Source organism: Ranitomeya imitator, chromosome 2 (genome assembly GCF_032444005.1).
Source record: "Ranitomeya imitator isolate aRanImi1 chromosome 2, aRanImi1.pri, whole genome shotgun sequence".
NCBI lineage: Eukaryota > Metazoa > Chordata > Amphibia > Anura > Dendrobatidae > Ranitomeya > Ranitomeya imitator.
Window position 1 is genome coordinate 173,806,567 of NC_091283.1, and position 144,179 is coordinate 173,950,745.

The 144,179-nt window shown below is 45.5% G+C and overlaps 1 protein-coding gene across 4 annotated transcripts; it reads left to right on the forward strand.

Moving 5' to 3' along the window:
* Window positions 1–16,535: 16,535 nt before the first annotated feature.
* LOC138662411 (uncharacterized) lies at window positions 16,536–112,042 on the forward strand. 4 transcript variants are annotated; one of them, XM_069748014.1, is made up of 3 exons: window positions 16,573–16,678; window positions 82,209–82,377; window positions 110,599–112,042. In XM_069748014.1, exon 3 carries the CDS (start codon window positions 110,610–110,612, stop codon window positions 111,909–111,911), a length of 1,302 nt encoding a protein of 433 aa, XP_069604115.1. In that variant the 5' UTR covers window positions 16,573–16,678; window positions 82,209–82,377; window positions 110,599–110,609; the 3' UTR covers window positions 111,912–112,042. The 4 variants fall into 4 exon arrangements, with proteins under 4 accessions (XP_069604114.1, XP_069604115.1, XP_069604113.1 ...); XM_069748012.1 differs by lacking the exon at window positions 82,209–82,377 and adding an exon at window positions 62,958–63,139 and having other exon boundaries at window positions 16,617–16,678; XM_069748016.1 differs by lacking the exon at window positions 82,209–82,377 and adding an exon at window positions 26,766–26,856 and having other exon boundaries at window positions 16,621–16,678.
* Window positions 112,043–144,179: the final 32,137 nt, after the last annotated feature.

A 144,179-nucleotide genomic window follows, 5' to 3' on the forward strand; every position in this document is an offset into this window, starting at 1 on the left:
GACCCTGTCGCTATAGAGTCACTAAAAATAAGAAATAATGGTTTATCTATTACATTACTTAGTTCTCTTAGTACTCGTGGGTGTATGCCATCCGGACCCGGAGATTTATCTATTTTAATCTTATTTAGCCGGTTTCGCACCTCTTCTTGGGTTAGATTGGTGACCCTTAATATAGGGTTTTCATTGTTTCTTGGGATTTCACCTAGCATTTCATTTTCCACCGTGAATACCGTGGAGAAGAAGGTGTTTAATATGTTAGCTTTTTCCTCGTCATCTACAACCATTCTTTCCTCACTATTTTTTAAGGGGCCTACATTTTCAGTTTTATTCTTTTACTATTGATATAGTTGAAGAACAGTTTGGGATTAGTTTTACTCTCCTTAGCAATGTGCTTCTCTGTTTCCTTTTTGGCAGCTTTAATTATTTTTTTAGATAAAGTATTTTTCTCCCTATAGTTTTTTAGAGCTTTAATGGTGCCATCCTGCTTTAGTAGTGCAAATGCTTTCTTTTTACTGTTAATTGCCTGTCTTACTTCTTTGTTTAGCCACATTGGGTTTTTCCTATTTCTAGTCCTTTTATTCCCACAAGGTATAAACCGCTTACACTGCCTATTTAGGATGTTCTTAAACATTTCCCATTTATTATCTGTATTCTCATTTCTGAGGATATTGTCCCAGTCTACCAGTATTTTTTTTATTTTGATCACTGTGAGGTTTTATCACAGTGATCAAAATGCACTTGAAACGAATCTGCCGGCCGGGCACTGCGCATGCGCCCACCATTTTGGAAGATGGCGGCGCCCAGGAAAGAAGACGGACGGACCCCGGGAGGCTCGGTAAGTATGATGGGGTGGGGGGGAGCACGGAGGGGGGGTGGATCGCAGTGCGGGGGGGTGGATCGCAGTGCGGGGGGGTGGATCGCAGTGCGGGGGGTGGATCGGAGTGCGGGGGGTGGATCGGACTGCAGGGGGCTGGGATTGGAGCACGGGGGGGTGGGACTGGAGCACGGGGGGAGCGGACAGGAGGACGGGGAAGCGGAGCACAGGACGGAGGGGAGCGGACCACAGATCGGGGGGCTGGGGGGGCGATCGGTGGGGTGGGGTGGGGGCACATCAGTGTTTCCAGCCATGGCCGATGATATTGCAGCATCGGCCATGGCTGGATTGTAATATTTCACCAGTTTTTTAGGTGAAATATTACAAATCGCTCTGATTGGCAGTTTCACTTTCAACAGCCAATCAGAGCGATTGTAGCCACGGGGGGGGGGGGGAGTGAAGCCACCCCCCCTGGGCTAAAGTACAACTCCTCCTGTCCCTGCAGGCCGGGTGAAATTTCACCCGGCCTGCAGGAGCCCAATCCGGCCATGACACATGTGCTGCGTCACAGGTCGGAATGGCACAGGTTTTCATGACGCATACGGTGCGTCAAAAGTCGGGAAGGGGTTAAATTGTGTAAATTTCTTATAGCAGTGCAGGGGTTAATCTGCTCAGTTGAGAGATCCTGGATGCTTTCATGCATTAAGGCTCACAGCTGTGCACTGTTAGCCACTTCCATCTCCTATATAATCCGGGCCCTGGTTAGCACTCATTGTCAGAGGTAACTTATGCTGCATGGCTGTAGGTTGTTGGTAGTTATTGGAGTAGGAGGTTGGTGGATTTACCGTGACTGTTGCTAGGTTTTCAGTGTGTGATAATTCCATTTCTTCTCCTACTTTGGTTTAACCACATCCTTCACTCCTCAATGTTTAACTTTGTTGTAGATTTGTATATATTTGTATGATTGGCATGGTCAGATAATGTGAATATGCCATGTTTGAGTATCTACCTAACTTTACAAGACACACACTGCGGGCCATTCCAACCCCCTCTCTTCTCACTCTGCCTGCTGCTTGTGTGTGTGCAATCCAAAACCCCTTATTTTCCCTCCTACCAAAAGAATTTTTATAGCTCTATGCTGGGCAGACAATTCTCCCTAGACTCCTCATTCCCCCCTACCATCAAATACTGGCCAAAACTGGTACTTTCTTTGTTGAGATTCTTTGTTCTATTAATGTGATATATAGTGGCACCGATCTGGGCTAGGGATATAAGAATTATATATTCCGGATGTCCATCGATAGATCTATCAGTCACCGAAAGCACTAGCAGCTAAACACAACAAGGGCAAAGTGTGGATTTCTCAGTAAACAGTTCAGGTAATTACTCAGTGTTAAAAGAATTGCCTCGGAGTGGTGCACCTTGTGATCTGGGTGTATTCTGGATACGAGATTCCTGCAGCGAGATATGCATAAAAATAGTTTTCATATTCTAAGAAAAGAGGAGGTTTCAGCCCCTAAGTGATTTCACCGCAGGGGGAGTGCCTGAGTTTTGGGCTAGGAATACCTTAGTGAGACAGCATTCTTGCAGTGTCTTTTGTGTCCGGAGTCTAGCTGCGTACAGATGTGATATGCATCTAGATGTGTGCATCCTACAAAGCTCACGGCCACCCATGATGATATGAAATGATCTGAATGACCTGTAAGTGTGCTTTTAAATTTTAATCCTATTTTATTTGTAATTTGTATTGTACATATGATATTGTCTCCTTTATAATATCGTGTTATACTTTGTAAACACTGCCTACCTTTTTATGGAGTAAAATATAAAATTACTATCTTGTCTCTCCATGCCCTAAATGAAATGTCGCATCCTCTGAAGTGAATTACGCTACTGATTTGGGTTTGCTCCGGACCCGTTAATCCTTGGAAAATCGGAGCTGGTGGCAGCATACTTTGTCCTGTGCAATCTGGTGTCTTTGCAGCGTTGATAATTATTGCTCCCGCCTGTGTGGGAGTAGTTATAACTCCCTTGCTGCAGCAGGCCCTATAGCCAGTACATACCAGGCAGCCTTTCTGGCAACTAATGACCCTAGGTGCAGTACCCTGACTGACCTGAGGGTAAGGAGGGTGCCAGAGAGCTGCAAGTTCCAAACCGGAACTGGGAAGTGGGATATAGGTAAATCCCCTTCAGAAGGAACCAGGGGCAACCAAACAACCCCGGTTCATGGCAAATTCGTGTGAGTGGTGGGGATGATAAAGGTATCTTCCCCGTGAACTGTGACAGATTGGTGGCAGCACGGTGGGATTCCTGACAGGCATTTTCGTTTCTCTCTGTTCATATTACCTTGTTAGTCTGGTTGGTGTATTACGGTACACTACTACTCCCCTCTTTCCTTGGGTGGGGGAATGATACAGACTGAGGTCAGATTCAGGAGCTAAGGCAAGGCATATGACCCCAGCAACTTCACCATCAGAAGTAATCTGGGGAACAAGGTGAGTTAGGGCACCCCTAGCATTACGAACAGGCAGAGGTGTATCTTGGTTTTCTGGCACCCAGGGCAAAAAATCAGTTTGCAGACTCATCACAAGCCTGGACAACCCCTTTAATTCTCCTTACATAAACAACAATATTAGAATTAGTCAGTATCACAAAAATTTTTATATTCAGGTGCCTGATGGTGTAGTGAGGCTATGAGTGGGTATTGCAGTCACAGGTGTAGCTGTGATTGCGATGGTGAAGCAGTGACCAATATCACAGGTGGGGGTCGCTGTGTGTTCTCCCCAGGTTGTGCATGGAGACATATGAAGTCCTTAGGTGTGCATGGCAGTCACAGGCATAGCGGTGACTGCAATGCACGTTAAATGTAATAATAAATAAGGTTAGTCTTGGACATACTGTTTGTCCAAGACAGATTTAAGGAAAATCTGCTCTGGGTTTTGTGTTATGAAACTGACTGCAGTATGTTAATGATGCAGTCCGTTTAATTTCCGGTCTAGGTTTTCCATGTGGCAGGAAGCCATATGTTTGTTAAAAGCCTTGCAGTAGAGGGTTCGGGTACGGCAGGGCCAGAGAGAGTTGGTGCTTGCTACTGTGCAGAGCAGTTGGTGGTGCAGGGCACAGTATGCGAGCGTAGCCAATAGGACTGGCACCCACAGCGTACACAGCTATTCAAGTCGTCCATGGTAACTGGTCGCGGAAGTGGATGTCCTGTGGCCGGAGGTAAACTGGAGGTGGATGTCCTTTCCCCGAAGGAGGACTGGCATGTGTAATGATTGCAACACAGGTGGATATGGTGCCCAGCTGCAATCTGGAGGATATCCTGGACTGTGTACAGCTGTGTGAGTAAAGAGACTATGATACAGCGGTGCAGGACACCCACGGGAACTAGTCAGAGAAGGACTGGAGTATGTAGTGTCTGCAATATATGAAGCTGTGTGTGTAAGAGACTTGGTCACAACCTGCAGTCGCCCCACAGAAACTGGGCAAAGAGAAGTCTGGCGTGTGTAGGGACTGTGACTTGGAAGATGCCGTGTATTATGTAGTGCAATGTTTATCTGAACTAAACATGAATTCTATGCACTTGTGAGAAATAGACTGTGTGAAATAACACATTAAAGATACTTTGTGTTAGAACTTTGTGGGTCACTGTCTCTTCACTACGTACGGTGCTACCGGTGCACTACTACTATGGTGGAAAGAATGCAGGTAGTGTGAACTGAGGCATACCCCAGAGAGTGCTGCAGATTGTCGTGCAAGTCTGATGAAGAAATGGAGGAACTTTTGGAGCAGTTGGTGCTCAGTCAGCAAAGGCTTCAGCAAGAGGCGCTGGAGTTTCAGCGGTCGCAGGAGCTGCATTTGCAGCAGCAGCAAGGGGCGCTGCAGTGGAAGCTACCAGAACTTCAACGGTGTAAAGAGGAGATCCCTAAGGTGAGGGGCGATTAGCAGAGTCATGAAGAGACCCCAAAGGTAAGGGGCGATCATTGGGTGTACCAGTGGTCCTATGTAGAGTCTCAATCCCCCTGGTCTCAAGTAAATGACTTATTTCAGTTGGTGGAGGAATGGCTCCAGCCTTAGGTTTTTTCCCAATTTGAGATGATGGAGAGAATCGTGGATGACCGGATGGTGGGTACTCTGCCGGCCACCATGCAGCGTTAGGTCGGGCTAAGGGACTTAGGCACCCTGGAACTGCTGACAGAGTTGATTTAGCAGTATAAACTCTCTCAGGACGTTGTACCAGAGCCTGTGCATGGGGCTAGTAACTGTTTCGTGACATCTAAGCCTATGGACTGTGGGAACACTTGCCATGAGTATATATGTGCCCAGCCAGTCTGTATCACCACTACAGGCACTGATGGCAACAAACCACGATTGTGCCAGGTATTCGTGAACGGGTACCAAACTGAGGCTCTCCTGGACATGGAAAGTAATGTGACTTTGGTCCATAGGTCACTTGCTACTGGGGACAACCCCAAAGGATGGAAATTGAAGGTGATGGGAATTGATGGGAAAGTCCATAAATATCTTTATTAGAGTTTAATTTTTCCACACTGTGTGGGGACTTTAAACAGGTGGTCGGAGTGGTGAAGACCCTTCCATATGGGACTGTGTTGGGAGAGACTTGCCCCTGTTTTGGTCCCTGTGGGAGACCAGGGTCAACCCTCTCACGGAAAATGTTGTGCCGGGTGCAGAACCCAAAGATGTTGAGATACCTGCCACAGGGGTCGCCAACCTAGGGACAGAGTGTAATCCTGATAGGCTTCCCTTAGAGGTATTGGCAGGAGAAGTGAAAAATGTTGTTTCAGGCGTAACATAACATACATAGTAACATAGTTAGTAAGGCCGAAAAAAGACATTTGTCCATCCAGTTCAGCCTATATTCCATCATAATAAATCCCCAGATCTACGTCCTTCTACAGAACCTAATAATTGTATGATACAATATTGTTCTGCTCCAGGAAGACATCCAGGCCTCTCTTGAACCCCTCGACTGAGTTCGCCATCACCACCTCCTCAGGCAAGCAATTCCAGATTCTCACTGCCCTAACAGTAAAGAATCCTCTTCTATGTTGGTGGAAAAACCTGCTCTCCTCCAGACGCAAAGAATGCCCCCTTGTGCCCGTCACCTTCCTTGGTATAAACAGATCCTCAGCGAGATATTTGTATTGTCCCCTTATATACTTATACATGGTTATTAGATCGCCCCTCAGTCGTCTTTTTTCTAGACTAAATAATCCTAATTTCGTTAATCTATCTGGGTATTGTAGTTCTCCCATCCCCTTTATTAATTTTGTTGCCCTCCTTTGTACTCTCTCTAGTTCCATTATATCCTTCCTGAGCACCGGTGCCCAAAACTGGACACAGTACTCCATGTGCGGTCTAACTAGGGATTTGTACAGAGGCAGTATAATGCTCTCATCATGTGTATCCAGACCTCTTTTAATGCACCCCATGATCCTGTTTGCCTTGGCAGCTGCTGCCTGGCACTGGCTGCTCCAGGTAAGTTTATCATTAACTAGGATCCCCAAGTCCTTCTCCCTGTCAGATTTACCCAGTGGTTTCCCGTTCAGTGTGTAATGGTGATATTGATTCCTTCTTCCCATGTGTATAACCTTACATTTATCATTGTTAAACCTCATCTGCCACCTTTCAGCCCAAGTTTCCAACTTATCCAGATCCATCTGTAGCAGAATACTATCTTCTCTTGTATTAACTGCTTTACATAGTTTTGTATCATCTGCAAATATCGATATTTTACTGTGTAAACCTTCTACCAGATCATTAATGAATATGTTGAAGAGAACAGGTCCCAATACTGACCCCTGCGGCGTAGAACCCGAAGATGGTGAGATACCTGCCATAGGAGTCGCCAACCAAGGGACAGAGTGTGATCCCGATGGGCTCCCCCTAAAGGTATTGGCAGGAGAAGTGGAAAATGTTGTGTTGGGCTTAGAACCTGAAGATGGAGAGATACCTGCCATAGGGTCGCCAACCTAGGGACAGAGTGTAATCCCTATAGGCTCCCCCTAGAGGTAATGGCAGGAGAAACTGTAAATGTTGTTTCGGGCATACAGCCCGAAGATGCTAAGATGTCTGCCACATGGGTCACCAATTTAGGGATAGAGTGTAACCCTGATAGGCTTCCCCTAGAGGTTGTGGCAATAGAGGTCGTGGGGACCCCATTGAACCCCGAGCTGTTATTGCAATGGTGAAGCAGTGATGAATGTCACAGGTAGGGGTCACTGTGTGTTTTTTTTTTTTTTTTAGAGAGGAATGCCCGGACGGGTTATTATCTAAGACTCAAAGTGAGTTAAACCAGGGGCAGATTATCAACCTGTCGAATTTTGTACTTTGTAGAGAGTATTACAGTCTTTTAAGAAAGGGTCTCAATTTTGTCTCGACAAATAAGTTTGATTGTTTTAGGTGGACTAAGGAGATAAATTTATTTTGTAAAAGGCTCAAATGGAAAAAAAAAATTGTACATAACTATCAGAATGTGAGAAATTGGGACTGAGTAAAGACGATGTAGAGGCATATATGGCTTTGGTTGGATTGTTGGAGGAAAATGTCTCTACGGAGGGCAAGGGGCCGTATACGAGTCTGAGAAATAAGAGTAAGAAAATGCCGCCACAGGGAGACATTACAAGCATAGATATCTTCCTCAGATTGGTTGAGAGAGATCTACGCAAGATTCCATCAGGCTTTTCAGAATCTAATTTGACAAGGGAGGAATAGGAGGCTTTATCTAAGCTGATGAAGAACAATGATCTGATCATAAAGCCTTCTGATAAAGGTGGTAACCTAGTGATTATGACAGAAGCAGAGTATCTCAGGATGTGTTACACTATCCTAAGGGATTCTAACACGTATGAGATTCTACAATCAGACCCCTCGATGTCATACAAACATAAACTGAAAGGCCTTTTGGAAATAGCGCTAACAAATAATCTAATTTCAAAAAATGAATTTGAGTTTCTTTTGCCAACATATCCCCTGATTGCCACTTTCTACATAACCCCTAAGGTGCATAAAGGACTTGATCCACTGAAAGGTCGTCCCATTGTCTCAGGCTCCGATTCACTGATTCAGAATTGTGATATCTACATTGAGGAGGTGCTCTGTCCCTTTGTCCTGACTCTTCCCTCCTACATTAGAGATACCTTAGATTTGCTTCCTAAATTGGAGGGTATCCATGTATCCGAGGGTTCTTTCCTTGCCTCTATTAATGTAGAAGCAGTCTACAGTAACATCCCACATGACCTGGGGTTTAAAGCCATTAAATTTTTTTTAGATCTAGAGCAATCCAATGTGTGGCCCACAGCCAGTTTGTACTAGACCTATTACAATTTACTCTCACAAGGAATTTTTTTTATCTTTGACAGGAAGTACTTCCACCAGCTCAGGGGCACGGCTATGGGGAGTCCCTGCGCCCCCTCTTATGCAAATCTGTTCCTGGGCTGGTGGGAGGAAACCATTCTCTTTGCTGATGACACTAAATGGTGGCATCAATTTATGGGGGTCTGGTACAGATTCATTGACGACTTTTTTGTTCACGGATTTTGTCCAAGAACTCAATGACAATACTATAGGTATGAAATTCACCTTTGAGATAAATCAGAGTATGTTGTCATTTTTGGATGTTCAGATTCAAAAAAACAGTGATGGGCCATTGAAAACTCAAATCTTTCGGAAACCCACTAGTACTAATAACGTGTTGAGATGGGAGAGTCACCATCCTCGAGCATTAAAATGTGGCATCCCCAAGGGTCAATTTATGAGGCTTAGGAGGAACTGCTCGGATACAGATGTATTTGTAAAACAATCGGTAGATATGAATCAAAGATTTATGGACAAAGGATACCCAAGAGGTGTTATTGAGGCAGCATACAATTATGCCCTTTCACAGGACAGGGGTAATCTACTGCAGACCCACACTAGACGTCCTATGATGAATGAGGATCTGATTAGAATCATTGGTACATTTGACTATCAAAGTGATAGGGTCAAAGTCCTTTCTAAACATTGGGAGGTGTTATCAGCAGACCCAGACTTGACTAAAATAATTGGACCAAGACCTCTAGTGACCTATAGAAAGGGCCCGTTCCTTAAGGACGATCTAGTACACAGCCATTTTAAAAGGTCGACCCCTGAAGGCACTTGGCTGGACCGAAAAACCTGTGGGTTTTTTAGATGTAGTAGTTGTGTAAACTGTAGATTTATAAAACCTGGTAAATTTATCACATTATCCCCCGGCACACTGCGTTCAAACTTGATCGCAGTGTTCCTGCGGTATAGGGAAGCATCGTGCAGGGAGTGAGCCCTTTCACACTGTCCTCTCACACTGTGTCCCCCCTATAGGGCCCAGTATTTATACTGTACTCTGTAATTTTTGGCTCCAAAATTGTGCTGATGTAAAGTAGACATGTGGGAAATGTTACTTATTAAGTATTTTGTGTGACATATCTCTGTGATTTAATTGCATAAAAATTCAAAGTTGGAAAATTGCAAAATTTTCAATATTTTTGCCAAATTTTCGTTTTTTTCACAAATAAACGCAGGTAATATCAAATAAGTTTTACCACTATCATGAAGTACAATATGTCACGAGAAAACAATGTCAGAATCCCCGGGATCTGTTGAAGTGTTCCAGAGTTATAACCTCATAAAGGGACAGTGGTCAGAATTGTGAAAATTGGCCCGGTCATTAACGTGCAAACCACCCTTGGGGGTAAAAAGGTTAATGTTCCCCCCGTGCCCATGACAAAGGGCCCTGCCAGGCTGCTCCTCCATATCCTAACATCGGCGAAGAGTCTATTAGCCTCATACTGGAAGAAAAGATCAGCTCCCACTATGAAAAAACTCCGGATGAAGATTAGAGAAATGAGACGTATGGAGAATCTTACGGCCTGTATTAATAATCAACTTGATTTGTTCAATCGCATCTGGGCTCCATGGGATGACTATGTAACTAAGCTAACCAACTGATGTTACGTGCCTTTTTTCTTTCTTTCTTTCTTCTTCTTTTCCCCTCCCTGACTTTTTCCCTATCCCTTCTCTGTACCCCACCTACTCTTAGATGATGCATTAAATCAGACCTGGGCAAGATGCGGCCCGCGGCCGCCTGATGATTTTAAACGGCCCGGCACCACTCGGCCAGCTGCCAGATGCTTCTGAGCAACCCATGATTAAGATGGTCGCCGGAGTGCGTTGGTCATTTGACTGCACCCTGCCATACCCACTGATTCCGCCCGCTGTCTGATGCGTTGATCATATGGGGCCCCATGTGATCTTGCGTCGGCGGTCAGGGCGACGCTGGTGGGTGGGCGGGGCGGTGCTCACTGGCCGGCCCTGTACGTCACGTGCGTACGTCACTCCAGCGCCGCGCGGAATGTGCTGCGGTGAAAGTTGCTGGCTGGCAGTCTCCTTCGGGTGAGGGTGAGTATCCGCGCAGTCGGGGGGGAGAGGGGGATCCTGTGTTGCTGGGGAGTGTGAGGGAGGGGGGCTATTACATGGGGCTGCCGCGGATATCACATGCTGGGGGGGCAGGGGGGATTGCTATCAGTGGGGATCACCTACAAGGGATGGCTACATTAAGGGAATTATATAAACCCTTATTGTTCACATGGGTACAAATAATGTCAGGTAAAATAGCAAACAACAAAGAGGAGAATTAACGAAAATGATGAACAGAAATGAACATGGAAAGGCACTGACCTTTGTTCATGGTGATGCACACCTCCCTTACTTCACGCTCCTATGCATCTTTCACACGGGCTTCCTCAGGGAAGCAACCACAGTGAACGAACATCAGTAAAAATAAAGTTACTGGACGCACGCACTAGTTCTATGGAATATTAGAAAAAAACTATAGCAAAATAATTACTAAAGTAATTTTTCCAACAAGTTTTTTTTAAGCTACAATAAATAAAAACCACAGACAATGGACGTCAGTAAAAGAAAAAAAAAACAAAAAAAAAAACTGGACACGCAACTATATATTTTAGCAGAAAAAAACTTGTCCTATAAAAATTTTCTAGTAAATTTCTGAAACTACACCAAATTATTTTTACTAGGTGGACATCAGTAAATAAATGCGGTACCCAGCGCCTGAAAGTGACGCAAACTGTAATTCTATGTTTTAATAAACAAATACTGCAGCATAAGCGAATTACTGCAGTAAAGCTTTACTGCAGATTATGCTGTCCCTAAATATAATATAAATATATTTATATTATATATGTATATAATTTTAAAATTTTTGAAAAAAAAAAAAGACTGCTGCGGACTCTGATCAGTAGGTTACAGTACTGATCAGAGCAGTAAATCCTGACAAGAGGAAAAAACGTCCTGGACAAAAATTGAGAACAGACTCCGATCAGTGATGTGTGTCATTGATAAGCACTTAGTGGCCTTAGGACAGGGGTAGTAGAAATAAAAAAATATGGATATGGACAAAGAAAAATCTCTCCGTGGCAAAAATTAATGTGCAAATGCTGATCAGCAACTGACGTCACTGATCAACGCACAGCAGCCGCCCGCAGGAAGCACATGGGTGAGGGATGGTAAGGGGGGAATTAGGGATTAGGGCTTAGGGCAAAGGATGTCTTCAGCTGTGAAACAGGACAGTATGGCAACAGCAGCAGAGCATCAAATGATTGTGGTACAACCACAAGCAGCAAGACTGCAGCGATCTGGGCAAATGCTCCCGGATAGTCCCCCACCTTTCCTTCTGAACATCCCTTCTAACAATAATGAAAACCACAAGGGGAAGAGGAGGAGAAGAGTTCCCAATGCCGCTATATACAGGGGAAGGGGTTGAACTTAGCCCCAACAGGTTTCAACTGGCCATATTAAATTGGGGCAGACCACTCAGCAAAACAGCAGAGACGGGGAGGTGGGGAGAACAAACTAATAGGATGGGGGAGCGGGGCACTGCAGTCAGTGGCCTGCTCCTTAAGTAGTTTTGCGCCATTCATCATCACCATTGTGAATAAGGCACCAGGATAGGGCTTTTAATGTACAGTTTCTGCGATTGGTCGGTCAGTGATTGCTTATGCAGGCTTGTGGCAATATTCCCCTTGGCTATGAGGTTGAGCAGCTATCTTTACCGATCCCCATGTCTTGACAAATGAGCTGAAAGGTGAGCTAAATGCTTCAGCGAGAGCCCCTGTGATATATCTGACTTTTTCTTTTTAGACTGCTTAACCCCTTCATGACCCAGCCTATTTTGACCTTAAAGACTTTGCCGTTTTTTGCAATTCTGACCAGTGTCCCTTTATGAGGTAATAACTCAGGAACGCTTCAACGGATCCTAGCGGTTCTGAGACTGTTTTTTCGTGACATATTGGGCTTCATGTTAGTGGTAAATTTAGGTCAATAAATTATGCGTTTATTTGTGATAAAAATGGAAATTTGGCGAAAATTTTGAAAATTTTGCAATTTTCACATTTTGAATTTTTATTCTGTTAAACCAGAGAGTTATGTGACACAAAATAGTTAATAAATAACATTTCCCACATGTATACTTTACATCAGCACAATTTTGGAAACAAAATTTTTTTTTGCTAGGAAGTTATAAGGGTTAAAATTTGACCAGCGATTTCTCATTTTTAAAACGAAATTTACAAAACCATTTTTTTTAGGGACCACCTCACATTTGAAGTCAGTTTGAGGGGTCTATATGGCTGAAAATACCCAAAAGTGACACCATTCAAAAAACTGCACCCCTCAAGGTACTCAAAACCACATTCAAGAAGTTTATTAACCCTTCAGGTGCTTCACAGCAGCAGAAGCAACATGGAAGGAAAAAATGAACATTTAACTTTTTAGTCACAAAAATTATCTTTTAGCAACAATTTTTTTATTTTCCCAATGGTAAAAGGAGAAACTGAACCACGAAAGTTGTTGTACAATTTGTCCTGAGTACGCTGATACCTCATATGTGGGGGTAAACCACTGTTTGGGCGCACGGCAGGGCTTGGAAGGGAAGGAGCGTCATTTGACTTTTTGAATGAAAAATTGGCTCCACTCTTTAACGGACACCATGTCACGTTTGGAGAGCCCCCGTGTGCCTAAAAATTGGAGCTCTCCCACAAGTGACCCTATTTTGGAAACTAGACGCCCCAAGGAACTTATCTAGATGCATAGTGAGCATTTTGAACCCCCAGGTGCTTCACAAATTGATCCGTAAAAATGAAAAGGTACTTTCTTTTCACAAAAAAATTCTTTTCGCCTCAATTTTTTCATTTTCACATGGGCAATAGGATAAAATGGATCATAAAATTTGTTGGGCAATTTCTCCCGAGTACGCCGATACCTCATATGTGGGGCTAAACCACTGTTTGGGCACACGGCAGGGCTCGGAAGGGAAGGCGCGCCATTTGACTTTTTGAATGGAAAATTAGCTCCAATTGTTAGCGGACACCATGTCGCGTTTGGAGAGCCCCTGTGTGCCTAAACATTGGAGCTCCCCCACAAGTGACCCCATTTTGGAAACTAGACCCCCCAAGGAACTTATCTAGATGCATATTGAGCACTTCTGCTTCACAGAAGTTTATAATGCAGAGCCATGAAAATAAAAAATAATTTTTCTTTCCTCAAAAATGATTTTTTAGCCTGGAATTTCCTATTTTGCCAAGGGTAATATGAGGAATTGGACCCCAAATATTGTTGTCCAGTTTGTCCTGAGTACGCTGATACCCCATATGTGGGGGTAAACCACTGTTTGGGCACATGCCGGGGCTCGGAAGTGAAGTAGTGACGTTTTGAAATGCAGAGTTTGATGGAATGCTCTGTGGTCGTCACGTTGCGTTTCCAGAGCCCCTGATGTGGCTAAACAGTAGAAACCCCCCACAAGTGACCCCATTTTGGAAACTAGACCCCGAAAGGAACTTATCTAGATGTGTGGTGAGCACTTTGAACCCCCAAGTGCTTCATAGAAGTTTATAATGCAGAGCCGTGAAAATAATAAATACGTTTTCTTTCCTCAAAAATAATTATTTAGCCCAGAATTTTTTATTTTCCCAAGGGTTACAGGAGAAATTGGACCCCAAAAGTTGTTGTCCAGTTTCTCCTGAGTACGCTGATTCCCCATGTGTGGAGGTAAACCACTGTTTGGGCACACGTCGGGGCTCAGAAGGGAAGTAGTGACTTTTGAAATGCAGACTTTGATGGAATGGTCTGCGGGCGTCACGTTGCGTTTGCAGAGCCCCTGGTGTGCCTAAAAAGTAGAAACCCCCCACAAGTGACCCAATTTTAGAAACTAGACCCCCCAAGGAACTTATCTAGGTATGTGGTGAGCACTTTGATCCCCCAAGTGCTTCACAGACGTTTACAACGCAGAGCCGTGAAAATAAAAAATCATTTTTCTTTCCTCAAAAATGATGTTTTAGCAAGCATTTTTTTATTTTCACAAGGGTAACAGGAGAAATTGGACCCCAGTAATTGTTGCGCAGTTTATCCTGAGTATGCTTGTACCCCATATGTGGGGGTAAACCACTGTTTGGGCACACGTCGGGGCTCAGAATTGAGGGAGCACCATTTGACTTTTTGAATACGAGATTGGCTGGAATCAATGTTGGCGCCATGTTGCGTTTGGAGACCCCTGACGTGCCTAAACAGTGGTAACCCCTCAATTCTACCTCCAACACTAACCCCAACACACCGCTAACTCTAATCCCAACTGTAGCCATAACCCTAATCACAACCCTAACCACAACCCTAATTCCAACCCTAACCCTAAGGCTATGCGCCCACGTTGCGGATTCGTGTGAGATTTTTCAGCATCATTTTTGAAAAATCCACGGGTAAAAGGCAGTGCGTTTTACCTGCGGATTTTCCGCGGATTTCCAGTGTTTTTTGTGCGGATTTCACCTGCGGATTCCTATTGAGGAACAGGTGTAAAACGCTGCGGAATCCGCACAAAGAATTGACATGCTGCGGAAAATACAACGCAGCGTTTCCGCGCGGTATTTTCCGCACCATGGGCACAGCGGATTTGGTTTTCCATAGGTTTACATGGTACTGTAAACCTGGATGGAACACTGCTGCGAATCCGCAGTGGCCAATCCGCTGCGGATCCGCAGCCAAATCCGCACCGTGTGCACATAGCCTAATTCTAAAGGTATGCGCACACGCTGCGGAAAACGCTGCGGATCCGCAGCAGTTTCCCATGAGTTTACAGTTCAATGTAAACCTATGGGAAACAAAAATCGCTGTACACATGCTGCGGAAAAACTGCACGGAAACGCAGCGGATTACATTCCGCAGCATGTCGCTTCTTTCTGCGGATTCCACAGCGGTTTTACAACTGCTCCAATAGAAAATCGCAGTTGTAAAACTGCAGTGAAATGCGCAGAAACCCGCGGTAAATCTACCATAAATCCGCAGTGGTTTAGCACTGCGGATTTATCAAATCCGCAGCGGAAAAATCCGCAGAGGACCAGAATACGTGTGCAGATACCGAAACCCTAACCCTACCCCTAACCCTACCCCTAACCCTACCCCTAACCCTACCCCTACCCCTAACCCTAACCCTAACCCTAGCCCTAACCCTAACCCTATTCTAACATTAGTGGGGAAAAAAAATTCTTTATTTTTTTAATGTCCCTACCTATGGGGGTGACAAAGGGGGGGGTCATTTATTATTTTTTTTATTTTGATCACTGAGATATAATCTATCTCAGTGATCAAAATGCACTTTGGAACGAATCTGCCGGCCGGCAGATTCGGCGGGCGCACTGCGCATGCGCCCGCCATTTTGGAAGATGGCGGCGCCCAGGGAGAAGACGGACGGACCCCGGCAGGATCGGTAAGTATGATGGGGTGCGGGAGCACGGGGGGGGGGGGGGATCGGAGCATGGGGGGTGGAACGGAGCGCGGGAGGGGTGGAACGGAGCACGGGGGGGTGGAACGGAGCACAGGGGGGTAGAACGGAGCACAGGGGGGGTTAAACGGAGCACGGGGGGGTGGATCGGAGTGCAGGGGGGGTGATTGGAGCACGGGGGGGTGATTGGAGCATGGGGGGAGCGGACAAGAGCACGGGGGAGCGGAGCACAGGACGGAGGGGAGCCGGAGCAGTGTACCGGACAGATCGGAGGGCTGGGGGGGCGATCGGTGGGGTGGGGTGGGGGCTCATTAGTGTTTCCAGCCATGGCCGATGATATTGCAGCATCGGCCATGGCTGGATTGTAATATTTCACCAGTTATAATAGGTGAAATATTACAAATCGCTCTGATTGGCAGTTTCACTTTCAACAGCCAATCAGAGCGATCGTAGCCACGGGGGGGTGAAGCCACCCCCCCTGGGCTAAACTACCACTCCCCCTGTCTCTGCAGATCGGGTGAAATGGGAGTTAACCCTTTCACCCGACCTGCAGGGACGCGATCTTTCCATGACGCCACATAGGCGTCATGGGTCGGATTGGCACTGACTTTCATGACGCCTACGTGGCGTCATTGGTCGGAAAGGGGTTAATGTACGTTTTCATTGTTGAAATATTTAAAATAATTAGTAAGCTTATGGGGGAGGGAGGGGTAAAAAAAAGAAACTACTTACAAATTGCCCTACATAAGAATGCTAAACTGGTGCAAATTTAATCAGAAAAAAAAAACAAGAAAACTGAGTGAAATAAGTCAAAACTGGTACAAAGTGAATGATTTCACAATCTACCTCAACTTTTTACACTTACATTGTGGGAGTTGAATGAAGTCAGGTCTACATGGCACTTCCCAGCCTCTCTGCTCTGGACAAACAAGAAATTTCAGTTCCAGAGATACAAGATTTCCTGCTACATTAGACAAAGAGACACAATCCTATCAATATTAGACTAAAGAAGACCCGGCGGAGCGTGCTCGTCTGATGAGGTAACAGTCTATGGATTTCATATTATATCTACAGTAGACGATGAGATTACTTTATCCTACATCCTAGGAGGTTTGGATTATTACACATTGTGGACGTTGAATCCCTTCAGTTTAATTTCCCTCCTTGTGGTAGTTTGTTCAGTTATTGTGTTGATGCTATAATATAAATCATGGATTTTTATAGTCGTTTGAATAATATGGTTCCTGTTTTTCCCCTGTGTTTTTTTAATCTAATTTCCACCCTTTCATCCCTGTCAAGTATACTACTTGAATTAAAAAATAATTCTGCAATTACTCACCGTGTATGACAATATATGCCTGTCCTGTTATGGATTTTGTAGAGATGGCTGCTCCGACCCTGAAATATAGGAAAAAAGATTTAAGTTATAATCTACTGTGATTTATAGGCATCAGTAAAATCTATGGGATGAACAAGAGCATTTGGGGCCACGACAACGTATTCTTCATCCCTTGTCCTAATGAATATTCAGGGTTCCCCTCTCGACAGGTTCTTTATGCAGAGATATAGAATATTAAATCAAAAGATGATGGAAAGGAGATGGGGTGGTAAGGGTTAAACATCACCGGAATGGAGTCTATATTAAAGTTGTTTTCCATATAATATTAAGTCACTTTATATATTGCTGGCCGACCTGCGATCTTGCATTAAGACATCATATTAAGAGGTCGGAATTTAATCTTTTGCTATGGGACCTGCTCTCCGCTGGGTATGTTCCTGCTTATAAGAGATCTGCTGTTAATCATACATTTCACAAAGTATCTAATAAATTCATTGCACGTCGTAATAGAAAGATCAACATTTATAGGATGAGTTATCATCTGCGGTGAATTATAACCAGTGAATTATGTGGAATAAGTTACCATTTGCTGTAAATTGTAAAACTAGCACAAAACACAAATTGTAAATTCTAAACCTGTAAAAGGAATGAAGAAAATAAATAAATGAAAAAAAAAAAGAACAGAACTTGTCAAAATTTCGGAGAGGCATAATAGGTTCCTTTGGCATGTTAGACAAAGAAAAAACATGGAATATTTGAAGACAATAGGGAAATTAACACATACAGTGGGGAAAAAAAGTATTTAGTCAGTCAGCAATAGTGCAAGTTCCACCACTTAAAAATATGAGAGGCGTCTGTAATTTACATCATAGGTAGACCTCAACTATGGGAGGCAAACTGAGAAAAAAAAATCCAGAAAATCACATTGTCTGTTTTTTTAACAATTTATTTGCATATTATGGTGGAAAATAAGTATTTGGTCAGAAACAAACAATCAAGATTTCTGGCTCTCACAGACCTGTAACTTCTTCTTTAAGAGTCTCCTCTTTCCTCCACTCATTACCTGTAGTAATGGCACCTGTTTAAACTTGTTATCAGTATAAAAAGACACCTGTGCACACCCTCAAACAGTCTGACTCCAAACTCCACTATGGTGAAGACCAAAGAGCTGTCAAAGGACACCAGAAACAAAATTGTAGCCCTGCACCAGGCTGGGAAGACTGAATCTGCAATAGCCAACCAGCTTGGAGTGAAGAAATCAACAGTGGGAGCAATAATTAGAAAATGGAAGACATACAAGACCACTGATAATCTCCCTCGATCTGGGGCTCCACGCAAAATCCCACCCCGTGGGGTCAGAATGATCACAAGAACGGTGAGCAAAAATCCCAGAACCACGCGGGGGGACCTAGTGAATGAACTGCAGAAAGCTGGGACCAATGTAACAAGGCCTACTATAAGTAACACACTACACCACCATGGACTCAGATCCTGCAGTGCCAGACATGTCCCACTGCTTAAGCCAGTACATGTCCGGGCCCGTCTGAAGTTTGCTAGAGAGCATTTGGATGATCCAGAGGAGTTTTGGGAGAATGTCCTATGGTCTGATGAAACCAAACTGGAACTGTTTGGTAGAAACACAACTTGTCGTGTTTGGAGGAAAAAGAATACTGAGCTGCATCCATCAAACACCATACCTACTGTAAAGCATGGTGGTGGAAACATCATGCTTTGGGGCTGTTTCTCTGCAAAGGGGCCAGGACGACTGATCCGGGTACATGAAAGAATGAATGGGGCCATGTATTGTGAGATTTTGAGTGCAAACCTCCTTCCATCAGCAAGGGCATTGAAGATGAAACGTGGCTGGGTCTTTCAACATGACAATGATCCAAAGCACACCACCAGGGCAACGAAGGAGTGGCTTCGTAAGAAGCATTTCAAGGTCCTGGAGTGGCCTAGCCAGTCTCCAGATCTCAACCCTATAGAAAACCTTTGGAGGGAGTTGAAAGTCTGTGTTGCCAAGTGAAAAGCCAAAAACATCACTGCTCTAGAGGAGATCTGCATGGAGGAATGGGCCAACATACCAACAACAGTGTGTGGCAACCTTGTGAAGATTTACAGAAAACGTTTGACCTCTGTCATTGCCAACAAAGAATATATTACAAAGTATTGAGATGAAATTTTGTTTCTGACCAAATACTTATTTTCCACCACAATATGCAAATAAATTGTTAAAAAAACAGACAATGTGATTTTCTGGATTTTTTTTTCTCAGTTTGTCTCCCATAGTTGAGGTCTACCTATGATGTAAATTACAGACGCCTCTCATCTTTTTAAGTGGTGGAACTTGCACTATTGCTGACTGACTAAATACTTTTTTGCCCCACTGTATCCCACATAAACAGTTGTATATTATATTCCCTATGCTTGTTAGGTGGAGAATGATTGCGGATGGCGTGTGATCCTCTGATCACTGGATCAGTTGTTTCTGAAACTCGTATGGAAGCACGCTGATTACGGCTCCCATATCAAACTTTGTGATGTCAGCGCCATTCGCCATCCTCGTTCTGTAATCCCCCTCAGGTGATGCCACTGGCCGGGGCTCTCTGTATCTCGACCCATGCCGGTCTGACTGCTCAAACAATTGCAACACGTTTCTGCTCAGCTTCAGCAGTCTGTTGCATCATCGAGGGATTTAGTACTTAAACGATTTTCTTCTGGATTCCTTTGGACTTATATCAGCAGCAGTGAGTCGGGCTCATATCTCCAGCTCCACTATGTTATTACTTATGTATTACATATTATTATAATATTGAGGTTGTTATCTACACATGCTCTTTCTGGAGATATCTGTTGTTACAGTTGACTTGCAGCTTGCTTTAGCTCAGCCGTTTGTGCTCATATCATTAGATTTTTTTTAATACATTTGGTATCTTAAATAATTACCTTTATATTGTTCACATCCTAGTTACTGAGCTTATTCTGTGCTCCAGGCTCTTGGTTTTTCTAATCCTGCATTCAGTGCATTCTTCTTTATTGTTGTCATTGGCAGCAACACTGAGGTAAGGTGACGGACATTATATAATATTTTTAGTATATTTTATCATTCCACTCTTGTTATTCAATACTTTCATATGTCCGTATTGGATGGTCACTTTAACATCATTTTAGCGTGGAGGTGTTTGACCTATTTTAGATTTAACAAATACAGTGGGGAAAATAAGTATTTGCTACACTGTCGATATTGCAAATTTTCCCACCATCAAAGACTGTAGAGGTCTGTAATTTTTATTGTAGGTATACTTCAACTGTGAGAGACAAAATCTAAGAAAAAAATAAAGAAAATCACATTTTAGAATTTTTACAGAATTTGCATTTTATTTCATGAAATAAGTATTTGATACAATAGAAAAGCAGAACTTAATATTTGGTACAGAAATCTTTGTTTGCAATTACAGAGGTCAAACATTTCCTGTAGTTCTTGACCAAGTTTGCCCACACTGCAGCAGGCCCACTCCTCCATACAGATCTTCTCCGGATCTTTCAGGTTTCGAGGCTGTCACTGGGCAAAATTGAGTTTCAGCCCCCTCCAAAGAATTTCCATTGTTTTCAGGTCTGGAGACTTGCTAAACCACTCCAGACCTTCAAATGCGTATTAAGAAGCCACTCCTTAAGTTGCCCTGTCTGTGTGTTTTGAGTTGTTGTCATGGTAGAAGACCCAGTCACGAATCATCTTCAGTGCTATTACTGTAGGAAGGAGGTTGTTGGACAAAATCTCACGATACATGACCCCATCCATCTTCCCTTAAATATGGTGCAGTCGTCCTGTCCCTTGCAGAAAAGCACCCCCAAAGTATGAGGTTTCCCCCATTATTTATCATGGTTGGGATGGGGTTCTTGGGGTTGTACTCGTCCTTCTTCCTCCAAACACGGTGAGTGGAGTGGATACCAAAAAGTTCTATTTTGATCTCATCTGACCACATGACCTTCTGCCATGCCTCCTCTGGATCATCCAGATGGTCAATGGCAAACTTCATACAGGCATGAACATGTGCTGGCATGAGCAGGGGGACCTTGTGTGCCCTAAAGGATTTTAATCCATAATGACATAGTGTCCTACTAACCGTAATGTTTGAGACTGTGGTCCCAGCTTTTTCAAGTCATTGACCCGGTCCTCCTGTGTAGTTTTTGGCCGATTCCTGACCTTTCTCAGAATCATCCTTACCCCACGAGGCGATATCTTGCAAGGAGCTCCTGGCTGTGGAAGATTGACTATCATCTTGTGCTTCTTACATTTTCTAATAATTGTGCTAACAGTTGTAGCCTTCCCACCAAGCTGTTTGCCTATTGTTCTGTAGTCCATCCCAGTTTTGTGCACGTCTACAATTTTGTCCCTGGTGTCCTTAGACAGCTCTTTGGTCTTGGCCATGGTGGAAGAGTTGGAATGTGATTGAGTGTATGGACAGGTGTCTTTTATACAGGTAATGAGTTCAAACAGGTGCACTTAATCAAGGTAATGAGTGCAGAGTAGTAGGGCTTCTTAAAAAAAAACAACTTACAGGTCTGTGAGTGCCAGAATTCTTGCTGGTTGGTAGGTGATCAAATACTGACTACATGCAATAAAATGCAACTTGATTATTTAAAAATCATACATTGTGATTTAGTTTTTTATTTTTTTTTTATTTTTAGATTCTGTCTTTCACAGTTGAAGTGTATCTATTATAAAAATTACAAACCTCTCATTCTTTGTAAGTGGGAAAACTTGCAAAATTGGCAGTGTATCAAATACTTATTTTCCTTACTGAATGTTACTGCCCCAAATTTTTTTAATTATTATTATGTTATTATACATTTTTATAGCGCCATTTATTTCATGGCGCTTTACATATGAAAAAAGGGCAAATATAGACAAATACGATAAACATGAGCAAAAAGCAAGGCACTTACAGGTACAGAAGGAGGGAGGACCCTGCCCGCGAGGGCTCACAGTCTGCAGGGGATGGGTGAGGATACACTAGGAGAGGGTAGATCTGGTTGTGCGGCAATTCAGTATGTTGAGGATCACTGCAGGCTTTAGGCTTGTCGAAAGAGGTGAGTCTTCAGGTTCTTTTTGAAGGTTTCTTTGGTAGGCAAGAGTCTGATGTGATGTGGTAGAGAGTTCCAGAGTATGGGGGAAGCACGGGAGAAGTCTTGGATGTGGTTGTGGGAAGAAGAGATGAGAGGGGAGTAGAGAAGGAGATCTTGTGAGGATCGTAGGTTGCGTGTAGGTTAGTACCGGAGGAGAGGACCATGTCACAGATGTATGGAGGAGACATTGTGTGGATGGCTTTGTATGTCATAGTAAGGGTTTTGAACTGGAGTCTCTGGACGATAGGAAGCCAGTGAAGGGCTTGGCTTAGGGGAGAGGCTGGGGAATAACGGGAAGACAGGTGATTCGTTGGGTAGCAGAGTGTAGGATGGATTGGAGTGGTGCCAGAGTGCTAGAGGGGAGGCCAGAGAGTAGGAGGTTGCAGTATTCAAGGCGGGAGATAATGAAGGTGTGCACTAGTGTTTTTGTGGTCAAGGAATGCGCGGATCCGGGAAATATTTTTGAGTTTGAGACGGCAGGAGGAGGCAAGGGCTTGGATATGTGGCTTGAAAGAGAGGGCAGAGTCAACGATCACCCCAAGGCACCGAGCACGCGGGACTGGGGAAAGTGAGCAGCCGTTGACATTGATGGATAGGTCTGGTGGAGGGGTAGAATGAGATGGGAGAAAGATGATTAATTTTGTTTTGTCCATGTTCAGTTTTAGAAATTGAGCAGAAAAGAAGGCCGAGATAGCAGACAGACCGTGTGGGATTTTGGTGAGTAAAGAGGTGAGGTCAGGTCCAGATAAGTAGATCTGTGTGTCATCAGCATAGAGATGATACTGCAAACCATGGGATTCTATGAGCTGTCCCAGGCCGAAGGTGTAGATGGAGAAGAGTAGGGGTCCTAGAACTGAGCCTTGAGGAACACCGACAGACAAGGGGCGAGGTGAGGAGGTGGTGTGGGAGAGGGAGACACTGAATGTTCGGTGTGTTAGATATGACGAGATTCAGAATAGGGCTAAGTCTGTGATACGAAGATATGAGAGAATCTGTAGCAGAGGGGAGTGGTCCACAGTGTCAAAGGCAGAAGACAGGTCCAGGAAAAGAAGGAGAGAGTAGTGTCGCTTGCTTTTGGCGGTTAGTAGGTCATTGGTGACTTTAGTTAGGGCAGTTTCAGTTGAGTGATGGGGTCGGAAGCCAAATTGTAGCCGGTCAAAGAGGGAGCAGGAAGAGAGGTGGGAGGAAAGTGCAAGATGGACATGCTGTTCCAGTAGTTTTGAGGCATAAGGGAGAAAAGATATCAAGGCGATAGCAAGACACAGAGGATGGGTCGAGGGAGGGCTTTTTGAGGATGGGTGTGATCTTGGCATGTTTGAAGGATGAGGGGAAGGCACCAGTTGTGAGTGAGAGGTTAAAGAGGTGTATTAGGGATGGAATAAAGACTGTGGCGAGATTGGGGATTAGGTGGGACGGAAGCGGGTCAAGCGTGCAAGTGGTGAGGTGTGATCTTGACAGGAGGTTGGAAAGCTGATCTTCTGTCATGGTGGAGAAGCTGGTTTTGGAGGAACAGGGTTGAGCAGCTAAGAGGGGCATTGGGTGCTGTGGGCCAAAGCTTTCTCTGATCGTATCGATCTTCTGTTTAAAGAAAGATGCAAAGTCTTCAGCAGAAATGAGAGGGGAGGGAGGAGGTGCTGGGGGACGGAGTAGTGAATTGAAAGTGTTGAAAAGCTGTTTAGGATTGTGAGACAGGGAGGATATGAGAGATGAGAAGTAAGTTTGTTTTGCGGCAGTGAGCGTGGACTTGAAAGTGGCGAGGGTCAGCTTGTATGCAATGAAGTGGTTGGCAGAGAGATTGTAAATAGAGTTGTATGCGATTTCTGCGAGGGTGAGTGAGTTTGTGGAGTGGGGGTTGCACACTAGGAGAGAAAAGGGAAGAGAATGTCAGTAGATTGTGGTCAGACAGGGGGAGGGGTGAGTTAGTGAGATTAGTATGGGAGCAGAAGTGGGTAAAGATAATGTCTAGTGTGTGACCATCTTTGTGAGTGGCCGCAGAGGACCATTGAGTGAGGCCGAAGGAGGCAGTGACCGATAAAAGTTTAGAGGCAGCTGAGGTGGAAGTCTCAATGGGAATATTGAAGTCACCCATGATGATAGTGGGGATGTCAGCAGAGAGGAAATGAAGTAGCCAGGTGGTTAAGTGGTCAAGAAAAGTGGAGATGGCTAGTTCTGTGGGGCGGTAGATGACAGCCAGCTGGAGGTTGGAGGGGGAATAGATGAGGACGGAGTGCACCTCAAACGAGGGAAGAGTAGCGGAGGGGGTTAGCGGAATTGGAGTAAAGGAGCAGGTGTAGGACAGGAGCAAGCCAACTCCTCCACCACGTTTGGTGCTGGGGCGAGGGGTGTGAGAGAGGTGGACTCCGCCATAGGAAAGTGCAGTCGGAGAGGCTGAGTCAGAGGGGTTGAGGCAAGTTTCACTGATGCCGAGGAAGGAGAGTTTGTTGGTGATGAAGAAGTCATGGATAAATGGCAGTTTGTTGCAGACGGAGCATGCGTTCCATAGTTCTCCAGGTAGGGGGGCGGGGGAGTAGGGGCTGGATGAATGGGTATGAGGTTATCATAGTTGGGAAAACATGTAAAGGATCGTGGCAGGGGGGTAGAAATGAGTGTGGGGATGTGTTGAGGAGGGCCAGGATTTGGGTATACCTAACCAGCAATGAGGAGTAGCAGAGAGAGCATTAGAAGGTGGGAGCAGGATAGGACATGATGGGGCCGTGTGTGTCTGAGAAAGAGGATTGTATGTGGAGGAACAGCTGTGAGGAGGAGGTGAGATGGCTGGGGAGGATGGAGGGGGAAATTACTAATTCCTTACTAGGTGGGGAATTACAGGAGGTAAGGAAAAATAGAGTAGTATAGGTGTGAAAGAGAAAAGAAACCAAAACATTGTATTGGTTTGATATTCTGTTACCTTACAGTCAAATTCCAGTCCAATTCAAGTCTAATTCAGAGTAATGTAACTAGAAATCGGCAATTCGAAAGATGGAACCTGAAAGATGCCTGAATCAGACCAAAATCTGGATCAGACCCATGGCTTCGAATCAGTAGCGTAGCTACCGGGGGGTAACTGTATCGGTGCACGCAGCACGCCGATACAGTTACATTCTGTGGCAGAGCAGGGAGAATCGATGTCCCTGCTCTGCCGCTATGGGGTTCCTGAGCAGGCGGGGGGCCCGGAGCCAGCAGTGGGCCCCCTGCCATCATCGTATGGTGAGCTGTACCGGCATCTAGCCGATACAGCTCACCGCAGTGATGAGGGAAGGAGCGCTGCGCTCCTCCCATCTTCCCCCACACCGTCTGACAGCGGGCATGATGACGTAACCGCCCAGTGCCCGCTGTCAGATGAGCGGGAGCAGGAGCAGGAAGCACCGCTGGAACAAGGAGGAAGAGAGGTGAGTATTTATTTACTGTCTATTTTTATGGGGGCCGCGTTAGGTGTCTGCCTATGGGGGGGGGAGTGCTACCTTATATACAGGATCTGCCTATGGGGGGAGTGCTGCCTTATTCTACAGGATCTGCCTATAAGGGGGGAGAGCTGCCTTATATACAGGATCTGCCTATGGGGGGGGGGGAGTGCTGCCTTATTCTACAGTATCTGCCTATGGGGGGGAGTGCTGCCTTATATACAGGATCTGCCTATAGGGGGAGTGCTGCCTTATTCTACACGATCTGCCTATGGGGGGGTGCTGCCTTATACTACAGGGTCTGCCTATGGGGGTACTGTTTAAACTACAGGGTTTGCCTATAGGGGTGCTGCCTTGTGCTATATTGAGGACTATCTGGCACATTATACTATATGGAGGTTATCTATGGGGCCATCATACAGTGTGGGGATTACAGTGATAGAGCCATCAAACAGTTTGAAGGCTACTAAAGGGTCAGTATATTGTGTGGGTGGTACTATACAGTTAGGGGGCACTATACTGTGTATAGGGGAGCTGTACAGGGGGGGAGACTCGGGACATTATTAAATGTAAAGAGGGCACTTATTGTAATAGGGGAACTCGGGTTACTGTGACTATCAAAGGGGCACACAGAGGGCATTATTACTTTCTAGGGGGCAAAATGTGGGCTTTGTTTTCTAGGGCACTTGCACCCGGCATTACTGTATTATAGAGGGGTGCTTTAGAATTTAGAGGGTACAGAGAACCACAGAGTAGGTGCAGTAATATATACATACGGCAGCAGCGGCTCAGCATTGGAGGTGGAGCAGGTGGAGTAATAGGGACACATACGGCAGCAGCGGCTCAGTATCGGGGTATCAGGTAGAGTAATAGGGACACATACGGCAACAGCGGCTCAGTATCGGGGTATCAGGTGTAGTAATAGGGTCACATATGGCAGCAGAGGCTCAGTATTGGGGTATCAGGTGGAGTAATAGGGTCACATACGGCAGCAGCGGCTTAGTATTGGGATATCAGGTGCAGTAATAGGGACACATACGGCAGCAGCGGCTCAGTATTGGGATATCAGGTGCAGTAATAGGGACACATATGGCAGCAGCGGCTCAGTATTAGGGTATCAGGTGCAGTAATAGGGAAACATACGGCAGCAGCGGCTCAGTATTGGGGTATCAGCAGGATGAGGGGTTTGTGCAGGTTGGGAATAAATGGTGATGGCTCGAATCTGAGAAGTGAAACGTGTCTTTGTTGTTTTCTCTGCAGACGAGTTGTAGCTGGAAGAAGTTGTCATGTCGGTCTGGGCCAGATGGAAAAGACTGGAAAAGTGATGATTCCATCATAAAGAACGTCAATGGTAAGTCATTATCTATAACTGTGTTGTGATCTCTTATATGCTCTGTAGGGCTGGTATCTACCACTGACCATATGGCGGTAATATCAATATTGGTCGTTATATAGAGATTATCTTCAGTAACAGCGCGGTCTTCTGCTGAGGTTCTCCTCCACTATTAGGGGGCGTCATCGAGTTGTAATCAAGGTTACCTGGTAAGAGGCCCACTCAGAAGCTTCGCCCCCCTGGACCAAAACCCTAGCTACGCCTCTGCTTGAATATCTGGGATTAACACTGCTCAGCTGTGAGAATGTGTGTGAGTGGGCCCAGAACACATGTTCACAGTTAAGCAAAGGTCATAATAGATGGGGGGAGGGGTTACACTGACCACTCAGCTATGCCTGTAAACACAGGGGCAGTGAAATATATATTGTGGACACAGAGTAGGGCCGTAACTATAACCGGGGCAGCCGGGGCACTGCCCCGGGGCCCCAAACTGATGGTAAAAAATTGTACTTTAATACTTTAAATTCTCAGAAAATACCCAACTCCTATATTCCTGTCAGACAAAGTCTCTCCTGTCCTCCGGGTGACAATCATTTCAATAATTTCCAGGAGCTCTGCAAGCTGTCAATGAATGGAAACCTGCACTGGCCTGGAGAGTCTCATAGCACAAGATTTGTCACAGAGAGTGACTGTAACAAACTCTCAGCATCACTGAGAGGAGGCAGACTCAGCAGACACAAATATCTCTATGACAAACTGTGAGAAGCCCTGCTATAGGTCTATACTGCTGCGAGGCCTGTGTGTTGTATACAACAATGCGTAGCAGGCTTCACCACGTTCCGCACAACCTCTAGTGATTGAAATGTTGAGGGGCCCCACTATGAAGTTTTGCCCCGGGGCCCCGAAGTTTATAGTTACGGCACTGACACAGAGTGATGGGGTATGCACAGCATATCATCATGACTACTGCAACCTCCTGCTCTGTGGCCTCCCGTCTAACACTCTCGCACCCCTCCAATCTATTCTAAACTCTGCTGCCCGACTAATCCACCTGTCCCCCCGCTATTCCCCGGCTTCTCCCCTCTGTCAATCCCTTCACTGGCTCCCCATTGCCCAGAGACTCCAGTACAAAACCCTAACCATGACGTACAAAGCCATCCACAACCTGTATCCTCCATACATCTGTGACCTCGTCTCCCGGTACTTACCTATACGCAACCTCCAATCCTCACAAAATCTCCTTCTCTATTCACCTCTTATCTCCTCTTCCCACAATCATATACAAGATTTCTCTTGTGTATCACCCCTACTCTGGAACCCTCTACCACAACACATCAGACTCTCGCCTACCATCGAAACCTTCAAAAAGAGCCTGAAGACCTACCTGTTCCGGCAAGCCTATAACCTGCAGTAACCACCGATTGACCAAACCACTGCACGACCAGCTCTACCCTCGCCTACTGTATCCTCACCCATCCCTTGTAGATTGTGAGCCTTCGCTGGCAGGGTCCTCTCTCCTCCTGTACCAGTTATGACTTGTATTGTTTAAGATTATTGTACTTGTTTTTATTATGTATTCCCCTCTTTACATGTAAAGCAGCAATGGAATGAATGGCGCTATAACAATAAATAATAATAATAATAATATCATAGAAAATCAATGCAATATACAAAGACATTCAGGAGCTAGGGATAGCTGTGGACATTCAGTTCATACTATAGAAAATCAATGAAATATACAGAGACATTCAGGAGCTAGTGAGAGCTGTGGACATTCAGTTCATACCTGTGAGAAGAGGAGAACAGCTAGAGTTAGATGGTACAGATGGTGATGCTGATAATATTGTAGCAGTGATGATTGGCCAAATGCATTCTAGAATTCAAGTCTAATTCAGAGTAATGCAACTAGAAATCTGCAATTTGAAAGATGGAACCTGAGAAATCCCTGAATCAGACCAAAGTCTAGATCAGACCCATGGTTTCAAACATATCTGGGATTAACACTGCTCAGCTGTGAGAGAATGAAATTAAAATTAAACAAATTAAGAAAACATTTCAATCTCATATCAGATATCAATGAAAAAAAAGATTCAAGTTGAAAATCTTTACTTATACATTGTATAATTTGTTGAGATCTAAAGATAAGCGAATATTTCAATGTTTGGTAGGGATTAGGATCGCCGAATTAGCAGTATTTGCCGATTAATTCATCAAACATAACTAACCCCATTACAGTCAATGGGAGGCAAAAAGAAATGCATGCACAACACCTTCAAACTGCCCCAAAAGCTTCCAAACACATTAAAATAGGGGGAGCCACCAGGAAAGTGGCCTCAATTCACCCAGAGTACAAATTGTAGCATGGCATGGCAGCAATCATCACCATGCATGAGGTATCGGGTCTGGGGGAGCATTTACAGCTTTCAATAGAATGTCAAAGTAAGACAAGGTGGGTGATGGATCAGTATAGGCCTGCTATGCTGAGAGCATTGATACCACATGCTGTTGCTCAACCTGCTTTCATGCTCAACCACACTTAGGTGGCACAAATATCAGTTTTATAGACTATTATTATCAGAAAACTCTAAAGAAAGATGGTAACAAGGATAGATGACTCAAAGGAAGTGGAGGCCTGATGGTCTCGGAGGCCTACTGCTACAGGCAACACGCATGAAGGAGACCCAACCAGGAGTCTACACATTTGCCAAAATTATTCACAGACAGCAACTAAGGCTACTTTCACACTAGCGTCGGAATCTCCCCGTCGCAATGCGTCGGGCAGAGATTCCGACGCTAGCGTTTGACGCACTGCACAACGGGGGCAGCGGATGCATTTCTCCGGCGCATCCGCTGCCCCATTGTGAGGTGCGGGGAGGTGGGGGCGGAGTTCCGGCCGCGCATGCGCGGTCGGAAAAAGCGGTCCGTCAGGAGCAAAAAACGTTACAGGTAACGTTTTTTGCTCCCGGCGGTCTGCCACAACACGGCGCAACCGTCACACGACGGTTGCGACGTGTGGCAAAGCGTTGCAATGCGTCGCTAATGTTAATCTATGGGGCAAAAAACGCATCCGGCAAACAACTTTGCAGGATGCGTTTTTTGCCATAAACGACGCATTGCGACGTCTGGCAAAAAACGCCAGTGTGAAAGTAGCCCAAGTGGCATCAATTTCACCACAGTAGAAATAGTATAATAGGGACCGACAGGTCTTCCACCACACCCAACTAGAAGTGTTCACATTTCCAAAAATTAGGGCCTGACACCACTGAAGTGGCATAAATTTTACCAGAGTAGAAATAGTATAATAGGGACCAACACACCTTTCACTACAGTCTACCTAGCAGTTGTCGACTCAATCAGGAGTCTTTAAATTTAAAAAAATGAGAGACTGACACCACCAAAGTGGCATAAATTTCACGAGAGTAGAAATAATATAACAGGGACCGACACTTCTTTCACTACAGCCAACCAGGCAAATGTAGACCAACCATGACTTCACATTTCCACAAGTTTGTGCTAAGGCTAGGGTCACATTGCGTTAGTGCAATCCGTTTAGCGCTATCGCTAGTGGGTTGCGCTAACGCAATGTTTTTAATGGGGCCGCGTCCCGGGGTCGCGGTAACGTCCCCGCTCTCGCAGAGCCCCGATCTGTGAGAGCGGGGAACGGACCGCGGGCGCGCCTCGGACGCTGCAAGCCAGGAATCACCGGCGCGTCGCTAGCACGTGCCGAACATGGCACGCGCTAGTGCTGCGCGTTCCCATTGCCGTGAATGGGCGCGCTAACGGATGCGTTGCACGGCGTTAATTTCGCCGTGCAACGCTGTCCGTTAGCGCGTTCCCATTAACGCAATGGGAACCAAGCCTAACATCTGTAGCAGTAGCAGCATCAACAGCAGGCACACAAGCCACACTAAAGATATCACAGACTGCAGTTACGGGAGATTAATGCAGCACTCTAAAAAATGCAACATCGCTTAGTCTGTGCAGTCTGCGATTGGAGTGCAAAAGTCCTTGGAGATACATTCAGGGGACAGCCGGCTATGCTTATCCGTCAGGATACCACCAGCAGCGCTGAAGACACATTCTTAGAGAACACTCGCTGCCAGGCATGATAACCTCCAAGGCGTGTGAGGCGAGCTCAGGCCACTCTTCCATTTTTGAAAACCAAAATGTGAAAGGGTCCAAACCCTCCCTGATGGTATTCATATTCAGTTCTAGATACTCCAGCATCATCCTCTCCATTCATTCACTACGTGTAAGACTTGAGCTCTGTTGAGCTGGTGCACAAGCTGGTCTAAAAAAAAGTGTTAAAAGGACTCACAGAAATTGCTTTTTCCACTTACACTACTGCAGCTGCTGCTGCTAATGTTTTGGCGTTGACTAATTGACGTGCCAGAGGTTGGAAGTCTAGAGCTGCTATGCGCACTGTGTGCCTCACTGCTGTCTTAGGGAAAATCTCTCTTCATGTTGTGTAAAAGCGTATTTTGGTACTGCAGCATTTGCGTGTCCCTTTCCAGGGCGGGAAGTATCTGGCAAAATTTGGTTTTAAAGTGGATCTAACCCAGTAATCAGCATTATTTCGAATCATAACTATGCAGGGATCATATTGCAGAGAGTGCAGCAAGAAGTCACTCATATGATCGATCTCTTTCATGAGAACCAAGCCTATGCTGTGTTGGTGGATGGGCAACACGGTTGCTTGTTTCCTCCATCCCCTCCCGTCAATCATGCACAACAGAGAGGGGATGATTATCTTCTTCATCTCTTGACAGTTACTTGCTCATAAGCTCTTCCTCCTTCATTTGTTCCTCGGCTCATGCACCATCACTAACAGTTTGTCTGTTATCACCAGCCAATCTCCATAGCAGTAATCCACCCTCCCTTAACACCCGCCTGTGTGACGACAGTCTGGAACTTTGAACTTTCGGCTTCATCCTCTGCTTCCTGCTCTTCCTCTGGGACTACCACCTCCTCCCACAGGCTATTCAAAATCTGCCCCAGCATTTAGATGACCGGAATAGTGAGGCTGATGACAGCGTCCTCAGTGCTATCCATCTTTGTAGCCATTTCTAAACTGTGCAGAAGGATGCAGAGGTCCTTAATCTGTGCCCACTCCGCAAACATGATATGGAACACGTTCTGCGTTGGCCCAGGCTATACTACATGACGTACTGTGTCAAAGCTCATTGCAGCTGCCACAGTCGCTGCAACATGTGCAGAGTGGAATTTCAATGTGTCGGTACGTCGCATATCAACCTTTGTATCGATGGAAGTCGATAACCTGAGGGGTGCGAACAGCGGAAGGGAGAACACAGCTTCCGTGCTTTCTGCAGCAGCTTACCCAGGCCAGGATAGTGGAGGAGAAAATGCTGTACCACCAGGTTGTGGACGTGAGCCATGCAAGGCACGTATGGGAGCTTGCCTCGGTGTAGGGCCGCCACCAGGTTCGCACAGTTATCGGACATGACCTTCCATAGATGCAGGTTCAGCAGAGACAGCCAATGCTCAAACTCAGGCTGTACAGCTGTCCACAACTCTTCAGCTATATGTCTATGATCTCCAAGGCATATCAATGTTAGTACTGCCTGATTGTGGGGAGCCCTGTCCATGCAGTACGGAGGTGTTGGGGGTTTGCTCTGCACTGTTGGAACTCGTGTCTCATTAACTCAGAGGATGAGGGCACAGGTGAAGGCCCTAGAGGAGGTAGAGGAGGAGGCAGAAGCAGTGGAGGAAGTGTGAAATATAGAAGTTTGTCCTGCAAGCCTTGGGGATTCCAAGACTTGTGGAGCAGCGCCTGTCTCCACAGCCACCAAAGTTACCAAGTGCCAAGTCAGAAAGATGTAACGCCCTTGGCCAGGTTTACTGGTCCAAGTGTCTGTGGTGAAATGCACCCTACCAGATATAGATTTAGTCAAGGAACAGGTGATGTTGTCTGCAACATGCTAGTGTAGCGCAGGCACAGCTTTCTTAGAAAAGTAATGGCGACTTAGCATCTGGTACTGGGGGACTGTGAAGGCCATCAGCTTTTGGAAACCTTCTGTATCTACCAGGTGGAAAGGCAGCATTTCTGTGCCCAACAGATTGGAGACAGTGGAGTTCAACCTCTTAGCTTTGTCATGCGTAGGAGGAAACAATCTTTTACGTGACCACAACTGCAGGACCGTGGGCTGGCTGCAGTGCTGAGAGAGGGCAGAGTATAGTGAACTGGACAAACTGCTGGACCATAAGGGAAGAGCAGGCGAAGAGGTGACGGTGGATTGAGAAATTTGTGGTGTGCTTGTTCTCGGAGATCGGTCAAAACCAGTAGGCAAGTCTGATTCTGTTGCAGTTGATGGCGGGCTCTCAGTCAGCGTGACTGGAGTGGGTAAAGAACCTGAGGTTCTGCGGTCGGAGACCTGCCTCACAATATTTGGCACGGTAACAGAGGAGGAGGAAGAAGCAGCAGCAGCGATTGATGGGGCAGCTGATGGTTGTTGAGGTTCGCATTTTGGTACAGTGGGATTCCAAGAGTAACGCATGTTGATTGCGCATGTGAAGGTTCATACATGAAGTAGCCAAATTATTGCACTTTTCCCTCTACTCAGTTTATTTTGCAAAGTTGGCAGATTACGTGAGTTGGCTCATCCTTTGTGATATTAAAAAAAGGCCCATGCTAGGCAACTCTTGCCACCCCTGCAAGCTGCAGACCCACGAACGCAGCTGGTCACAGCCACAGTAATGGTTAAGGATGCATTGCTCATTGTGGCTGCATCACTACGTGTCTGCGATGTATGGTGCAACGTGACCTCCTCGTCTTCCTCCTCAGATGACCTATTCAGCTGTGTGCCTCTGTGTTCAAGCCAACTGAGATCTAACACCTCATTGTCATCATCCTCTGTTATCATATTCCTCACCTTTGGAGGCACCCTCCTCCTCCTCTTCCTGCCCTCACAGCACAGAAGTCTGCATGAGCCTCAGATATCTGTGTCTCAGTAGGAACACCCTTTACCCACCCGCAGGGTTAACGTCTGGTTCATGATGTTGCTCAGACCCTACTTTGCCCTGCCCCGAAAACAAGCTTAAAAAAATTGGCATTGGTGCAGATTTCCTCCTCTTGAGTCTGTGAAGCTTTTGAGTACACTTCTGCTGCCCATGGCATAGAATGTGTGAACAGCTCTTCAGATGCAAACATCTTTGGTTCCCTAGAATCAGTTGTACGGTTGGAGAGTTGTTATGCTGTGCGTCTGCCAAAGAAAGGTAGTGGAGTAGCCCAACCAGTAACAGTTGCCAGGTGTATTTGTACAGGACGTGACTTGTTGGTTCACTAGTGCTTTCATAAGCTTTGCCACCTACCCTGTGTACATTTTGAATACCAAACCTAATCTCCCTTCCACCATGACCTCACTTTCTTCCAGTCATGTTGCTCAGATACTGTGGTAGGAGCACAGTATTAGCAACAAAAAAATTAAATGTTCAACTCTGCACTCGCTCTGCAAAAAACTGAATTTCTGTGGCAGTAGTTGACAAGGTGAAATATGGCCTGCTGAATCACAGTCACAGAAGAAAGTTTGAGTGTGGATGATGCCTTTATGACAAAGAAGATAAGCTCAAAACTATTTAAAAATTAGATCTCCCCTACTGTATGACATTAGTGACACAAGATTTTTTTTAAGCCTGTGGATGAGGTCTCTATAACATAGGATAGTTGCTATAAACAATTTGAAATTGAGATGTTCCCTACTGTATGACGTTAGTAAGTGAACATTTTTTTTTTTTGACTGTGGGCAACCTATAAGATATGCTCCAAACAATTTCAAAATCGGATTTACCCTGCTGTATCACATCTGTAAAACTAAAAAAAAAATTGTTTTTTTTATGTGCAACAGCTCTGCAGACACTACAATTTCACCGCCACTAAATTACAACGTGGGATATGGCGGTCTGTATCACGTTTAGCAACAGAAAAAAATTATTATTTTTTTAATGTGCATGAGGTATCCACTCTGTGGAATTTCACAGCCACTAAATAGCAAGGTGAGATATGGCACGGTAAATCACTGTAGCAACTGCCCCCACCCAAATTTCTTCATGCACAACAGCTCAAATCACAGAACAAAGTCACCAGACCATGAAATGACAAGGTGGGATATGGCATGTTGTTTAACATTTAGCTATTGAAAAAATACGATTTAGAATGGTATACTCGTGCATGGAGCACGACAGAAGCAGTGCACAACACAATTATATGACATGTACTCTGTCTGTGGACATTAGTAATAGCAAATAAAAGAAAAAAAAATGTTGCTGGAAGGTCGATTTCACAACCACACAGGACACTACCTAGCTAAACTATCTGAGTAAGAATCAGCCGCATAGCTAACTACATGAAATCTAGCTGCTAGCAGTGCCAGCATCAGGAGCAGCCTCTCTGCATTGTTACGGTGTCAAAATGGTGCTAAAACAAGATGTCCACTGTTCATATGGAGAGGGACATGTGATTTCAGCAGCCAATGACACAAGCCCTTGAGTCAGGACACTGTGGATGTTTCCTGCGCCCTGATTGGCTAGCCACAATGTGCACGCAAAGATAGAAAAAAAAGTTACTGTTGTGAGGGGTTGACACACTTAGCTGCTTTTTCAGGTGGGCACAGGAACACTTTGGTGCTAAAACACCTGCTGGTTTATTAACATCAGCATACACCAAAGCAGTGTTCAGAAAAACCCCATTATGGGTGTCAGGTCCGAGCATTCCTACATGAACAGTTTCCTGGAAAGTGGATTGGTCATCATGGGCCAGTTGAATGACAACCAAGGTCTCCCGATCTGACCCCCTTAGACTCTTATCTTTGGGGTCATCGGAAGGCAATTGTCTATGCGGTGAAGATATGAGAAGTGCAGCATCTGAAACAACGGATACTGGAAGCTTGTGCTAGCATATCTTCTGCGGTTGCTGCTATCAGTGTGTCAAGAGTGGGAGAAGAGGGTTGCATTGACAATCCAACACAATGGGCAGCACTTTGAACACATTTTATAAGTGGTCATAAACTTATAAATAACTCCTGAAAGAATAAAGGTATGTTAAAACCAAGCACACCATTGTTTTTCTTGTGAAATTGTCAATAAGTTTGATGTGTCACATGACCCTCTTCCAATCGGAAAAAATAACGTTGGATCCAAAATGGCTGACTTCAAAATGGCCGCCATGGTCATTACCCATCTTGAAAAGTTTCCCCCCTCCCGTATACGAATGTGCCACAAACAGGAAGTTGATATCACCAACCATTCCCATATTATTTAAGTGTATCCATATAAATGGCCCACCCTGTATATTTATATTTCATAGAGCGTTAGGTAGCAGAATGGCCGATAATTCAATTGTCGGCTTCTGTTAAATCATTGCAGGAGCCAACAGGATATGACACATGGTTTACATATAGTAAACCATTGCATATCAGTTAGATTTATATAAGTCACTGACTAATAATGTTAGTACTATGTGTGTGTTAAATTTTGGAGATGTAGGTGTTAAATTAGCGAATTTGTTAATGGAAAAAAATTGTGCAGCCTCCCCGCCTGACCGGACATGAACTCTGTAGTGTGGGAAAGTTTCTGAACTTTTTCCCACGCTGCTGAGTTCACCTCAGGTCAGGCTGTGAGTCTGCACATGATCCGTGACATCAGCGGTAGTCACTGAGGCTGCTCAGCGGCCCCGCCTGACCTGAAGTGAACTCGGCAGGAAAAGTTCCCATGCTACAGAGTTCATGTCTGATCAGGTGGGGAGGCTGCGCAGGCAGCTATTCATTACACAGTGGTTTACAGCTGGGCTGATAGCATTAGTACCGCTCCCGGTTGTAAACTATTTAGCCCCTTGAGATGGATTGCAGCGTGGGACTTGACTATAAGGCGGACAGGTATGGGATATTGTAGCTTTTTTATTTTGGATTTATTACAGGAGAATTTGGGCTTCGCTTGGATTGAGGGTGTAATAAATATGGAAAACCTGTGTATTTAATTATTTCATTAAAAGACTTTATTCTTAATGTGTGTGTATTTTTTTAACCCTTGCATAATATTGAATTAAAAATCGATAGGTGTCTTATTGACCCCTCTCCATTATTAACAGGGCTTAATGTCACCTTACAATAGCAAGGTGATATTAACCCCTTATTACCCCATATGCCACCACTACAGGGCAATGGAAAGAGAGAGGCTAAGTGCCAGAATTGGCGCATCCTCACATTGCACATGGGTGATATACGGATCACTGTTCAGGGAACATTGATGCGTTTCTCGGCCGTGAAAAACGAGCCGATTTTTTATACGTTATGTGACTCCAGCCTTAGGAAGCACCTCTCATCACTCAGTAATGCTTGATGTGTGGAATGCTGGATGCTGACTGTATAAAAGACAACTATTTTTTCAGTAAAGGAGACTTAGCATCTGGGATGCAGGCAAAAACAAGGTAGTCATGGTTTACCCTGAAGCCTGTTTTCACCTTCCTGTCTAGGCCAATTTTTACAATTCTGACCAGTCAATTTATAAGGTCATAACTCTGGAATGCTTAAATGGATCCCACTGATTCCTAGACTGTTTTCTCATGAGTCATGACATATTGTACTTCATAATAGTGGTAACATTTCTTTGATATGAATTGCGTTTATTTGTGAAAAAAAACAGAAATTTGGTGAAAATTTCGCAATTTTTTTATGCCCTGTGGTTTGGCATCTGGTCATGTGGTTAATGGGCGGTACGTATCTCAGAGGTGCATGGCCCTGTGATGGAAGCCTGAGCTTGTTTTCTCAGCAGATCTGCTGAAGATTTACTATATATTGGGAAGGCATCTAGGTGACTTAGAGAGATAGGTGGGTCCAGTCACCTACATACCCCACCCAAAGGGGTGTGTCTGTGATGGCGTCTGTGTGTTTGTGCATGGGCAGCAGTGCTGACTAATGTGAGCCATACATGTTGGAAGGATGCCTCAGAGTAAGAGGTATCCGGGCACCTGTGTGGATATCGCTGACAGTTAACAGGCACTAATCCGTATCAGGCATACTGGGAGCCTTGCAGAACAGTGCGTAGCCTTGCTGTGAGGTACTGTTGGGGCGAATAAACTGCCATGCACAGGCGGTGAGGGGTCTGAGAGGACATGGGGAGTCAAAGAGGGGTGGTTGCCCAAAGGGAGGCAGAATCCCAGGGAGGGATGGTTCCCCAAAAGGGTGCAGTGTCCCAAATGAGGTGGGTACCCACAAAAGGGGTGGAGCATCCAAAATCCCATAGGACAGTCTGATCGAGAAAAAGGTCAAGGTTCGCTGCATCCATGGGGTCACTGTGGATTCTGCGGTGAAAAGAGCAACCATTGAAATGTTCAAAAGTTTTGAGTGCCAAGATGTCGGTGTAATACCGAACTTGCTGAACCCCTTTGCGAGGGGCCAGGACTTTGAGTTATTTAAGGACTTATGGGAAATTGATGTAGTGTTTGGTTGCTCAGAGAAGAGCCGGAACTCTCATAAGAGAACCCCACCACAGCAAGTGGTTGAAGGAGTTCCTGTTAATACTTTTGCTGTGTAAAGGGGCGGAGCTAGCATCTCCTGAGGTCGATAGTCTAGAGTTATGGGTGACCAGAAGAAAGTGTGGGTCTGACCAACTCTGGGACTTAGCAGAGTCGATCAACACTGTGAACATTGAAAACAGGGTAGCTCCAGAAAAGGGGTCCAACACCTGTTTAAGTGGGGACTTACTGTGCCAGGGTGACAGGGTGAGTAGTGGTGACTCCCATTCAGACTGTGACTCTAATGCAAGGGAAAGAGAGTTCGGTAAGGTAGAGCTGGGTAAAAATGGCAAGTCTTCCTCTCGTTGCCGGGGACATGACGGCCGCAGAAAGGCAGTGACAGGGCCCGATTGTGACAGACGGTGTGACTTTCAGAGGTGACCGAGAAGGGTCTCTGATCAGTTAATAGAAAGTGCCAAGCCCCATGGCTTTAGGCAGAGGGGGAGGTATGTGGTATGGCGACTGGTCATGTGGTTAATGGGTGGTATGTATCAGAGGTGGATGGCCTTTTGATGGAAGCTTGAGCTTGTTTTCTCAGCAGATCTACTGCTAAGGGTTTACTATACATTGGGAAGGCTTCTAAGTGACTTGGAGAGATGGGTGGGTCCAATCACCTACATACCCCAACCAATGGGGTGTGTCTAGAGAGCCATGATGGAGTCTCTGTGTTTGTGCATGTGTGGTAGTGCTGGCTAGTGTGAACCAGGTGACACATGTTTGGAAGGATGACTCTGAGAATAAGAGGTATCCGGGCAGCTGTGCGGACATTGCTGACAGTTAATGGACACTAATCCGTATCAGGCATACTGGGGCTCAGCGATGACCGTGGGTTCTATGAAGCCAATTGGCTGCCGGATGATGCATGGGTTGCTGTGTGTTACCAAGTTCCTGAAGAGAGGTTTATGCTGTGTACTAATAAATCGAATGGACTTTTTAACCCTGAGGGTATGTGCACACGTATTCTGGAGGACTGCGGATTTTTCCGCAGCGGATTTGGAAAAACCGCAGTGCAAAACCGCTGCGTTTTTTTCTGCGGATTTATCGCGGTTTCTACTGCGGATTCCACTGCGGCTTTGCACCTGCAGTTTTCTATTGGAGCAGGTGTAAAACCGCAGCAGAATCCGCCTAAAGAATTGACATGCTGCAGAATATAAACTGCATTTCCGCACGTTTTTTTCCGCAGCATGTGCACTGCGGATTTCGTTTCCCATAGGTTAACATGGTACTGTAAACTTATGGGAAACCGATGCGGATCCGCAGCTGTGGAAACGCTGCGGATCCACAGCAAAATCAGCAGCGTGTGCACATACCCTGAATTTCCCGGTACATTCCTCAACGACCAGCCAAGTAAATACTCCCCATACACAGATATTGGAGAATCGCTACAGCCCTTAAATCAGAGAGTTGTATCACACAAAATAGTTAATAAATAACATTTCCCACATGTATACTTTACAACATCACAATTTTCGAAACATATGTTTTGTTTTCTGTTAGGACGTTATAACGGTTAAAATTGACCAGCAACTTCTCTTTTTTCTACAACAAAATTTTCAAAAATTTTTTTTTTTTTTTTTAGGGACAACCTGACATTTGAAGTGAGTTTGAGTGACCTATATGACAGAAAGTACCCAAAAGTGACACCATTAAAAAAAAACCTCCAGGTACTCAAAACCACATTCAAAAACTTTATTAACTCTCCAAGTGCTTCACAGGAATTTTTGGAATGTGGAAGGAAAAATTTAACATTTACTTTTCTTTTACAAAAATTTTCCTTTAGATCTAATTTTTTTAGCTTTTGCAAGAGTAACAAGAGAAAAATAACCATATAATTTGTTGTGCAATTTCTCCTGAGTACACAGATACCCAACTAGTGGGGAAAACCACTGTTTGGGTGCACGGCAGGGCTTGAAAGGGATGGACAGCCATTTGACTTTTTGAATGCAAAATTTGCTGGAATAATTAGCGGTTGCCATGTTGCATTTGGAGAGACCCTGATGTGCCTAAATCGTGGAAACCCCCCACAAGTGACACCATTTTAGAAACTAGACCCCTTTGGGAACTTATCTACATTTTCATACTGGGAAATGGTTAAAATGGCACCAAAATTTGTCTTACAATTTCTGTTGAATAGACAAAAAGAGCACAGTGAGGTCAAAAATACTCTGTTGTAAAAAAAAAATCACAGTAATAAGCAAGTGCTAATCAAAAGATGAAAAAAACAGGGTATTTAGTTGATTCGTTTTTTGCAAAAAAATGTATACTAAGCTGCTCCACCAATCGTCAAGGTATACCCATATAGAGCAGTCCTACCTAACGTATATAATCCCTATCTGATGTATTTAAAAACCTGATCATCTGTATAGTACCTGTATAAGCAGGGTTCAGTGAGGGAATATCCATGTGGACCTGCTAGATGGAACAGCTTTAGTGCAAATGACACACAAAGGAGTGGTGGACTCCCCAGTCTTGTAGAAACAAAAGAACAATAGAACTGGCTCTATAATTTCTGTTGAATGTAGAAATAACCCATATGTGGATGTAAAGTACTGACTAGCCACATAATGAGATTCGGGAGGGACAGAGCACCCTATTCTAGATTTTCCTAGAATAGTTTGCAGACTACGTATACAGAGCCCTTAAGCGCTAGAAAAGCAGAATCCCCACTCAAGTGATACCATTTTGGAAATTATACCTATTTGGGATTTTATCTACAGGTGTAGTGATGATTTTGACTCCATGGGTGTTTTCCAGAAACAAGCAGCAGAGGATGTTGCTGACTGAAAATTGCAAACTGCTGTTGTAGTGACAAGTGACCAGTACGCTGTAGTGACCAGTAGGTTGCAGTGAGCAGTATGTTATGCCCAGCCCGTGTTACTGGAGACACGTGCCTGTAAATTAGACGAGCTCTCATCACTACAGAAATGCCAAACATGTGGGCACTATATGTGGTTTACGTACACTGGGTCTCAGAAGGGAGGGGGCATTTAGATTTGAGAGTGCAGACTTTGCTGAATTTCTTTTGGAGGGTGAGGAGCTATTTCACTTTTCCAGAGCCTTTTTACTACCCGCAATGTGGAAGCCCCCTATATTTCTGTTAACAGATGACGGACCTGAGTGGGGACTTGCTTTTTTTGTGGGTTGTGTTGAGACTTTTATTGGGAACATTTTACATAACATTTGGGATCACATTTATCTGGATCTCTACGCTGACCATTTACTTCAGGGTTTCCATCTAAATCTCTGAGTGACGTGATTCAGATTAAACCCCGAGGGATCCATTTATGAGGCAGCAGAGTTACTCTGGACTCCATCTGACCTCTGTTTAGTGGTGTCCTTCTTTCCAAAAGTGCATAAAACTGTGGCCAACGGCACTTTTATGCAATCCTAAAAAGACGGACACAGCCGGATCACAGGTCATATGGCGTCCAGAGTGCCTCCATATGATTCATTATAGGTAATCTTCCTCAAGGGGTTCCATCTGAATCAAGTATTTCAGAGATTTACACGGAAACCCCGGTTTAAGCATTCAGCGCAGAGCGCAGGATAAATGTGCGCTAAGTCTTACTGTGATCTTTGGGACGCAGAATGAACAAATCATCAGCAAGTGAAGAATTTGTTTTATTTTTTACGCCGTCCCTTATGCGGTATAAGTTACTAGGCGACTTTATTCTTAGGGTTGGTGTGATTACAGTGATACCAGATATATTTTGGGTTTCTATGTTTGGCTGCTGTCATACACTAAGGCTATGTGCACACAATGCGGATTTTGCTGCGGATCCTGTTATAAACAGGTGATTCAGAACCACAATGGACCTAGTGGTTAAGAGCACACAAAGTGACCTGATAGTTACTAACATAGGACGAGCTCTGAGACGTGGGAACTCTGCTGGCCGCAATCCCTAATCCTATTATACCACACTAGAGGTAGCCGTGGATTGCGCCTAACGCTCTCTATGCAACTCGGCACAGCCTGAGAAACTAGCTAGCCCTGAAGATAGAAAAATAAGCCTACCTTGCCTCAGAGAAATTCCCCAAAGGAAAAGGCAGCCCCCCACATATAATGACTGTGAGTTAAGATGAAAATACAAACACAGAGATGAAATAGATTTTAGCAAAGTGAGGCCCGACTTACTGAATAGACCGAGGATAGGAAAGATAGCTTTGCGGTCAGCACAAAAACCTACAAACAACCACGCAGAGGGGGCAAAAAGACCCTCCGCACCGACTAACGGTACGGAGGTTCTCCCTCTGCGTCTCAGAGCTTCCAGCAAGCAAGAAAAACCAATATAGCAAGCTGGACAGAAAATATAGCAAACAGAAGTAACACAAGCAAAACTTAGCTTATGCAGGGCAGACAGGCCACAAGAACGATCCAGGAGAGAGCAAGACCAATACTGGAACATTGACTGGAGGCCAGGAACAAAGAACTAGGTGGAGTTAAATAGAGCAGCACCTAATGACTTAACCTCGTCACCTGAGGAAGGAAACTCAGAAGCCGCAGCCCCACTCACATCCACCAGAGGTAGCTCATAGACAGAACCAGCCGAAGTACCACTCATGACCACAGGAGGGAGCTTGACCACAGAATTCACAACAGTACCCCCCCCTTGAGGAGGGGTCACCGAACCCTCACCAGAGCCCCCAGGCCGACCAGGATGAGCCAAATGAAAGGCACGAACCAGATCGGCAGCATGAACATCAGAGGCAAAGACCCAGGAATTATCTTCCCGACCATAACCCTTCCACTTAACCAGGTACTGGAGTTTCTGTCTCGAAATACGAGAATCCAAAATCTTCTCCACTATATACTCCAACTCCCCCTCAACCAAAACCGGGGCAGGAGGATCAACGGATGGAACCACAGGTGCCACGTATCTCCGCAACAATGACCTATGGAATACGTTATGGATGGAAAAAGAAGCTGGAAGGGTCAAACAAAAACACACAGGATTAGGAACCTCAGAAATCCTATACGGACCAATGAAACGAGGCTTAACCTTAGGAGAGGAAACTTTCATAGGAATATAACGAGATGACAACCAAACCAAATCCCCAACACGAAGTCGGGGACCCACACAGCACCTGCGGTTAGCGAAACGTTGAGCCTTCTCCTGAGACAATGTCAAATTGTCCACCACATGAGTCCAAATCTGCTGCAACCTATCCACCACAGTATCCACACCAGGACAGTCAGAAGACTCAACCTGCCCTGAAGAGAAACGAGGATGGAAACCAGAATTGCAGAAAAACGGCGAAACCAAAGTAGCCGAGCTGGCCCGATTATTAAGGGCGAACTCAGCCAAAGGCAAAAAGGACACCCAATCATCCTGATCGGCAGAAACAAAACATCTCAGATATGTTTCCAAGGTCTGATTGGTTCGTTCAGTCTGGCCATTTGTCTGAGGATGGAAAGCCAAGGAAAAAGACAAATCAATGCCCATCCTAGCACAAAAGGCTCGCCAAAACCTCGAAACAAACTGGGAACCTCTGTCAGAAACGATGTTCTCCGGAATGCCATGTAAACGAACCACATGCTGGAAGAACAATGGCACCAAATCAGAGGAGGAAGGCAATTTAGACAAGGGTACCAAATGGAGCATCTTAGAGAAGCGATCACAAACAACCCAAATGACCGACATTTTTTGAGAGACGGGGAGATCCGAAATAAAATCCATAGAGATATGTGTCCAAGGCCTCTTCGGGACTGGCAAGGGCAAAAGCAACCCACTGGCACGAGAACAGCAGGGCTTAGCCCGAGCACAAATCCCACAGGACTGCACAAACGAACGCACATCCCGCGACAGAGACGGCCACCAAAAGGATCTAGCCACCAAATCTCTGGTACCAAAGATTCCAGGATGACCAGCCAACACCGAACAATGAACCTCAGAGATAACTCTACTCGTCCATTTATCAGGGACAAACAGTTTCTCCGCTGGGCAACGGTCAGGTCTATTAGCCTGAAATTTTTGCAGCACCCGCCGCAAGTCAGAGGAGATGGCAGACAAAATTACCCCCTCTTTGAGAATACCCGCCGGCTCAGACAAACCCGGAGAGTCGGCCACAAAACTCCTAGACAGGGCATCCGCCTTTACATTTTTAGAGTCCGGAAGGTACGAAACCACAAAGTCAAAACGGGAGAAAAACAGCGACCAACGAGCCTGTCTAGGATTCAACCGTTTGGCAGACTCGAGATAAGTCAAGTTCTTATGATCAGTCAAGACCACCACGCGATGCTTAGCTCCTTCAAGCCAATGACTCCTCGAATGCCCACTTCATGGCCAGCAACTCTCGATTGCCAACATCATAATTACGCTCAGCAGGCGAAAACTTCCTGGAAAAAAAGGCGCATGGTTACATCACCGAGCCATCAGAACTTCTTTGCGACAAAACAGCCCCTGCTCCAATCTCAGAAGCATCAACCTCGACCTGGAACGGGAGCGAAACATCTGGTTGGCACAACACAGGGGCAGAAGAAAAACGACGCTTCAACTCTTGAAAAGCTTCCACAGCAGCAGAAGACCAATTGACCACATCAGCACCCTTCTTGGTTAAATCAGTCAACGGTTTAGCAATACTAGAAAAATTATTGATGAAGCGACGATAAAAATTAGCAAAGCCCAGGAACTTTTGCAGACTCTTCAGAGATGTCGGCTGAGTCCAATCATAAATGGCCTGAACTTTAACAGGGTCCATGTCGATAGTAGAAGGGGAAAAAATGAACCCCAAAAATGAAACCTTCTGAACACCAAAGAGACACTTTGACCCCTTCACAAACAAAGAATTCGCACGCAGAACCTGGAACACCATTCTGACCTGCTTCACGTGAGACTCCCAATCATCCGAGAAGACCAAAATATCATCCAAGTATACAATCAGGAATTTATCCAGGTACTCTCGGAAGATGTCATGCATAAAGGACTGAAACACTGATGGAGCATTAGAAAGCCCGAATGGCATAACCAGGTACTCAAAATGGCCCTCGGGCGTATTAAATGCTGTTTTCCATTCATCGCCCTGTTTAATACGCACAAGATTATACGCACCACGAAGATCTATCTTGGTGAACCAACTAGCCCCCTTAGTCCGAGCAAACAAATCAGACAGCAGCGGCAAGGGGTACTGAAATTTGACCGTGATTTTATTTAGAAGGCGGTAATCAATACAAGGTCTCAGCGAACCATCCTTCTTGGCCACAAAAAAGAACCCTGCTCCCAATGGCGACGACGACGGGCGAATATGACCCTTCTCCAAGGATTCCTTTACGTAACTCCGCATAGCGGCGTGCTCAGGCACAGACAAATTAAACAGTCGACCTTTAGGAAACTTACTACCAGGAATCAAATCGATAGCACAATCACAATCCCTATGCGGAGGTAGGGCACTGGACTTGGGCTCATCAAATACATCCCGGTAATCCGACAAGAACTCTGGGACCTCAGAAGGGGTGGATGATGAAATAGACAGAAAAGGAACATCACCATGTACCCCCTGACAACCCCAGCTGGACACAGACATTGATTTCCAATCCAATACTGGGTTATGGACTTGTAGCCATGGCAACCCCAACACGACCACATCATGCAGATTATGCAACACCAAAAAGCGAATATCTTCCTGATGCGCAGGAGCCATGCACATGGTCAACTGGGTCCAGTACTGAGGCTTATTCTTGGCCAAAGGCGTAGCATCAATTCCTCTCAATGGAATAGGATACTGCAAGGGCTCCAAGAAAAACCCACAGTGCCTAGCATACTCCAAGTCCATCAAATTCAGGGCAGCGCCTGAATCCACAAATGCCATGACAGAATAGGACGACAAAGAGCAGATCAAAGTAACGGACAAAAGAAATTTCGACTGTACCGTACCAATGGTGGCAGACCTAGCGAACCGCTTAGTGCGCTTAGGACAATCGGAGATAGCATGAGTGGAATCACCACAGTAAAAACACAGCCCATTCTGACGTCTGTGTTCTTGCCGTTCAGCTCTGGTCAAAGTCCTATCGCACTGCATAGGCTCAGGTCTATGCTCAGATAATACCGCCAAATGGTGCACAGTTTTACGCTCACGCAAGCGTCGACCGATCTGAATGGCCAAAGACATAGACTCATTCAGACCAGCAGGCATAGGAAATCCCACCATGACATCCTTAAGGGCTTCAGAGAGACCTTTTCTGAAAATTGTTGCCAGCGCACATTCATTCCATTGAGTGAGCACAGACCACTTCCTAAACTTCTGACAATATATCTCTACCTCATCCTGACCCTGAGACAGAGCCAGCAAATTTTTCTCTGCCTGATCCACTGAATTAGGTTCATCATACAGCAATTCGAGCGCCAGAAAAAACGCATCAATATTACATAATGCAGGATCTCCTGGCGCAAGGGAAAATGCCCAGTCTTGAGGGTCGCCACGTAATAAGGAAATAATGATCTTAACTTGTTGAACTGGGTCACCAGAGGAGCGGGGTTTCAAAGCCAGAAACAGTTTACAATTATTCTTAAAACTCAGAAACTTAGCTCTATCTCCAGAAAACAAATCAGGAATAGGAATTCTTGGCTCTAACATAGAATTCTGAACCACAAAGTCTTGAATATTTTATACTCTTGCAGTGAGATGATCCACACAAGAAGACAGATCTTTAATGTCCATCACTATACCTGTGTCCTGAACCACCCAAATGTGGTTCAGGACACAGCCCAGGGGAAAAGAAACCAGGGGAAAAGAAAGACAAAACACAGTACAGAGAAAAAAAAAGGTCTCAGAACTTCTCTTTTCCCTCTATTGAGAAGCATTAGTACTTTGGGCCTCCAGTACTGTTATGAACAGGTGATTCAGAACCACAATGGACCTAGTGGTTAAGAGCACACAAAGTGACCTGATAGTTACTAACATAGGACGAGCTCTGAGACGTGGGAACTCTGCTGACCGCAATCCCTAATCCTATCATACCACACTAGAGGTAGCCGTGGATTGCGCCTAACGCTCCCTATGCAACTCGGCACAGCCTGAGAAACTAGCTAGCCCTGAAGATAGAAAAATAAGCCTACCTTGCCTCAGAGAAATTCCCCAAAGGAAAAGGCAGCCCCCCACATATAATGACTGTGAGTTAAGATGAAAATACAAACACAGAGATGAAATAGATTTTAGCAAAGTGAGGCCCGACTTACTGAATAGACCGAGGATAGGAAAGATAGCTTTGCGGTCAGCACAAAAACCTACAAACAACCACGCAGAGGGGGCAAAAAGACCCTCCGCACCGACTAACGGTACGGAGGTGCTCCCTCTGCGTCTCAGAGCTTCCAGCAAGCAAGAAAAACCAATATAGCAAGCTGGACAGAAAATATAGCAAACAAAAGTAACACAAGCAAAACTTAGCTTATGCAGGGCAGACAGGCCACAAGAACGATCCAGGAGAGAGCAAGACCAATACTGGAACATTGACTGGAGGCCAGGAACAAAGAACTAGGTGGAGTTAAATAGAGCAGCACCTAACGACTTAACCTCGTCACTTGAGGAAGGAAACTCAGAAGCCGCAGCCCCACTCACATCCACCAGAGGAAGCTCATAGACAGAACCAGCCGAAGTACCACTCATGATCACAGGAGGGAGCTTGACCACAGAATTCACAACAGGATCCGCAGCGTTTCCGCAGCTGCGGGTCCGCAGCAGTTTCCCATGAGTTTACATTACAATGTAAACCTATGGGAAACAGAAAATGCAGTGCCCATGCTGCGGAAAAAAACGCGCGGAAATGCAGCGGTTTACATTCCGCATCATGTCACTTCTTTCTGCGGATTCCGCAGCGGTTTTACACCTGCTCCAATAGAGAACTGCAGGTGTAAAACCACAGTGAAATCCGCAAAAAAAAGTGGTAAATCTGTGGTAAATCTGCAGCAAATACACAGCGTTTTTGCCCTGCAGATTTATCAAATCCGCTGGCGAAAAATCCGCAGTGGACCATTCTACGTGTGCACATACCCTAAAACAGTGATTTTCAACCTTTTTTGAGCCGCGGCACACTTTTTATACTTAAAAAATCCCGGGGCACACCACCAACCAAAATGGCACAAAATGACACTACAACAGTACATATTCTACATATAGTTAATAATATAACTTCTAAATGTATTTATACTCACTCAGTGTGAAACCTGGGCCTGTTTCGATAAACACAAAAGGGATATCCTGGCAGGAATGGTGGAAAGACACACACGAAGCTCTTCCTCAACAGTTCTCAGTCTCTCCCTGTTTTTAGTTTTTATCGCAGTCAAGCTTGAGAAGCCCAGCTCACATAGATATGTGGTCGAAAATGGGAGCAATGTCAAAATAGCTTTGTTGGCCAGAATGGGGAACTCCTTGGCAGCAGATAACCAAAAACTGTCCAAAGGAAGATCAGCAAACTTTAGCTTTAAACCGCGATCTTGCTTCAGTTCAATGAGTTCCTCTTGCTCCTTCAGGCTACGTGCACACGTTCAGGAATTCATGCAGAAAATTCCTGAGAATTCCGGACATTTTCTGCATGAAATCCGCAAGAAAACCGCATGCGATTTTGCCGCGGTTTTGACGCGTTTTTGCCGCGGTTTTGATGCGTTTTTGCCGCGGTTTTTTCCGGACACTTCCCAATGCATTTTGGAGTGGGAAATCCGCAAAAAAAAACGCAAAAAGATAGAGCATGTCCGGATTTTGTGCGGTATGCTTTTTTTTGCGGAAAAAAACGCATCATGTGCACAAAACATCGGAATTCATTCTAAATGATGGGATGCTTATTGTATGCGTTTTTTTTGCGGTTTTATAGCGTTTTTATTGGGAAAAACCGCGGAAAAAACGCGAAAAAACTGCAACGTGTGAACACAGCCTCAAAGTCATGTCCTTTCCAGCAACGGATAATGAGCTGTATGGGTCCCTAACCCAGTCAAGGCATTCTGTGAAGGTTGAAGAGAAATAAAACGATAACTTCTCAAGAGTTTTCAAATGTCTGCCAATGACCTCGCACATTGCAGCAGCGTTGTCATCATGCAGTTTCTCGGTGAGCGGGAACATCTGAAGGTTGCCACCCTGCACATGTTGCTGCCAGAGCTGCAACTTTAAACGGAATCCGTTCATTTTATCAGTACTTGTAAGCAGCTTTTCATTTCGGCCTTGCATCCGTGTGTTTAGTTCATTCAGATATTGAAATATATCAGCCAGGTATGCCAGCTTTGCACACCACTCATCACTTGCAAGCAGCTTTGAATAATCGGACCTCTCGTTTGTCAGAAATATTTTAAGTTCCTCTCGCAACTCATACACACGGGCCAGCACTTTGCCGCGTGACAGCCACCTGACCTCCGTGTGGAGCAATAAGATTTTATGTTCCGCTCCCATTTCTGTACACAAAGACGCAAATAAGCGACATCTCAAAGGTCGCGTCTTCACAAAGTTCACTATGCGCACAACATCATCCAACACGGGAGCTAGATCTGCTGGTAAGGTCTTTGCAACGAGGGCCTCACGGTGCAAGAAACAGTGGGTAACAAGAACATCTGGGTTTCTTTCTTTAACCCTACTTACAAAGCCTTTGATGCACCCGACCATGGCTGCGGCTCCATCAGTGCAGACACCTGTGCAGTTTTCCCATGTAAGCCCACTTTTATTAAGATATTCCGATGTGACCTGGAATATTACCTCTCCTGTTGATTTTTCTGGCAGTGCCTTGCAAAATAGGAAGTTTTCTCTAATGGCTTCTCCATCCACAAAACGCACATTGGCCAACAGCTGACAATGTCCACTGATATCCGTCGACTCATCAAGTTGCAAGGCAAATTTCTTACTGATGAGCACCTTTTCCAAAACAACTGTTTCAATGTCCGCAGACATGTCATCAATCCGTCTGGCAATTGTGTTATCAGAGAGAGGCACTTTAGCTATCTCTTTGGCTGCGTCAGGGCCAAGCATCTCATTTACAATAGCTTTACAAGCTGGCAGTATTAATGTTTCTGCCACAGTGTGTGACTTTTTTGATTTAGCTATGAGTTCAGCAACAATGTAGCTAGCTATGAGGGCTCTCTCATTGTGCTTTTTCTCAAAAAAGTTGCCCCTTTCTCATTGTTTGTACGTAAGCGTACAAAATACTCCAGCTTGTTTTGAACGGAAGGGTGTTTCGTTTGGAGATGGCGTTTAAGCTTGCTTGGCACCATTGGATAGCTTCTCACCACACACCAAGCACAGTGGTGTTGGTGCTGTCGCATCCCCAGTGAAAGTAAATCCAAATGAAAGATAGCTTTCACTGTATTGCCTTGAGCTCACCGTCTTGTCTTTTTTCTTTTGTCGACCTCTCATACTAGGGCCTTCATCTGGGTTAGAATTGTGTCCAGGGTCCTGTTCGGCATTTGCCTTTTCCATTCTCAAATACTTCTCCATCACTGCTGAGATAGTGTGCGCAGCCACACACTAAAATAGAGGAGTATTACATTATCTGCCACACTTAAAGGACCTCTGCCAGGTACTAAAAGTACCAGCTCATATGCTGAGTATTCTGCCAACAGTTCATATACTCAGGCAAAAGCTCATATAGTCAGCAACAGCTGATTAACTGTTAATGAGCTGTTGCTGACGTAATGATTATACACAGCATTATTGGCGGGCATTACCTTGGCGGCGGGCAAATGCGAGAGTCTCTCCGCTCTCAGGATGACGCGCCGGCCTCGGTGACATCATTAAGTCGCGCGAGCATTCAAAGCTCGTGCATGTGTTATTCCGTGACTGCGCATCGCTGCGCATTGCCGGGGAACAAAACAAAGGGGGCACCATAGTTTGGGGAACTTTCCCCGCAGCACACCCGACCATGTGTCTGTGCCGCGGAACACTGGTTGAAAATCACTGCCCTAAAAGATGCTTTTTACTGCAAAAAGTAGTTTTAGCATCCCCATACTTTGAGAGCTATCATTTTTCCATATTTCGGTCAACAGAGTCATGTGAGAGCTTGTTTTTTGCAGGACAATTTGACATTTTTATTGGTACCATTTTCAGGTTCATGACATTTTTTGATCCCTTTGTATTCTGATTTTTGGGAGGCAAAATGAACAAAAAACAACAATTCAGGAATAGTTGTTTTGTTTTCGTTTTTTTTATATTTATTTCTGCATGGGGTAAAATTGATAAGACAGTTTTACTCTTCGGATCAGTACAATTACAGCGACACCCCATTTATATTTTTCAAGCTTTGGTGCTTTTACACAATAAAAGCTTTTATAGAAAAAATAATTATTTTTGCATCGCTTTATTCTGAGAGCTATAACTTTTTTTTTATTTTTCTGCTGATAGAGCTGCATGGTGGCTTGTTTTTTGCAGGACAAGGTGACTTTTTCAGCGGTACCATTTTGATTTACATTCATCTTTTTGATCACGATTTATTGCATTTTTTGTTCAGCGGTATGATGATAAAGTGTAGCCTGCAGGTCCCTCTTTCCATCTCTGCCTGCAGGTCCCTCTTTCCCTGCAGAGACACCAGTGAACTCACTGCCGAGGCTCCCACCCTGCTCCTTCTGGGTCTGCAGTTGCACGGGGTGCATGCACTCCTAGCAGGTCTCCAGGCAATGTGCTTAGGGCGCGCACACACACTTCCTCTTTCTTAAAGGGGCTACACGAGTTCCTCTAAAGTGTCCCCAGCCAATAGCTGGAGGTCACAACCCCTTCCCGACCTGTGACACAGCGTATGCGTCATGAAAGTCAGTGCCAATCCGACCTGTGACGCATATGCTGTGTCACAGAATGATCACGTCCCTGCAGGTCGGGTGAAAGGGTTAACTGTAATTTCACCCGACCTGCAGGGACAGGGGGAGTGGTACTTCAGCCCAGGGGGTGGCTTCACCCCCCCGTGGCTATGATCGCTCTGATTGGCTGTTGAAAGTGAAACAGCCAATCAGAGCAAATTCTAATATTTCACCTATGAAACATGGTGAAATATTACAATCCAGCCATGGCTGATGCTGCAATAACATCGGCCATAGCTGGAAACCCTGATCTGCCCCTGCCACCGATCTCCTCCTCAGTCCTCCGTCCCATCCTTCGCTCCCCTCCATCCTCCTGTCCGCTCCCCCCTTGCTCTGATCCCAGCCTCCGTGCTCCGATCTCACCCCCCATACTTACCGAGCTCCGGTGTCCCTCCCGGTGTCCGTCCGTCTTCCCCATGGGCACCACCATCTTCCAAAATGACGGGCGCATGTGCAGGGCACCCACCGAATCTGCCGGCCGGCAGATTCATTACAGGTACATTTTGATCAGTGTGATAAAATCTATCACAGTGATCAAAATGAAAAAAAATAGTAACTTAACCCCACTTTATCACCCCCATAGGTAGAGACAATAATAAAATAAAGAAAATATATTTACTTTTATTTTTCCCACTGGGTTAGGGTTAGAACTAGGGTTAGGGTTAGACCTAGGGTTAGAATTAGGGTTAGGGATAGAACTAGGGTTAGGGTTAGAACTAGGGTTAGAACTAGGGTTAGGGTTTGAACTAGGGTTAGATCTAGGGTTAGGGTTAGAACTAGGGTTAGGGTTAGAACTAGGGTTAGGGTTTGAACTAGGGTTAGAACTAGGGTTAGGGTTAGAACTAGGGTTAGGGTTAGAACTAGGGTTAGAATTAGGGTTAGAACTAGGGTTAGGGTTAGAATTAGGCTATGTGCATATGGTGCGGATTTGGATTCGGATCCGCAGCGGATTGGCCACTGCGGATTCGTAGCCGTTTTCCATCACATTCACAGTACCATGTAAACCTATGGAAAACCAAATCCGCTGTTCCCATGGTGCGGAAAATACCACGCGGAAACACTGTGTTGTATTTTCCACAGCATGTCAATTCTTTGTGCGGATTCAGCAGCGTTATACACCTGTTCCTGAATAGGAATCCGCAGGTGAAATCCGCACAAAAAACACTGGAAATCCGAGGTAAATATGTACGTAAGACGCAGTGCCTTTTCCCTGCGGATTTTTCACAAATGGTGTGGAAAAATCTCTAACAAATCTGCAACGTGGGCACATAGCCTTAGGGTTGGAATTAGAATTAGGGTTGGAATAAGGGTTAGGGTTGGAAATAGGGTTAAGATTAGGCTTGTGGTTAGGGTTATGGTTAGGGTTGGGATTAGGGTTAGGGGTGTGTTGGGGTTAGTGTTGGAGTTAGAATTGAGGGGTTTCCACTGTTTAGGCACATCAGGGGTCTCCAAACGCAACATGACGCCACCATTGATTCCAGCCAATCTGGTGCTCCCTCCCTTCCGAGCCCCGACGTGCGCCCAAACAGTGGTTTACCCAAACATATGGGGTCAGCATACTCAGGAAAAATTGCACAACAACTTTGGGGGTCTAATTTCTCCCGTTACCCTTGGGAAAATAAAATGGGGGCTAAAAAATTATTTTTGTGGGAAAAAAATGATTTTTTATTTTCACGGCTCTGCGTTATAAAATTTTGTGAAGCACCTGGGGGTTCAAAGTGCTCATTATGCATCTAGATAAGTTCCTTGGGGGGTCTAGCTCCAATTTTTAGGCACACAGGGGCTCTCCAAACGCGACATGGTGTCCGCTAATGATTGGAGACAATTTTTCATTTAAAAGTCAAATGGCGCTCCTTTCCTTCCGAGCCTTGCCGTGTGCACAAACAGTGGTTTATGACCACATATGAGGTGTTGGTGTACTCAGGAGAAATTGCCCAACACATTTTAGGATTTATTTTATCCTGTTGCCCGTGTGAAAATGAAAAAATTGAGGCTAAAAGAAATTTTTTGTGAAAAAAAAGTACTTTTTCATTTTTACGGATCAATTTGTGAAGCACCTGGTGGATCAAAGTGCTCACTATGCATCTAGATAAGCTCCTTGGGGGTCTAGTTTCCAAAATGGGGTCACTGTGAGGGAGCTCCAATGTGTAGGCACACGGGGGCTCTCCAAACGTGACAGTGTCCGGTAAAGATTGGAGCCAATTTTTCATTGAAAAAGTCAAATGGCGCTCCTACCCTTCCGAGCCCTGTCGTGCACCAAAACAGTGGTCCCCCCCCACATATGGGGTATCAGCATACTCAGGACAAATTTGTACATTAGCGTTTGGTTTCCAGTTTCTCCTTTTACCCTTGGGAAAATAAAAAAATTGTTGCTAAAAGATCTTTTTTGTGACTAAAAAGTTAAATCTTCATTTTTTCCTTCCATGTTGCTTCTGCTGCTGTGAAGCTCCTGAAGGGTTAATAAACTTCTTGAATGTGGCTTTGAACACCTTGAGGGGTGCAGTTTTTAGAATAGTGTCACTTTAGGTTATTTTCAGCCATATAGACCCCTCAAACTGACTTCAAATGTGAGGTGGTCCCTAAAAAAATGGTTTTGTAAATTTTTTTTTTTTGCGTATTACCGAGTAGATGTTACTTATGGACGCCGGTTGTGTTCTTGTATTTCTAATAAATCCATCTAGGTTTGTCCTCTAATCGGCTGACACTAAGCTGCGCGCCTGAAGGAAATGGAAAGGATTGTTACTAAATAGTGGGAAGCGTTGCGATGCCGCCTCAATGGTTAACACCGAAAAATTAAGATCCAGTAGATCGATTGCTTGCCTACAACCCTGAGAGGCCAGACTTCTATAGAAGGATGGTGTGGAGCCCCTTAAGAACCCCGGATTATCCAAGAAAGGCTGATATGGGGACAAACCCTTAGTTTACAAATCTTTCTACAACGTCTCCAGGTCAGTATTGTTTGCCATATAGTTGGATGATCCCGTATCTCTACCGGAAGAACCTCCCCTTTCAAATGTAACAAAGCCGACAATGAGATATGCGGGTAAAATTGTTGTTCTAGGTCAACGTTGGCGTAGTGAGAGACACCCTTTATCCAGTCAATGGCATATCTAAAATTAGCTGCTAAATCATATCTACCCAGGTCAGGAAAATTTATTCCACCTTCTGCCCTTGTCGCCTGCAATTTAAAGAGACCTATACGCGTTCTGCCTCCCGCCCCCCAAATAAATTTACGAAAATTTGAGTTTAGTATACTAAGATCTGCCCTAGACAGAAGTAGTGGTAACGTCTGAAAGGCATATAACAATTTAGGGAATACTATCATCTTAATTAGATGACATCCACCTGAGAATGAGAACGTGAAATGTTTCCACGAATGGAGAAGACTAATTATGGAGGAGATTAAAGGTTTATAATTTACTCTGTATAAGATGGAGGGGTCCGCAGGCAATCTTATCCCCAGGTATTTAATAGATTCCTGGCCCCAGTGGAATGGAAACAAGGGATCGCTCGACCTCCCAGAAAACCGCCAGAGCCTCAGACTTACTATAATTAACCTTAAAACCAGAACATTTACCAAATTTCTCCAAGACATTCATAATAGCTGGAATTGCCTGAGTTGGGTTGGCAATAAATAAAAGGATGTCATCAGCGAAGACCGAGATCTTTATAGATGCAGTTCCCACTCTCATCCCTTCAAATGTCGCCTCGTTCTGTAGTGTCCTCAAGAATGGATCTAGTGCCAAATTAAATAAAAGGGGAGACAAAGGGCAACCCTGGCGTGTCCCTCGCTGGATTTCAAAGGGCTTAGATAGTGTGTTATTTACTGACATCCTAGACAACGGGTTTTTATAGATAGATTTAACTGCCTCACAAAACCATGAGCCAAACCCTCTAAACGATAACAGATCAAACAGGTAGCCCCACGCCACCCTATCGAACACCTTATCGGCGTCCAGGCTAACCACAATAGATTTCATATGTCTTTTCACTCTGCAGTAGGATATGGCTCCCAGGGCTGTTCTGATGTTGTATGTGATGGATTTCCCATGTACAAATCCGGTTTGCTGTGGTGAGATCAGATTAGGGATAATTCTTTGTAATCTGTCAGCCAAAATTTTTGTGAATATTTTGAAATCTGAATTAAGTAACGATATTGGTCTATATCCTTCAACCTGCGAGTGATCTTTGCCTGGCTTTGGAAGAATAATTACAACCGCCTCACTAAACCGGTCAGGAAGGCGGCCATACTTAACTATGTTATTATATAACTCCCACAGGTGTGAAGTCAGGCTGGTTCCCAGGATTTTATAGCGCTCGTTGCTGAACCCATCTGGGCCTGGTGCCTTAGATAATTTCAGTTTAGTTATAACTTGTAAAATCTCCGAGGGCGTTATAGGGGAATTGATGGCCTCCTTTTCTTCTTCTGTGAGTGTCGGTGCTAGGTGATCTCTAAGAAACTCCCTACTTGCCTCTTCCCCTCCCGACTCCGAACTGTATAACTCGCTAAAAAATGCTCTGAATTCATCTACTATATCCTCATTGTTTGCCAAGGTGTGACCATCACGTAGTTGGATTTTATGTATTTTCGTCGCTTTCCTATATGGACGTGTAAGAGACGCCAACACCCTCCCCGGTTTATTGCCCCATTTAAAATATTTATGTTTTTGGTAGTCTAAGTTGAACATGGCCTTCTCGTGTGCCAACACGTCCGCCTCCTCCCTAGCCCTTAAGAATTTTTCTTTTGTCGTTGGTGTATTGTTTAGTTTGAAGTCCTTGTATGCCTGGGTTAATGATTTTTGTGTATCCACCATACGTTTCATCACTTCTTTTTTTGTAACTAACATAACAAATAATCTGGCCCCTCAACACGGCCTTAGAGGCCATCCAAAACAAATGAGCGTCTTCGCAATGAGCACGGTTGTCACCCTTATAGACCTCCCATGACATCTGCAAATATTTTTTAAAATCGTCCGACTGATAGAGGTACGAAGGAAAACGCCACTTCCTCTCCTGATGTATTGGGGTTGTTAGATTAGATTTGAATGTTACTGGGGCATGATCCGATATATGGATATTTAGTATGTTTGACTGTGTAATTAGGGGTATTAATGATGAGTGCACCAACCAACAATCAATCCTAGCGTGGGAATCGTGTATGTGAGAGTAGTGGGAGTAGTCCCTATCCAGGGGGTGCTGTATTCTCCACACGTCAACCAGATCGAGGTGATCTAAGAGTGATTGGATGCCATTCCCTCGTCCCTGTCCGTGAGCGACACCAGAACCGGATCTATCCATGGTCACGTCTGCTACGTCGTTAAAATCACCGCCCACAACTACCCGAGACGTCTCCCACCCCGCCAAGCTCTCCAACAATCTAGTCTGGAATTGTGCTTCAGGTGTATTAGGGGCATAGATATTAACCAGGCTAAAGTGCATACCCTCGATTACGATTCTGACCAAAAGAAATCTGCCCTGTGGGTCCTCCAGTGTATCAATTATCTCGTATTTAAGATCATTATGTATTAATATGGCTACACCTCGCTGTTTTTTGGAATATGAAGCTTCAGCACAGAGCGTATACTTCCTACTGAGCAAAGAAGGGTGATTATTTTTAATCCAGTGTGTTTCCTGTAGGAAGATGATGTGGAAATTTTGTTTTTGTAAAAAATTTAGAACCTTTTTCCTCTTAATTGGGGTATTTAACCCGTTCACATTCCATGAGCACCATTGTAAAGCGCGGATTGCGGCATCTTCAATGCTAGATTGATCCGCCATTAACCGATACCTTTGCGATCAGCCATGTGACCTATGTATAAATACTGTGTGTGAGACCCCCACCCATCCCAGCGAGTGAGTGTAAGATCTCCCAGAACCAGAACATTATGTTTGCGCATGCAGAGATCCCTCCCCCCTCCCATAACCCCACACCATTCAAACTTTTTAACTATAACCAAGGTGCTCAACCACAGAGTGAGCACTACATGAAAAAATAACATGCCTATTAAAGACAAAAGGGTATTAACATAAACGCGACATCACTTAAAAATGACAAATTGTGACAGCTCTACTCGTTCAGGTTTTGTCAGAGCTAGCTAGTGCCCGAGACTCCTCCTGCAGAAATTTCAAAGCCTTCTCTGGATCACTAAAGGACCAATTTTTCCCCCCAAAGTCAAAGCTTTAGGTTGAAGGATACTGCAAGCCAAACCAGATATTCTTATCCACCAAGAGTTTGCATGCGGGGTTGAAGGCTTTACGTCTGGCAGCCAAGGCGGCCGAGTAGTCTTGGAACAGGAGTAGTTTGTGATTCGCATATAACAGGGAGCGTTGTTTTCTAAATGCTGCTAAGATGCGGATTTTGTCCTGAAAATCCAATACTTTAAAAATGACTGGTCTTGGTCTGTCGCCGCCTCCTTCCCTCGGAGGTCCCAACCTGTGCGCTCTCTCAATGGCTATTTCACCTGACGTTGGTAAAACTCCAAGGGATTTTGGCAGCCATATTGATGTTATTTTGACCAATTCCGAGGGGGGGACAGATTCTGGAAGGCCTATGAGCCTCAAGTTATTGCGTCGGGATCTATTTTCAAGATCGTCCACCTTGTCCACAAGGTCAGAGATGTCCTTATCTTTACTATCTAGTTTGTCCTTAAGGGCTTTAGCAGAGTCCTCCAGATCTGAAATTACATAGTAACATAGTAACATAGTTAGTAAGGCCGAAAAAAGACATTTGTCCATCCAGTTCAGCCTATATTCCATCATAATAAATAAATACCCAGATCTACGTCCTTCTACAGAACCTAATAATTGTATGATACAATATTGTTCTGCTCCAGGAAGACATCCAGGCCTCTCTTGAACCCCTCGACTGAGTTCGCCATCACCACCTCCTCAGGCAAGCAATTCCAGATTCTCACTGCCCTAACAGTAAAGAATCCTCTTCTATGTTGGTGGAAAAACCTTCTCTCCTCCAGACGCAAAGAATGCCCCCTTGTGCCCGTCACCTTCCTTGGTATAAACAGATCCTCAGCGAGATATTTGTATTGTCCCCTTATATACTTATACATGGTTATTAGATCGCCCCTCAGTCGTCTTTTTTCTAGACTAAATAATCCTAATTTCGCTAATCTATCTGGGTATTGTAGTTCTCCCATCCCCTTTATTAATTTTGTTGCCCTCCTTTGTACTCTCTCTAGTTCCATTATATCCTTCCTGAGCACCGGTGCCCAAAACTGGACACAGTACTCCATGTGCGGTCTAACTAGGGATTTGTACAGAGGCAGTATAATGCTCTCATCATGTGTATCCAGACCTCTTTTAATGCACCCCATGATCCTGTTTGCCTTGGCAGCTGCTGCCTGGCACTGGCTGCTCCAGGTAAGTTTATCATTAACTAGGATCCCCAAGTCCTTCTCCCTGTCAGATTTACCCAGTGGTTTCCCGTTCAGTGTGTAATGGTGATATTGATTCCCTCTTCCCATGTGTATAACCTTACATTTATCATTGTTAAACCTCATCTGCCACCTTTCAGCCCAAGTTTCCAACTTATCCAGATCCATCTGTAGCAGAATACTATCTTCTCTTGTATTAACTGCTTTACATAGTTTTGTATCATCTGCAAATATCAATATTTTACTGTGTAAACCTTCTACCAGATCATTAATGAATATGTTGAAGAGAACAGGTCCCAATACTGACCCCTGCGGTACCCCACTGGTCACAGCGACCCAGTTAGAGACTATACCATTTATAACCACCCTCTGCTTTCTATCACTAAGCCAGTTACTAACCCATTTACACACATTTTCCCCCAGACCAAGCATTCTCATTTTGTGTACCAACCTCTTGTGCGGCATGGTATCAAACGCTTTGGAAAAATCGAGATATACCACGTCCAATGACTCACCGTGGTCCAGCCTATAGCTTACCTCTTCATAAAAACTGATTAGATTGGTTTGACAGGAGCGATTTCTCATAAACCCATGCTGATATGGAGTTAAACAGTTATTCTCATTGAGATAATCCAGAGTAACATCCCTCAGAAACCCTTCAAATATTTTACCAACAATAGAGGTTAGACTTACTGGCCTATAATTTCCAGGTTCACTTTTAGAGCCCTTTTTGAATATTGGCACCACATTTGCTATGCGCCAGTCCTGCGGAACAGACCCTGTCGCTATAGAGTCACTAAAAATAAGAAATAATGGTTTATCTATTACATTACTTAGTTCTCTTAGTACTCGTGGGTGTATGCCATCCGGACCCGGAGATTTATCTATTTTAATCTTATTTAGCCTTTTTCGCACCTCTTCTTGGGTTAGATTGGTGACCCTTAATATAGGGTTTTCATTGTTTCTTGGGATTTCACCTAGCATTTCATTTTCCACCGTGAATACCGTGGAGAAGAAGGTGTTTAATATGTTAGCTTTTTCCTCGTCATCTACAACCATTCTTTCCTCACTATTTTTTAAGGGGCCTACATTTTCAGTTTTTATTCTTTTACAAATTCTTTGTTCAGCTTCTGCTATTCGCGCTCCCTGAGAATTGACTTGTGAGACAATTGTGTCCAATGAGGTTTGAAAAGCTGCTAGTCTGTTATCAATCTCAGGCATCAACCGTTCAATAATAGCATTTGCAATGGACTGCGGGTTCTGGGCTTCAACTTCAACGTTTTGTGACGTAGGAGAAGTGCCTGCCTGGTTACGTGTGGAGCTTCTGCCAGGTTTAGTATTTTTACCCACAAATTTATCCATGGTGAAATAGGTGCCTGATGATTAAGGGAAGTTGTCAGTGATATCGCTAGATGTGCTTATTACATTTTATGATAAATTGAAAAGTCTAGTGAACTACTGCAGCCCTGCTGCCAAGCTCCTCTCTGTGTGAGCCCTTCCCCAGCGTTCCACAGTTTCTGTGCCAGGAGGAGTCACAATGCCCTCCTGTAAGTAATCAGTAGCCTTGCTCAATATGGAACAGTATCTGTGGGGCTCAATAATTCTCCTGGCGGAGACCCACTAAAGCCCAGTGCCTTTGCCTGAGAAATGGCTCCCGCCCGTTCTCTGCTCCCACACTTCCTTCCACAATTACCTCCGCTGGCACAGTTAACTGGTGCCATAGACGCTGCTGTTCTTTTCCAGTGATGCTGCTCTCACTTCCTCAGCTGCAGCTGCAGGACGGCTTTTTCTCCTGTGCTCGTCCGCTGCTGTGATCTGGTGCGGCCGGTAGTGTGGTGACTGGCGCGCTTTCAGCAAGATGGCGCCTGGCGCCCAGCCATCTCCTCCCCCACGCCGTCTCCTTCTTCTTCCCCTTTAACACCTGCATGCCAGGGACACCGCGTTTCTATGCCGCTTCTCTCCTCTTCTTACCGCAGCCGTCCGGTAAGTCTGCTCAGCTCAGCTGCTCTGTCGGATGAAGCATTCTGTTCGTTCTCCCTCAGCAGCTTCTTCTCCAGCCGCTAGTCTCCAGCCACGAGGGGGGATGCTTCGGTGCTTGCGGCGCTATCTGCGCCTTAGAAATCCGGGGTAGCCAGAGAGCCGGGTCCGCTTCCACTGACCCTTTACTGGTCCTTATCCTGACCTTTAGGGGGTTTTTATGGATTATATTTCAGTCTTATGTCCCCTTCAGGTCAGGAGCTCAAGTAAGATGCGGCCATCTTCAGGCTCCGCCTCCCGGAAGTCCGGTTTTGTAAATTTTGTTGTAAAAATGAGAAATCGCTGGTCAAATTTTAACCCTTATAACTTCCTAGCAAAAAAAAATTTGTTTCCAAAATTGTGCTGATGTAAAGTAAACATATGGGTAATGTTATTTATTAACTATTTTGTGTCACATAACGCTCTCGTTTAACAGAATAAAAATTCAAAATTTGACAATTGCGAAATTTTCAAACTTTTAGCCAAATTTCCATTTTTTCACAAATAAACGCAAAAATTATCAACCCAAATTTACCACTAACATGAAGCCCAATATCTCACTAAAACACAATCTCAGAACCGCTAGGATCCGTTGAAGCGTTCCTGAGTTATTACCTCATAAAGGGACACTGGTCAGAATTGCAAAAAAACGGCCAGGTCATTAAGGTCAAAATAGGCTGGGTCATGAAGGGGTTAAAGAGTCTCCTCCAACATGGAGGTACCTGTGCAATGTTGTGAGTTTGTTCCTAACACGCTTTTCAGTTCTCAGGTCCCAGTATTTGTATCTTAGGCTGCTGCACCCGCCAGTGCCTTCTTCAAAGGCATCCGAACCAGCTGCACCCACCAGTGCTTTCCTCAAAGGCATCCGAGCCAGCTGCTCCCACCTGTGCTTTCCTCAAAGGCAGCCGAGTCAGCTGCACCCACCAGTGCTCACCTCAATGGTAGTTGAGCCTGTTGCACCCGCCAGTGCTCACCTCAATGGCAGCCGAGTCTGCTGCACCCGCCAGTGCTCATCTCTCCATCAGACTGTCCTGTCTGCACCTGCGGTTCCTGTCATCTTCTCTGCCTGCATATGTTGGACATTCCTCCAGTGCACTCCAGCAACAAGTTCCTAGGGGGTCAGCTACCCAAGGTCAGTCCTGGAGTAGCACCTGGATCACCTCCCTTGTCTCTCCATAGACCTCGGTTTCGTTAGCAGCTGCATGTCCGTGGTCAGATTGGGTGATGCTCATAATCACACCCCTCCAGGTTTTCCTTGGGCTTTGGCACAGTAGTTCCACTACCCAGCCGTTACATAAAGCATTGTTTTTTCCTCATTTTTTTACGGTGTTCACTGAAGGGGTTAACTAGTGGGACAGTTTTATAGAGCGGGTCGTTACGGACACAGCGTTACCAAATATGTGTACTTTTTCTTGTTTTTTTTTTTTTTTACAGAAATGTATTTATTGGAAAAAAAATCTTAGTTGCTTACCAGTAATGGGATTTTACAGAGCCTATGACAGCACCACCTGAGAGAGGGTATTCGCCGATTAAGGACAGGAAACCTATTGAATAAAAGGGTGGTACCTCTCCTCCCCATCATTTTGGATTTCAGAGCATGAGAGGACCTCCAGACAGTAAGTAACATAACCATCACCTATAAACATTCTTTTTAAAACACCCTTAAAGTGCGCACCACTAGTGATAAAATATAACTATTTTAGGGAATTTTAAGGATGCGGTCATGGGCTCTGTAAAATCCCGTTACCTGTAAGTAACTAAGATTTTTTCCACTTCACATGACATCACCACCTGAGAGATTTAAATACAGTAGATCAAAGCACCCTAGTACTTTGTGTTAGTACTGTAGTCAGTAACTCATTCAAGGGCTCAAAAGGTATATTTTGTCAGTGCCTCAACAACTAGGTATAAGTCCCAAGGAGGCATCTTTAGGGCTGGTTTTGGTCTCGACCTATGACAAACTTTAATGAACCTAACTATCCATCTATCCGCCGCTATGTTATAATCATATAGAGCTGCCAAAGCAGACACCTGCACCTTAAGAGTGCTAGTGGATAGGCTCATATCCAAACCCGTTTGAAGAAATTCCAATATAGCCTTAAATCGGGACCTTATTCCCCCACGGTATTCCCCGAACTAGCTAAGCATTTAGCCCATGTCCTGACATATATCCTAGTAGTCACCGGCTTCCTACTCTGCAGCAGGGTAGAGACTAAGGCTGGGGAGAAGCCCTTTTGTATTAATAGTGCCCTCTCAAAATCCAGGCTGTCAAATGCAGATCTGACCTCTAAGGATAAGACACTGGGCCTTGCCTGAGGAGACCCGTAGTATTCAGGAGAATCCAGGGTTCTGGACATTCTCCTCATCCATAAAAAACATGGCCTCTTGGGCCAAAAGGGAGCAATGAGGATGGCCTTCACTTTCTCCTCCCAAATCTTTCTCAGGACTGCCAGAATCAACACCATTGGGAAAATGCGTAAGCTAGCCCGAAATCCCAAGGAATCGGTAGTGCATCCACCGCATTTGGTCTTTATCTTGGGTTCAAAGATCTTTGAGAGCAGAAGATCTTTGATTTCCTGTTTTTCTTGTTGATAAACAGATCTATCTCTGGCTGCCCCCATCGATCTACAATCTGCTGAAAAACTGGCAGATCCAATTCCAATTCCCCCTGCTTCAGGGTATTTTGGCTGAGAAAATCTGCTTCTTCGTTTTCCTTCCCTCTTATATACAGTGCGGTTAGTTTTAATTGAGGTCTCTCCACGAAATGAAGAATTGGCTGTGATAGCAGCATCAGGGCCTGAGATCTTGTTAACAGGGCTGGCTGAGACCAGCCGGTCCAAAGGCACATCCAGAGTTCCCTTTGCAGGTGGAAATCAGTGCCAACCAACTAGCGCTTGTGTGTTGTAGTTCTTCCCTGCTGAGCATTCGGGATAGTCCTCACAACTTTCGTATTCGTTCTTTCTCTCTCCGTCCCCCAAGTATATCTGGCTAGGACGCACCCGTTTGACGGGAAGGCTCGGAGCTATTCTGGGACCCTAGAGATGCCCCTCTCCACGTTTGCCCCCTATGTCTGCTTAGGTGATGTAAGGTAGACAGCCAACCTATAATCAACTATCCTGCACTGTTTGAAGTAATGCTTGGAGTCAGTTGCTTCCTCGGCGTTCCGGCCACCGGCTACGCGCCTCAGTAGGATGTTGCCGATCTCGGGGCACGACTCCTACTGGTTCTCCTTTGTGCTGTGATCTCGTTTCTCACTTCTCCACAATATCCTTCGCCTCGTGTCCTTCCTTAGGATGCCGCCGCAAGGTAGTGCAGGCGCGGCTCCGTCACGTTCTGTCCTTCTGCTAGGTACCTGCCAGGAACCCACCCCTGACAGGTCCTCCCTGGAGCTCTCCCAGGCTGCGTTCTTCCTAACCTCCTATCCAACCCCCAGTTTTACCAAAGTGTGAGGAGTGGCCTAATACATAGTGCCTTTTGCTCCCCCTGGTGGCCGGAGTGTGAAGTGTAATGTGTGACTGTGATACCTGGTCAGGTGAACTCCTTTAGTGCAATCAGACATAACATCACTCCCCTTAGTGGCAGAGCGACATTACTGCAACGACCAGGACTCTAGGGCGCTGCAGAAAGAATAGCCTTGCCTTCTAAATGGCCTGTGAGTCTTCTTTCTCCTTCTAGGGCATCCTGTTGCAGACTCCTGAAGTGAATCTGGGCCGACTGGACCACTGAATTACAGGAAGTCATTGTTCCTAGTAAAGGCATAGCCTTCCTCAGAGTTATAACCGGGTTGGTAACCGCTGGTGATGCAAGGGTTATGATCCTGTTTTTCTTTTCTTCCGGTAGAAGACAGGCTTGTTTCTCCGAGTCCAAAATGAGTCCTAAGAAAGACTGAACCTTTAGAGGCTGCAGTCTTGACTTCTCCATATTTATCATCCATCCTAGCCAAGTCAGAGTGGTTTGGATCTGCCTCAGCTAGCGAATGCAGTCCTCCATTGACCTGCCAATTACTAAAAAATCATCCAAATATGGCACTATTAACACATTCTATTCTCGGAAATGTGCAGTCACCTCCAGAATTATCTTTGTGAAAATCCTTGGGGTCATGGATAGACCGAAGGGTAGTGCCCTGTATTGGAAGTGCCTGAGCTTTCTGCCTATAAATACTGCTACTCCCAGGTACTGCTGGTCTCTCTGATGGTTTGGTACATGGTAGTATGCGTCTTTCAAATCCAGGACACTCATATAGCAGCCTGGGAACAACATCTTTATAGTTGATTTTATTGACTACATCTTGAATGGTCTTTAGACCAGAAATTTGTTCAGACTCCATAGGTTGACAATAGTCCTGAAGGACCAGTCAGGTTTCCTTATCATGAAGAGGGGAGAATAAAAACCCTTCACCTGCTGCAGAATCGGTACCTCCACCAGAAACTATTTCTGCAGCAAACCTAAACACTTCCGCCTCTAGGGCCTGTTGTTCTTTCAGAGTCCTGGGAGACGAGTTCTTGAAGCTGTGCCTGGCAATGGACCTGAATTCTAGTTTTAATCCTGATTTTATTATATTGTGGATCCAGTTATTGGAAGAGATTTCCTCCCAGGCAGGTTGGAAATGGGACAGTGTTCCTCCTACCTGAAGAAGCCAGTAACTTAGAGGAATTTTGGCTCTCTTTTGTTGCGGTTCAAAGAATTGTGATGAATAAATAAATTCTCACACGAAAATTGAATAAACTAAAATGAATTTACTTAATAAAAGATAATAAATATAAACAGTCACTCAAAATAGCAAATAATCAATAGTCATACATTATATTGAAATGGTAGGAGTCTCTCAGTGTCCTCTCTCTTCCAATCTGTCTCTCTCCCCCCAGTCTCAGGGAATACTTCCATTTATATGTTAAAACTGACCATTGAATCTTATCTGAAGGCTTTTGATCTATATCATGGTATGTATACTGAAGCCTTCAGGCTAAATAGATAAAAACACCACCTGGCATACCTCGGGGCTTAACAAGTATCTGTCTAATTAACATTTACATGATACCATCTCATGGGAACAAGTCCATTCCATTGGTTCTCATCTTTGAAGATAAGTGTAAAGTGTACACTAAATGTAAATTACTAGGTCATTTACATTCTGGACAGTTGACATGTAACCTTCTGTGGACTCAATTGAAAGTACACATTATATATATATATATATATATATATATATATATATATATATATATACTGTATATTATATAATAGCATAACCAATCAATATCTCTATCATTCGCATTAATTAATTGGAGTGTTGAAATCATATTAAAAAAATAAATTATATATATATATATATATATATATATATATATATATATATATATATATATATATATACACACACACACACACACACACATACACACTCTACACAGGCTCTCTGCCAAGGGGCCCCTGAATATGAAGTCTCCGCTCCTTGATTTTTTCTCCTTCCACCTCTTTTGTTCTAGAAGGGTTTTGTTTCGGTTGTACTTCCTCCTATGAAAGGAACTTTTGCATTTTGGAAGAGACACATTGGGAAAGCGTTTCTTCTTATCTGCTGCTTTATCTAGGATATCATCCAGTGCCTGGCCGAAAAGATATTTCCCTTCACATGGGACTGAGCACAGTCTGGCCTTTTATTGGGCATCCGCTGGCCAGCTTTTGAGCCAAAAAGCTCCGCGAGCCGCATTTGATAGATTCGCTGACCTAGCCGCCAACCTAGCCGCCAACCTGACTGAATCTGCTGAAGCATCAGCAAGGAAGGCAGCAGCTCCTTGCCTCAGCAGAAGGTTTGCCAAGATCTTCTCCATATGGGTGTTGTTCTTGATCTGGTCCTCAAGCTGCTGTAGCCACGCCATCATGGACCTGGCTGTGCAGGTTGCCGCTTTTGCTGGCTGTAACGACCCTGCCAATGATTCCCATGTCTGCTTCTAATAAACCTCTACCTTCTTGTCCAGGGGGTCCTTAAGGGCCCCTAGGTCTTCAAAGGGCAATGTAGACTTTTTTACTGATTTTGCTAACGCCACATCAATTTTAGGAGTTTTCTCCCATGTGCCTGCTTCTTCTTCATCAAATGGATAGTTTTTCTTTTGTCGAAGATGGTTGCGAACCTTTCCTCTCTGGTCTCTTCCATTCCTTACTAATCAGCATTTTGATCTTTTCATTGACTGTAAAGAGCGCCTTTTCCTCTGTTTCCTCTGTTCCAAGCCCCCAACATGATGTCCTGTACTGTTCTAGGGGCCTTGGCATCAGCTATGCCCATAGTTGACCTGATTGCTCTAACCAGCCTTTTCGTGTCCTTTGCTGGAAAACAAGGCCTACTCCCCATGTTATCAGAGGAGGAGGAGCCAGATAAATCCGAATCTTCCCTATCATTTAATGATACTGAACCCTCAGACTCAGATGACTGCAGTCTTGATTTTTCCTCCTCTGTATGATTCATTCAGTGTTTTAATGACTTCTGGACTTCTGATCTAATTATGGACTTTAGGTTCTTAGCAAACCCGGGGGTTTCCTCCGAGATGGTCTGCTGTATGCAATCAGGACAGTCATTTACTATAATTGCTGGGTAAATTTTCCCTGGACAGTGCACACTCTTTATTGTTCTGCTTTGAGCTACGTTTTAGGGGCCTTTCCAAGTAAAAAATACATAGAAAAAGGCGGGACCCATTTAATATGGCGAACTTTCACATAGATCACTCACCATTCAGCTGATCAATCTAGGGTACCAGAGATGGAGGCTGGATCGGCTCAGAAGAACGTTCTTCTCTGGAGGTGGGCTCATAACCTGCCTTGCTCTTCAGGCTTGTCCTTCTACCTGCCCGACTGCCACTACTGCATTCCTGACGATGGCCATGCTGTCGATGCTGTAATGACTGCTGTGTCAGCTACTGCTGTGGTGGCTGCTCAACATCCCTGTTCAGGACTGCCACAGAAAATGCCACCGTAATCCTGGGCACATCCCCTTTTATACCAGGATGGCCCAGGCCAGCTCCATCTGGCCCAGACTTCCGGTCATTGAATCCGGTGCGTTGTGGGCAGGGAGCCTCAACCATCCCTGTGCATGTGCAAACTCGGATAGCCAACGTAGATTCTGGTGTGTGATATAGAAGGGTTAATAGTTTGCCTTTAAGTGCCTTTTGCCTTTAATTGTTAGAATTACTAGAATCTGTTGATGCAGTAGTCTGATGGCCTCCTTTCAAGGAGACCATACTTCTTATCAATGTATGTTCCCAATAGTCAGTCACAACATGCTCCGGGTACGTGAGAGAATAAAGGTCAGTATGACCCTGGGTGATGGTGGGGGCTACATGAATTGCATTGAGAATTACATTTGTTGTAAATGGTATAAAATATTGTTTCTTGCTCTATTACTTCAGATAAAAGTGACTTGCTCACAGGATATGTGTGAGGTGTCTTTTTGTCTCCAAGCGCGCTTGTAAAATGACGGGCGTAACTCCACAATTTGGTCTCACTGGTGATCTGTCAGCTGACATTTGGGTCAGAACGAAAAACAGCTACGACAGTTTTGGCGCCCGACCGGGGCCGTGTATCCAGCCTATTCGGAATCCGTATGGGGGAGTTTCTGGGAGATTGGACATGCAAAACACCAGCTGCAGCAAGGTGAGAAATATTATTCTTACAAACCTGTTTTGCACTTGTAATCTCTCATCTGGATCTCTCCATACCTCTGGGTAAAAGGCTGCGAGCATGGTTCAAAGTCATCGGTACGTGCTGAATATTCACTCTGCAACCCGCGGAGACCCGGCTGCCTTTCCTTCTGGCGCACTTGTTGCAAGGGTGCACCAGAACCCCACCAGTGCACCCCGCACATGTGCAAACCCAGAAGAGTGTTCTGGCACATGGCGCACTCCAATGGGGTGCTCCTGCAACCCCCGGTGCGCGCATCCCGGGACCTCATGTTGGCAAGAGATTTTGCCCCAAGAGGTCTCTGCCTGCATGGCGTCGCACAACCTCCTGGCCAGTGCTAATTCACCCTCCAGAAGCCATCTCGTCCTGGACACCCTCCAGATTCTGGGTAAGTCCAAGTACCGCTCAATTTTCAGGTTCCCACAAGGACATGAAACCAAACCGATGCGGAGGAGAGGTACTGCCCTTTTATTAAGTAGGTTTCCTGTCCTTGCTGGGCGGAAGTCCTCTCTCAGGTGGTGCTATCATGGGAGAAGGGGAAAATGTGTTTCTTTTTTTTGTTCTTTATTTGGGGATTTATTAAAAATATTTACACTTTTTTTTCCACATTGTTTCAGGATGGGACATCACTATATAGTTGACAGATTGCTGATCTGATACTCTGCAATGCTTTAGCACTGCAGAGCATTGGAGCAGCATCTGACAGGCAGGGAAGCCACCTTCCCTGCAGGACCCTAAAGGACCCAGCGGCCATCTTGGGTCCAGGGACTCCATGGAGACTATCAGAATAACACGATCACATCACATTCTTCTGATGGGAGCACTCAGGGAGCCCCCTCCCTGCGTGCGATCTCCTCGATGTCACTGTTACTATTGACAGCAGCAGAGGGGTTAAACACTCACGATCAGTGCTAGCACCGATTATGGGCATTGTTGCAGGGTCTCACACAGAGCCAATCGCTGCGGTGCTCAGCATGAGGCTGAGCAATTGCGGCGCCGTACATATATGCCATTTGTGGGAACGCAGCTCCCACAGAGCAGTATATGTACAGCGCGGGTTGGGAAGGGGTTAAAGTAGTTTAAACTGCACCCAATTGGTTATCTGCTGCACTGGGCTGTTGAAATCTTCTGGTTACTCACATGGCTACATTCACACTGGGGTAATTTTCTGAGTTCTGGAGGGAACCTGTCAGCAGGATTGTGCACGGTAACCTAGAGTGTCAAGTCGCCGCTGTTATACTAATTAAAATGATACCTTTGTTGATGAAATCCATCTTGTAGTTGTTGTTTAATCTTTACTTTCAGTGTTGAGTTAATGATATGCTCATGTTCCGGGGCGGCCTGTGGGGGATCTTCATGTGGTGCTCTGATTAGGTATGTATATATTATATATATACACAGTATAGAGCAAAAGTTTGGAAACACCTCATTTAAAGATTTTTCTGTATTTTCATGACTATGAAAATTGTAAATTCACACTGAAAGCATCAAAACTATGAATAAACACATGTGGAATTATATACTTAACAAAAAAGTGTGAAACAACTGAAAATATGTCTTATATTTTAGGTTCTTCAAAGTAGCCACCTTTTGCTTTGATGACTGCTTTGCACATGGAGCGCCCCCGTAGAGCCGTGGGGTACTCGGATCCGGGCCCTTCAGTTCTCAGTGGGGATGTCACGGTGGCTGACCCGGTCCGTGGCCCTTGGGAGGTCCATTGATGAAATGGTGGGGGAAAGGTCTTTAAAGGAATAATGTTTGTGACGCCACCTATGGTATTCGGTCAGGGTGACCGACGCTGCTTAGGGTTCCGCTGGGGTGATGTTATGGCAGCTAGTTGGTATACCTTCCCACAGGGCATCCCAGAGTGTAGATGGTGGATGATGTAAGGCGCAGTGAATAACGAGGACACAAGGTTTCAGTCTCTTTACCTTTACTGAAGGCTTCAGCATCTACAGTCCAGGGTAGGGACCACAGGGTAGGCAGAGTCCGGCCGGTCTGAAGGCAAATCCAGAGTCCCCTTATCCAGGTGGAATTCAATAGCCTTCCTCTACCGCCTGGGCATTGTAGTACCTCCCTGCTGAGCAACTCGGTAAGGTCCTCACCACTATTGTAGATGTTAAGTCTCTTCTCTCTCTCTCCATGATGGATAGGACAAACCCGTATGACTGGTGGCCTGAGGCTTTTTACAGGGACCCTAGAGACGCCCCGGCCCCCACAAGTTGCCACCCTGCCTCCTGTGTAAATGGTCGGGCAGCTAATGTGGAATTAACTGTCCTGCCAGTCTCTGAAATAACGGCATAGAGCTTCTTACTCCCTCGGTGTTCTGGCTACTGATACTGCACTTCCCCTTGAGAAAGCAAATAGAACGCTGGAGCGAAACGCGCGTCGGGGGTGTCGCACCAACTCTATTGATCCCTTCACCCGGGTAAGAGGAATGTTAGGAGACTGCTTTCACTGCGTTTGTTACGCTATATGCATTCACAGTACTGGCAGTTTAACTGGTCTCCTAGAGTGTGTCCTGGACTGTAGACTGCTATTTTTGCAGCACTGTCTGTAAGCCTCACTTAGGTCTATACTTGGGACCAGAGACACAGTGTTTTGAGGTGTGCAGTCCAATTGGTCTATAGTGCTATGTATGGACATGGTTATCCACTTTGTACCACTTCTGTGTGACACATTTTCCTGTACTATTAGTATGTGATACATTTTTTGAGGACCAGTGCAGGTGTAAGGGGTGGTCTTTAGTGACCTTAATTTTAAGTATTTGTTTGTATGTGTTTCTTCGATGTTTCAATAAAATTTTGTACTTTTTTACTTTTGCATTTTGAACGCTCCTTTTGTTCTCCTGAAATCATATTAGTGCCTTTTGGAGCAGGATTTGACAGTGTCCAGGACATGGTATTTGGACACTTTGCACTATGAGCCTGGGTTTATATATATTCAGAAGGAGGCAGCCTGCTTCTAGCTGGTCTCCCTCTGATATTCTTCTCCTTTTGCTATGACTTCGTTGCTCACTCACTGCAACACAATTCCTTTCGTGTCCTTTCTTAGGATGCTGCCGCACGTGGTGCAGGCGCAGCTCTGTGTACCTTCCTTTTCCACAGGCCTCAGTATGGAGCTGGCTGGAACCCACTCCAACCAGCCTCTGCCAAACTCGGTCGGGACCCACTGACTATCTCCTTCTCCCTCCAGTCAGTTTCTGTCTGGGTGAAGCCCAGACAGCTTCTGTCTAGGTCGATGTCCAGTTAGCTTCTGTCTAACTTCCTAACCAACCCACCAGGTTTACCTAAGTGTGAGGAGTGCCCTAATAGATCAAAGCATGGCTCCCCCTGGTGGACTGGAGTGTGAAGTGTATGTAGTGGTTGTGATACCTGGATAGAAGATCTCCTTCATTGCCTTCAGATGTAACATCACTCCCCTTGGTGGAAGAATAACATTACTGCAACGAACCAGGACTCTGGGGCGCTGCACACACTCTTGGCATTCTCTTGATGAGCTTCAAGAGGTAGTCACCGGAAATGGTTTTCAGTTCACAGGTGTGCCCTGTCAGGTTTAATAAGTGGGATTTCTTGCCTTATAAATGGGGTTGGGACCATCAGTTGTGTTGTGCAGAAGTCTGGTGGATACACAGCTGATAGTCCTACTGAATAGACTGTTAGAATATGTATTATCACAAGAAAAAAACAGCTAAGTAAAGAAAAATGAGTGGCCATCATTACTTTAAGAAATGAAGATCAGTCAGTCGGAAATATTGGGCAAAATTTGAAAGCGTCCCCAAGTGCAGTTTCAAAAACCGTCAAGCGCTACAAAGAAACTGGCTCACATGAGGACCGCCCAAGGAAATTAAGACCAAGAGTCACCTCTGCTTTTGAGGATAAGTTTATCCGAGTCACCAGCCTCAGAAATCGCAGGTTAACAGCAGCTCAGATTAGAGACCAGGTCAATGCCACACAGTTCTAGTAGCAGACACATCTCTACAACAACTGTTAAGAGGAGACTTACTGCAGCAGGCCTTCATGGTAAAATAGCTGCTAGGAAACCACTGTTAAGGACAGGCCACAAGCAGAAGAGACTTGTTTGGGCTAAAGAACACAAGGAATGGACATTAGACCAGTGGAAATCTGTGCTTTGGTCTGATGAGTCCAAATTTGAGATCTTTGGTTCCAACCACCGTGTCTTTGTGCGATGCAGAAAAGGTGAACGGATGGACTCTACATGCCTGGCTCCCACCGTGAAGCATGGAGGAGGAGGTGTGATGCTGTGGGGGTGCTTTGCTGGTGACACTGTTATTTATTAAAAAGTGAAGGCATACTGAACCAGCATGGCTACCACAGCATCTTGCAGCGGCATGCTATTCCATCGGGTTTGCATTTAGTTGGACCATCACTTATTTTTCAACAGGACAATGACCCCAAACACACCTCCAGGCTGTGTAAGGGCTATTTGACCAAGAAGGAGAGTGATAGGGTGCTACACCAGATGACCTGGCCTCCACAGTCACCAGACTGAACCCAATCGAGATGGTTTGGGGTGAGCTAGACCGCAGAGTAAAGGCAAAAGGGCCAACAAGTGCCAAGCATCTCTGGGAACTCCTTCAAGATTGTTGGAAGACCATTCCTGGTGACTACCTCTTGAAGCTCATCAAGAGAATGCCAAGAGTGTGCAAAGCAGTCATCAAAGCAAAAGGTGACTACTTTGAAGAACCTAGAATATAAGACATATTTTCAGTTGTTTCACACTTTTTTGTTAAGTATATAATTCCACGTGTTAATTCATAGTTTTGATGCCTTCAGTGTGAATTTACAATTTTCAGTCATGAAAATACAAAAAAATTTTTAAATGAGAAGGTGTGTCCAAACTTTTGCTCTGTACTGTAGTTTATATATATATATATATATATATATATATATATATATATATATACACACACACACAGCTCAAAAAAATAAAGGGAACACTTAAACAACAGAATCAAACTTCTGTGAAATCAAACTGTCCACTTAGGAAGCAACACTGTTTGGTAATCAATTTCACATGCTGTGCAGACCACATCTCAGTACCAATGCTTCCTGGCTGATGTTTTGGTCACTTTTGAATGTTGGTTGTGCTTTCACACTCGTGGTAGCATGAGACGGACTCTACAACCCACCCAAGTGGCTCAAGTAGTGCAGCTCATCCAGGATGGCACATCAATGCAAGCTGTGGCAAGAACATTTGCTGTGTCTGTCAGCGTAGTGTCCAAAGGCTGAAGGCACTATCAGGAGACAGGCCAGTACACCAGGAGACGTGGAGAGGGCCGTAGGAGGGCAAAAACCCAGGAGCAAGACTGCTACCTCAGCCTTTGTGCAAGGAGGAACAGAAGGAGCACTGCCAGAGGCCTGCAAAATGACCTTGAACAGGCCACAAATGTTCATATGTCGGCACAAACGGTTAAAAACCGACTCCATGAGGATGGTCTGAGTGCCCAATGTCCACAGATGGGGGTTGTGCTCACAGCCCAACACCGTGCAGGACGCTTGGCATTTGCCACAGAATATCAGGATTGGCAAATATGCCACTGGCGCCCTGTGCTCTTCACAGATGAAAGTAGGTTCACACTGAGCACATGTGACAGACGTGACAGTCTGGAGACGCCGTAGAGAGCGATCTTCTGCCTGCAACATCATTCAGCATGACCGTTTGGCAGTAATTGTGTGGGGTGGCATTTCTTTGGAGGGCCACACACCCCTTCATGTGCTCAACGGAGGTAGCCTGACTGCCATTAGGTACCGAGATGAGATCCTCAGACCCCTTGTGAGACCATATGTTGGTGCGGTTGGCCCTGGGCTCCTCCTAATGCAGGACAATGCCAGGCCTCATGAGGCTGGAGTGTGTCAGCAGTTCCTGCAAGATGAAGACATTGAAGCTATGGACCTGGCCTGCCTGTTCCCTAGACCTGAATCCGATTGAACACATCTGGGATATCATGTCTCACACCATCCAACAACGTCACGTTGCACCACAGACAGTTCAGGAGTTGGCAGATGCTTTAGCCCAGGTCTGGGAGGAGATCCCTCAGGAGACCATCTGCTGCCTCATCAGGAGAATGCCCAGGCATTGTAGGGAGGTCATACATTGACTTGAGGCATTGGATCAGCCTGTAACTTCATCTTCCACTTTGATTTTGAGCAGCATTCCAACTCCAGACCTCGGTAGGATATTAGTTGTGATTCATGTTGATAATTTTTTAGGTTTTATCGTTCTCAGCACATTCCACTATGTAATGAATAAAGATTTACAACTGGAATATTTCATTCAGGGATATCTAAGATGTGGGATTTTAGTGTTCCCTTTATTTTTTGAGCAGTGTATATAATATATCTCTGTCAATATATATACTGTATATCTTGAAAAAAAAATCCCCATCTGCAGGCAGGCACCGGCGGTGGCGCCTGCGCTGCAGCATGATCGCATAAGTATTGTATATGTGATTCATTTCTTTTCTGCTATCCTTAAATTCATTAAAAAAAGATCCAATTGAAAGTGGTGCCGATAGCTGCTACTTCACAGGCAGTGCCATCTTGCTGGAGAAAAAAAAGTGTCTTCCTCCAAGATGGCACTGCCGACGCCTGCGTAGTAGCAGCTATTGTGTCACCCTTTTTTCCCAAAAATTTTTTTTATGAATTTAAGGATATCAGCAAAGAAATGAATTGTATACACATTACATATGCGATCATGCTGCAGCGCAGGTGCCACTACCATACACACACAATGTGACAAAGTCACTGGTAAGGTAATAGAGGGGAGATATGTGTCACTGTGCTTAATGGCGGCAGTGATATTGTAAGGAGGAAGACCGGGCTGCGGGTACCTGCATTGAGCTGGGTCCGGAACTGTCGAGGCTGCGTCCCATGCTGCCCAGGGGAAGGAATAGAGGACCAGACAAGTCCCATGACCCGGGAAGAGAGGGTGTGTTTAAGCCGGAAACAGAGCTGAAAGCGCACGACGCGACAGCGAGTTTGCCGCCGGCAGAGAGAGTGCAGCAGGGTGTGCAGCACACTCCGCACTCTGCGCAGCAGAGCCAAGATGCGCCGCGACCAGGCTTACCCAAACACTCCAGCGGAGCAGTGACAGGAGATTCCGGCGCTCGGATAAACATCGGCAGCGCTCGTACGGAGAGGTGTGGGCTGGTTACAAGGCACTGAGGTGCGCTTCCCTCTGCTGGACACTGTGAATCAGCCCACTCCCGATACAGAAACTCCTGCATCTTCCTACATCTGCTTATGGATTAGGGGCTCAGCAGGTAAAACCGGAGACCGCCCACTGCCGCCAAACGTTGGACTGTCAATTGAGGGGCCCCATCGGAGGACACTACACCGGCCATTGCCAGTACTGCAATCCCCAACAGATCACCTGCGTCTCAGGAACCTAAAGACACGATAAGTTTAACAACTGGACTGTTGTTACATTGTAATTTCTGTTCTCAATTTAAATATTATTATCTCCCTGTGAGAAGGTCCTTTATTGTTCCAATTAAATTGTTATACTGTTAACCCTTGCTCTGCTTCTCTGCCTCCCTTGCGTCACTGCATCCCGTAACCTGCACACTACGTGTTGTGAGAGTTAACTTAAAGTTGCATAATGGGCTGGTTTCATGTGGACCTTCATAGAGCGGGTTGGAGAAGATCCACTTTATCTCCATTTGAGCTGCCAGGGCCTGTGTGATGTCATGATCATGTCGTCAGTCACATGATGGAAAGTGTCACATGGTCTGGAGTTTAAGCAAATGGGCTCTACAGGCAGTCTGGGTTCAGCAAGACTGGAGAGAGGAGTCTCCAGTGGATTTGTGTCTTGTCGCGCATAGACTGAACCTGTGTTGCTCTATAGCGGGGTGCAACTCGCAATGCATTTTTGTTTTTTCTTTGTGGTTTTTCCTGTTTTAGCCGTAAAGACAGAGTTTATTGTCCTTCGTGTTGCTTTATCAAACTTAACAATAAACCAACCCAGGATTTAAAGAGACAATGTTCCTATTTTTCTATCTCTGTATACCGCCTGGATGAGTTGATCTACCACAAGATATTATATATTTATAATATTCATTATGTAAAATAGGGGGCAGGTCAGTGAGGGTCCAGGACTCGTGGAAGCGCACAAGTGCGAAACGGCCGTCGTCCTCCTCTCACTCCCCGCACCGTAACTCTCACCAGCCGCCTCTCCTTATTATGTCCATTTCGTTGTAAAGATGAATAAAGGACATTGAATTGCAGCAGAATCTGGGTGAGTGCCACGTCTATTTTATTGTTATCATCTGATACTGATGAAAACCTAAGCAGAGCACCAGATAACCCTTCCCCCTCCCCAAGGCAGCCCCGGAGCACGAGCAGATCATTAACTCAAAACTGAAAAAGTTCAAACAAAAACCCCAAGACAGATTTAATCACCCAGGTATCATATTAATCAGTATAACGGTGCCAATCGGACACTTAGGTTACTCAGCCCAATCGTGCTGACAGGTCCCTTTTAGCTAATCTGGCGAGTTGACTTCCTTCCCTATTGGTACATTTACACATCCGTGTCTTCTTTTCATATCAGTGTAAAACGCTACGTTTTTCTGTCATGTGTCATCTGTTTTGCCTCCATTTTTTTTCATCCATTTTTAAAAACTGAAGCAGGTAGGCTGTCTGAACTAGTTTTATCAATTGACTCGTTGAATTGATGAGTTATAATAGGATGAAATTTGTATAGAAATTGAATGACAAAATCTGTCTTCTGTTTTTCTTCTGTTTTACCAACTCTCCTAGTCTTTATTGGCCGAGTCTGAGCCACAAAATGAATGAGAATAATATAAGTTCAACAGATGTGTGAATGCAGTCTAAAAGTGTGCTAGTTTATCTCACTATGATGACAGACATATATAGAAGATTCAGAAGAAAGGTCATAAAAGTTTCATAGATGAGGGGACAATACTGCTAACCGCTCTTACCTCATTGCATTGCATAAGTAAATGGGCAAGTCGCAAAAATTGTGTGGTTGCATAAGTTTGGCCATGTGGCTGCAAAAGTAGTCATGCAGTCTCAGAACACGTGTATTAAGAATGTCAGTTATTGAAAGTTGATACGAAGATGAGGACAGATGACAACATGGCTATTGGATCTAGTTACAGATCCAAAACTGATCTCTCAGATTCGATCTGTTGTTGGGTGAAACTACAAGTGTAAAGGTACGGTACATTCCCATGACCATATTTTTGGTATAACGGTAGTTTATGAAAAAACTGCCCATAGTTCTTTATCATCAAATAGAGCTGTTCAGATGACAGGGTCTACAAATGCATTGGTCTATTCCATTTTTAATGATTCTCTCACCTGTTCAAGTCTATAGGTGCATAAAATAAAAAAAGACTAATATATATATATACAAACTGCCTTCTCTCCACCCAATGGGGGTGGTCGTTGTTTTGTCCTTTCTCATTCTCGGGTCATCTACCAGAGGCCTGGAAGTTTGAGGGTTCTGCGCAGGATCTTAGTTGTTCCCAGCACTGCGCTTTTCTGGACAGAGTTCAGGTGTTGCTCCTGGAATCTGTTATAGCCATTTTCCCAACGGCCCCCTGAGGAAGCCCACGCAAAACGCGCGTTTGGGCTGCGTTTTTTTCAACCACGTGCACGGACCTACTTGAGTGAGACATTATTGCTTGTATTGATGCACATTGCATGGAGTTCTGGATACTTAATTTTGGGCCACAATTGTAGTGATCTATGTGGCTTTAATTTACCCTAGATCTTCCCTGTAACCGGTGATATATGCTGGAACACATATAATGTCACTTTTCCCTGGTCCTGTTTACATATATGCAATTGGGTTGAGTTCTGTCTGTGTCACCATTGAATCTGTTTGTTCACGGTATACATTTTACTTATACTATTTTGCAATTTTGGTGTGATACCTTTTATATTTATTACCAATAAATATTTTATTTTATGGGTAGTTTGGTACTCCTTTCTTCTTTTGTTCAATATCCTTTATGGAGTATGTTTTATGCCTGTTTTTGACAGTGCTGGTTTTTATTAACCTTTCTGGGTATTTTTATTCATGTCTTCTGATCCTTGTCTACTATCACAATGTCTGGTTGGTTAGCCAACACCTGCTTATCTATCTGGATCTTGAAGTCCCACAGGATTTTAGCCCTTTTATTCTCCACCACTTTCTCTGTGGTCTCTCACCTGTACTTAGCCCATATGCTGTTCAAATGTTCCTGAATACAATTCCCGCTGCTTGGTTTTGGTGTTCGGTATACGCTGTTCCTGCTTTCATTTTTCATCCTGCCGCTATGTGTTGTCCTGAGGTTTCTTTGCATAGTCTGCACCTTGGGTCTTGTCTTGTGTGGTAGATTCCTTCCTCTATGTATCTGGTACTTAGTGCTTGCTCTTGTGCCGCTATGATTAGTGCCTCTGTGCTGTCTCGGGAGTCCATCTTTCTCCAGCCATGGGTATAATTTCTTCATGTCAGCCACCTCCATTATCTGTCGATGGTACATCCCATGCAGCGAAGCATGTGTTGTACATGATGGAACTGACAAAGAAGAAGGAAGTGATATACAGATAGGAGGAGCCGAAGAAAGAAAGTTATTATGGGTAAACAGAATAAGAATGCATGAAGAACATAATATACAACGCCCAGTAGATGGCAGCAAAGTACAAGAAATATGGAGCACCCCACTAGGACCCTTAAAGGGATGTGTCACAGTGGCAGTGACCCGGTCCGTGGCCCTGGGCGTCCAATAAAAGGGGTTGAATTAAATAGGAAATAAAGTTTATAAAAAATTTTCATGACGCCACCTGTGGTATTTGGTCAGGGATGACCAACGCTGCTCAAAGGAGTCCACAGGGGTGATGGTATGGCAGCAGGGATGGTATGGCTTCCCACAGGTGAAGCTGGGTCCCCAGGGCTCCCGGTCTAGTAGATAAAGGTGATGTAGTGCCAATAAGAACTAGAGGACACAAGGTTGCAGTCTACCTTTTTACTGGTGTAAGGCAGCCACAGTCCAGGGTACCGGATCATGAGGATAGTGCGGTCGGGCCGGCCTGGAAGCGATTCTGAGATCCCCCTAGCCAGGTGGGGTTGGAAGCCTTCCTTTCAGCACTGTGTTGTAGTTCCTTGCTGCCTTACGCCATACACAAGGTCCTCACATTCTCTCTGCCCCCTTGTTGGTAGGACACTACCCGCATGACAGGTAACTCAAGCCTTTTTACAGGGGTCTCTCAGATGACTCCGGGCTCTGTTACTGTGCCTTCGTGTGTTAATGGTGGACAGGTGACCTGCAATCTCCTGTCTGTCGGTTTCTGCCATGGAGATTAGAGTTACCCCCACAACCTCGGTCGTCCGGCTACCGGTATTCTGCGCTTCAGCATGGAGGAAGTTCAGTCGCAGCTTCCCTCCAGCTCTTTACTTCGCCTTTGCTCCTTCCCCCTTCACACTGTCTACAAACTGTTTTGTTCCTTTCCAGGAGCTTCAGATCTGCCCATCTGCACAGCCCCAACTCTCTTCCTGAACTCTCTGTCTGCTTCCTCTCTCTTCACTCTCCTCTCACAGATTACCCACTAACTCTACCTCCAGCCAGAATGTATATAGGGGAGCCACCCACAAACTGGATCAGAACTCCCCCTTCTGGCCTGGAGTCAGAACGTGTTGCATGTATGTGTTACCTGTTAAAGGGATCTTTTCCTCGCTTACAAGCATTGCCATGCCATGCCTTCACCTTCCCCGTGAGGAAGGCAATATGACCCCGAGCTCCTGGGGTGTCACAAATACAATTAATGGAATTAAACCATACATCAGATAATGTCCAATAATGGCTGAAAGTTATGCAAAAGTTTAGCTAACAGCACTTAGCTAACAGCTGAGAGGTACTTGTAGCATGTCTGTACATCTGCTATGTGCCCTGCTGGTAATTACACTCCATCAGTCTTGACTACCTTGCCTCTCTTTACTACCAACTGGCCACACTTCTCTAGTCTGACGGACATCCCGATGTCTTCACTGTAGATCCTTGTCAGATGGATGAGTGAATTGATGTCTTGTTCATTTTTTCCATACAGCTTGATGTCATCCATGTAGAGGAGGAAGTTGATGGTGCTTCCACTCTTGAACTTGTATAAATAGCCAGACTCTATAATTATCTGACCGAGGAGGTTCAAACCTATGCAGAACAGCAATGGGGACAGTGCATCACCTTGGTATATGCCGTATTTGATGGTCACTTGTGTCAGTTGTCTTGAATTGACTTCCAATGTTGTTCTGATGATGGTTCTCAATTTCCTGTTGACATTATAGAGAGCCACGCATTCACAGATCCATGTGTGTGGCATTGTGTCATTGACTACAGGAAAACTTATCCAGGCTGTACTGAGATTGGTCTGTCTGGACCTTGAGTCTTGAGTGACTGCTCTATCTACTAGGAGCTGGTGCATAGAGCCTCTGGTGTAGGTCCCAATGCCTTTTTGAGCTGGATTCATGTACTGGTTCATATGGTTCTGCAGCTTGGTGGCTATGATGCCTGACAGGAGTTTTCATGTTGTTGTAAGGCAGGTTTTTGAGCGGTAGTTTGATGGAGCTCTTCCTTTGTGAGGATCCTTCATGAACAGCACTGTTTTTCCTTGAGTTAGCCAAGCTAGGTGATGGCCTACTTCTAGAAGTTGGTTCATCTGCTTTTGCCATGCGTTCATGTACCGCTGTTAATTTCTTTAGCCAGTAGGTGTGGATCATGTCTGGGCCAGGAGCTGTCCAGCTCTTCAAGTTCTTGGAATCATGGGAACGCTTGGATATAGAAATATATATTTTATATATTTATTAAACTTTCAAGGAGAGGAAAAAATGTCAGCACTCACCCAGTCTGCAGGTAAATCAGTCCATTTTTGTATTTTCTTAACATCCTGGACAATATCAAAGTGCAGTAGTGATAATATTGCAAATGCAGGTGCATGGATTTCAGTAAGAAATGTCAGATATGGTGGCAACAACTGCTTTGCGCTTCTACAGGTTCATAATACTGCTGGTGCTGATGCAATTCCAGCAAATGTCTCCTGGAGCTGGAACGGAACATAAGCCAGGCAGCTAATCATCGGTCACTACTGGACTGCTTCATTGTCCCTTCCTTCAGACAAAATCAAAGAACATCAGAAAGTAACAGCAGCTTTCACGTTTTCAGGTTAGTAGTTTCGTTAAAAAAAAAAGTGAGAGTGAAGCAGCACATTAACGGCTCCATATTGGCTGCAGGGGTCATGTGACACATGTGACAAAACACCATGTAATCCCTGCGGGATCCGTCACTAATGTCAAAAGTAACTGTGTACATACCATTAAAGCAAGGACGGGGAACCTCAGGCCCCAGGCCTCGATTACCTTTTATCAGGCCCCCCGAGCAGATTCTCAGAGACCGCATTCTTGGGCAGGGAGCTGTATTTTGATTGCCACCAGCTCATTAATTTCTTCTTGCTCTGTTAGCACACACATGTAGTGTTCACTACTGAACACTGAAGGGCATGTAATGAAAGATTACGTCCTGAAACCAGAGTCATGACATAGGGTATACATGAGTTCCGTGACCTGGAAAATTCCCCCAACCCTCTTAAACAGGCCCCCTTTTATACTTAACAACTTAAAGGGAACCTGTCACCCCGTTTTTTCAGATTGAGATAAAAATACTGTTAAATAGGGCCTGCGCTGTGCGTTACAATAGTGTATGTAGTGTACCCTGATGCAAACTCGGCTTTGGGAAAATGGCCGCCGCGATCTCTAATGCGCACGCGCGGCATCCCGCGGCCATTTTCCTGAAGCCCCGTGCAGCAGAGCACTCCATCTGCGCACGCGCGGCCCCAGGAAGATGGCCGCCCCCACCGATGACAGGGGGTAATAGCACAGATCGCGCGCTGCTTCTTCACGTGCACGCAGTGGATTCGTCACTGCAACATGCGCACACCACTACGCCACCAACGGAAAGCTGGGGAAGAAAAGAGCGATGTCACCACGCCCACCTGACCTGACCAGCCTGATTGACAGGCGAAAACGGCGACTTTGGTAATGTATTTCGCAGCATAGGTGGGGAATCAGGGTACACTACATACACTATTGTAACGCACAGCGCAGGCCCTATTTAACAGTATTTATATCTCAATCTGAAAAAACGGGGTGACAGGTTCCCTTTAAAGAATAAACTTCTATCATATGCATATCAACAGACTGAGACATATGTTGGATTTAATTGGCCACAGCAGCCATTTTATTAACATAAATGATAACAGAACTTTCTTAACAACCCAGAATAGGAGGGGCAGTCCTCGAAGCCCCAAAGTTATAAACCTCAGCATCCCAAATTCCACAATGTTCAGCCCAGGATAAGTCTTACCCCCAGCACCAGCTCAGGGATAGATAACAACCAATCCTGCTCCACCGAACCCGCCCCCATGCCAGGGGCCCATAAATCCACCTCACGCGGGATAACCGAACCGCGCCTTATTAAATTCTCTCATGGGGGGGTCCAGGACCTCTCACGATCCCCCCCCCATTGAACCGCCATTTACCATTTCCACCGACTTCGAGGACTTCCACCCCCGCCAAACTGCCGTGACAATACCCTGTCAGTATACACACACTGGAAACAAGTACATTTAGGTACGTCTTAAAACCTTGCCCGAAACTCTTGTGGGCCGAATTCACCCCATTTACCCTAGCCCAACAAAAGGGACGGTGGGCGGGAGATTCCTCACTTGTCCCGCAGGCACCTAAAATGGATGCCTGCGTGAGGAGCGTGCCCCCTTTTATGTACCCCCTCCCCACAGTCCCTTAGCCCCACCTCCTCACAATTCAAAAACTGTCATTAACCCTCCCCTCATATCACATTTAACCCTCACCTCACTACCTCAACTAAACCGCTCCAGCTCCCCAGGTGCCACGTAACCCCGTCATGGCGGCCTCCCCTTAAGTGCCGTGGGCCCCCCAGTACGGCTTTTCTGGATGTACTTTGTGGACGGAGTTTGTATGGCCCCCGAAGGATGGTATAAATATACAAATGGCCCTTGGTAGAAAAAAAGATTACCTACATCTGCATTAAAGAAAAACTGAGAATTTTTCCAATTCACTCGAACGTGGAAATCTAGTTACAGAAGATGTCCACACATGACAGGAAAAAGCTAAAGGGATCCAGATCAGCAACAAAATTAGCATGGGTTATATACAGTTGTGGCCAAAAGTATTGACACCCCTGCAATTCTGTCAGATAATACTCAGTTTCTTCCTGAAAATGATTGCATTCACATTCTTTGGTATTATTATCTTCATTTAATTTGTCTTAAATGAAAAAAACACAAAAGAAAATGAAGCAAAAAGCAAAATATTGATCATTTCACACAAAACTCCAAAAATGGGCCAGACAAAAGTATTGGCACCCTCAGCCTAAGGCTGCTGTCACACTAGCAGTATTTGGTCAGTATTTTACATCAGTATTTGTAAGCCAAAACCAGGAGTGGAACAATTATAGAAAAAGTGTAATAGAAACATATGCACCACTTCTGCATTCATCACCCACTCCTGGTTTTGGCTTACAAATACTGATGTAAAATACTGACCAAAAACTGCTAGTGTGACGTCAGCCTAATACTTGGTTGCACAACCTTTAGGCTGCGTGCACACGTTGCGGTTTTTTTGCGTTTTTTTCCGGATAAAAATGCTATAAAACCGCAAACAATCCGCATACAATAAGCATTCCATCATTTAGAATGAATTCCGCATGTTTTGTGCACATGATGCATTTTTTTCCGCGGAAAAACCGCATCGCGGTAAAAACCGCAGCATGTTCATTAATTTTGCGTTTTTTTTTGCGGATTTCCCACTACAAAATGCATTGGGAAATGTCCGGAAAAAACAGCGGCAAAACCGCATGCAGATTTCTTGCAGAAAATGTCCGGTTTTTCTCAGGAATTTTCTGTGAGAAATCCTGAACGTGTGCACATAGCCTTAGCCAAAATAACTGCGACCAACCGCTTCCGGTAACCATCAATGAGTTTCTTACAATGCTCTGCTGGAATTTTAGACCATTCTTCTTAGGCAAACTGCTCCAGGTCCCTGATATTTGAACATCCACAGGTGTTCTATGGGATTCAGGTCTGGACTCATTGCTGGCCACAATAGAAGTCTCCAGTGCTTTCTCTCAAACCATTTTCTAGTGTTATTTTAAATGTGTTTTGGGTCATTGTCCTGCTGGAAGACCCATGACCTCTGAGGGAGACCCAGCTAAGGCTACGTTCACACTAGCGTTCGGCTAGTGTGCGTCGCGCTAGCGTCGGGCGACGCAGCGGCGACGCACGCGTCATGCGCCCCTATGTTTAACATGGGGGACGCATGCGTTTTTTGCTTGTTGCGTTTTCCGACATGTGCGTCTTTTTTGACGCTAGCGTCGGACCAAGAAAACGCAACAAGTTGCATTTTTCTTGCGTCCGATTTTTGTCAAAAAACGACGCACGCGTCGAAAAACGCAGCATTTTTGCACGCGTTTTTCGGTGCGTTGTGCGTCGCGTCGCCGACGCAGCGGCGCACAACACTAGTGTGAACGTAGCCTAAGGCTACGTTCACACTAGCGTCGTTTGGCCTCCGTCGCAATGCGTCGTTTTGCAGAAAAAACGCATTCTACAAAGTTGTCTGCAAGATGCGTTTTTTCTCCATAGGCTTGTATTAGCGACGCATTGCGACGCATTGCCACACGTCGCAACCGTCGTGCGACGGTTGCGTCATGTTGCGTCGGACTGTCGGCACCAAAAAACGTTGCTTGTAACTTTTTTTGGTGCGTCGTGTCCGCCATTTCTGACCGCGCATGCGCGGCCGGAACTCCGCCCCCTCCTCCCCGCAACTCACAATGGGGCAGCGGATGCGTTTTAATAATGCATCCACTGCTACCGTTGTGCAGCGTTGAGACAAGATGTGTCAGTACGTCGGCCCGACGCACTGCGACGAGCCGACGCTAGTGTGAAAGTAGCCTTACTCACACTGGGCCCTACATTATGCTGCAAAATTTGTTGGTAGTCTTCAGACTTCTTAATGCCATGCACACGGTCAAGCAGTCCAGTGCCAGAGGCAGCAAAGCAACCCCAAAACATCAGGGAACCTCCGCCATGTTTGACTGTAGGGACCGTGTTCTTTTCTTTGAATGCCTCTTTTATTATCTCGTAAACTGTATGTTGATGCCTTTGCCCAAAACCTCTACTTTTGTCTCATCTGACCAGAGAACATTCCTCCAAAACGTTTTAGGCTTTTCCAGGTAAGTTTTGGCAAACTCCAGCCTGGCTTTTTTGGGTATGTGCACACGCTGCGGATTTTGCTGCGGATCCGCAGCGGTTTCACATGAGTTTACAGTACCATGTTAACCTATGGGAAACAAAATCCGCAGTGTACATGCTGCGGAAAAAAACGCGTGGAAACGCAGCATGTGCATTCCGCAGCATGTCAATTCTTTGTGCTGATTCCTGTTGTGAATTCTGTTGTCGGGCTCCCTCCTGTGGTCATGAATGGTACTTCGGCTGGTTCTGTCCATGGACTTCCTCTGGTGGGTGTTTCTGAGTTTCCTTTCACAGGTGACGAGGTTAATTCGTTAGCTGCTGCTCTATTTAACTCCACTTAGATCTTTGCTTCTTTGCTCCACGCCACCTGTCAATGTTTCAGTATTGGTCTAGTTCACTCCTGGATCGTTCTTGTGACCTGTCTTCCCATCAGAAGCTAAGTTCCAGCTTGTATTTCTTTGGTTTGCAATTTTTCTGTCCAGCTTGCTATTTATTTGTTGTCTTGCTTGCTGGAAGCTCTGGGACGCAGAGGGAGCGCCTCCGCACCGTGAGTCGGTGCGGAGGGTCTTTTTGCGCCCTCTGCGTGGTTTTTTTGTAGGTTTTTGTGCTGACCGCAAAGTAACCTTTCCTATCCTCGGTCTGTTCAGTAAGTCGGGCCTCACTTTGCTTAATCTATTTCATCTCTGTGTTTGTATTTTCATCTTTACTCACAGTCATTATATGAGGGGGGCTGCCTTTTCCTTTGGGGAATTTCTCTGAGGCAAGGTAGGCTTTATTTTCCTATCTTCAGGGCTAGCTAGTTTCTTAGGCTGTGCCGAGTTGCATAGGGAGCGTTAGGCGCAATCCACGGCTATTTCTAGTGTGGTTGATAGGTTTAGGGATTGCGGTCAGCAGAGTTCCCACGTCCCAGAGCTCGTCCTTTATTATCAGTAACTATCAGGTCATTCCGTGTGCTCTTAACCAAGAGGTCCATTATTGTCTTGACCACCAGGTCACAACAGATTCCGCTGCGGTTTTACACCTGCTCCAATAGAAAACTGCAGGTGTAAAGCTGCAGCGGAATCCGCAGTAGAAACTGCGATAAATCCGCAGGAAAAACCGCAGCGGTTTTGCACTGCTGTTTTTCCAAATCCGCTGCGGAAAAATCCGCAGTCCTCCAGAATACGTGTGCACATATCCTTTATGTCTCGGGGTAAAAAGTGGGGTCTTCCTGGGTCTCCTACCATACAGTCCCTTTTCATTCAGATGCCGACGGATAGTACGGGCTGACACTGTTGTACCCTCGGACTGCAGGGCAGCTTGAACTTGTTTAGATGTTAGTCGAGGTTCTTTATCCAACATCCGCACAATCTTGTGTTGAAATCTCTTGTCAATTTTTCTTTTCCGTCCACATCTAGGGAGGTTAGCCACAGTGCCATGGGCTTTAAACTTCTTGATGAACATTCAGGTCTTTGGAGATGGACTTGTAGCCTTGAGATTGCTCATGCTTCCTCACAATTTGGTTTCTCAAGTCCTCAGACAGTTCTTTGGTCTTCTTTCTTTTCTCCATGCTCAATGTGGTACACACAAGGACACAGGACAGAGGTTGAGTCAACTTTAATCCATGGCAACTGGCTGCAAGTGTTATTTAGTTATTGCCAACACCTGTTAGGTGCCACAGGTAAGTTACAAGTGCTGTTAATTATACAAATTAGAGAAGCATCACATGATTTTTCAAATGATGCCAATACTTTTGTCCAGCCCTTTTTTATATTTGGTGTGGAATTACATCCAATTTGGCTTTGAGACAATTCTTTTTGTGTTTTTTCATTTAAGACAAATTAAATGAAGATAATAACAAAGAATTTGTGTTTGCAATCATTTTCAGGAAGTATTATCTGACAGAATTGCAGGGGTGTCAATACTTTTGGCCACAACTGTAGATTTGCTTCAGATTTCACACCATGCATTGCAAAGGGTAAGATACACAGACAGAAGAGGCCCCTTGCAGTCTAAAGGCCCCGTCACACATAGCGACGCTAAAGCGATCCCGACAACGATACGACCTGTCAGGGATCGTTGCTGCGTCGCTATGTGGTCGCTGGTGAGATGTCAAACAGTGAGATCTCCCCAACGACGCAGCGGCGACCTGTAGCGACCTGTACAACGATGCTATTTCATGACGATTCAATGGGACGTCCTGTCAACGAGGTCGTTGGTAAGGTGTCAAACACAGCGATGTGTGCTACCCAGCGGGACCTCAACGATCAAAAAAGGTCCAGGCCATTCCGACACGACCAGCGATCTCACAGCAGGGGCCTGGTCGCTGCTACGTGTCACACATAGCAAGATCGCTACTGAGGTCGCTGTTGCGTCACAAAACTTGTGACTCAGCAGCGATCTCGCTAGCGATCCCGCTATGTGTGACGGGGGCTTAAGGCTGCCGTCACACTAGCAGCATTTGGTCAGTATTTTACATCAGTAATTGTAAGCCAAAATCAGGAGAGGGTGATAAATTCAGAAGTGGTGCATATGTTTCTATTATACTTTTCCTCTATTTGTTCCACTCCTGGTTTTGGCTTACAAATAATGATGTAAAATACTGAGCAAATACTGCTAGTGTGATGGTGGCCTAAGGCTACGTGCACACGTTGAGGAATGGGGTGCAGAATTTTCTGCACAAAATCCGCATCTCCTGGCAGAAACTGCAGGTGCAGATTTGCCGCAGATTTTATGCGTATTTTCTGCGGTTTTAACTACTGTGGATATCTAAAATGGAAGGGTGCAGAAACGCTGCAGATCCACACAAAAGAAGTGACATGCACTTCTTTTAAATCCGCATCGTTTCCGCACCATCTGAACAGCGCTTTTTTTTTCCCCATTGATTTACATTGTACTGTAAATCACAGTGCGGATCTGCAGCGTTTGTGTGTGGAAAAATCCGCTGCGGATCCGCACTAAATCCGCATCGTGTGCACAAAGCCTTAAGGCCCCGTCACACATAGCGACGCTGCAGCGATACCGACAACGATCCGGATCGCTGCAGCGTCGCTGTTTGGTCGCTGGAGAGCTGTCACACAGTCCGCTCTCCAGCGACCAACGATCCCGAGGTCCCCGGTAACCAGGGTAAACATCGGGTAACTAAGCGCAGGGCCGCGCTTAGTAACCCGATGTTTACCCTGGTTACCATCGTTAAAGTAAAAAAAAACAAACGCTACATACTTACCTATCGCTGTCTGTCCTCGGCGCTCTGCTTCTCTGGTCTGGCTGTGAGCACAGCGGCTGGAAAGCAGAGCGGTGACGTCACCGCTCTGCTTTCCGGCTGACCGGCGCTCACAGCCAGACCAGAGAAGCAAAGCGCCGAGGACAGACAGCGGTAGGTAAGTATGTAGCGTTTGTTTTTTTACTTTTAGGATGGTAACCAGGGTAAACATCGGGTTACTAAGCGCCGCCCTGCGCTTAGTTACCCGATGTTTACCCTGGTTACCAGCGAAGACATCGCTGAATCGGCGTCACACACGCCGATTCAGCGATGTCAGCGGGACCTCAACGATCAAAAAATGGCCCAGGCCATTCCGACACGACCAGCGATCTCACAGCAGGGGCCTGATCGCTGGTACGTGTCACACATAGCGAGATCGCTACTGAGATCGCTGTTGCGTCACAAAACTTGTGACTCAGCAGCGATCTCGCTAGCGATCTCGCTATGTGTGACGGGGCCTTAAGAGTTCATCATAATGCACAATTCCACCTGCTTTACATGTCGAAATGGGCCCCTTATCTCTTGGACCTCAGTGGCAGCTGCACAGGATGCACTAATGGTATGTGCACCTGATTCACAGCAAAAAAAAAAAAATGCAGTGAGAAATTACCACTGATCCATTTCCACAAAGAAAGTATTTGTGTGATTCTGTTATATGGGTAAGTTCAGACAGAGCTATTTTGCTTCTTTTTTTTTTATTTTTGCTACATTGGAGACAAATTAGTGTCATAAAACTCAGCCAGCCTCAATGGGGAAAAAAAAACAAAACACATTGTGTTCAAGTCATTTTTTTTCTACGTGGAAAAAAAAGTGACACAAACTCTTGACATGGGAAGACCAAATATGACTTTGAAATGAAAAGGAAAAAGAAAAAAAAATGCTTAAAATATGCTGACCGTATTTTTTTTTTATAGTGCTGTCTGTGGAAAAAAAAAACCTGACAGAACTTGGTCCAATGTTATTCAGAAGAGCGGATTAGATTACTTTTTTCCCCACTTGGAGATTAAACCTATGTATATAAAAAAAAAATGCAGTATGCACTAGTCTCTTCCAAAATTCAGATGAGGCTCGACTATTCAAATCTATGGGTCTGCGAAAAAAAAAAATCTATATATATATGTATATATATATAATATTAGAAGTTACGAATGTTTCATCAGCAGCCACAAGGTAGGCACACCATAAAAATAATAAACTCACCTTGTATAATATTATATTGCAGGTTTGTACAAATCAGAATCTGAGCCCCATCCAGAGTCCTGGAGGTTTTTGCAAAGTAACCTCATGTGATCCCCTGGATCTTCACAGGTGCAGCAGTAGTATAATTACAACATGGAGCCTGCTGTAATGGAGATATCGCTCTCCTTCTAGACTTTAGCTTCATTATCTTGTAAAATAGATCTCATTTTTTTCTCCACTGTTTGGTAATGACAATGCTACATCATTTGTCATTTAATCTTATCAGTAATGAATACAATAGATTCCCCTGCCCCATGTAAAAGGTGTGTGCTGGGAAAAACATGCCCTGTGAACAACTCTAAATTGCACATTTTAAATTGAAATCAGTACAAGGTGATGTTTGAATAGTCTTTTTTTCTGCAGAAATTGATTATTTTCTGCAGCCAAAAATTCACATGTAATCGTAAATCTAAGGGCACGTTTGTACAGTGTTTTTTTTTCTGCAAAATGTGCGCAGAAAAAAAAGCAACGCTTGTAATATGTGTTGTATTCATTCAATTATACAGTAAGTTGTGCCATGTTCTCGGTGCATTTTTGCTTCAGTTAAGATGCGGTTGGAGGTTAAATAGGTGAACATGACATAATTATGCTGCGTCAAAAAACTTAACAAAAGCTCATTGTGGGAAAATAACCCAAAGCCACATGCACACATTAAGTATTTGATGAGTTGTTGTTTTTTTGTAAGCCAAAATCAGGAGTGGGTAAAAAATGCACTGCTTTTTACCTACGGATTTACTGCGGATTCCTATAATGGAGCAGGTGTAAACTGCTGTGGAATCCGCCCAAAGAATGAACATGCTGCGTAATAAACACACAGCGTTTCCACACGTTTTTTTCCGCAGTATGTGCACTGCGGATTTTTGTTTTCCATAGGTGTACATGGGACTGTAAACTCATGGAAAACAGCTGCGAATCCGCAGCGTCAAAACTGCTGCGGATTGGCAGCAAAAATCTGCAGCGTGTGCACATACCCTTAAAGAATTGACACAGATTTAAAAATCCAGAGTGCATGTCAATTTTCACACTCAAATCTGCAGCATGCGGATAACATTTATTCACCACTTTATGGCCAAGCACATTTCATTTTTCTTTGTATATGGCTGTAAAAACATTCATCCAATTTTTGCATCATTTGCTTAAATGATACCCCAGATGTAAATTTTAGGCTATGTGCACACGTTGCGGATTTACTGTGGATCCGCAGCATTTTTTTCCGCACAGAAACGTTGCAGATCTGCAAGTGATTTACAGTACAATGTAAATCAATGAAAAAAAAAAAATGCTGTGCTAATGCAGCGCCCCAGGGTCCTGGTCGTTGCAGTAATATCATTCTCCTCTAGGGGGAGTGATATTACGTTTGGAGGCAATAAAGGAGGTCTCTTTACCAGGTACCACAAGCATACAACATATTTCATACTCCAGTTCACCAGGGGGAGCTATGCTCCTATTTATTAGGGCACTCTTGACACTTAGGTAAAACTGGTGCCTGGATAGGAAGTTAGGCAGTTGCTGGCTGAGCTTCGGCTCAGGTAGTTGGTCCCTGACAGGGGTGGAATCCTGTCAGAGGCCTAGACAGAAGGTCACGGAGCTGCGCCTGCCCCACGTGCGGCAGTTCCTAAGAAAGAACACGAACAGAGAACTGTATTGTAGAGAGTGAGAAAGAAGTCATAGCAAAAGGAGTGGAAACCAGAAGGAGTTCTGCCCTGCACAGGCTGCCTCCTTCTGAGGCGCAGGATCCGGTAGCCGGAACACCGAGGGAGCAACTGTCCTTTATGCCTTGCTCCAGAGACCGGCAGGACAGCTAATTTCACATTACTGATCTGCCCTATACCCAGGAGGCAAGGTGGCACCCTCGAGAGGCCGGGGCGTGCTAGAGTCCCTGTAAAAAGCCTGAGGCCACCGGTCGTACGGGTTGTCCTATCCAGAGAGAGACACAGAGAGAGAGACATAACATCTAGAACATCTACAACAGTTGTGAGGACCTTATGAGAGGCTCAGCAATAAGGTACTACAACACCCAGGTGCTAGAGGAAGGTTACTGATTTCCACCTGGATAAGGGGACTCTGGATTTGCCTCCAAACCGACCAGACTCTGCTGCCCTGTGATTGTGCTCTGGACTGTGGATGCTGAAGCCTTCAGTAAAAAGGTAAAGAGACTGCAACCTTGTGTCCTCGTTCTTCACTGCGCCTCACACCATCCACCATCCACACACTGGGAAGCCCTGGGGACATACTTCACTTGTGGGAAGATATACCATCTAGCTGCCATAACATCAGCCCAGCGGACCCCTTAAAGCAGCGTCGGTCACCCTGACCGAATACCACAGGTGGCGTCACGATCATATCCCTTTAAACACCTTTCCCCCTTTTACACGGACATCCCTAGGGCCACGGACCGGGTCAGCCACCATGACATCCCCCTTGAGAACCGAAGGACCCGGTACCGAGTACCCCACTGCCCTATGGGGGCGATCCACTAATGGTGTGGAAAATTCCGCGAGGAAACGCTGCGGATTAAAAGAAGGAGCATGTCATTTATTTGTGCGGATCTGTAGCGTTTTTGTACCCATTCCATTATAGAAATCTGCAGGGGTAATAATGCATGAAATCCGCAGTCAATCCGTACAAAATCCACATAAAAAACGCATCAAATCCGCACCTGCGTTTTCTTCCAAGAGATGCAGAATCCGCACAAAAATTTCAGTGACAATTCCGTAACGTGTGCACATAGCCTTATACTTTCCTTTTATTCATCTTACCTTTATCTTATATGTTGTTCCGCTTTCCATAAGTGCTCATTCAGATGTCCAATTTCTTGCTTATGAGAAAATAGATCTGATTATTGAGAAAATAGGACTGATTATTTTGATCAGACTCTGATCAGATTTTGATCAGAGTTTGAATCAAGTGTCAACTGATTTTCTTGTACCTGGAGAAATTAAAAAAGAAAAAAAAGTTTACACCTTCTTCATTCTGACAGTCCGTGAAAATCGAACAGCACTTGCAGTCTGATTTTTCCACTCGTGTTGACTTGCAATGCAGATTTTGACCCTTGGATAAAAATTCTATATGCCTCCGCGATTTTCCATACAGCTCACGGTCTGCAAAAAATCACGGACATGAGAATGGCCCCATAGACCACCGCAAGTACGAGTGCTGTCTGTGAAAATCATGGATATCACTCATTTGCAAAAATTGAATGTCTGAAAGAGCCCTAAGGATTATATTTTTTGATACAGGTTTATTTTTTTTTCGACTGGGTTTGGGCTTGTAACAACAACAAAGATGCCTTATTTTATTTGATTTTTTGGGGGGAGGGATTATTTCAATACTCAAAAAAATGTTTTATTATCTGTTTTTCCCTGTGACTGCTGCTAGTATATTAGCCCCAGTTACAGGAGATATTCAGTCTAACTTATGCTACGTTCCCACGGTGAGCTTTTAGTGCGTTTTTGACCCTATGTATTTTTGCTGCATCAAAAATGCAACATCTTACAGTTCAAACAAAATGGATGGGACTTATAGAAATCTCATGCCCACTGTACTTTTTTTACTCAGTGTAAACTATCCTGTGGTGTGTGTTTAAAACCCGCAACATTTCAACTTCTCCTGCGAGTGCGCTGAATTTTAAGTGGAGATTTTCCCCATAGACTTGCGTTTAAATGCAGAAAAATCCACAGGTAAAACACACGTGCAGTTTTAGTGGTTTCCATGGCATTAAAAAATGCATGTAATCCACACCTAAGTATATCAAGTTCTGTAAAAGCCAAATACAAGGAAGTATCTAAAACAGAGCAGATTTATTTAAACCCTTTGCAACCTTTACTGTACTAGTACTGCTCTGCGGGAGGTGCATTTGTGCCCAGAGCAGTACTAGTGCGGCACCGCGATTGCCACGGCCTCATGCTGAGCGACGCGGCGATCGCATGCGGGTGTCAGCTGTTTGTGACAGTATTATGTGTATGTAGTGTGTAACAGGGTCTAACAAGCTGGGGTACCTATTTCAGTACCACCCTCGTGTTTCAGGAGGTCCACGCTGCTTTTGCTGGATTCTGAATGAAGGATGCTGGCTGGAATTCCTTGGTTACGTGAGAGCATATAAAAGCTGACTGCTACCCCACGTATTTCCAATCTAAAAGTACACACTTTATTCACAGCACACAGAATATACAGTCATGGCCAAAAGTATTAACACCCCTGCAATTCTGTCTGATAATACTCAGTTTCTTCCTGAAAATGATTGCAATCGCAAATTCTTTGGTATTATTATCTTCATTTAATTTGTTTTAAATGAAAAAACACAAAAGAGAATGAAGCAAAAAGCAAAACATTGATCATTTCACACAAAACTCCAAAAATGGGCCAGACAAAAGTATTGGCACCCTCAGCCTAATACTTGGTTGCACAACCTTTAGCCAAAATAACTGCGACCAACCGCTTCCGGTAACCATCAATGAGTTTCTTACAATGCTCTGCTGGAATTTTAGACCATTCTTCTTTGGCAAACTGCTCCAGGTCCCTGATATTTGAAGGGTGCCTTCTCCAAACTGCCATTTTTAGATCTCTCCACAGGTGTTCTATGGGATTCAGGTCTGGACTCATTGCTGGCCACCTTAGAAGTCTCCAGTGCTTTCTCTTACACCATTTTCAAGTGCTTTGTGAAGTGTGTTTTTGGGTCATTGTCGTGCTGGAAGACCCATTAACTCTGAGGGAGACCCAGCTTTCTCACACTGGGCCCTACATTATGCTGCAAAATTTGTTGGTAGTCTTCAAACTTCATAATGCCATGCACACGGTCAAGCAGTCCAGTGCCAGAGGCAGCAAAGCAATCCCAAAACATCAGGGAACCTCCGCCATGTTTGACTGTTGGGACCGTGTTCTTTTCTTTGAATGCCTCTTTTTTTCTCCTGTAAACTCTATGTTGATGCCTTTGCCCATAAAGCTCTACTTTTGTCTCATCTGACCAGAGAACATTCTTCCAAAATGTTTTAGGCTTTTTCAGGTACGTTTTGGCAAACTCCAGCCTGGCTTTTTTATGTCTCGGGGTAAGAAGTGGGGTCTTCCTGGGTCTCCTACCATACAGTCCCTTTTCATTCAGACGCCGACGGATAGTACAGGTTGACACTGTTGTACCCTCGGACTGCAGGGCAGCTTGAACTTGTTTGGATGTTAGTCTAGGTTCTTTATCCAACATCCGCACAATCTTGCGTTGAAATCTCTTGTCAATTTTTATTTTCCATCCACATCTAGGGAGGTTAGCCACAGTGCCATGGGCTTTAAGCTTCTTGATGACACCGCACGGTAGACACAGGAACATTCAGGTCTTTGGAGATGGACTTGTAGCCTTGAGATTGCTCATGTTTCCTCACAATTTGGTTTCTCAAGTCCTCAGACAGTTATTTGGTCTGCTTTCTTTTCTCCATGCTCAATGTGGTACACACAAGGACAGAGGTTGAGTCAACTTTAATCCATGTAAACTGGCTGCAAGTGTGATTTAGTTATTGCCAACACCTGTTAGGTGCCACAGGTAAGTTACAGGCGCTGTTAATTACACAAATTAGGGAAGCATCACATGATTTTTCGAATGGTGCCAATACTTTTGTCCACCCCCTTTTTTATGTTTGGTGTGGAATTATATCCAATTTGGCTTTAGGACAATTCTTTTTGTGCTTTTTCATTTAAGACAAATTAAATGAAGATAATAATACCAAAGAATTTGTGATTGCAATAATTTTCAGGAAGAAACTGAGTATTATCTGACAGAATTGCAGGGGTGTTAATACTTTTGGCCATGACTGTATAACACAGATACACAGGACAGGCCAATAGGAAAACAGCTGGCCAGACATACATTACAATAGCCGCAGGGGGCCGGAGCCTGCCGCTATTTACTGTGTGAATTACAAAGGTGGGGGGAGGTCAGAATGAGAATATCTTGTCCAGGGGCGCAGCCGGTGGGCTGATGCATTTCACATGGAATCTATTATACATACATATACTGCATAACATTCTTGGTGCTGGGGGCTCCTGTAACACGGCTCCCCTTTTCAGCGACGCGATCGGCATACACAGTCTGATCCTTAACGGATCGGTTTGGGGATGACCGAAGTTTATGGGGTTGGTACGAGTTCCGTTTGTCGACTTAGTCCATCGGCGTTACCGTTTTGTTTGCCGGGTCTGTAGTGGATGGTGAAGTCCAGAGGTTGTAGGGCTAAACTCCACCGCAGTAATCTGGCGTTGTCTCCGGAGACCCGATTAAGCCAGACTAGGGGATTATGGTCCGTTATGAGGGAAAACTGTCGTCCATACAAATATGGTTGTAACTTTTTGAGTGCCCATACTATTGCCAGGCACTCCTTCTCGATGGCCGCATAGCTCACTTCACGGGGCAGTAGTTTCCGACTCAGGTAATCTACCGGGTGTTCTTGGCCGTCTGGCCCGACTTGGCTCAGTACTGCCCCCAATCCAAACATAGAAGCGTCTGTGTGGACCAGGAAACGTTTAGTTGGATCGAGTGCGGCCAATACAGGGGTATTGGTGAGGGCGTCCTTTAGCTGGCGGAAGGCTTCCTCACACTCTGGGGTCCAGGTTACCTGGCGGGGTTGGTTCTTACGGGTCAGATCAGTGAGGGGCTTGGCTACGCTGCTGTAATTGGGAACGAATTTCCTGTAATACCCCGCTGTCCCTAGAAACGCCATGACCTGGGTTTTAGTGCGTGGGGTGGGCCATTTGGCTATGGCCTCAATCTTGGCTGGTTCTGGTCTCGGTTCCCACTTCCCACCCAATGCCCTAAATACTGAACCTCTGCTTTGCCCACGTGACACTTGTTTGGGTTCAGGATGATTCCGGCCTTGTGGATCATGTCCAATACTGTCTCTAGGTGATTTAGATGCTCTTCCCATGTCGCACTGTAGATGGCTATGTCATCCAGGTAGGCACACGCATAGTCCTGGAGACCATCCAGAAGCCAATTAGCCAGCCTCTGGAAGGTCGCCGGGGCAGTCTTCATCCCGAATGGCATAACTCGAAACTGGAATAAGCCAAACAAGGTGACAAATGCCGACTTGGGAATAGCATCAGGACTAAGGGGAATCTGCCAGTAGCCTTTGCATAGATCGATGGTGGTCAAATACTTTGCCCCTGCCAGCCGGTCTAACAAGTCATCCACACGCGGCATGGCATATGCATCCGTCACTGTTTTCTCATTGAGCTTACGATAGTCTACACAAAACCGTGTAGTCCCATCCTTCTTGGGCACTAACACTATGGGGATGTGTTATGATCCGGTGACCTTGGAGCAGCATGAAAACTTTCACTGGAGTAGGTGGTAACTATACTGACCGCAAATCCTGATCTTAACAGCGCAACTAGAAGTAGCCGTGGGGTGTACCTAACAAGTCCTAGACACCTCGTCACAGCCGGAGGACTAAATACCCCTAAAGATGGAAATAGGAATACTACCTTGCCTCAGAGCAGAACCCCAAAGGATAGGCAGCCCCCCACAAATATTGGCTGTGAGTAGGAGAGGAAAGACACACAGTCAAAAAACAGGATTTAGCACAAGAGGCCACTCTAGCTAAAATTGGAAAGGATAGGACAGAGTTCTGTGCGGTCAGTATTAACACCCTTCCAAAAATATCCACAGCAGATTATACAAAAAGTTCCTCCATCTAACTGGATCGCCCCCAGACACAAGGCCACGGGTTCTCGGTACCGGGCATCTCTGGTTCGGTTCTGAGGCTGTCACGGTGGCTAGACCCGGTCCGCGACCCTGCTAAGGGGCGTCCAATGAAGGTGGTGGTACAGTCTGTCAGGGGTTCGTGACGTCACCTGTGGTGTTCGGTCAGGGTGACCGACGCTGCTGTGGGGTCCGCTGGGGTGATGGAATGGCAGCTGGATGGTATAACTTCCCACAGGTGAAGTATGTCCCCAGGGCTTCCCAGTAAGGTGGATGGTGATGGTGTGAGGTGCAGGCAATAACGAGGACACAGGGTTGCAGTCTCTTTACCTCTTTACTGAAGACTATTTTATAATCCTCAACCCAGAGCACGTTTATCACGGGCTATCAGAGACCGGCCGGTCCGATGGGCACATCCAGAGTTTCCTTCGCAGATGGAAATCGTTGCCTACCACTAGCGCCTGTGTGTTGTAGTCCTACCCTGCTGAGCATTCGGAATAGTCCTCACAACTGCTGTTCTCGTTCGTTCGTTCTCTACAGCTCTCTCGTTCTTTGGTTCCAGATGTTACTAGTTTCTAACGTCCCCCAGGTATGTTATGGCTAGGACGCCACCCGTTTGACGGGAAGGCTCGGAGCTCTTCCGGGACCCTAGAGACGCCCCTCTCCACGCGTTGCCCCCTATGTCTTCGTAGGTGTAGTAAGGTAGACAGCCAACCTATAACTGACTGTCTGGCGGAGTTTGAAGTAAGGCCTGAAGTCAGTTACTCCTGCGGTGTTCCGGCCACCGACTACGCGCCTCAGTAAGATGTTGCCTCTCTCGGCACGACTCCTACTGGCTCTCCTTTGTGCTTGATCTCATTTGCACTGTTCCACAATATCCTTCCCTTCGTGTCTCTCTCCTGGATACCGCCACAGGGTGTGTAGGCGCGGTTCCGTTACGTTCTGTTCTGTTCGCTAGGCACCTGCCAGGTTCCCACGCCTGACAGGGACCCCCCTGTGCCTTCTCCCTGCAACACCCCCTGCCACGGGATGTTGCCTGGTTCCAACCCAGTCAGCTTCTGACTAACTTCCTCCCCAGCCCCTAGTTTTACCAATGTGAGGAGGGGCCCAATAAATAAAGCCTTTTTCTCCCCCTAGTGGCCGGAGTGTGAAGTGTAATGTGTTCTGGTGATACCTGGTCAGGAGAACTCCTTAGTGCCATCAGACGTACCGCCACTCTCCTTAGCGGCAGAGTGCCATACTGCAATGACCAGGTCTCTGAGGCGCTGCATAACTAAAGACGTGGAATGTATATCTGCAACTCCAGAGACTACTAAACTCAGAGCAGGAATACAATAAAAAAAAAACAAGCACACAGCTTGTGTGCCATAGAAAAAGAAACAGACACTTATCTTTGCTGAATTGGCAGCTAAGCAGGAGAAGCCAGACAGAGATCCAACACTTCCCAAGAAACATTGACAACTGACTAATTGACTAATGAGTCCTGCAAACCTAAATACCCCAGTCAGAATTGCAATCAGCAGATACACCTGTCCAGGACTGCAGCCCAGAGACAACTGCATTACCACCTACAACCACCAGAGGGAGCCCAAAAGCAGAATTCACAACAGGGATGCCCAGGGACTATCTGATTCTTCAATGACCCCTAAACGCAACATCTCTTGTATCTCTTGTCGCATCCCTTCTCGTACAGACTCAGGGACGCGGAAGGGGGGTTGTCGCAGGGGGGTCTGATCCTGGGTCTCAACCTTGTGTTGTGCCAGGTGAGTGTACCCGAAACATCCTCTGTTGCTGCCTCAACAACTCCTCCGCCTGCTGTCTCTCCCGGGGACCTAAGTCTTCACCCCAGTGTACCTGGTCCCATGTTTTAGACTGAGTCTTCTCCCCTAAGACATCAGGCAAGGGAAGTCCGGCTAAATCCCACTGCTGCCACCAGTGTAACGTGGTCTAACAAGCTGGGGTACCTCTTTCTGTACCACCCCGTGTTTAAGGAGGTCCACGCTGCTTTTGCTGGATTCTGAATGAAGGATGCTGGCTGGAATTCCTTGGTTAAGTGAGAGCATATAAAAGCTGACTGCTACCCCACGTATTTCCAGTCTAAAAGAACACACTTTATTTTCAGCACACAGAATATATAACACAGATACACAGGACAGGCCAATAGGAAAACAGCTGGCCAGACATACATTACAATAGCCGCAGGGGGCCGGAGCCTGCCGCTATTTACTGTGGGAATTACAAAGGTGGGGGGAGGTCAGAAAGAGAATATCTTGTCCAGGGGCGCAGCCTGTGAAATGATGCATTTCACATGGAAGCTATTATACATACATATACTGCATAACATTCTTGGTGCTGGGGGGTTCTGTAACATAGTGTATGTGTCAGTAGTGACAGCGGCATAGAGAAGCATCACGCAGGGAGGGGGCTCCCTGCGCGCTTACCTCAGAACAATGTGATGAGACAGTGTTGTTCTGATGGTCTCCATGGAGACCCCCCGCACCAAGATGGCCGCGGGGTGCTTCCGGGTCCTGCAGGGAGGTGGCTTGTGAGCGCCTGCTGAGAGCAAACGCTGAGATGCCTCCTTACCTGCCTGTCAGATCCTGATGTGACACTCTGCTGTGCAAAGTGTCAGATCAGTGACCTGCTGTAATATAGTAACGTCTCATACTGGGACAATGTAATAAAGCTAAAAAAAAATTATAAAGTGTAAATATCCCTAAGTAAAGAAAACAAATAGAAATAAATCTTTTTCCAATAAATACCCTCTCCATAAAACTGTCCCACTAGTTACCCCTTCAGTGAACACCGTAAAAAAAATAAATTAAAAAACAAGGCAAAAAAAACGATGCTTTATCATACCGCCGATCAAAAAGTGCAATAAAACGCTATCAAAAAGACGGATGTAAATAAAAATGGTACAGCTGAAAATGTCATCTTGTCTCACAAAAAGCAAGCCACCATAGAGCTCCATCAGCAGAAAAATAAAAAAAGTTATAGTTCTCAGACTAAAGTGATGCAAAATTAATTATTTTTTCTACTAAATAGTTTTTATTGTGTAAAACAGCCAAAACATAAAAAAATATAAATGAGTTATTGCTGTAATCGTACTAACCCGAAGAATAAAGCTGCCTTACCAATTTTACCATACACGGAATGGTAACAAAAAATGCAGTTCCTGAATTGCTGTTTTTGTTCATTCTGTGTCTGTCTCGCAAAAATTGGAATAGAAAGTGATCAAAAAATGTCATGTGCCCAAAAATGGTACCAATAAAAACGTCAACTCGTCCCGCAAAAAACAATCTCTCACATGACTCTGTCGGCTCAAATATGAAAAAATTATAGCTCTCAAAATATGGTGATGCAAAAACTAGTTTTCACAATAAAAAGTGTCTTTTAGTCTGTGACAGCTGTTAAGCATAAAAGCCTGATATAAATCTGGTGTCACTGTATTATATACGAGTTGGCGACTCTGGGTTCAGCACCTGTTCACACTGTGTCTATGTTTGGATGTGCAGATCAGGTTTTTTGAAATGTATTCTCTAGCCTTCTGATCGTGCACTCCCTGCCTCCTAGCTTCAGGTGTTTTAATTATAGTAGGTCCAATACCCCTCCACAGTGAGAGAGAATTTGAGTCCAAGGAGAGGTTTCACATGTACCCATTCAGATGGAGACATTTATTCTCAGAGAGGTAGGTTTAGAGTAGGACCTCGTATAAGAGAGATGCCGTAACGTGGCTACGAGGTACACATAAAATTGGCCATTTTTATGCGCTAAAAGCTCTCATTTTTCATATTTCTAGTGCAGTAATGCAGTTTAAAAAAATTTCGTGTTTTCAAGTTTACATGTTTTGGCGCTGCAGTGTGCTGCCCTATTTGTTTGATTATATACGAGTTGGCGACTCTGGGTTCAGCACCTGTTCACACTGTGTCTATGTTTGGATGTGCAGATCAGGTTTTTTGAAATGTATTCTCTAGCCTTCTGATCGTGCACTCCCTGCCTCCTAGCTTCAGGTGTTTTAATTATAGTAGGTCCAATACCCCTCCACAGTGAGAGAGAATTTGAGTCCAAGGAGAGGTTTCACATGTACCCATTCAGATGGAGACATTTATTCTCAGAGAGGTAGGTTTAGAGTAGGACCTCGTATAAGAGAGATGCCGTAACGTGGCTACGAGGTACACATAAAATTGGCCATTTTTATGCGCTAAAAGCTCTCATTTTTCATATTTCTAGTGCAGTAATGCAGTTTAAAAAAATTTCGTGTTTTCAAGTTTACATGTTTTGGCGCTGCAGTGTGCTGCCCTATTTGTTTGATTATATACGAGTTGGCGACTCTGGGTTCAGCACCTGTTCACACTGTGTCTATGTTTGGATGTGCAGATCAGGTTTTTTGAAATGTATTCTCTAGCCTTCTGATCGTGCACTCCCTGCCTCCTAGCTTCAGGTGTTTTAATTATAGTAGGTCCAATACCCCTCCACAGTGAGAGAGAATTTGAGTCCAAGGAGAGGTTTCACATGTACCCATTCAGATGGAGACATTTATTCTCAGAGAGGTAGGTTTAGAGTAGGACCTCGTATAAGAGAGATGCCGTAACGTGGCTACGAGGTACACATAAAATTGGCCATTTTTATGCGCTAAAAGCTCTCATTTTTCATATTTCTAGTGCAGTAATGCAGTTTAAAAAAATTTCGTGTTTTCAAGTTTACATGTTTTGGCGCTGCAGTGTGCTGCCCTATTTGTTTGACTGTATTTACAGTGACCCTCAAAAATAAAGTCGCCTAATCACTTATACCACATGAGAAACTGCATAAAAATAAATAAAACCAATTCTTCACATGCTGTTGATTTTTTAATTCTGCCTCCCAAAGATCTCAGGAAGGCTCGGTGCACATTTATCCTGCGCTGAGCGCTTACATCGGGGTGTCCGTGTAAATCTCTGAAATACGTGATGAAGACAGAACCTCTGGCTGAAGATTCCCTATAATGTGGCAGATGGAGGCACTGTGGACGTCATCTGACCTGTGATCAGGTGGTGTCCATCTTTTTAGGATTGCATAAAAATGCCTTTGGCCACAGTTTTGTGCACTCCTCCTGAAAAGAAGGACACCACTGAATGGAGGCCAGACGGAGTCCAGAGTAACCCTGCTGCCTCACTATAGTGAATGGAGCCCATTGGGGGGTTTCATCTGAATCACGTCACTCAGAGATTTAGATGGAAATCCCAAAGTAAGTGCTCAGCGTAGAGCGACAGATAAATGTGATCCCAAACATTATGGAACAGGTTCCTAATAAAAGCTTCCACTCAATCCACAAAAAAGCAAGACCCCACTTGGAACTGTCATCTGTTAACGAAAATATAGGGGGCTTCTACGTTATTGGTAGCACAAAGGCTCTGGAAAAGCATAATGGCTAGTGATGAGCGAATATTCTCGTTACTCGAGATTTCTCGAGCATGCTCAGGGGTCCTCCGAGTATTTTTTTAGTGCTCAGAGTTTTAGTTTTTCTTGCCGCAGCTGAATGGTTTACATCTGTTAGCCAGCTTAAGTACATGTGGGGATTCCCTAGCAACCAGGCAACCCCCACATGTACCTTTTCTGGCTATCAGATGTAAATCATTCAGCTGCGGCAAGAAAAACTAAAACTCTGAGCACTAAAAAATAATCGGAGGACCCCGAGTAACGAGTATATTCATTCATCACTAGTAATGGCTCCTCATCCGCCAAATGAAATTCAGCAAATTCTCTGCTCCCAAATCCAAATGCCCTCCATCCCTTCTGAGCCCCAGTGTGCCTAAACCACATATATAGTAGCACCCACATGTTTGGCATCTCTGTAGTGATGAGAGTGTGACACCCCAGGTAATCGGTTGTTACAGTGATGTTGCCTTCCCTTTGGCGAGGATGATATCATGCTTGGAGGCAAGGAGGATTCTCTTTACCAGGTAAGCATCTACATTCAACACATTCTGACTCCAGGCCAGAAGGGGGAGTTCTGAACCTAGATTCAGGGGAGCTTCCCCAACTTTATGTGTTCTGGTCTGGAGGAAGAGGTAGTTAGTTAGTCTCCCGGAGGGAAAGATAACAGAAGGGCGTCTGGAGTAGACAGTGGGGCCGAGCAGTCACGTGGGAGCTGCAGCCCCTGGAAAAGGAAGCGATAACCTGAAGGGTTGTATTGCAGTGGAGCTTGAGAGGAAAGGAGCACAGTGGAAGAGGAAAGGGCTCAAAGGGGAACGGCGACCGGACACCCTCAGAGCCAGAGCGCAGATACCGGGAGCCTGAGGTCATGTTGTTCTCCAGGATGCTCGACAGAACCAGAGGGCATATGACTGTATGTTAATTGCACACACCAAGTCTGAGATGAAGCAGTAACCTGAAGAGCCCGGGTCATGATAGAGACCCTATAAAATGGCTCACATTGCCCATCATGCAGACATCTGTCTCAGCACAGGAGAGAGGGGACTTTGCCAGCAAGCTACAAGCAGCAGGGACCTCATCAACAAATAGGAAAGACTTACAGACCTCACCTGGGAGAGGGACCCTCTGTTGCCTCCAAGCCGGCCGGACCACAGCTACCCCTGCACTTGGTACCCTGGACTGAGGCTGACTGCTACCATCAGTAAACCAGGTAAAGACTGCAAACCTGTGTCCTGGTTCTTTACTATACCTTCCACCACACCATCTCTGCCATATACTTTGGGAGCCCTGGGAACCCCGCTTGACCTGTGGGAAGCATCACCATCTTGCTGCATAACATCACCCCAGTGGACCCCTTTAAGCAGCGTCGGTCCCCACAAACCGAATACCACAGGTGGCGTCACTAACTAACTTTATTTACCAATCCCCTTAAAGACCTTTTCCCTTTTATTGAGTGTCCAGGGCCACGGACCGGTTCGCAGCCACCTTGACATCCCCTTTAAGTACCGCACCCAGTACCGAGTACCCCAAGGCCCTGGCGGGCAGCTCAACTGCCTAATTTACAGGTGCGTGTCTCCAGAAGCATGAACAGGGTATAACGTACTGGAGACTGCAATGGCAGTTTGCAATTTTCACTCAGCAATATCCACTGCTGCCTGTTTCTGGAAAACACCCATGGAGTCAAAATCGTCACTACATCTGTAGATAAATTCCCAAAGGGTTATAATTTCCAAAATGGGATCACTTGTGGGGGATTCTACTGTTCTAGCACCTCAGGGGCCCTGTCAATGTAACGTGGCACCATCAAACAAGTGCAGCAAAATCTGCACTGTAATAAGGCGCTACTTCCCTTCTGAGCTTTGCTCTGTGCCTCAAAAGTAATTTCCGATCACATATGGAGTATCTGTGAACTCAGGAGAAATTGCACAACAAACTTTGCAGTCCATTTTCTCATTTTTACCCTTGTGAAAATATAAAATTTGTAACTAAAAAAGATTTTTGTGGAAAAAATGTGATTTTTTATTTTCACGGCTCAACATTATAAACTTCTGTAAATATGAGGGTGCTGCCATGGGTTGTGAAAAATCCCGTTACCGGTAAGTAATTATGTTTTTCCTCTCACCCATGACAGCACCATGGAGAGAATTACAGAGAATTTGAATTTGAGGAGGGTCCACAGCCTGCAGAACAATTCTCCCAAATGGTGAGATCAGAGCACGAAGCCAGATCAAACCTATAGTGCTTATAAAAGGTTACGCGAGAAGACCATGTTGCTGCCTTACAAATTTGCTAAAAGGGAAACATCCAACTGTTTTTTCCAGCAGGTAGCAGCTCTTAACCCTGCTGGAACAACATTCCCACTCACCGAGTAGGCTAAACTGATGGCCCTCCCAATCCAGCCAGCTATTGTACATTTTGATGCTTTAACGTCCAATGACGGGCAGTGTCCATCATTGGACGCCTCCATCCGTTTGATGCGGGCTCCGCCGATTCACCCATGGCTGTTAACATGTTAAATGCTGCTGTCAAACTCTGACAGCAGCATTTAACATGCACACGCAGGAAACGCGTCATTACCTCCTCCCATCAGCGCATGTGTCACATGACAGCGGGTCGCCAATGTGTTGGCATGACAACCCGGGGTCAGCAGGAGACCCCTGTGGTTGTTACAGCTGGATAGCTATGAGTGCCACCCAGTGGTCGGCGCTCATAGCAAGTGAGGTATTCTTCTACTGTATATGCAGTTGATCTGATCATCGCCTGCATGTAGCAGAACCAATCTGGTTATGGCAGCTTCTTGTCTTCCATGGAAACTATTGAAGCATGCCAAAAGTAAACAAGAAAAGTCTTTAAAAATATAAAAAAAAATAAAAGTTTAAATCACCCCCTTCGCCCCATTCTAAATAAAACAATAAAAGAAATCAAATATACGGTACATCTATCAATATAAAATAAGACTTAATCTAATTGGTAAACAGTGTAGCGAGAAAAAAATTGAAGCGCCAGAATTACATTTTTTGGTTGCGGCAACATAGCAATAAAATGCAAGATCGGGCGATCAATAGATCATGTACATAACAAAATGGTATCAATAACGTCAGATCAACGCACAAAAAATAAGCTCTCACCCGGGCCCAGATCCTGAAAAATGGAGACGCTAGGGGTCTCGGAAAATGACAATTTTTTATTTTTACAAACATTGGAATTTTTTTTCACCACTTAAATAAAAAATAACCTAGACATATTTGGTGTCTGTGAACTCATAATGACATGTAGAATCATAATGGCAGGTCAGTTTTAGCATTTAGTGCACATGGTAAAAAAAAATCCAAAAACAAGTGTGGAATTGCACTTCTTTTGCAATTTCACCGCATTTGGACTTTTTTCCCTGTTTTCCAGTACATCATATGGTAAAACCAATGGTGCCAATCGAACGTACAACTCATCCCGCAAAAAACAAGCCCTCACATGGCCGTATTGATGGAAAAGTAAAAAAGTTATGACCGTGGGAAGAAGGGGAGTAAAAAATGGAAACGCAAAAATTAAAATACCCCAGGTTCTAAAGGGGTTAAGCCCCTTCCTAGGTACATAAAAGGAAACAAAGACCTATCCTTTCTCCAGGCCTGTGTGACTGACAGGTACTTAACTAGAGATATATTTACATCCAATGTATGAAGTCTCCCTTCCTTTTTTTGGGTTGGTGCAAAAAAGATGGAAGGACTGCGTACTGAGACCTATGAATACGGAAAGCTACCTTAGATAGAATGGCTGGGTCTGGTTTTAGAATAACTCTATCATCCAGATTCTGTGTGAAAAGAATGCCTGCTGACAGGCCTAAATGTCACTAACCCTGCAAGCTGAAGTTAAAGCCACTAATAAAACGGTTTTAAATGAGAGAGCCTTAAGTTACGTTGATTCTAGGGGTTCTGTAGGTTTACTCTGTAAGTTTCCTGTCCTTGGAGGTCAGATCCCCTCTCTCCGTGGTTCTGTCATGCATTAGAGAAAAATGCAGCATCAAATGTGCAATAAAAATGCATGTAAAAAAACGCACTTAACAACGCAATCAAAAACCGTAACTAGTCTAATTTAAATAATAAGTGTAGAAATGAAAAAACTCATTGTGGGAAAGTAACCTAAGGCCACGTACAGACACTAAGTATTTTGTGTTTTTCATAAGCCAAAACCAGGAATGGGTAAAAAATGCAGAAGTGGTGCATTGGTTTCTATTATACGTTTCTTGTGACTGTTCCATTCCTGGTTTTGGCTTACAAATACTGAGGTATAAAACTCACCAAATATTCAACATGTGCATGTGGCCTTAGTCTTCTAGGATGCAGCAGATCCTGCTCCCTTCATACACCCAGCCATGACTGATGGGGCTAGAGAAGAAAGCACCGTTAGCGCTTCCTATATGCTGTAAACACAGTGCTAGTTCAGTCCTGTGTATACGGCAACCAAGAAGGCAAAGACGGCAATAAACAACTGCTTTCTTTCCTCTGGGTAGTCCTTCCGTCCAACAGCTGGCTCACACAGTCACAAGATCGCATGCCACTGTTCTAGAATGCAGTGACATTTTAAAATGTCACTGCAGAGTAGAACGTGGATCACCCAGCTGTTCGTCATTGGGCGTCCGAAAGTAGTTAAAGAGTAACCATCGTTTTAAACTTTTTCCATAAATCAATGAAAATACGAACCTTTTAAATTAAATCTTATCAAAGAAATTTTCTCCTCCTGAACTGATCATTCGGTCTCAATTCATAGGTAAAATTTGTATCAATGAGTACACACTATCACATTACTGATAGCTGACCTCATTACCTGATTTGTGGAGCCATTTGTAGCATGCTGCAATTTTTTTTTTTCTCATGGCGAATCGGCATAGGAAAAAATCTTCCCTGTCTCATAGTATAGCACTTGGCCCAATGTTATTTTATAAAACATGGGATAGCACTCGTCCGATGTATACAATTGGGTGAGCGAGCCCTTAATCAAGTTTGGAATTTTTAAAAATATTTTAAAATTACCTGTAACTGGACCCCTATGGATCACTCAAAAGATTGCTCAGAAGTGCGCAGCTCAGGGGACCTATGGTCCTCTCTGAGAACCTACACAGGGAAGAGTACAGTCCTTTTGAGCGATTCTTTGGGGACCTGGACGGCCACCCATCTGCAAAGCAATTTCAGTGCCTTAAAAATATTTTTTAAAATGTACCAATGTTTAGTTAGCCTTTAAGCTCCATTTCATACTCAACATAGCTATGTAAACACACTTAGGCTTTGTTAGGGATTTAAATATTTTACAGGAAATTCTGGTTTTCAACTGTTATAAAGTAGTCGACACATGTACGTCATCTACAATTGTGTATTGAGAATTTGCAGCCGTTTCCAAGGATGTATTATGGCAAAATGTGGTCCAAATAAATTCACGCAAAAGTCCAATTGGCAAAATAGCCCAGGGCACCAGCCACTTCCATGGGTATTATTTTGAAGCAAAACATGATAGAACAGCAATGTTTCTACAGGCAAGCCTTCCTCAATATCGAATTAATGAGATTTCTGGTTTAGAAAAAAAAACGCTAATGATGTCCAAAAGTTTGGAATTAACTTTATTTCTTAATCGAGTAGTAGGAGAATCCTTCCTTTAGGACCTTCAAATATTAGCCAGAGCAGAGAATAATTAGAAAGTACATATTTTGTTCTAGAGGGCAGAGCATGTCATTGCATTTCATGGAAAGTCAGTTAAAGGGTTGTCCGGTCTAAATCAATAAGTTTGCAGTTACTGTGTGTGACTGCAGACTTATGAATCCCACCCCCCACCCCCCAGCGCACTGTGCACTGTGAGGATTCGCCGATTTCTAAGTCGAGACCAGGGGTTGTATATGAGTTATACACACTTCCAGCCAGAGCCTGTCCAGTGGACGCGGCCTTGCTCCATACACTGTTATGGATCGATGCCGTGCCTGTACTCGCCCACGTCCACTTGACAGCTGCTTCACTAGACGGGGCGCGGCCTCGCTCTACTCAAGTGTTTGAAGCAAGGCTGTGCCCACTAGACAGCCCCTGACTTGAAGTATGTATAATGCATACATACCCTCTAGTACCAGCTCAGAAACTGGGGAATCACCACAGTGCACAGTGCGTACGCTGGGGGGGGAATAAGTCTGCAGTCACACAGAGTGATTGCAAACTTATTGATATGGACTGGACAGCCCCTTTAATTTCACTTAAAAAAACAAACACCTGTAATACATTCTTTGGTTGCTAGGGAATCCCCACATGAAATCAAGCTGTCTAGAAGTCGCAAATCATCTAGCTGTGGTAAGGAAAACAAAATCTCCAAGCAGTCATAAATACTCGGAGACCACCCGAGCGTGCACGGGAAAACCCGAGCAACTAGTATATTCGCTTATCACTAATTGTGATTATTGTTGAAGAACCATCAGTGCAAAAAAAATGGTCCACATAAGGAAATATAATCTAATTTTTAAAATATTTATATTAATTCTGTCTTTTTTCCTTCTTTTTCCTAAAGGTTCTGATACAATGTACAAATATCCAAAGAAGATCTTATTATGTGTATTGGTATTAGCAACAATCAGCTTTTTACTGGGTGTACTGAGGAGCAAAATGCAGATCTCGCCTTCTGTGGAAAACAGTGCGAAGTGCCTATGTTGTGAAACCAGTCTCAGCACAGATACAATTACAGCCCTGGAAGACAACAGGACGTTCATTATATCACCCTACTATGACAACAGAGATGACAAGTCCATGGTGCGGATCCTCAGCATTATCCACCATCAAGAGGTGAAGGAACTTTACTGCTATTTCTGCTGCTCCACAGACAAAAATGTGAAGGTTTCCAGGGCACTCATAGACATGCACAGTGATCGCTTTGGATTTCCCTATGTCACAACAGACCTTTTATGTGAGGAACCACCAGGCTGTCATCCTCAGTATTTGTCTGTCCACACAACTCCTTCAGGAGAAATGACACAACTACCTCTATTCCAAATCCAAAACCGAGACGAGAAACCATTTTCTGCCAATTTTACTGTCTGCATTTCCACCATGTTTGGTAATTACAGCAATGTCTTACAGTTCATTCAGACAATGGAGATGTACCAGATCCTGGGAGCACAACGGGTCATGATCTACTTTAATCATTGCAGCCCACAAATAAAAAAAGCTATGCAGTATTATCTTGCAAGAGGAATCCTTGAGGTGGTAGATTGGCCAATCGAGCGTTATCTTAGGCCTGGCAAAGCATGGCACTATTCAGTCGATCCCAAAGATATAGGTTATTATGGTCAGCTGGCAACACTCAATGATTGTATTTATAGGAATATGTACAGGACGAGGTTTGTGCTACTTAATGATGTTGATGAGATCATTTTGCCATTCTCACACATGTCCTGGGACACCATGATGAAAAGCCTTCAACAACAGAAGCCGAACGTTGGAATTTTTCTTTTTGAAAATCACATTTTTCCTCAAACAGCGTCCATTAATGTAAGTTTCTCTAACATTTCATCATGGAAAGGCATCCCGGGACACAACATACTCCAGTATGTCCAACGGGAACCAGACAGACCAAATTATTTCAATGCTCGGAAAATGATTGTGGATCCCCGAAAGGTCATCCAAACGTCTGTTCACTCCATTTTAAAAGGTTATGGTGCCCATGTGGAAGTCTCACTGGAAGCAGCCCTGGTTTACCACTGCAGAGGACCTATTCAAAAGGACTTGCCAAAGACCTCATTAATAGAAGACAAGACTATATGGAAACATAATGCCTCTCTTATAAGAAATGTTAATAAAGTTCTGAGTGAAATATTTCTCCAGTGATGAAATGAACCACACGTATTGGAAGCTACTAAAGCCATTGGGCCTGAAAAATGAGTTTATATTAAGCAAAGATGGAAGAAAAGCTTTATACTTTGATTTGCAACAATTTTCATTAAAGTTTGTGGACTTTATATTTGTTGTCTGTTTTGATTACAGTTCTGTTGTTCTATACAATTTACTTTTGAGATTTTATGTTTTGTATAGAATGGATTAAAATGTTTTGCAGGACCATGGTCCACCAATCACATCAATAGTTTGCAAGATCACTGGTAGTAGGAGTTTCCAAGCACAGGCTACTGACGGGGTCCTGCAAATCTTTTTGCTAAACTCCTTATTTTGTATTACTTAAGATAAATACGATAATTGTCCCATTCCAACAAATTCTTTTCAAAAGGCATAATCACTTGAAAGCTTTAACAGCTGAAACCCATGGAAATCACAAATGTTATATTATCTGGTGCCTATTTAAATACATAGGCTACCATGTAATAAATGGTGATGCTTCGGGGCAAGAGACCCATTTGGCAGCAATTCTAGTGAATAGAGGAAAGCCCCAAGTGGGAATCAATAATGGGCAATGTCTCTATAGTGGGATGCTGCGTGATACAATCTCACTAGTGCTCAAGTTACTATCTCATTTATTACGCTGTGTTTCTTGTAGTAACCACAAGAAAATAAATGAGTTGACATGCTGTATTTACTGCCAATGGAAAAAAAATATATGAAGGGGTTATATGTATATTTGTCTTCAATGGGTCACTGTTATACACGTCTTGATTTTGAAATACAACACAATTAAGTAATGTTCCCTCATTGTGAGGAGACCTACATGCATGCTAGATTGGCCAGTCTCCTTGAAATAAGCAGCATGTATAGGATATACAGCAATGTATATCTGAAATCCCCATTCCAACTTTCTTCTAAACAAAATCTTTACTAGCCGAGTAATATTGTCAAGCTGCTTGCATTCAGATTAGCCCCATAGCAGAGGTGATAATATCAAGCTTTCAAGTAGATCTGAAGGGAAGCATATTTTTGATCAAACACTCTTTAATGGTGGTAATATGGACTGTTTAGCACTGGGGCAAGACACTATTTTAGTATACAGTCTTTTGCCCAGATGTATCAACAGCCCACGTAGCATATAGCACAGCCACATAGTATATTACACATCCACGTAGTTTATAGCAAAGCCCACGTAGTATATAAAACAGGCCACGTAGTATATAGCAGAGGTGTCAAACTGCATTCCTCAAGGGCCGCAAACAGGTCATGTTTTCAGGATTTCCTTGTATTGCACAGGTGATAATTTAATCACCTGCACAGAATGATTCCAGGACCTTGTGCAATTCAAGGAAATCCAGAAAACTGTTATGATCTGGTGGCCTAGGAGCAGCATGAGACGTACTCTGGAGAAGGTGGTACCTGTACTGACCGCAGACCCTGAACTTAACACCGCAACTAGAAGCAGACGTGGGATGTACCTAACTCTCCGTAGACACCTCGACACAGCCTGAGGACTAAATACCCCTAAAGATAGAAACGGGAAAACTATCTTGCCTCAGAGAAAATCCCCAAAGGATAGACAGCCCCCCACAAATATTGACTGTGAGAGGAGAGGGAAATGACATACGCAGACTGAAATCAGGATTTAGCACAGGAGGCCATTCTAGCTAGAAAGAAAGTATAGGACAGAGAACTATGCGGTCAGTATTAAAACACTAGAAAATATCCACCACAGACCATACAAAATCTCCACATCTGACTAAAGACAGGGAGGGTATATCTGCATCTCCAGAGATACAGCTTGGCTGAATAAATCCTTACACAGACCAAGCTGGACAAGGCAAAACATATAAATGCACTGAACTATAAGGCCCACAGCATGTGGACAGCAAAAACAAAGCCAGAACTTATCTTTGTTGAAATGAACAGCAAAAGCAGGAGAGACCAGGCAGGATGTGAATCCTCCAAAAACAATGGACAACTGGCACTGACTAAAGAAACAAGCAAGACTAAATAGCCCAGTCCAAAGCACTAAGTGGACACACCTGATGAATGCTGCGATCCAAAGACAGCAGCACTACCACTCATAACCACCGGATGGAGCCCAAGAGCAGAATTCACAACAGTACCCCCCCTTGAGGAGGTGTCACCGAACCCTCACCAGAGCCCCCAGGCCGATCAGGACAAGCTAAATGAAAGGCACGAACCAAATCGTCAGCATGAACATCGGAGGCAACAACCCAAGAATTATCTTCCTGTCCACAACCCTTCCATTTGACAAGATACTGAAGCTTCCGCCTCGAAAAACGAGAATCCAAAATCTTCTCAACCACATACTCCAACTCCCCATCAATCAACACCGGGGCCGGAGGATCAACAGAGGGGATAACGGGCATCACATATTTCCGCAACAAAGATCTATGGAAAACATTATGGATGGAAAAAGAGGCTGGAAGAGCCAAACGAAAAGACACAGGATTGATAATCTCAAAAATCCTATAAGGACCAATAAACCGAGGCTTGAACTTAGGCGAAGAAACCTTCATAGGAACATGGCGGGAAGACAACCAGACCAAATCCCCAACCCGAAGCCGGGAACCAACACACCGATGACGGTTAGCAAAACGCTGAGCTTCCTCCTGAGACAACACCAAATTGTCCACCACATGAGCCCAAATTTGCTGCAACCTGTCAACCACAGAATCCACACCAGGACAATCAGAAGCCTCAACCTGCCCTGAAGAAAAACGAGGATGAAAACCAAAATTACAAAAAAAAGGCGAAACCAAGGTAGCAGAACTAGCCCGATTATTTAGGGCAAACTCGGCCAATGGCAAGAAAGCCACCCAATCATCCTGATCAGCAGACACAAAGCATCTCAAATAAGTTTCCAAAGTCTGATTAGTTCGCTCGGTTTGGCCATTTGTCTGAGGATGAAATGCGGAAGAAAAAGACAAATCAATGCCCAGCCTAGCACAAAAGGCCCGCCAAAATCTAGAAACAAACTGGGAACCTCTATCGGATACAATATTCTCCGGAATGCCATGCAAATGAACCACATGCTGAAAAAACAACGGAACCAAATCAGAAGAGGAAGGCAATTTAGGCAAAGGTACCAAATGAACCATCTTAGAAAACCGGTCACAAACCATCCAGATAACCGACATCCTCTGGGAAACCGGAAGATCTGAAATAAAATCCATAGAAATATGCGTCCAAGGCCTCTCAGGGACCGGCAAAGGCAAAAGCAACCCACTAGCGCGGGAACAGCAAGGCTTGGCCAGCGCACAAGTCCCACAGGACTGCACAAAAGAACGCACATCCCGCGACAAAGAAGGCCACCAAAAGGATCTACCAACCAAATCTCTGGTACCAAAAATCCCAGGATGGCCAGCCAACACAGAACAATGAACCTCAGAAATCACTTTACTAGTCCATCAATCAGGATCAAACAGTTTCCCCACTGGACAGCGGTCAGGTTTATTAGCCTGAAATTCCTGAAGAACCCGTCGTAAATCAGGGGAAATGGCAGAAAGAATCACCCCTTCCTTCAGAATGCCGACCGGCTCAAGGACCCCCGGGGAATCAGGCAAAACACTCCTAGAGAGGGCATCAGCCTTAGCATTCTTAGAACCTGGAAGGTACGAGACCACAAAATCAAAACGGGAGAAAAACAGGGACCATCGAGCCTGTCTAGGATTCAACCGTTTGGCAGACTCGAGGTAAATCAGATTCTTATGATCGGTCAGGACCACAATACGGTGCTTGGCCCCCTCAAGCCAATGTCGCCACTCCTCAAATGCCCACTTCATAGCCAACAACTCCCGATTGCCAACATCATAATTGCGTTCCGCAGGCGAAAACTTCCGAGAAAAGAAGGCACACGGTTTCATCAAGGAACCATCAGAATTCCTCTGAGACAAAACGGCCCCTGCCCCAATCTCAGACGCGTCAACCTCAACCTGAAATGGAAGAGAAACATCTGGCTGACGCAACACAGGGGCGGAAGTAAATCGGCGTTTAAGCTCCTGAAAGGCAGAAACAGCCGCGGAGGACCAATTCGTCACATCAGCGCCTTTCTTGGTCAAATCGGTTAGAGGTTTAACCACACTGGAGAAGTTGGCAATGAAACGATGATAAAAATTAGCAAAGCCCAAGAATTTCTGAAGGCTCTTCACAGATGTGGGCTGAATCCAATCATGAATGGCCTGAACCTTAACCGGATCCATTTCTATAGATGAGTAGATGAGGGAGAAAAAATGAAGCCCAAAAAAGCAACCTTCTGAACTCCAAAGAGACACTTAGACCCCTTCGCAAATAAAGCATTATCACGAAGGTTCTGAAATACCATTCTGACCTGTTTCACATGAGACTCCCAATCATTGGAAAAAATCAAAATATCATCCAAATATACAATCATGAATTTATCAAGATAACTCCGAAAGATATCATGCATGAAGGACTGGAACACAGATGGAGCATTAGAGAGTCCGAATGGCATCACAAGGTATTCAAAATGGCCTTCGGGCTTATTAAATGCAGTTTTCCATTCGTCACCCTGCTTAATACGAACAAGATTATATGCCCCTCGAAGGTCAATCTTAGTAAACCAACTAGCCCCCTTAATCCTAGCAAACAAATCAGAAAGCAAAGGCAAAGGGTATTGAAATTTGACCGTGATCTTATTCAAGAGGCGATAATCAATACAGGGTCTCAGGGAGCCATCCTTCTTGGCAACAAAAAAAAACCTGCTCCCAATGGTGAAGAAGATGGCCGAATATGCCCTTTCTCCAAAGACTCCTTAATATAGCTCCGCATGGCAGTATGTTCTGGCACAGACAGGTTAAAAAGTCGGCCCTTAGCGAACTTACAACCTGGAATCAAGTCAATAGCACAATCACAGTCCCTATGCGGTGGAAGGGAACTGGATTTGGGCTCATCAAATACATCCTGGAAATCTGACAAAAACTCAGGAATTTCAGAAGAGGGGGAAGAGGAAATTGACATCAAAGGAACGTGACCATGCACCCCCTGACAACCCCAACTAATCACAGACATAGATTTCCAATCCAACACTGGATTATGTACCTGCAACCATGGAAAACCCAGCACAATAGCATCATGCAAACTATGCAACACCAGAAAACGACAATTTTCCTGATGGGCTGGCGCCATGCACATGGTCAGCTGTGTCCAAAACTGGGGCTTATTTTTAGCCAAGGGTGTAGCATCAATGCCCCTTAAAGGAATAGGGTTCTGCAAAGGCTGCAAGGGGAAACCACAACTTCTGGCAAATTCTAAATCCATTAAGTTCAAAGCGGCGCCTGAATCCACAAATGCCATGACAGAAAATGACGATAATGAGCAGATCAAGGTCACAGATAACATAAATTTAGGTTGTACAGTACTGATGGTAACAGAACTAGCGATTCTCTTTGTACGCTTAGGGCAATCAGAAATAACATGAGCAGAATCGCCGCAGTAAAAACACAACCGATTCTGACGCCTGAATCCTTGTCGTTCAGCTCTAGACAAAATCCTATCACACTGCATAGGCTCAGGACTCCGCTCGGAGGACAACGCCACAGTGTGCACAACTCTTCGCTCGCGCAAGCGTGATCAATCTGAATGGCCAGAGACATAGAATCACTCAGACCAGCAGGCGTGGGGAACCCCACCATAACATCTTTAACGGATTCAGACAGGCCCTTTCTGACAATTGTCATCAAGGCATCCTCATTCCATTTAGTCAACACAGACCATTTTCTAAATTTCTGGCAATACGATTCTGCCGCTTCTTGACCCTGACACAGGGCCCACAAGGTCTTCTCAGCATGATCCACTGAATTAGGTTCATCATACAATAACCCTAGCGCCTGAAAAAAGGTGTCTACATTAAGCAAAGCAGGATTCCCAGATTCCAGGGAACATGCCCAATCCTGAGGATCACCACGCAGCAGGGAAATAACAATCTTAACCTGCTGAATTGGATCACCAGAAGAACGGGGTTTCAGAGCAAAAAAACAGTCTACAGTTATTTTTAAATCTCAAAAATTTGGACCTGTCCCCAAAAAACAAATCAGGAATAGGAATTCTAGGCTTCAAAACAGGAGTCTGAATGATATAATCGGAAATACCCTGTACTCTAGCAGCAAGTTGGTCCACACGAGAAACCGATTCCTAAGGAAAAGAGGGAAGGAAAGACACAACAGACTACAGAAAAAAAATGGCTCAGCACTTTTCTTCCCTTCTTCTGAGATATGTTTAACTCATTGTTGACCAGTTGTACTGTTATGATCTGGTGGCCTAGGAGCAGCATGAGACGTACTCTGGAGAAGGTGGTACCTGTACTGACCGCAGACCTTGAACTTAACACCGCAACTAGAAGCAGACGTGGGATGTACCTATCTCTCCCTAGACACCTCGACACAGCCTGGGGACTAAATACCCCTAAAGATAGAAACGGGAAAACTATCTTGCCTCAGAGAAAATCCCCAAAGGATAGACAGCCCCCCACAAATATTGACTGTGAGAGGAGAGGGAAATGACATACACAGACTGAAATCAGGATTTAGCACAGGAGGCCATTCTAGCTAGAAAGAAAGTATAGGACAGAGAACTATGCGGTCAGTATTAAAACACTAGAAAATATCCACCACAGACCATACAAAATCTCCACATCTGACTAAAGACAGGGAGGGTATATCTGCATCTCCAGAGATACAGCTTGGCTGAATAAATCCTTACACAGACCAAGCTGGACAAGGCAAAACATATAAATGCACTGAACTATAAGGCCCACAGCATGTGGACAGCAAAAACAAAGCCAGAACTTATCTTTGTTGAAATGAACAGCAAAAGCAGGAGAGACCAGGCAGGATGTGAATCCTCCAAAAACAATGGACAACTGGCACTGACTAAAGAAACAAGCAAGACTAAATAGCCCAGTCCAAAGCACTAAGTGGACACACCTGATGAATGCTGCGATCCAAAGACAGCAGCACTACCACTCATAACCACCGGAGGGAGCCCAAGAGCAGAATTCACAACAGAAAACATGACCTGTTTGCGGCCCTTGAGGAATGCAGTTTGACACCTCTGGTATATAGCACAGCCCACATAGTATATAGCACAGCCTCGTAGTATATAACACAGCCCATGCAGTATATAACACAGCCCACGCAGTATATAACACAGCGCTCGTAGTATATAACACAGCCATGTAGCATATAGCACAGCCACGTAGTATATTGTACAGCCACGTAGTATATAGCACAGGCACGTAGTATATTGCCCAGCCACGAATATTGCACAGCCATGTAGTACATAATACAGCCACATAGTATATAGCACAGCCACGTAGTATATTGCACATCCACGTAGTTTATAGCACAGCCCACGTAGTATATAGCACAGTCCATGCAGTGTATATCACAGCCCACATAGTATATAGCACAGCCAGGGGTGGATTAAGGGTAGCCAGGGCCCCGGGCTGTTCAGACACTGTGGGCCCCCCCGGGTCATGTGACGGGGGTCATGATATACCCGAACCAGATTATTCCAGAAAAATGGCCGGGCCCTACTCTACTGTAACCTATTAAATATTTGTTAAAATCTGCAATACAATTTAGGTATATTTTGACCAATAATATCACATACAAGGAACAAATACCACCGCACCATGACCAGACCACAAATTACAACCACAGTGATCGAATAATATCACATACAAGGAACAAATACCACCGCGCCATGACCAGACCACAAATTACAACCACAGTTATCGAATAATATCACATACAAGGAACAAATACCACCGCACCATGTCAAGATCACATATTACCACCACTTGGTGACCAAATATCACATACAAGGGACAAATACTACCACCATTTCCAGACCACATATTACCACCACATAGTGACTGAATACTACAATACTGATCAGTAAAAAACAACAACACAATACTATCACCATAAGTGCCAGTATTCACAGGAGATCTGTACTTAGTATGCAGTGTCTGTGTAGAGGTAATACAGAGATCACTGGTGGTATTATACACAGGACCTCTATATAGTATACAGTGTATGGTGTCAGTGTATAGGTAACACTGACTCACCAGTGACGTCTCTAGGTGAAGTCCATCTTTCATCCAGCACAGACCTCCATCATTTCTTCTAGCCAGGACTCGTTTCTGCAGGAAATAACACCGTTATCTCGAGCTCCGCTTGCAGAACACATTACTTAATTTTTCACAACTTCTACATTACACCACATGAAGAAAAAAAGGCGATATAGTGTCACTCTGCACAGTAACAGGACCGACCCCCATTTAAAACAGTATACTCAAAAAATAAAATAAATACATCACTGCAGTAAAAATAGCCCTTAATTAGCCCCTATGGTAATAATATTCCACATCCTGGCCCCGTGTGTCTCATTCCTGGCTCCAGCCATATGTTCTCGCATCCTGCCCTCATGAGTATCCATTCTACCCCATATGATCTCCACATCCTGCCCCATATGTCTCCATCGTATCCATCCTGCCCCATGATCCAATCCTGCCCCATGTCTTTCATTCTGCCCCGTGTCTCCAATCATGCCCTGTGTCTACATTCTGCCCATGCCTCCAGTCCTGCCCCCAGTGTGTCCAGCAATCTGCCCCAGTATGTCCAGCATATTGCCCCAGTGTCCAGCAATCTGCCCCAGTGTCTCCAGCATATTGCCCCCAGTGTGTCCAGCATTGCCCCCAGACAGTGTGTCCAGCAATCTGCCCCAGTGTGTCCAGCAATCTGCCCCAGTGTGTCCAGCAATCTGCCCCAGTATGTCCAGCATATTGCCCCAGTGTCTCCAGCAATCTGCCCCAGTGTCTCCAGCAATCTGCCCCAGTGTCTCCAGCAATCTGCCTCAGTGTCCTCCAGCATTGCCCCAGTGTCCTCCAGCATTGCCCCAGTGTCCTCCAGCATTGCACCAGTGTCCTCCAGCAATTTGCCCCAGTGTCCTCCAGCAATCTGCCCCAGTGTCCTCCAGCAATCTGCCCCAGTGTCCTCCAGCAATCTTCCCCAGTGTCCTCCAGCAATCTGCCCCAGTGTCTTCCAGCATTGCCCCAGTGTCCTCCAGCATTGCCCCAGTGTCCTCCAGCAATCTGCCCCAGTGTCCTCCAGCAATCTGCCCCAGTGTCCTCCAGCAATCTGCCCCAGTGTCCTCCAGCAATCTGCCCCAGTGTCCTCCAGCATTGCCCCAGTGTCCTCCAGCAATCTGCCCCAGTGTCCTCCAGCAATCTGCCCCAGTGTCCTCCAGCATTGCCCCAGTGTCCTCCAGCAATCTGCCCCAGTGTCCTCCAGCAATCTGCCTCAGTGTCCTCCAGCAATCTGCCCCAGTGTCCTCCAGCAATCTGCCCCAGTGTCCTCCAGCATTGCCCCAGTGTCCTCCAGCAATCTGCCCCAGTGTCCTCCAGCATTGCCCCAGTGTCCTCCAGCAATCTGCCCCAGTGTCCTCCAGCAATCTGCCCCAGTGTCCTCCAGCAATCTGCCCCAGTGTCGTCCAGCAATCTGCCCCAGTGTCCTCCAGCAATCTGCCCCAGTGTCCTCCAGCATTGCCCAGCATCCTCCAGCATTGCCCCAGTGTCCTCCAGCAATCTGCCCCAGTGTCCTCCAGCAATCTGCCCCAGTGTCCTCCAGCAATCTGCCCCAGTGTCCTCCAGCAATCTGCCCCAGTGTCCTCCAGCATTGCCCCAGTGTCCTCCAGCAATCTGCCCCAGTGTCCTCCAACATTGCCCCAGTGTCCTCCAGCAATCTGCCCCAGTGTCCTCCAGCAATCTGCCCCAGTGTCCTCCAGCAATCTGCCCCAGTGTCCTCCAGCATTACCCCAGTGTCCTCCAGCATTGCCCCAGTGTCCTCCAGCAATCTGCCCCAGTGTCCTCCAGCAATCTGCCCCAGTGTCCTCCAGCAATCTGCCCCAGTGTCCTCCAGCATTGCCCCAGTGTCCTCCAGCAATCTGCCCCAGTGTCCTCCAGCATTGCCCCAGTGTCCTCCAGCATTGCCCCAGTGTCCTCCAGCAATCTGCCCCAGTGTCCTCCAGCAATCTGCCCCAGTGTCCTCCAGCATTGCCCCAGCGTCCTCCAGCATTGCCCCAGTGTCCTCCAGCAATCTGCCCCAGTGTCCTCCAGCAATCTGCCCCAGTGTCCTCCAGCAATCTGCCCCAGTGTCCTCCAGCATTGCCCCAGTGTCCTCCAGCATTGCCCCAGTGTCCTCCAGCAATCTGCCCCAGTGTCCTCCAGCATTGCCCCAGTGTCCTCCAGCATTGCCCCAGTGTCCTCCAGCAATCTGCCCCAGTGTCCTCCAGCAATCTGCCCCAGTGTCCTCCAGCAATCTGCCCCAGTGTCCTCCAGCATTGCCCCAGTGTCCTCCAGCAATCTGCCCCAGTGTCCTCCAGCATTGCCCCAGTGTCCTCCAGCATTGCCCCAGTGTCCTCCAGCAATCTGCCCCAGTGTCCTCCAGCAATCTGCCCCAGTGTCCTCCAGCATTGCCCCAGCGTCCTCCAGCATTGCCCCAGTGTCCTCCAGCAATCTGCCCCAGTGTCCTCCAGCAATCTGCCCCAGTGTCCTCCAGCAATCTGCCCCAGTGTCCTCCAGCATTGCCCCAGTGTCCTCCAGCATTGCCCCAGTGTCCTCCAGCAATCTGCCCCAGTGTCCTCCAGCAATCTGCCCCAGTGTCCTCCAGCAATCTGCCCCAGTGTCCTCCAGCATTGCCCCAGTGTCCTCCAGCAATCTGCCCCAGTGTCCTCCAGCAACCTGCCCCAGTGTCCTCCAGCATTGCCCCAGTGTCCTCCAGCAATCTACCCCAGTGTCCTCCAGCAATCTGCCCCAGTGTCCTCCAGCATTGCCCCAGTGTCCTCCAGCATTGCCCCAGTGTCCTCCAGCATTGCCCCAGTGTCCTCCAGCAATCTGCCCCAGTGTCCTCCAGCAATCTGCCCCAGTGTCCTCCAGCAACCTGCCCCAGTGTCCTCCAGCATTGCCCCAGTGTCCTCCAGCAATCTACCCCAGTGTCCTCCAGCAATCTGCCCCAGTGTCCTCCAGCATTGCCCCAGTGTCCTCCAGCATTGCCCCAGTGTCCTCCAGCAATCTGCCCCAGTGTCCTCCAGCAATCTGCCCCAGTGTCCTCCAGCATTGCCCCAGTGTCCTCCAGCATTGCCCCAGTGTCTTCCAGCAATCTGCCCCAGTGTCCTCCAGCAATCTGCCCCAGTGTCCTCCAGCAATCTGCCCCAAGTGTCCTCCAGCAATCTGCCCCAGTGTCCTCCAGCAATCTGCCCAAATGTCCTCCAGCATTGCCCCAGTGTCCTCCAGCATTGCCCCAGTGTCTTCCAGCAATCTGCCCCAGTGTCCTCCAGCAATCTGCCCCAGTGTCCTCCAGCAATCTGCCCCAGTGTCCTCCAGCATTGCCCCAGTGTCCTCCAGCATTGCCCCAGTGTCCTCCAGCAATCTGCCCCAGTGTCCTCCAGCAATCTGCCACAGTGTCCTCCAGCAATCTGCCCCAGTGTCCTCCAGCATTGCCCCAGTGTCCTCCAGCAATCTGCCCCAGTGTCCTCCAGCAACCTGCCCCAGTGTCCTCCAGCATTGCCCCAGTGTCCTCCAGCAATCTACCCCAGTGTCCTCCAGCAATCTGCCCCAGTGTCCTCCAGCAATTTGCCCCAGTGTCCTCCAGCATTGCCCTCAGTGTGTCCACCGTTATAAAAAAAACAAAAAAAAAACAAAGTCTCCTCACCTGTCCGCGCTCCAGCGGTGAGCTCCCTCCAACAGAGCACACTCGCCGGCGACTGACAATGACGTCAGACGCCGGCGACGTGTGCGCCTGCGGCCGACATCAGCCGCCAGCCTCCAATTGGCTGGCGGCTGTTGTTAACTATTGACGTACGGGCGAGCGCCCGCACGTCAATAGGAAACCGCCGCAGCGCCGGAAGGGGCCCGGTGAGCAGATGAGAAGGGGCCCGATGCGGGCCCCCTCTCTCTGCCCACCGGGTACGGCGGGGGCACATAAATGCCGGCGGTGGCGGCGGCCGCCGGCATTCACAGATGATTATCAGAGGGGCAATCTGTGCGGTAGCCCAGTGCCCCCCCAGACCACCGGGCCCTTTGCCACCGCCCATATTGACCCTCTGATAATCCACCCCTGAGCACAGCCCATGTAGTATATAGCACAGCCCACGCAGTATATAACACAGGCCATGTAGTATATAACACAGCCCACGTAGTATATTACCCAGCCACGTATATTGCACTGCCACGTATATTGCACAGCCACGTAGTATATAGCACAACCCACGCAGTATATAACACAGCCACGTAGTACATTGCTCAGCCACGTAATATATTGCCCAGAAACGTATTACATAGCACAGCCACGTAGTACATAACACAGCCACGTAGTATATAGCACAGAGACGTAGTATATAGCACAGCTCATGCAGTATATAACACAGCCCACGTAGTATATAGCAATGTGGGCACCATATCCCTGTTCAAAAAAAGAATAAAAAAAAATAGTTATATACTCACCTTCCGGCGACCCCCGGATCCAGGCCAGGTGTTTAGCGATGTTCCTCGCGACGCTCCGGTCCCAAGAAAGCATTGCGGTCTCGCGAGATGATAATGTAGCGGCTCGCGAGACTGCTACGTCATCATCTCGCGAGACCGCAATGCATTCTTGGGACCGGAACAACGCGAGGAGCGGGAAAGGCGCCGGAAGGTGAGAATATAATGATTTTTTATTATTTTTAACATTAGATCTTTTTACTATTGATGCTACATAGGCAGCATCAATATTAAAAAGTTGGTCACACAGGGTTAATAGCAGCGTTAACGGACTGCGTTACACCGCGGCATAACACGGTGTGACGCAGCCATTTACCCTGTGTGAGCTCTGACTGGAGGGGAGTATGGAGGGGGCACTGACAGAGAGTAGGAAGGTGCAAATTCACGGCCGGCCGCGACCAATCAGCGACGCAGGATTTCCGTGACAAACAGACGGAAGTGACCCTTAGACAATTATATAGATAGATCATTGTTCTGGGGTTCACTATGTGTATTTGAATTGCTGGACACTCCATGTCATCAAACTGACCATTGCTACTTTGTCTGTACATTTATTGTCAATTTGGACCAATCTATGAAATACCCTCGCATTGTATACATGTACTTATCTAATTAGATTGTTATCCATTTATTCATTGTACCAATAGGGACAAAAGGTTAAGCCATCGGGAGCGGAGCACCACTTAAGCATATCTAGGGTGCCAACCTCCGCTGACAGGCAGGGAATAAGCAAGGGTGGCCCCCCCCCACGTAAATGAAATTGAATTGGTCCTTACTTGCATTCAAGAATTTATTTTTGGCACATTGCACTTTTTTATTCTGAGGCTGTAGTGCATTTAGAGATATTTTATGGCCATTTTGCCCTATAGCCAAATTCCTATTCCTACTATCTCATTATCTACTATCTATTAACGTGGGAAACACATCAATTTACATATTCATTATTTATATGTTTCCCTTCAGACTCCCCTATCAGGGTTCTATAGGGCTAGAAATGCTAGCCATTGAGGATTGGTGGTACCAATTTAGCTTGTTATAAGGTGCCAACCTCCGCTGAAGGGCAGGGAGAGTACACCAATATGATCAAGGGTAAGGCACAGCCCCCTTGCTTCTTTTTTATATGTTGTCCCTTTGTTAGTGATGATGGCGCTATTCTGTTTTTACACTATTGTTTGATTTTAACAGAATCCATTAAAGGTTATATTTTAAGACATATATAAGTACACTGCTCAAAAACATAAAGGGAACACTCAAATAACACATCCTAGATCTGAATGAATGAAATATTATCATTGAATTCTTTATTTTGTACAAAGTTGAATGTGCTGACAACAAAATCACACAAGAATCATCAATGGAAATTTATTAACCAATGGAGGCCTGGATTTGGAACGATACTCAAAATCAAAGTGGAAAATCAAATTACAGTCTGATCCAACTTCAGTGGAAATGCCTCAAAACATGGAAATGATGCTCAGTAGAGTGTGTGTGGCCTCCACGTGCCTGTATGACCTCCCTACAACTCCTGGGCATGCTCCTGATGAGGTGGCGGATGGTCTCCTGAGGGATCTCCCCCCTGACCTGGACTAAAGCATCCGTAAACCCCTGGACAGTCTGTGGTGCAATGTGACATTGGTGGATGGTGCGAGACATGATGTCCCAGATGTGTTCAATCGGATTCAGGTCTGAGGAACGGGCGGGCCAGTCCATAGCTTCAATGCCTTCATCTTGCAGGAACTGCTGACACACTCCAGCCACATGAGGTCTGGCATTTTCCTGCATTAGGAGGACCCTAGGGCCAACCGTACCAGCATATGGTCTCACAAGGGGTCTGAGGATCTCATCTCGGTACCTGGCAGTCATGCTACCTCTGGCGAGCACATGGAGGGCTTGCAGCCCTCCAAAGAAATGCCACCCCACAACATTATTGCTCCACTGCCAAACCGGTCATGCTGAAGGATGTTGCAAGCAGCAGATAGCTCTCCATGGCGTCTCCAGACTCTGTCACGTCTGTCACATGTGCTCTGTGTGAACCTGTTTTCATCTGTGAAGAGCACAGAGTGCCAGTGGCGAATTTGCCAATCCTGGTGTTCTGTGGCAAATGCCAAGCATCCTGCAAGGTATTGGGCTGTGAGCACAACCCCCATCTGTGGACGTCGGGCACTCAGACCAACCTCATGGAATCGGTTTCTAACCATTTGTGCAGACACATGCACATTTGTGGCCTGCTGGAGGTCATTTTGCAGGGCTCTGGCAGTGATCCTCCTGTTTTTCCTTGAACAAAGGCTGAGGTCTGCTGCTGGGTTGTTGCCCTCCTACGGCCCCCTCATCGTCTCCTGGTGTACTGGCCTTTCACCTGGTAGCGCTTCCAGCCTCTGGACACTACGCTGACAGACACAGCAAACCTTCTTGCCACCGCTCGCATTGATGTGCCATCCTGGAAAAGCTGCACTACCTGAGCCACTTGTGTGGGTTGTAGAGTCCGTCTCATGCTACCACGAGTGTGAAAGCACAACCAACATTCAAAAGTGACCAAAACATCAGCCAGAAAGCATTGGTACTGAGATGTGGTCTGCGGTCCCCACCTGCAGAACCACTCCTTTATAGGGGGTGACTTGATAATTGCCAATAATTTCCTTCTGTTGTCTATCCCATTTGCACAAAAGCATGTGAAATTGATTGTCAAACAGTGTTGCTTCCTAAGTGGACAGTTTGATTTCACAGAAGTTTGATTTACTTGGAGTTACATTCTGTTGTTTAAGTGTTCCCTTTATTTTTTTGAGCAGTGTACATAGTTGGGATTTGTTTGACACATTGTCAGTAGCTCACTTCTCACTAGCTGCGCACGGGAATCACTCCTCTGTACGTTCTATTTATGCAACTGCAGGTATTCACTGTCAGTGAAGAATCACCTTACATATTAGTCAGTCACAAAGGTCAATGTGTGTCGCTGTGACTTCTTTTTTGTCTCTGTACTCTGGCCTCTAGATGGTAACTGGCTTGTGTAGCTTGGGTACTGATTACCACAACAAAGCTAAGGACCTGAAGAAAAGGGTTTTTTGACCATGGTTATCCCAGAGCACTGATAGACCAAGCCTGTCAGGATGCCCGGATCAATGAAAGATCTACCCTACTTAACCCACGCTCTAGAAATAATGAGTATCCCATAACCAGACTAATTGGGATATATGATGACCAACAAATGAAAATTATGGGAATCCTCAGAAAACATTTGGGTATTTTAAAAACAGACCCTGATCTTGCCAAATGGATTTCCCCATATCCATCAATAACGTATAGAAAAAGGAGATCAATAAAGGATCAAGTTGTCAACAGCCATTTTGACCCTCCAAAAAGAATTGACACATGGCTACAGAATAGATCTGTAGGCACCTTCAAATGTGGACTCTGTAGCTTCTGTAGGTGTATTACACCATAGATGTATTACACCTTTCAAAGCTCAGTGACCAAGAGGACATACAAAAATAAATATTTTGCAAATTGCAAAACAGAAGGAGCGGTGTATTTGTGTACCTGTTCATGCCCCATGGATTATGTGGAAAAAACGAAGAGACAGAAAAATCGATGAATCCAGCAGGAATGTATTAAATGTATGACCATGATTAAGACGTTAGTCGAAACGCGTCGGAAGAACGCTGCCATGTGTGCATAATGCTGTAAGAAATTATACTTATTTACTAGTGGTGTACCATAGGATACAATCCTTTCCCTTTTTTTAAAAAATGAAGAAATAAATTTATTGATTTTACTACATTCCTGCTGGATTCATCGATTTTTCTGTGGACTGAGTGCTCAACTTTTCCGTGCAGGAACAGGTGTGGAATAGCCGATATTCAGGTGAGCTGACTATCTTTTGTTTTTTTGTAAAACGAAGAGACAGTTACGTGTCAGAATAGGGGAACACCTTGGTGACATCAGGAATAAAATGGATACCCCACTATCGAGACACATAAATTCCGACATGGGGTAACCATAATAGTGTCTAATTCCGGGTCATAGAAGTGGTGAACCCATCTATCAGAAAGGGTGATTGTGATACAAAAATCCTGCAAAGGGAGTGCAGGTGGATCATTTGGTTGGAGAGTATGAATCCTGGAGGTATAAATGAACAGCTCAACTTCACCAGTTTCATTTAAGCCTACTTGTAATATATTTTGGATAAAGTCTCCTCTGCAAGCCAAATAACCTATTAAAATGTTTTTTTTAGAGGCCGTTGGCTAATCATGCATGTGGTTTTCCTGAAGAAGAAGAAGACTTGTACTTCAAAACGTGTCAAAATTAACCAATCCTTTTACTACACTGGGATATATGTTTTAAATCCTGTCGGCAGTGTGGACACTGTCCACAAACCCTTGACCCTGGTAATGTCGAGCAGTTGGGGTAAGGTAACCTAACCAACAACCACCCGCCGATGACATTCCCCATGCCGCATGCCCTTGACCCCAAGTAAAGACTACGTACCACAGATTCTTTGGAATAATATCGGCCACAGCAGCCTTTTTATTTAAATATAAACAAACATAAATGAAATATAAACATCCAATACTTTAAACTAGGAGGAGTCCTTGGAGCTCCCAGGAATCTGGTGATCAAAACACAGCATAGCGTGAACGTTAACAAAACCAAATTACTCCCAGCCGTTACCACCTGGCTCGGGAGCACCAAAACCCCAGCGGGTTCACTGTTCACGCTAAAATTCCTGGGGAACTGACTACCCCTGCCGGAACCCCACCCCAAATCACCAGATCCAAAACAAGTTTAACACTAAATACAGAGGAGCCATAAGCCAATGGATCCCCCCAACCCAATTTCCATCAACTCCAAGGACTCCACCCAGCCACCACAACGAGGCACCAATGACACAGCAAGGAAGGACCTACCGACAATCTGCAAGGACTTTGAAGAGTTGGGGAAGAAAGTAAAGGAACTGGATGCACAGGTAGTTTTTTCTTCTATCCTTCCAGTAGATGGGCATGGCACCAGGAGATGGAACAGGATCCTTGATGCAAACAACTGGCTAAGACGATGGTGCAGACAACAAGGATTTGGATTCCTGGACCACGGTGTGAATTACTGGTATGATGGACTCCTCGCCAGAGACGGACTACACCTCAACAAACCTGGGAAACACACATTCGCCAGAAGACTCGCTACACTCATCAGGAGGGCGTTAAACTAGAAGAAGAGGGGACGGGAAGAAAAACATTAGACTCGAACAAAGACGACCCAGGAAAACATACTCAGAAGGGAGGTAAGAACATTTCTAAAACAATCCACAGTGAGGAGATTGGAACAAAACAAAATCCTCTAAACTGCATGCTCGCAAACGCCAGAAGCCTGACAAACAAGATGGAAGAACTAGAAGCAGAAATATCTACAGGTAACTTTGACATAGTGGGAATAACCGAGACATGGTTAGATGAAAGCTATGACTGGGCAGTTAACTTACAGGGTTACAGTCTGTTTAGAAAGGATCGTAAAAATCGGAGAGGAGGAGGGGTTTGTCTCTATGTAAAGTCTTGTCTAAAGTCCACTTTAAGGGAGGATATTAGCGAAGGGAATGAGGATGTCGAGTCCATATGGGTTGAAATTCATGGAGGGAAAAATGGTAACAAAATTCTCATTGGGGTCTGTTACAAACCCCCAAATATAACAGAAAGCATGGAAAGTCTACTTCTAAAGCAGATAGATGAAGCTGCAACCCATAATGAGGTCCTGGTTATGGGGGACTTTAACTACCCGGATATTAACTGGGAAACAGAAACCTGTGAAACCCATAAAGGCAACAGGTTTCTGCTAATAACCAAGAAAAATTATCTTTCACAATTGGTGCAGAATCCAACCAGAGGAGCAGCACTTTTAGACCTAATACTATCTAATAGACCTGACAGAATAACAAATCTGCAGGTGGTTGGGCATTTAGGAAATAGCGACCACAATATTGTGCAGTTTCACCTGTCTTTCACTAGGGGGACTTGTCAGGGAGTCACAAAAACATTGAACTTTAGGAAGGCAAAGTTTGAACAGCTTAGAGATGCCCTTAATCTGGTAGACTGGGACAATATCCTCAGAAATGAGAATACAGATAATAAATGGGAAATGTTTAAGAACATCCTAAATAGGCAGTGTAAGCGGTTTATACCTTGTGGGAATAAAAGGACTAGAAATAGGAAAAACCCAATGTGGCTAAACAAAGAAGTAAGACAGGCAATTAACAGTAAAAAGAAAGCATTTGCACTACTAAAGCAGGATGGCACCATTGAAGCTCTAAAAAACTATAGGGAGAAAAATACTTTATCTAAAAAACTAATTAAAGCTGCCAAAAAGGAAACAGAGAAGCACATTGCTAAGGAGAGTAAAACTAATCCCAAACTGTTCTTCAACTATATCAATAGTAAAAGAATAAAAACTGAAAATGTAGGCCCCTTAAAAAATAGTGAGGAAAGAATGGTTGTAGATGACGAGGAAAAAGCTAACATATTAAACACCTTCTTCTCCACGGTATTCACGGTGGAAAATGAAATGCTAGGTGAAATCCCAAGAAACAATGAAAACCCTATATTAAGAGTCACCAATCTAACCCAAGAAGAGGTGCGAAACCGGCTAAATAAGATTAAAATAGATAAATCTCCGGGTCCGGATGGCATACACCCACGAGTACTAAGAGAACTAAGTAATGTAATAGATAAACCATTATTTCTTATTTTTAGTGACTCTATAGCGACAGGGTCTGTTCCGCAGGACTGGCGCATAGCAAATGTGGTGCCAATATTCAAAAAGGGCTCTAAAAGTGAACCTGGAAATTATAGGCCAGTAAGTCTAACCTCTATTGTTGGTAAAATATTTGAAGGGTTTCTGGGGGATGTTATTCTGGATTATCTCAATGAGAATAACTGTTTAACTCCATATCAGCATGGGTTTATGAGAAATCGCTCCTGTCAAACCAATCTAATCAGTTTTTATGAAGAGGTAAGCTATAGACTGGACCACGGTGAGTCATTGGACGTGGTATATCTCGATTTTTCCAAAGCGTTTGATACCGTGCCGCACAAGAGGTTGGTACACAAAATGAGAATGCTTGGTCTGGGGGAAAATGTGTGTAAATGGGTTAGTAACTGGCTTAGTGATAGAAAGCAGAGGGTGGTTATAAATGGTATAGTCTCTAACTGGGTCGCTGTGACCAGTGGGGTACCGCAGGGGTCAGTATTGGGACCTGTTCTCTTCAACATATTCATTAATGATCTGGTAGAAGGTTTACACAGTAAAATATCGATATTTGCAGATGATACAAAACTATGTAAAGCAGTTAATACAAGAGAAGATAGTATTCTGCTACAGATGGATCTGGATAAGTTGGAAACTTGGGCTGAAAGGTGGCAGATGAGGTTTAACAATGATAAATGTAAGGTTATACACATGGGAAGAGGGAATCAATATCACCATTACACACTGAACGGGAAACCACTGGGTAAATCTGACAGGGAGAAGGACTTGGGGATCCTAGTTAATGATAAACTTACCTGGAGCAGCCAGTGCCAGGCAGCAGCTGCCAAGGCAAACAGGATCATGGGGTGCATTAAAAGAGGTCTGGATACACATGATGAGAGCATTATACTGCCTCTGTACAAATCCCTAGTTAGACCGCACATGGAGTACTGTGTCCAGTTTTGGGCACCGGTGCTCAGGAAGGATATAATGGAACTAGAGAGAGTACAAAGGAGGGCAACAAAATTAATAAAGGGGATGGGAGAACTACAATACCCAGATAGATTAGCGAAATTAGGATTATTTAGTCTAGAAAAAAGACGACTGAGGGGCGATCTAATAACCATGTATAAGTATATAAGGGGACAATACAAATATCTCGCTGAGGATCTGTTTATACCAAGGAAGGTGACGGGCACAAGGGGGCATTCTTTGCGTCTGGAGGAGAGAAGGTTTTTCCACCAACATAGAAGAGGATTCTTTACTGTTAGGGCAGTGAGAATCTGGAATTGCTTGCCTGAGGAGGTGGTGATGGCGAACTCAGTCGAGGGGTTCAAGAGAGGCCTGGATGTCTTCCTGGAGCAGAACAATATTGTATCATACAATTATTAGGTTCTGTAGAAGGACGTAGATCTGGGGATTTATTATGATGGAATATAGGCTGAACTGGATGGACACATGTCTTTTTTCGGCCTTACTAACTATGTTACTATGTTACTATGTTACTATGAGGGACATTGCATACCTCAAAGACCCGAGACCCCACCACAACGAAACACTATGGACTTCTCCACACCTTCCTGCAGCCCAAGCACCCAAAAATCAATCCCAACCGCATTCAGATGTACCCCGTCTACCAGCCAGAAAGCCCCATCACCTTTCTCTAGCTCAAAATGCCTCACGGCAACGCCACCATTCCTGGCCACGAAAGCAGACACGGCTCTGTGAACTTTAATCCTGGCCTTATTGATTCTATCTAACGACCGCATATTCCTCCAACGTTTCCGCGGTACAATCTCCGACCAAACCACCAATAATCCAGGATATAAACGCCACAACCGCAACAAGTCCTGCTTGATGTCCTTAATTAGTTCTCTGAATGGGCGCATCCCCAAATCATTACCTCCCACGTGTAACACCAAGATATCGGTGACTTATCCAAAACTACCGCAGCATTGATTTCTTGCAACACCCTGTTCCAGGCCAAATCCCTAAAACCAATCCACCGGACCACCGCTACTGACCGATCGAAACCAAGTTGTCTACCCTCCGACCGTACATCAGCGCGCCGGGCTCCCCAATGTACATAGGAATGGCCGAAAATCCACACCAAAAGCAGCAAGGAACCTGAAAAATACAAACACAAACATTCAAATCCCGCAGCTAAGCCTAAAGGTAGTTAAAACAAACTACGTCCCAGATGACCCAATCACACCGCGCTTAACACCTAACATAACTGCGGTATCTATTCGACTTCCATCTGCCAATGTGCTTGATAGCCTCCGAATCCAAACCTCCAGCAGCCGCATCCGTTGCCGCCCCAATCCAAAATGAATGAGGAGTAAAACGCGAATCATCCAACCCCAACGCATAAAGCGCCTTCTTAAAAACCATTTGAAACTGATACCGCGACAATGAGGAACCATCCTCATGACAAAGTAATGATCTCGCCCTGACCCCCAAAACCTTTTAAACAACTGACTGGGCACATCCGCGAACCGGCGACCGAACCCAGCTCAACCCTCCTACCGCGCCCAACCTGGTCAGTCTTCGAGCGACGCAACCAAAACTCCACACACCCCTCGGACAAGAGAACATCCCGCGCCAAAATTCCCCCCATCACATTCTTGTTGTGGGACACCAGCTCACCGATTCTTATTGCACAAAAAAATGCAAAAGAAAAAGACAAACTGAAAAGACGTTGTTCAAACACCGACCCACAACAATCCCCCAACACCTCACCCAACCACTCCAACATCACAAAAGACACGGGATGCCGTGAATCCAACCTACCGTATTGTCTACGGAAACCTTTTACCGCCTGCCTCACCAAAAACACTTTAGACAAATCACACTGCTCCCTCAATTTAAAACCAAACGCCAGAGCAGCCAGCAAGCGCGACAACTTCGCCCATGACCAACCTTCCGAAAAACCATGACTCAGCCAAGACAACAAAACCCCCACCTGATTATCAGCATGGCCTACACCTGGGCAAGATGCTAACACCCCTTCCCAAGACAACCAAACCGCCTGATAAGCCTCCCATGTTTTAGGAACCAGCGACGACCTTATCAAATCTTCAGCGTCCCGGATGCCACAAGCCAAAGGTCCGCAATCCAAACCGACGGTCTCTGCTTCCGGAGCCAAGGACCAAAAATGCTCGAAGTGGAAACGAGAAAGAGAGTCAGCTATTGAATTCCACGCCCCAGGCACATGAGTCGCCGTAACCTGTGAGTTCAACTCCAGACAAGATAGAACCAATCGCCAGAGAACCCACACCACGGGCAGTGACGAAGCTGTAAGTCCATTCACAGCACACACCACCCCCATATTATCACAGTTAAAACGAATGCGCCTGTTACGAAATTGCTGCTTCCACAAATGAACCGCCACCAGGATAGAAAAATTTCCAATAACGCGATGTTACGGACCAGCCCCAATGAAATCCACTCAGCATTCCAGGGTGCCGCACACCACTGCCCCCTGAAGTATGCTCCAAAACCACTGCCACCCGCCGCGTCAGTAAACAAATCCAAAGAGTCATTATCGACCGCCTCCTCCATCAACAAGGAACGACAATTATAAGATCCCAAAAAGTACTCCGAACCGCCAAATCTTCTTTCAGTTCCGTTGACAAATAAAATGATGCAGTGCACGAACTCCGGCCGTAGCACTCGCCAATCTCCTGGAAAACACTCTCCCCATCGGCATCACCAAACGAAATTGAGTTTTCCAAGCAATGATTGCAAATCTCGCAAAGTAAATTTCTTCAAACGCTGCGCCCGGGCCAAATCTTCGTGCAACCCCTCTATCTTGTCCACAGGCAGCCTGAACTCCCACACAACCGTATCAATGACAATACCCAAGAAACTCAAACAAGTACTCGGGCCTTCCGTCTTACCAGGGGCCAGGGGAACCCCAAAACGTTTACACACCCATTCGACAGCCCGCAAGAGCCGATATCAACGATCCGACCCAGCCGGGCCTACACACAGGAAATCATCCAGATAGTGTATAACTGAATCACAATCCGAAACATCCTTAACCACCCATTCCAAAAAAACTGAACGTCTCAAACAAAGCGCACGATAGGGAACAACCCATGGGCAAACACCTATCTACGTAAAACCCCCCCTCCCAAAAACAACCCAAAAGTCTAACACTATCAGGATGAACCGGTAGCAACCGAAACGCCGCCTCAATATCTGTTTTGGCCAACAGGCCCCTTGTCCGAACTTGCAGACCCACGCAATAGCCTCATCAAATGACGCGTAAACCACCGAGCAAAGCTCAGGCGCAATACCATCGTTAACCGACAACCCACGTGGATAGGACAAGTGGTGGATCAAACGGAATTTACCCGCTTCCTTCTTGGGAACCACAACTAGCGGGGAAACAACCAGATCCATGAAAGGAGGGGACAAAAGGGGCCGGCCATACGACCCAACGCCACCTTCTTGCCCAACTTCTCTGACACCACCTCCCCGTGTAACACCGTCGACCACAAATTTTTAAGAACCCGAGGAACCACAAACGGAGGGGCAGGAATTGCAAAACCCTCCCGAAAACCATGATATAACAAAACCGCCGCTTACTTCTGTGGGTACCTATTTAGATAGGAGACCATCCTTTCCAGCCTCATCGGCATTGCCCCCATGAAAATTCCCGGCCCCTGACTTGGACTTAGCTTTCTTGAAGCATTTTGAGGCCCCGTGAGAAGAGCCGCTGCAGTGGGAACACAAATGCTTGAATTTGCAATTAACTCCGAACTTGCACAGCCCGTCGTTGAATTGCCAACATAAACCCGATTTGTGACCCCCCGACTGACTGGGCTGTCCTGACGCCCCTGCTGAACTGGACTGACTACTTTGACCGGAACTACCGCCCCCCCCCATCCTTGAAAGGAATGACCAACCTTATACTGCGCCATCATGCGCAGCCAGAGCCCGATATCCTTTTGGCCCCATCGAAGAGTTGGACGTATAGCTTTCCGCTGCCGGAATTGCTTGTCATACCTCAACCACGCCTGCCCACCATAAACCCTATGAGCCTCCCCAATAGAGTCCATGTAACAAAACAGGCCCGAACAATTCTCCGGCACCTTCTCCCCAATTACGCTCGCCAAAATAGCAAACGCCTGCAGCCAATTTATGAAAGTCTGTGGAATCAAATGCCACCTACATTTCTCCTCCTCCTCCTTCTTGCTGTACTCTTTCTTCCCCTTGTCCAAGTTAAATTTCTCCAAAGGGAGCAGCGAAAATATTTCCACGTACTCATCCTTTAAATTTTTTTCCCTTACCTCTTTCTTAAGATGCGCCCCCAAAGGGCCCTCAAAACAAACATAGACTTCCCCGTGAGCCCTATCATCCAAATGAATACGACACTCCTTCTCTTTCTCCATCTGAACCGAAACCGGTGCCCAGGGGCCCGTCGACACCTCGCTTACACCCCTAACCCCCCTTTGTGACCCCATCCACGCCGCCAAGTGCCGTTGATCACTCATGCCCCTCTCCAGCCGAACCAATAAATCCCTCACGTTCAGGGCTGGACTGGGACCAAAAAGCAGCCCTGGCACAAAAATAAATTAACCAGCCCACATACAATGAATTACATACACTTCATATATGATGTACACCGCACACATGCTGGACAACACAAGCTCATTACATACACATCAAATAGTCACACAGACACACACATACATGTACACAGCACACATGCTGGACAACACAGGCTCGTTACATACACCTGATATAGTCACACAGACACACACAAGTATTAGGCTAGGTTCACATTGCGTTAGTGGCAGTCCGCTAACGGAATCCGTTACATAGCGCCACTAACGCAATGTAACGGATCCGTTAGCGCACCCATTGACAGCAATGTATCTAACGCATCGCTAACGTATGCCATTTTTGGCATGCGTTAGCGATGTCCCGTTATTTTCTGACGGACCTCGAACGCTGCTTGCAGCGTTCGAGGTCCATTTCTCGCTACCGCAGATCGGGCATCTGCGCTAGCGGGATCGCTAAACGCAATCCCTTTTTGTACATTGCGTTAGCGCATTCCGTTAGCGTATGCGCTAAACGGATTGCACTAACGCAATGTGAACCTAGCCTTAACACACACACATGTATTACACACAAACACACAAGTATTACACACACGCAAACACTACAGATACCACACACATTACACACACACTACAGATACTGCACACACAACTATTACACTACAGATACCGCACACACATTACACACACACTACAGATAACTCACACACATTATACACACTACAGATACCGCACACACATTACACACACACTACAGATACTGCACACACAAGTATTAGGCCTCTTTCACACTTCAGTTGTTTGGCGTCAGTCTAAAACCGCCATTTTCCTCAAATAACGGATCCGTCAATTTTTTTTGACAGATCCGTTATTTTCCCATAGACTTGCATTAGTGACAGATTGTGACGGATGGTCGTCCGTTCCATCCGCCATGCGACAGATCCGTCGAAATTTGGCGGACATTTTCTGAAAATAGACGGACATTGAAATGTTTTTTGTCAACACCGAAATGGCGGATCGCGACAGATCCGTAGCGTCCGCCATTCCATAGAATGGCCGCCTATGGGCGACGGATCTGCCGCAACCGTTTTTTCGGCGGATCCGTCACCCCAATCCGTTTTTTCAATTGCGCATGCTCCAAAAAGTAGATACTTTTCCCAGACAACCCCCAAGTAACGGATCCGTCAAAAAAACGGATCCGTTAGAACCGTTTTCTCAACAATTGTGACGGATCCGTCAATCCGTCACTATGTCGGTAGTGACTGACGCCAAACAACTGAAGTGTGAAAGAGGCCTTACACTACAGATACCGCACACACATTACACACACACTACAGATAACTCACGCACATTACACACACTGCAGATACCGCACACACATTACACACACACTACAGATACCGCACACATATTAAACACACACACTACAGATACCGCACACACAAGCATTACACTACAGATACTGCACACACATTACACACACACTACAGATACCGCACACACAAGTATTACACTACAGATACCGCACACACATTACACACACACACTACAGATACCGCACACACATTACACACACCACAGATACCGCACACACAAGCATTACACTACAGATACCGCACACACATTACACACACTACAGATACCGCACACACATTACACACACACTACAGATACCACACACACAAGTATTACACTACAGATACCGCACACACATTACACACACACTACAGATACCGCGCACACATTACACACACACACTACAGATACCTCACAAACAAGTATTACACTACAGATACTGCACACACATTACACACACACTACAGATACCGCGCACACATTACACACACACTACAGATGCCACACAAACAAGTATTACACTACAGATACTGCACACACATTACACACACTACAGATACCATACACTCATGTATCACACACACACACACTTCTGTGGTGCAGAGCAGGCTGATGTCCATGTGCAGCTCTTCAGGTTCTCCTGCTCTCAGACAGCAGCAGCAGCTCTGTCCCGGTCCGGCACCTCCCCCCCTCCCGGTCTCTCTTTCTCTGCTGGGAATGAAAGCAGATCAGAGCAGGAGATAATGTCACCGCGGCCGCTCTGTGTGCTTCCAGTGAGAGCTAAGGTTACGTTCACATTAGCGTTCCGCTAATGTGCATCGTTGTTGCGTCGGCGACGCAGCGGCGACGCGTCCCTATGTTTAACATGGTGGACGCGTGCGTTTTTTTTGTTGCGTTTTCCGACACGTGCGTCGTTTCCGACGCTAGCGTCGGACGCAAGAAAATGCAACAAGTTGCATTTTTCGTGCGTCCGATTTTCGTCAAAAAACGACGCACGCGTCGCAAAACGCAGCGTTTTTGCGTGCGTTTGCGCGCGTTTTTTGTGCGTCGTGCGTTGCGTCGCCGTTGCGTCGCCGACGCACCGGCGCGCAACGCTAATGTGAACGTAGCCTAAGGAAGCAGTTTCGCAGGCAGGTATTACCTTTCAGCTTGCGTACTGCTGTTCTCTGCCACTGTTCTCTGACGCTGGTACTTGCCACTCAGCCAGCAATGCATGCGCCGATCGAGCGGCCCACTACAAGCACCGGCCCTTCTGGCATTTGCCCGAAGTGCCCGATGCTCAGTCCGGCCCTGCTCACGTTCGCTAACACCGCACCGACACCCCCCACGTCAGACCCATCCGTAACACCCGCCCCAAAAACAGACACTAAATCCCCATGCAACCCCAAAAACGCAGGAGAGGGCAACAGCTGTAAAGGTACTAAAGACGTAGACGCACACTCACAAGGCTGCGAGGGAGCTGTGATCCCTCCAGCCGGAGTCCCGGGATCCTGACGCCGCTGTCCAAGGAGATCCATGCCATCCGAAGCAGACTGCCGAAGGAGGGTCTGAGATGAATCCTGCTGTTAACCCTGCAGCACTGAAGAAGCCCGAGGTGAAGGAAACGCCGCCTGCTGTGTGCCAGACGGCTGTCGTTGGTCTGTTGATGCTGCCCAAGCGGCCGAGCCCCCATCCACAAGGAGTGAGACCGCCGCTTTATCCACACACCCAGCCGCAGAGACAGACCCTGCTGTAGCGACCAGGGCCGGCCCCACTTCTGGTCCTCCGGGGCCGCCCGAACCCACGCTGCTCCCCGGCGTGGTTGAAGGTGAGGTCGAGGCAGGCCGCGCGGCAGGAGCATCACCGCCGTGGCCCCCCGACATGCTAGGCCTCACGTGCTGTCTGGCTCGCGCTGGCTCCGCCCCCACAGTCCAGCGAGGCGAAGGCCTTGCAGCTGCCAACGGAGCTCCTGCGTCGCCGGAGGGCCCGGGGAGCTAAGTCGGGAGACAGGCGCTCTGGAGGCCTGGTCCGGCGAGAACGCCTCACCGGGGACGCCGACGCCGCTGCTGTCCCTCCACTCCTGATGATGCCTGCCACCTGCTGCTCTAGCCAGCCTGGAGGGTGCGCCGCTGCTGCCGCCCTCAGGCTCTCCAGGATCCCGTCCATGGTGCCAATGGTAGGGGCACACTCCTTGCCCAGAGAGCGGAAACTGACCAGGCCACACCCCCCACTGCCAGTTAAGCTTCATAATTCCCCTTAAGCCCCCACCTCTTAACCTTAACCCTTCCCTCCATCCCATGGTCATGATGTGCCTACCCTTACGCCACGGGGGGAGGGGCGGCTCAGCTCTGGCCATTACTTTCTAAAGGTACCTTCACACATAACGATATTGTTAACGATATCGTTGCTTTTTGTGACGTAGCAACGATATCGTTAATAAAATCGTTATGTGTGACAGCGACCAACGATCAGGCCCCTGCTGGGAGATCGTTGGTCGCTGAAGAAAGTCCAGAACTTTATTTCGTCGCTGGGTCTCCCGTGGACATCGCTGGATCGGCGTGTGTGACACCGATCCAGCGATGTCTTCACTGGTAACCAGGGTAAACATCGGGTTACTAAGCGCGGCCCTGCGCTTAGTTACCCGATGTTTACCCTGGTTACCGGCATCGTTGGTCGCTTGAGAGCTGTCTGTGTGACAGCTCTCCAGCGACCAAACAGCGACGCTGCAGCGATCCGGATCGTTGTCGGTATCGCTGCAGCGTCGCTTAATGTGAAGGGGCCTTAACCTATTGATGTCTGATGGTCACTTGCTGACCCGTGGATCTGCTGCAGCTGATATTGCACTATACGCTGTTTTTTTCGGTTTAGACAGGTGAATTTAATCTGAACGTAAAGCTCACTATATTTCTCGGATAAGACCATATTTTGCACTGATCGCATGTTAATACCAGGCGCTGCTGCCGGCACTCAGATCGGAGCGTGCAGCTGCATAGCAATACATGCACCGCATGCTCCGCTCCTGAGGCCGGCGTCACACACAGCGTATGAAAATACGGTCCGTATATTACGCCCGTAATACGCTGAAAAGTCCCGAAAATAGTGGTCCGTAGCTCCTCCGTAGGCAGGGAGTTTCAGCGTTTTTTGCGCATGGCATCTTCCGTATGTAATCCGTATGTCATCCGTACTGCGTGTTTTTATCGCAGGCTTGCAAAACCGACATACGGCTATACAAGGGATCCATGTGTAAAAAACCCCATATATACTGTCTCTATATATATATATATATATATATATATATATATATATATGTATGTCAGTAGACACATATATGTATATGTATTAATATTTCATCCAGCGCGATATAGCAGAAAGCCGGTAATTCAATTACCGGCTTTTGCTTTCTCCTTCCTAAACCCGACATGATATGAGACCTGGTTTACATACAGTAAACCATCTCATATCCCCTTTTTTTTTTGCATATTCCACACTACTAATGTCAGTAGTGTGTATGTGCAAAATTTGGCCGTTCTAGCTAGTAAATTAAAGGGTTAAATGGCGGAAAAAATTGGCGAGGGCAGATATTAATAGCCTGGAGAGGGTCCATGGTTATTGGCCCCCCCCCTGGCTAAAAACATCTGCCCCCAGCCACCCCAGAAAAGGCACATCTGTAAGATGCGCCAATTCTGGCACTTGGTCACTCTCTTCCCATTCCCGTGTAGCGGTGGGATATGGGGTAATGAAGGGTTAATGCCACCTTGCTATTGTAAGGTGACATTAAGCCAAATTAATAATGGAGAGGTGTCAATTATGACACCTATCCATTATTAATCCAATACTAGTAAAGGGTTAAAAAAACACACACATTATTAAAAATTAATTTAATGAAAAAATCACAAAGGTTGTTGTATTAATTTATTCTACTCTCAATCCACTCACTGAAGACCCTCGATCTGTAAATAAAAAAAATAAAAAAACCAACAATATACATACCTTCCGAGGATCTGTCACGTCCAACGATGTAAATCCATCTGAAGGGGTTAAAATATTTTGCAGCCACGAGCTTTGCTAATGCAACGTTGCTCATGTCTGCAAAACCCCGGAGAATGTAGGTAAAGTAGGTCAATGACCTATATTTACCTGCATTTGCAGTGAGGCGCCCTCTGCTGGCTGTTCCTAGATCGTGGGAACTTTCCTAGAAAGCTTCCAGGCTCGAGATCATAAGAGGGCGCCCTCTGCTGGTTGTCTTCATATGAACTCGAGCCAGGGAGCTTTCTAGGAAAGTTTCCACGATCTAGGAACAACCAGCAGAGGGCGCCTCACCGCAAATGCAGGTAAATATAGGTCATTGACCTACTTTACCTACATTCTCCGGGGTTTTGCAGACATGAGCAACGTTGCATTAGCAAAGCTCGTTGCTGCAAAATATTTTAACCCCTTCAGATGGATTTACATCGTTGGACGTGACAGATCCTCGGAAGGTATGTATATTGTTGGTTTATTTTTTTTTTTTTATTTACAGATCGAGGGTCTTCAGTGAGTGGATTGAGAGTAGAATAAATTAATACAACAACCTTTGTGATTTTTTCATTAAATTAATTTTTAATAATGTGTGTGTGGTTTTTTTTTAACCCTGTACTAGTATTGGATTAATAATGGATAGATGTCATAATTGACGCCTCTCCATTATTAATTTGGCTTAATGTCACCTTACAATAGCAAGGTGGCATTAACCCTTCATTACCCCATATCCCACCGCTACACGGGAATGGGAAGAGAGTGGCCAAGTGCCAGAATTGGCGCATCTTACAGATGTGCCTTTTCTGGGATGGCTGGGGGCAGATGTTTTTAGCCAGGGGGGGGCAATAACCATGGTCCCTCTCCAGGCTATTAATATCTGCCCTCAGTCACTGGCTTTACTACTCTGGCGGAGAAAATTGTGCGGGAGCCCACGCCAATTTTTTCCGCCATTTAACCCTTTAATTTACTAGCTAGAATGGCCAAATTTTGCATAGACACACTACTGACATTAGTAGTGTGGAATATGCAAAAAAAAGGGGATATGAGATGGTTTACTGTATGTAAACCAGGTCTCATATCATGTCGGGTTTAGGAAGGAGAAAGCAAAAGCCGGTAATTGAATTACCGACTTTCTGCTATATCGCGCTGGATGAAATATTAATATATATACATATATGTGTCTCAATGACATATATATATATATATATACCTATTCTATGTGTACACATTTATTCTACCTATTCTACTGTAAGCTGTCAGTGTGATTTTACTGTGCACCGCACTGAATTGCCGGCTTTTCTCTCTAACAGCGCTGCGTATTTCTCGCAAGTCACACTGCTGGTCCGTGTGTAATCCGTATTTTTGGGGCTTCCATAGACTGTCATTGACGTTTTATTTGCGCAATACGGTGACAAACGCAGCATGCTGCGATTTTCTACGGCCGTAGTAAGCCGTATAATACTGATCAGTTTAATATGGCAGATAGGAGCAGGGGCATAGAGAATAATTGTGCCGTATGTTTTGCGAGTTTTACGGACGTAGTTTCTGCGCTCTTACGTCCGTAAAACTCGCAAGTGTGACGCCGGCCTGAGTGCGGGGTGCAGTGCAGGGTATTGCCGTGCAAGACTCATCCGAGTTTCTCGCAAGTGAGTATGAGCCCTAATAATTAGAGTGGATCTGCTAGTGTTCAGTCCACAAATCCTGTTAAACCAACAGTCCTTTCTAGGGCTAATTCGGGGGTACATAGATTGCAGCGCTAGGTAGGCAGGGGAGTCTATGTGCACATATCCACATCAATGCAAGGCCTGCAGGCACTGTATCTGAGTACATAGATCTCACTGCATACCTAAAAAAGCTCCATTACTGTCTACTGCTGCTGCTTATTTAACCCCTTAACCCCCAAGGGTGGTTTGTTAATGACCGGGCCAATTTTTACAATTCTGACCACTGTCCCTTTATGAGGTTATAACTCTGGAAGGCTTGCATGAATCCCAGTGATTCTGACAATGTTTTCTCGCGACT